Here is a 111,001-nt window from a genome sequence, read left to right on the forward strand (position 1 = left end):
GGTAAATAATGTACCTATATTTTCTATAAATTATTGTGTATCTATTTTTAATTTATGAAAAATGTACGGAAATTTCAATTACAAAGTAACTGACTTAGTTTTTTTTGTTTTTTTATATAAAAATTTGGTAAATAATATACCTATATTTTATTTAAATAATATATTTATATTTATATTTTTTTTTATAGGTATATTATTGGATATGTAATTTACAGATTTTTTGTTTGGTTTGCAATTTTAGGGGGCGGTATGGGAGAGGGAATGACAAGCAAAACAAATGGGGTGATTGATATGCTATTAATAGGGAGTGTTAATTACAATTATGACAGTTAATGAAATGCTTGAAATAAATTATAAATAAAATATGAAGTTTGGTGGCAATGATGTAAAAATATAGGAATACTACGACCTTTTATATCCTACTGGTCATTTAAATTTGAAACTGGGTTTTACACATAGATTTATAGAGTGATGGGTATATGTCTAGGAAAGAAAAAATACAGGGATCTATATTGGACAAGCCCTTTATAATAAAAGGGCCTGCCTAGCGATTGTAGCCGATCGGCTATACTATTTATTAAAAAAAAACATGCCTATCGATTAGGCCCCACATGTCAAAACAAATATAGCGGCTATACTATTTTTTAAAATAAAAACAGGAGGACATGCTTAGCAATTAGGTGCCCACATGATCAGGATAGGCAGACGCTTGCTCCATTTTTTGCCAAACCAAAAATTACCCAATACGCAATAGAATAAAATTTCTTCTGCCTACTCAAACCCAACCCACCAGAGGTGGTCCTACCCTAAGCGCAGGGTAGGCAGCCGCCAACTCCATTTTTTGCCAAACCAAAAATTAACCAATGCCCAATACAATCAAATTTCTTCTGTCTACTCAAACCAACCCACCAGGGGCCATCTACCCTATGGGTAGGGTAGGCAGCCGCCTACTCCATTTTTTGCCAAACCAAAAATTACCCAATATTCAACCCAACCCACCAGGGGCCATCTACCCTATGGGCAGGGTAAGCAACCGTCTACTCCATTTTTTGCCAAACCAAAAATTACCCAATACCCAATACAATCAAATTTCTTCTGCCTACTCAAACCCAACCCACTAGAGTCCGTCCTACCTAAGGGCAGGGTAGGCAGCCGCCTACTCCATTTTTTGCCAAACCAAAAATTACCTAATACCTGTGGTAGATTGAAGAAAAGGGAAGGATTCTGAGGATATGGAGAGAGGAAGAAAGAGCCTTCATCCATAGAGGAGCATGTGCATGCCAAATTCTCTAGAGAAAGAAAGAAAGGATTCTGACTATTTCAAGATTTTAGATTGGTACATACTCGTTTGTAGTTAGGCATAAAACCTAGGTTTTCTTTCCCTCTCCCGCCTTATTCTCTTCTCTGTTCGCTCTCTCCCAAACGACATTGCACTGTATGCTGGTCAAGCTGACACTTCGGTCATAGGTGGCCTAATGATGAAAGAGTGAGCACAAAGCTAGGTTTAAACTACGGACATCGTAACACCAGAGTTTTACCTAATAAGCTTATTCATATATGTTGTATTGTTCTTTATTATGGAGGTATTTATAAATAAGTACAAAGATGTATTAACTCTAAATACAATAGGAAATAATTCTGAATTACAATAGGACTAAATAAATAGGTAAGGAGCCAAAATCCTCACTATAGAATTTCGCAAGGAAGCACCATTCATTTGTCAAACTACTTGGACACAAAATGCTTAAAGCTGTAGAGCCTTTTTTACTAAGATATAATACAAAATGCCAATCTCAATTTAACTTTTGAACTCTGTGTTTTGTGTCCAGAAAAGGAAGATTAGAAAGATTTGTTTTACTCGTTGACCAAAGCTGAATGAAAGATTTGTTCTACTGGATAATTGATCTCTTTCATTGTCTTCTCTTAATACATAATTTCCAAACCTTTAACCTTAATTCATCCCTGTTGTAGAGTAATTAAGGGTAATTCAATAAATTAAAAGGGGTGCTGAATAATTAATTGATTTGACTCAACATTAACCCACTAAATGAAAAGTCGACTAAACCTTGAGATCGTTTTGCTAATATTTTTTGTATTATTAATTTAATACTAATCAGGACGCTCTGAGAGGTTCAACAACAGCATTAAGCATGAGAGATTATTGAGGGCTTAATGAAATGATTAATAGCCTTGAATTGAGTGTTTTTGTTATTGATGTGATGTGAGCACAGGCTCGGAACACTTATTTTAGTTACTTAAAGAACTCCATAACCCAAAAGTTACAGACAAAACATTCATATCTGATGCCACTAAATCCAGCACCAGTTGCCAGGGCCATGAATTCTTGTTCACTCCTCTCCTTCCCTCCTGGATTTTGAGTCATCATAATCACATCAAATTGGGAAGTGGTTTTCGTAGCAGTGCTAGTATCTGGCATAGCTGGAAGTAGTGCTTCCACAACAATCACTTTTCCATTGTCTGGAATAGCTTTGTAACAATTCTTCAACAGCTTTAGGCAGTGCTCATCGCTCCAATCATGAAGTATCCACTACAAACAAATGTATCAGAAGACAAGTAGAACAGCTTCATATATTTAGTTAACATTGTTAAACTAAAAGAAGAAAACCAAAAATTTAATTAATGCTTGAGAAATCCAAAAATTACCTTCATAAAAATGGCATCCCCACTTGGAACACTAGCAAACATGTCTCCTCCAACATGTTCCACACCTGAAAAAAAAAAAAATTAACTCCCATTTTATGCTGCACACTGCTTCCGATGAAGCAAAAACAAAGATTTCACATTGAATCAAATAAATTAAAGTTCTACCAGGATAGGAAGGGGCATGATTTATGACGTGGGGCAAGTCGTAATTGATACCCCTTATATGGGGATATCTAGATGTGACCAGATTAAGGGTCACTCCAAAGCCACCACCTACATCAACAAGTTGTGTGAGGTTCTTGTCTTGAAAACCCTTGTAGAAGTGAAGAAGTTTCTTGATGACAATGGTGCTGTGGTTAAACACTATGTTGCACGGACACGGGTACGTCGACACGGGAACCCGACACGGCGACACGGCGACACGGAAAATCTCAAAAAAGTAGGACACGGCGACACGGCGACACCGAAAATCTTAAAATAATAATTAATTTTCAATATTTCAATGTCACATAATTCCATAAAATAAAATAAATAACTCATGTTCATCATCCATACATAATAATTAATACACCACAAAATAAAACATAAATGATCTAACTCTCAATCTTCTTCAATCATCTATGTCTTCATTTAGAAAAATGTGAAAATGTGATTACATACAAAAACGTGAAAATGCATACATAAATTTAAAAATCACATGTTTCTTTCTAGATTCTGAGCCACCCGAGGCATCATGCTAATTGCCTCTATTTTCTCTTATTTGTAGAATCTGCAATAGCTCCGCATGATCATTGTTTCTCTTCCACAGTGCTTCTACATGCTGGTTGGCACAGTAGAGCCGCCTCTGCAAATCCGCCACCTGAGCTTTCAAGGAGGCTACTTCCTCGGTCAGAGCTCCACACTCTCGCGTCCTCGCCAGTAATCTTATGCCCAAATTTGTAGCGGAGACTGCTTGGAGAACAGTTAAATCATGAGACTCCTCCACCGCGGCCTTGTCTGACCTCTGTGCCACGTGCAGATGATCTGCTGGTGTGAGTCTACTAACAGTCATGCCTCCTGGCAGTACTACTCTTTTCGGCATTGCCTCAGCAAAGTTTGAGGCTGAACCATGATGATAGGAGGAGTTTGGGAAGATAGGGTTTGGAGGAGCGCCTACCTGAACATTCGATGGTGCAAGTGATAACTCAATGTTGAGATCATCAATGAGCTTAGATGAGGATGCCATTGTTTTGTTTCTGGATTTTTTTTTTTTTGATGGTTTTCCTTGAGTTTTCAAGAAATGCGGGGTAATCCTACACTTCACCGATGAACGGTTTAAATAGACATTTACTGATGAGGGAGCCGACATCCACTTCGGATCCCCAGATTGCCCGTTACTTTCACCTTACTTTTCTTGTTTTACCTCCGCGTTTTCTGGTGTTTTATGCTTTTACCCGTTACTTTCACCTTACTTTTCTTGTTTTACCTCTGCGTTTTCTGGCGTTTTCTAGTGTTTTATGTTTGATGATGGTTAAGCATTTGTTTAAATTTTTTGTTGTAGCATTGTATGCATTTAGGTTTAAAAATGTGAATGAGATGAGATTCATTTAGGTTTAAAAAATGTGAGTGAGATGAGATTCATTTAGGTTTAAAAAAATCTTTTTCCATTTTTAACCCATATTTTTAAAAATATTTCAAATCAGTCCACCAAAGTTTCAAAAATCACTTTTAGACCCCAACTTTTATTTTCAAAATTTCAATATGGTCCCTGCCGTGTCTTGACCGTGTCGGAGCCGTGTCTTGACCGTGTCGGCGGCGTGTCTTGACCGTGTCCCAGCCGTTGACCGTGTCGGAGGCGTGTCGAAGGCGTGTCGGAGACGTGTCGGCGTGTCGGCGTGTCGGACACTCCGACACTCCAGTAGTTTGGCGTGTCGGTGCAACATAGGTTAAACATTGCTGCGTTGAACGCTTGACTAAACCTGGGGTCCAAACCTAGAAACTCAAAAGTTTGCATGCCATGGACCCTATTAAATGGAATTCCTCCTTCAACAACTGCATCTTTCAGTTGAGACCTGTAGATTTATTATGTGTAGAAAGTTGGAGTTAGATACCCTATTAGTATTATAATTAGCACAAACTATGTGGGTTGTTTCTTTGCCTTCTTCTATTATTGGGTGGACCATTTATAATTTTAATAGTTACTTCCCTAGCCAAGATCCCAGACTGACTTTAATTATGCCATTCTAAGGAATGAGATTGTCTGTAAATTTGGGTATAATAACAGCGAATATGTCTCCTTACATCCAAGTTCGATCATATTCTCCCGTAGTTTTCTAGTTTCTTCATTATACTAATTTTTTTATATAATCATGTGTAATGCTACATTAATCAAACTTAAATAGATAAAAGGGGTCAAGATCAAAGACACACAAAAAGCTACACTTCTTGACACACCTTTTCAGTCTTTAGATGTTTCTTCATCCAACGGTTGAAAACACATATGATATTAGAAGCTCATTTATTATTTTATTGGTGTCATTAACCCATTGCACACAGTACGAGACTATCTCTACATTAGGAGAGAATTTTTTTCCTACAGAGTGAAACTCTCATACAACGGGGATAACACTTTTTGCTATTTCTGGCCAATAACATAATGACACATGGGATAACTTATCAACAGCGTCATTGAATAATTGGCCGGGAATAGCAAAATAGTGCTATCCCCGTTACAATAAAGTATTTTTCCTACATTAGCTGTATATTCTCTTCCCCCTCATTTATACCAACCATTTTCTCTCTCTAACTATTCAGAACAACCCTTTCCTCTGTCACCATTTTTTCTTTCTTTAAAGCACATGTTCCACTCTGTAAAAGCAAGAAGAAGATGAAGATAATGTGATTTTGTGATTCCTTCTGCCAATGAAACCTTTGTATTATGAAGTCCAAGCCTCACCTCACCTCACACAACTATTGCCTTCAGCTTGTTTAAAAAACAAAATATAAAGTGATCAAAGAGAAAGAGGACCCATTGAAATCACATAAACATATGCTATGTAGCAACTATTGCCTTCAGCTTGTTTGGTACGTCAGACTGTACTAACTAAATGTCTTCATAAATATATGAATTGTTTTTTAAATATCATATTTTTTGAACTCTAAAGGTTGAAAAGGTATGTCGAAAAGTGTGGCTTTTTGTGTATTCCTCCATCCCGACTCTATAAAAAAATCAGTAATAAATTGGTAATAAATGAATAAAGGAGGAAAGGAAAGAGGATAACTTAATTAGTAGCAAGGCCGAGAGGACTAAACTAACCAGACTTCCATGATGACCTTGTTTTGAGCCAATGCCACCATGGGGACCAAAGAACCACCTTCTTCATCATTCACAAAGTACTTGGATACGGGGCCAAGGCTATAGACCCTCTAAAAATCAGACGCACCATTTTCATCCTCATTAGCAGCAACAAGAGAGCAATGGAGAACAGAGTGGCTGGCGAGGAGCCTGAGGATCCTATCCATCATCATGGGTGCCTCAGAATTCTTGGTGCCAATCTTGGCTGCGATCTCAGATGAAGAGAGTGTTGTGTAGATACAGCTGCACCAAAATGGATTCAGTTGCATCCTCAACTTGTGATACTCGCAAGTGCACGAGCCGTTAGGTAGTATAGCATATGTAAGTGCGAGGTCGATCCCACGAGGATTGGTGATTGAATGATCCAATTCATTTCCCTACACAAAACATAAATGAAAACAAAAGGAAATAAATAAAACAAGGAAGAAAGAAATAACTAACTCAAGCAGATAAGTTCCCAAGTTCAATTTAGATTAATGGATTGATTCTAGCTAAAGTATGATTAAGCCATGGTGTGTGGTCATAACCTTGTGTTCCTAATTCCCTAATTTGATCATTTGTTGTCTAACCTAAAATTAAGCATTAGGAACCCATTAAGCATAGAAGAACATTTTAAACAACCAAGTATGTATCTAATCACTGTTGTCGAATGTCCATACATACTCTTCCTATTCATAGTTCAATTCGAATTAAAGCATGGTGTATACTCTTAATTCAAACCAAGATAGCTAACATGCAAGCCTAAATGGTGATCAATCATTCAAACTAGCATATTAACTTATAAGCATAATGAATAAGAACATGAACCATAATTGAAACTTGGAAACTAATCAAACTTGAAAAACTAAAGAAAAGAATTTACATAATGAAAAGTAAAGTGGAACTAAGAAAAACTTAAGGAAAATTTCAGCACAAAAGATTTCATTACAACAATTGAAAACTAGAAAATGAAACTAAGAGAATTTGAGGGAGAGAAGGGAAGGGAGCTCTAGAGAAGTGTTTGAGAGCTCCCCCCCCTTGGGGTGTGTTTACAAGCTTAGAGAACTTCTCTATTTATAGGCCTAGGGGAAGTGAAAATCTGAATTCAATATGGCTAATGCATACAACACTTGTTTTATAAAATCTGAAATGGTTGATGCACTTGTATTAGAAAATCTAAATTGGGTGATGCACTTGTATTAGAAAATCTTGAATTGGTTGATGCACTTCACCAATAGATCCCACCAGCAGCCCTAGCTCATCTTCATGTCACCATGACCAAGCTTCCAACCAGAAATGATAGCTCATACCTAGCTCACCATGACCAAGCATCCAACCAGCACATGCTGAGGTCAGCATGACCAGCAACTTCAAGGGCTTACAACTTGGGCTTCTCTTAATCAAATTAGGACTTTAAGCACTCGAAATTGAAGTTCAGAATGTCTTCTTTCCAGCCATATGTTATTTGGGCCAATCCAAGGTCGGAGGAGGAAGTTTAGGCCAAAACAAATTGCTAACTCATTTTCCGCGCTGATAAGATCCATCCTGAGCATGGTTCTGTGTTTGCTAGGTAACGGACTCCAGATTTATCCAATGGGGCTGAATTTTGGATATGTTATAGTACACACCCATTGGAACAACTTTCATGAAGAATGCGGCCTCATCCGAGCTGTGTAGGTTGCTGAAACAAATATTGCAATATGACCTACGGAACTGGACTGGCAGGGGGCTGTAGCCAAAATGAGTTTGTCTTTAAGCTCTTCATCCATTCATCCAAATTAGGCCTTAACATGCTTGAATTGCATGAATTATGCTCTCTAAAGCCATCATTATTACCTAAAGCTCAATGAACTGAAAGATAAGCACAAAAAGGATTAAAAGCACAAGTTTAACTAAAAAACATAACCAAATCATAAGCTAGAAGGGTACAAAATGATATACAATTATGAACCGATCAAATACCCCCAAACCTAGATTTTGCTAGTCCTCAAGCAAAACAAAAGGAAAACGAAGAAAAATAAAACAAAATAAGAAGTTAACTAGACCACTTTCGTAGGTAACTCGATTGCATTGAGCGTATGCAACAAGCCTTTAAACCTCTAGGCATCCCTAATAGGAGGAGTTGTGTCTCCTGAGGGTTTAACAGATACGATACCCACAAACGTTTTACTGACTCTACAAAACAAAGTAGTTCGAAAACTTAATAGATTTGTTAGCCCTTAAGCAAAACAAAACAAAACAAAATACAAAAACCGTTAACCTTCCAACCGGACAAAAATGTTAAACTTCATAGACATGGCTCAACAAGGAACAAAACAAGCACTAAGGAAGTTCTAAACATTATTCAAGTGCTACCACAATCTCACAAAAATCATGCTCAAGGTGTGTGTGTGTGTGAAGTAGCCATGAAGATACAACTCATGCTTCTCAAACAACGATATGAATTCTTGCAAGAATGAACACAAGTTTGCCAAGCTAAACCAAAATCAATAGGACTTTACTCATGGATGTAATGTAATGGTTAGAAAAGGAATGGATATTGAAATACAAAGTCTAAGGAACAAAGTAGAGCATGTCATATAAACAAGATCATTGACATTTGAAATGTAAGGCACATAAATTGAAAAGCTCACAACACCAGATTTTGCAATTGAATCACTTCAAAATTTGATTTTGACATTTACACACTTTGTATAAAATTTGGCCCAATTTTGCGGCTCTTTACCCTAGATCACCTTGATTTCTCCTTATATCACCCTAGGGTCGTGACTACATTGGCCACACTTCTTTTCTCTTTTTCTTTTGATTTTTATAGCTCATTTATTGCCTTGAATACATTACAATCTCAAATACAATCATACTCTACATGTCCCCTAGATGGTAGGATATTTAATAGATGATAAGGTGATAGAAAGAAATGGCTAAGTGTTTGGGCACAAAAGGGTTTACAAGGGAATATGTATTGTATGGGTTGATGGAGGAAAAAGAAAGAGGCTTAACAAAGATGGCCTAAATCATATCTTAGTTATAAACTTGACATTCCAGTGAATCACACAAGCAAAAATGCATACAATTGGGTAAGACATGCAAGAGTTGTATAATCATGGCTAAAGTGCATAGAAAGCTCAAACATAATTATGTGAGACTTAGCTAGCAAAAGAATAAGATTCAGACCTAACACAATGCTTATCAAATTCCTAAGAGCCATATTATAAGTTAGACTCAAGATTTATCATTGGTGTGGGCAGGAAAACTGAAAATGACTCAAAGAAAAGAAACATAAAAGAAAAACGTGAGGTTTCAAATTGCTATTCTGCTCAATTTCAACATATAATCTATTTTGACATGTAACTTTCAAACCACTTGGTCAAATTTAACGTTCTTTACGTCATTGGATTCAGCATGAAAACATGAAGGACACAGCGCGGACCAAACATTCAAAACAGTAGCAGAAAAAAAAAATTGTAGCAATGAAGAAGCCTACGTTTTCAGACACAAACACAAAAACTAAAAAAAACACTTTCCTCACCCCCAAACTTAAATGATGCATTGTCCTCAATGTTAAAGCAAAGTAAAGATGATTGAGAACATGTAAATGATAAGGGGAAAAGTTAAGAAGAAGGTTTAGAAAGAAAAAAAAAATGAATATATAAGCAACTCACGGATGACCAGTTAAGGGCCTCAGAAAACACAGCCAGGGGATCCGGGAAGATTGGAGGGGTCACAATGGTCCCGCTTAAAACCCAAACTTCTTAGACACCGAAGGTGTCGCCTAAAGAACTCCTAGACACTGTATTGACGAAAGTGCTCACTGGAGTTACCATAAGTCAGCTCATATGAAAAATATTTTTAAATTTTTAAATTTTTTATTTTTTTAAATTTTTATAAAAAAAGAAACAGAAATTTAAAATAATAACAAGTAAAGAGAAAGGATTGAAATGCTCCCCCTTGAAGCGATTAGGTCGAGCGTGATGCATTTGGAGGTCGCGACTTCTCCCACTACTCCACACTTCCTATCTTTGAAGTTGCCATCTCTCTCCATTTTTATTGAGCTATTTACATTGCTAAAACAAACACACACAAAAACTTGAAACGGAATTAAAGGATTACGAAATAATAATAAAAAAAACTAAAAATGAAAAGGAAAAATCAACACAAGTCCAATTCCATGCTTCAAAGCAACAAGCACCAATGGGTTGTGTAAGCTGGGACTTAAACCCAGTTCTCTTGCTTGTTGGGCAATTGTCCTTTTCTGTTGGACTACAAACACAACTTGTCCATTAACGTCATTAACTTTAAAACTTGAAATTGTCCAGTTAAGAAAAAAAAAATTAAAGTAGGAAAGCCAAATAGAATCAAACAATGTTACCGATCCCCGGCAACGGCGCCAAAAACTTGTTGTGTAGATACAGCTGCACCAAAATGGATTCAGTTGCATCCTCAACTTGTGATACTCGCAAGTGCACGAGCCGTTAGGTAGTATAGCATATGTAAGTGCGAGGTCGATCCCACGAGGATTGGTGATTGAATGATCCAATTCATTTCCCTACACAAAACATAAATGAAAACAAAAGGAAATAAATAAAACAAGGAAGAAAGAAATAACTAACTCAAGCAGATAAGTTCCCAAGTTCAATTTAGATTAATGGATTGATTCTAGCTAAAGTATGATTAAGCCATGGTGTGTGGTCATAACCTTGTGTTCCTAATTCCCTAATTTGATCATTTGTTGTCTAACCTAAAATTAAGCATTAGGAACCCATTAAGCATAGAAGAACATTTTAAACAACCAAGTATGTATCTAATCACTGTTGTCGAATGTCCATACATACTCTTCCTATTCATAGTTCAATTCGAATTAAAGCATGGTGTATACTCTTAATTCAAACCAAGATAGCTAACATGCAAGCCTAAATGGTGATCAATCATTCAAACTAGCATATTAACTTATAAGCATAATGAATAAGAACATGAACCATAATTGAAACTTGGAAACTAATCAAACTTGAAAAACTAAAGAAAAGAATTTACATAATGAAAAGTAAAGTGGAACTAAGAAAAACTTAAGGAAAATTTCAGCACAAAAGATTTCATTACAACAATTGAAAACTAGAAAATGAAACTAAGAGAATTTGAGGGAGAGAAGGGAAGGGAGCTCTAGAGAAGTGTTTGAGAGCTCCCCCCCCTTGGGGTGTGTTTACAAGCTTAGAGAACTTCTCTATTTATAGGCCTAGGGGAAGTGAAAATCTGAATTCAATATGGCTAATGCATACAACACTTGTTTTATAAAATCTGAAATGGTTGATGCACTTGTATTAGAAAATCTAAATTGGGTGATGCACTTGTATTAGAAAATCTTGAATTGGTTGATGCACTTCACCAATAGATCCCACCAGCAGCCCTAGCTCATCTTCATGTCACCATGACCAAGCTTCCAACCAGAAATGATAGCTCATACCTAGCTCACCATGACCAAGCATCCAACCAGCACATGCTGAGGTCAGCATGACCAGCAACTTCAAGGGCTTACAACTTGGGCTTCTCTTAATCAAATTAGGACTTTAAGCACTCGAAATTGAAGTTCAGAATGTCTTCTTTCCAGCCATATGTTATTTGGGCCAATCCAAGGTCGGAGGAGGAAGTTTAGGCCAAAACAAATTGCTAACTCATTTTCCGCGCTGATAAGATCCATCCTGAGCATGGTTCTGTGTTTGCTAGGTAACGGACTCCAGATTTATCCAATGGGGCTGAATTTTGGATATGTTATAGTACACACCCATTGGAACAACTTTCATGAAGAATGCGGCCTCATCCGAGCTGTGTAGGTTGCTGAAACAAATATTGCAATATGACCTACGGAACTGGACTGGCAGGGGGCTGTAGCCAAAATGAGTTTGTCTTTAAGCTCTTCATCCATTCATCCAAATTAGGCCTTAACATGCTTGAATTGCATGAATTATGCTCTCTAAAGCCATCATTATTACCTAAAGCTCAATGAACTGAAAGATAAGCACAAAAAGGATTAAAAGCACAAGTTTAACTAAAAAACATAACCAAATCATAAGCTAGAAGGGTACAAAATGATATACAATTATGAACCGATCAGAGAGCTTGGCGCCTGGACCCTCTCTGGTTATGATCTCAAAAACGCCAAGCTCAATTGCTGATTGCAGAGATATGGACAGCGCATAAGAACTCACCAACTGTATGGCATAGCAGAAGCTTTCTTCTTCCTCTTCCTTTGTAATTTCATCCTCAGTCTCAGCATGATTTATTTTGGGATGGCTTTTCCTAACCAATGAAGAAGCCATTGTTGAAGATATAAAAGTCCCACGTCCGAAACAACTTCCACTCCTAATAACACCGAGATTTTTGTGATAAAACTCCACACCTATTGGGTTTTGTAGGTGATTAAGTAGGGTACAATATCGGTGTTGCTAACAGTGAGCCGCAGGCTTTTCTCTGAAATTTAACATATATTTATGAAATAAGGTATGCCTAACTTATGTTCTGCCTAAATTATGAAATAAGGTAGTTGTCAATGTTGATTTGACTCAACATTAAACCACTCAATTGAAAAGTCGACCAAACCTTGAGATCTTTCCTTGGCACAATTCATCACGCCTACTCCATTTTTCGCCAAACCAAAAATTACCCAATACCCAATACAATTAAATTTCAAAAAAAATATAAAATGTCTTACTGATACTTATTGAATATATAAATTTCAGGGAAGCTTTGACACAGAAGAGTAAAGACACATAAAAATATATAATTGGGAGCGGCTAGAGCAAACCTGAAAAGTAATGCTGCTAAGAACGTGTGGTCGGTTTTTGAAGCTTATACATATGTGTATATCTCGCAGCATTGTTCATAAATATGTGAACATTATTTTGTTTGCGTAAGCTTATTCTAACCAAGGTTATAAATGTACTTTGTCTTCATTTTGTAATTCATATTATTACGGTTCTTCTGTTACTTTAGAAGGGAAAGATCAAAGTAAATGAAGTAAAATAATTTGCAGACTTTCTGCGCAGTTCTGAGTTTGAGTCAGGGGTAGTCCTACACTAAGGACAGGGTAAGCAGTCGCCTACTCCATTTTTTGCCAAACCAATAATTACCCAACACCAAATACAATCAAATTTCTTCTGCCTACTCAAACCTAACCCACCAGGGGCCGTCCTACCCTAAGGGCAGGGTAGGCAGCCGCCTACTCCAATTTTTGCCAAACCAATAATTACCCAACACCAAATACAATCAAATTTCTTCTGCCTACTCAAACCCAACCCACCAAGGGCTGTCCTACCTAAGGGTAGGGTAGGCAGCCGCCTACTCCTTTTTTGGCCAAACCAAGAATTACCCAATACCTTTGGTTGATTGAAGAAAAGGGAAGGATTCTGGGGAAATGGAGAGAGGAAGAAAGAGCCTTCATCCATAGAGGAGCATGTGCATGCCAAATTCTCTAGAGAAAGAAAGAAAGGATTCTGACTATTTCAAGATTTTAGATTGGTATATACTCGTTTGTAGTTAGGCATAAAACCTAGGTTTTCTTTCCCTCTCCCGCCTTATTCTCTTCTCTGTTCGCTCTCTCCCAAACGACCTTGTACGATCCGAATTCAATGATTTTTCTTATGTAATGGTACTTTTTCTCTTCGCTATCTGTATATTGATTTTATTTTCATATATATTACAAATTTACATCAAGATACTCCTAGAGTTCTAGGTTTTTGGAATTTTTTGTCAATTCGTGCACCAGTTCATCTTTACTCCTAGAGTTCTATTTCCATCAGATTGTTATGCTTTCCTTTATCTGAAGCAATCTTATAAACTAATTATAATAGATATAGTATTTCATGGTAGATTTATGATTCTGGGCTTCCAATTGTTGTGGTTGGCGTCTGGTATTATCTGTAGTATTTTTACAGTTAATCCATACACCGTTGTGCTTATTCTTGCAATCATATTATGTCTCCTATGCATAATCCTCTCTTAAATGATGACGTAACAAAAGAAGAGGATAGAAAAAAAGGGGCATTTGGAAATCTCTGCAAGGCAGTCTTTTGTATGAGTTTTTGGCTTCTTTTTTCCCCTTTCAAAAGTACATTCTAAAGGTGTTTATTAAGGATTCTTGTTGAATTTTGGATCTGCCCGATGGGTCCCACTCTAACAACATCGATACTGTCCCCACTTTACCACCTGCCCAATCCATCAGGTGTGGGGTTTTACCACAAAAGGCCTCGATATTAGTTAGAGTGGGGTAATTCTATTTAAACCCATTTCATTTCTTTCACCCAACTGATGTGGGATTCCAACAATTCTTTGGTCTTCTTGATGAGAAAATGTTTAGCAATTTGACCATTAATTGCCATTTGATTTGACAGAGTATCCAAATGGCAAACCCGGCGATTGTATGCTCCCATACTGTGAATGGTGTTTCCAAAGTACATTCAGAATTGCGAAAAGCAAAATTATTCAAGGTACTATGTGTTCCTTGGATTGTTGTCGTTTCCCTTGGCTCGTGACAAATTAAGTTGAAGATATCCAAATTCTTATGATACCTTAAATTAGGTCATCTGACACCTATTCTCTTTCACAGGACTTCTATGAGCTGTGGCCTCTGAAATTTCAATGCAAGACAAATGGTGTTACCCAGGTATAAAGTTCATAGCATCTTTTATAAAGTACTTGCTAGTTTCATTAGACTATTCCTTCTGTTTATGTGGTTGAAGAAGAATGGTGAGATACACACCTCCAAAGATGGGTTTTGATGGGTTTTGTAGTTTGTGCTGTTATAGTTATCAAATAGGACTTATGGAGCAGAGTGTTCCAAAGAGTTAATTAAGTAAAATAATCTGCAGACTCTGAGTCTTCAATATTTTCTTGCTTATGGATAAGAAACATTTGGCAATCTTTTATTAGGCTTGGAGACTTAACACCTTCATTTTAGTGTGTAAGTTTTCGTATGCTTTGGTTACTTAAAGAACTCCATAACCCAAAAGTTACAGACAAAACATTCATATCTGATGCCACTAAATCCAGCACCAGTTGCCAGGGCCATGAATTCTTGTTCACTCCTCTCCTTCCCTCCTGGATTTTGAGTCATCATAATCACATCAAGTTGGGAAGTGCTTTTCACAGCAGTGCTAGTATCTGGCATAGCTGGAAGTAGTGCTTCCACAACAATCACTTTTCCATTGTCTGGAACAGCTTTGTAACAATTCTTCAACAGCTTTAGGCAGTGCTCATCGCTCCAATCGTGAAGTATCCACTACAAACAAATGTATCAGAAGACAAGTAGAACAGCTTCATATATATAGTTAAACTAAAAGAAGAAAACCAAAAATTTAATTAATGCTTGAGAAATTCAAAAATTACCTTCATAAAAATGCCATCCCCACTTGGAACACTAGCAAACATGTCTCCTCCAACATGTTCCACACCTGCAAAACAAATTTAACTCCCATTTTATGCTGCACACTGCTTCCGATGAAGCAAAAACTAAGATTTCACATTGAATCAAATAAATTAAAGTCCTACCCGGATAGGAAGGAGCATGATTTATGACATGGGGCAAGTCGTAATTGATACCCCTTATATGGGGATATCTAGATGTGATCAGATTAAGGGCCACTCCAAAGCCACCACCAACATCAACAAGTTGCGTGAGGTTCTTGTCTTGAAAACCCTTGTAGATGTGAAGAAGTTTCTTGATGACAATGGTGGTGTAGTTAAACATTGCTGTGTTGAACACTTGATTAAACCTGGGGTCCAAACCAAGAAACTCAAAAATTCGCATGCCATGGACCCTGTTAAATGGAATTCCTCCTTCAACAACTGCATTTTTCAGTTGAGACCTGTAGATTTATTATGTGTTGAAAGTTGGAGTTAGATACCCTATTAGTACTATAATTAGCATAGACTATGCGAGTTGTTTCTTTGACTTGGGGAACTTAATAAAATTTGAATTATATAGGGCCTTTCTTCTATTATTGGGTGGACCATTTATAATTTTAATAGTTACTTCCCTAGCCAAGATCCCATTTATAATTATGCCATTTTAAGGAATGAGATTGTCTGTAAATTTGGGTATAATAACAGTGAATATGTCTTCCCCCTCATTTATACCAACCATTTTCTCTCTCTAACTATTCAGAACACCCTTTCCTCTATCACCATTTTTTCTTTCTTTAAAGCACACGTTCCACTCTGTAAAAGCAAGAAGAAGATGAAGATAATGTAATTTTTTGATTCCTTCTACCAATGAAACCTTTGTATTATGAAGTCCAAGCCTCACCTCACCTCACACAACTATTGCCTTCAACTTGTTTAAAAAACAGAATATAAAGTGATCAAAGAGAGAGAGGACCCATTGAAATCACGTAAACATATGCTATGTAGCAAATTAGGGCTTGTTTGGTATTGACTAACTGTCTTCATAAATATATGAATTGTTTTTTAAATATCATATTTTTTGAACTCTAAAGGCTGAAAAGGTATGTCGAAAAGTGTGGCTTTTTGTGTATTCCTCCATCCCGACTCTATAAAAAATTAGTAATAAACGAATAAAGGAGGAAAGGAAAGAGGATAACTTGATTAGTGGCAAGCCCGAGAGGACTAAACTAACCAGGTTTCCTTGACGACCTTGTCTTGAGCCAATGTCATAAAGGGGACCAAAGAACCACCTTCTTCATCATTCACAAAGTACTTGGATACGGGGCCAAGGCTATAGACCCTCTGAAAATCAGACGCACCATTTTCATCCTCATTAGCAGCAACAAGAGAGCAATGGAGAACAGTGTGGCTGGTGAGGAGCCTGAGGATCCTATCCATCATCATGGGTGCCTCAGAATTCTTGGTGCCAATCTTGGCTGCGATCTTAGACGAAGAGAGCTTGGCGCCTGGACCCTCTTTGGCTATGATGTCAAAAACGCCAAGCTCAATTGCTAATTGCAGAGATATGGACAGCGCATAAGAACCCACCAACTGCAAGGCATAGCATAAGCTTTCTTCTTCCTCTTCCTTCGTAATTTCATCCTCAGTCTCAACATGATTTATTTTGGGATGTCTTTTCCTCTCCAATGAAGAAGCCATTGTTGAAGATATAAAAGTCCCACGTCCGAAACTTACTAAATAAAATTACAATTTATATTAGTGGTTCCACCCTAATAACACCAAGATTTTTGTGATAAAACTCCACACCTACTTGGTTTTGTAGGTGATTAAGTAGAGTACAATATCGGTGTTGCTAGTAGTGAGCCGCTGCCCAGTCTCTGAAATTTAACATATATTTATGAAATAAGGTATGCCTAACTTATGTTCTACCTAAATTATGAAATAAGGTAGTTGTCAATGTTGATTTGACTCAACATTAAACCACTCAATTGAAAAGTCGACCAAACCTTGAGATCTTTCCTTGGCGCACAATTCATCATGGTGTTGGAAAAAATGGCTCACCTAAAAGGATACAAAGTTTTTGGCGCTCAAAGGATGATTTTGAATCTGCCTAAAAGCGACCGGTCGCTGGACATTTGCGACCGGTCGTTTTGAAGCAGATTCGAAGTCTCGTAAGTAATCGACGAGCGACCGGTCGCTAGTTCTTTGCGACCGGTCGCAGGCACAAGAGCGACCGGTCGCTGGACATTTGCGACCGGTCGCTTAGAAGCAGATTCAAAGTCTGGAGGGAAAACTTCTGGCGACCGGTCGCCCATTCCTGACGACCGGTCGCTCCAGTCGTGCTGTGATGCTTTGCTTACGTATTTTCAACTGTCTTTTCAATGGCTATCGCTTTCCACGAGTTTGCAGGTGCTTAATGGATCACTTCTGAGGTAAAAGAGGGTTGACTACCTGCTGGATAGTTGGGAGAGCACTCATGGCTAATTGGTTATCCTATTTTGATTAATCTCCTCTCCATTTTCTGGTTTAATGGAGGTGGCTGAGTGGGATTGTATTACCTAACTAATCTGACCCTTAGTCTAAGTGGTGACTAAAAGGAAAGAACGTGGAGGACAATCAGATATCCTATCTCTTGTCCATTGGCTTGTGTAGGTAATGGGATGAAGTAAGATAACACAAGGGAGAAAGAATGTTGAACTAATGTAGTGGCAAAAGCTGAAAACAAGTTAGAGTTTTTTCTTGTAGAGAGCTTTGTTCAGAAAAACCAAGGTGAGAGCAAGAGAGTTCTCTAAGTGTATCAAGGTGTTGAGCAAGGGTGTGAGAGAAACAGATTGTGAGGGTAGTGTTCTAAGGGGGTTTCCTTTGTAAACCAAAGTTGTAACCTATCTTCATTAGTGAAATTTCTCAAGGTGATCACCAAAGAGGATGTAGGCAATTTGCTGAACCTCTATAAACACTTGTGTCATTTGTGCTTGGTTAATTTCTGTGTGTGTGTGTAAGACTCATCCATCATTGAGTTCTTTGTCCAAAGTCCATCAACAACAAGATCTTAAAAGGGCAGTGAGTTAGTCATTCTAATTCACAACAAGTGGTATCAGAGCTGTGTTTGGCAGCTGGAGCTAGTTCTTCTCTTGGAGTGCTAGTGTGTTGAAGATGGCAAGTGACATGGAAGCTGAGAGTGGTAGCAGTTCACAGCATCTGAAGCCACCACAGGCAGCAAGCATGAAGGTGGAGTTAAAGCCTTTCACAGGGAAGGAGAACTTCACTCTTTGGCAACGAAGGATGAAGTCAGCTCTTACACAACAACAACTCCATGTTGTGTTGGTTGGCAAGGAGAAGAAGCCAGCAAGCATGACAGATGATGAGTGGGGAGTTCTTGACGAGTTAGCCAGAGGAGCTATCGAAAACTATCTCTCCGATGAGGTGCTCATCAACGTGATAAAGGATACAGCGAAGCAAACATGGGAGAAGCTCGAAGAGATGTTTGCAGGGAAATCGTTGTCCAACAAACTCTTCCTCAAGGAAGAACTCCTGAATCTTAAGATGGAGGAGGGAGGAAATCTAATGGAACATCTAAGTTGTTTCAATAGATGTGTTGCTGACTTGCAGAGAATGGATGTGAATTATAGTCCGGAGGATAAGGCTCTCATGTTGTTGACATCCTTACCTTCGTCCTATAAACACTTCCGAACCACTCTTATGTTCGGAAAGGTTACTCTTGATTTTGAGCCTGTGGTGCAAGACATCATGACACACCATAGGATGACTCAACGTTCGGGAGAAAACTCTCAAGGTGAAGGTCTAGTTGCAAAGACCGGAGAGAGAGGTCGTTCAAAGAGGCGTGAAGGCAAGAAAGGCAATAGAGGAAGGTCCAAATCCAAGGCGAAAGATGGTTGTTTCGAGTGTGGGTCAAAGGAGCATTGGAAAAAGAATTGCCCCATATGGAAGGAGAAGAAGAACAAAGGGAAGAATGCAGCAAACACAGCTGAGGATGTCACGGAAAGTGATGTTGAGCTTTTGTGTGTTAATAGCAATGTTAAAACAAATGCATTAGCTAATTCTTCAAGGTGTTCCTCTTCCGATTGGATTTTGGATTCCGGATGCTCATATCATATGTGCTCAAACAAGGAGTGGTTTGACACGTATGAGAAAGAAGATAGCAGTGAAGTGATGATGGGGGATGGCTCAATGTGTAGAGTCAAAGGAACCGGTACAATCAAGGTAAAGATGCATGATGGGGCTGTTAGGACGCTTGGAATGGTAAGGCACATTCCAAAGTTGCGTAAGAATCTCATTTCCCTTGGAACTCTTGATAAGAATGGTTATTCATTCAAAGCAAATGGAGGGAAACTCATAGTCTCAAAAGGTTCACTTGTGATTATGAAGGGAGAGATTCAACCAAATTGTCTATATAGGTTGTGTGGTACAACAATCATAGGTGGAGCAGCTGTATCTACAAGTAAGGACTCGGAAGATGAAACTCAGCTTTGGCATTTGAGGCTAGGGCACATGAGTGAGAGGGGCATGCAGGAACTACACAACAGAAAATTGTTGAAAGGTGTTCAAAGTTGCAAGCTTGAGTTCTGCAGATTTTGTACCATGGGAAAGCAATCAAAAATAGCTTTCAAGCAGCGAAACAAAGAGGAAGAAAGCACGGGTGTGCTAGATTATATTCACACGGATGTATGGGGGCCATCACCAGTTAAATCGAAGGGTGGAGCTCGCTATTTTGTGACTTTCTTGGATGATTTTTCCAGGAAGGTTTGGGTCTACTTCATGAAGGAGAAATCTGAGGTCTTCACCAAATTCAAAGAGTGGAAGGCGGAAGTAGAGAACCTAACCGGAAGAAAGATCAAGATCCTAAAGAGTGACAATGGTGGTGAATACAAGGACAGCAAGTTCCTTGAGTTTTGCAAAAGTGAAGGCATTAAGAGGCACTTTACCGTGAAGAAGACACCCCAACAAAATGGAGCTGCGGAGAGGATGAACCGAACTCTCATGGAGCGTGAGAGATGTATGAGAATTCATGCAGGGTTGCCCGAATCTTTTTGGGCAGAAACGGTTAACCACGCTGCCTATTTGGTTAACCGATCGCCTTCAAGAAATCTTGAGTTCAAGTGTGCAGAGGAGGTATGGTCTAAAAGGTCAATTGATTATTCGAATCTTAAGGTGTTTGGGTGCAGTGCATATGCACTTATTCCTAGTGATGAAAGATCCAAGTTGAAGCCAAAGTCTCTTGAATGTATTTTCATCGGATTTGAGAGTGGTGTGAAGGGCTACAAGCTGTGGGATCCAGTGAACCACAAGAAGATACTCAGCAGAAATGTTGTGTTTGATGAGAAGACCATACCTATGAACAAAGTCAAGAATTCAGAGGCAAAAGAGGATGTTGTTGAGAAAGAAACAACCATTGAAGTTCCACTCAAGAAGGTGTCAAGAAAGACTTCACGGAAACAGCCAACTGAAGACGTTCAGGAGGAGGTGGAGTCTGACATTGAAGAGGAAGAAGCTGGGCAGCATCAACAACACACTCAAGAAGAAGAAGAGGCTCAAGAACAGGTGGAGCCATCATCTATAGCTCGGTCTAGGCCCAAGAGAACCATCAAACCACCTCAAAGGTTTGGATGGGAGACGGATGTAGTTCACTATGCCCTAAATGCTAGTGAAGAAGAACCAACCACGTTCCAAGAAGCTGTTGAGAACAAGGAACGGGAAAGTTGGATGGAAGCTATGATGCAAGAGATGGAATCTCTACACCAAAACTCAGTTTGGGAGTTAGTTCCTAAACCCAAAGGTCGCAAGGTTATTGGCTGCAAATGGGTGTTTAGGAAGAAAGAAGAAATGCATGAGAAGGGTGCCACCTTATTCAAAGCTCGGTTGGTGGCAAAAGGATTCTTGCAAAAGGAGGGAGTTGATTATGATGAAATCTTCTCTCCGGTGGTGAAACATACTTCTATACGACTACTACTCTCCATAGTAGCACAAGAGGACATGGAGGTGGAGCAAATGGATGTGAAGACTGCTTTCCTTCATGGTGAATTGGAGGAAGACATCTACATGAGCCAACCTCAAGGGTTCATTGAAGCAGGGAAGGAAAATCTGGTTTGCAGGTTGAAGAAGTCTTTGTATGGACTGAAGCAATCTCCAAGGCAGTGGAACAAGTGCTTCGATTCTTACATGATAAAGATTGGGTATAGAAGATGTGAATCTGATTGTTGTGTTTACTCTCATGCATTCAAGGATGGTAACTTCATCCTTTTGCTTCTTTATGTTGATGACATGCTAATTGCATGTAAGGACATGTCAAAAATCCAGAATTTGAAGACATTGCTTGGAAGGGAGTTTGACATGAAGGATCTTGGTGCTGCACAAAAGATCCTAGGAATGGAGATAAGGAGAGACAGAAAGGAAGGCAAGTTGTGGCTGTCACAATGCAAGTATATTTCCAAGGTACTTGAAAGGTTTAATATGATGGATTGCAAACCGGTGTCTACTCCTTTGGCGGAGCATTTTAAGTTAAGTGCAAAAGAATGTCCTTCTACGAATGTGGAGAAGGAGGAAATGAGTAAAGTTCCATATGCAAGCTTGGTAGGGTGTCTCATGTATGCAATGGTGTGCACACGCCCCGACTTAGCCCAAGCCGTTAGTGTGGTGTCAAGGTATATGGCGAATCCTGGAAGGCAACATTGGACAGCAGCAAAGTGGATTCTCAGGTACTTGAAGGGCACCAAAAGGCTTGGGATATTGTTTGAAAGACAACAAGGAAATGCATGTGTGTCGGGGTATGTAGATTCAGATTATGCAGGAGATTTAGACAAGAGGAGATCCACCACAGGATATGTCTTCACTTGTGGTGGAGGACCGATTAGTTGGAGAGCAGTGTTACAATCGGTTAGTGCCTTGTCTACTACGGAAGCGGAGTATATGGCGTTAACGGAAGCTTCAAAAGAAGCGGTATGGCTGAAGAGATTGGCAAAGGAATTCGGGATAGCTCAAGACTTGGTGGTGATTCTAAGTGACAGTCAAAGTGCTATTTGCTTAGTGAAGAATCAAGTGTTCCATGGGAGGTCCAAACACATTGATGTGAGATACCACCGGATAAGGGATTGGGTGAATGATGGAGACATCACAATAATGAAGGTTCATACAAATGAGAACGCTTCAGATTGCCTAACAAAGCCAGTCACAACAGCAAAGTTCAAGCATTGCTTGAGCTTGCTCAATCTTGTTACATGCTAAAGATTGAGGTGGAGTTCTTGAGAGTTATCAGGGCGATTCTCAAGACATTACAGATGTCCTGGAAGGCAATGATGTCCACAAGGAGCATTAGGCTCGCCATGGTGGAGATTGTTGGAAAAAATGGCTCACCTAAAAGGATACAAAGTTTTTGGCGCTCAAAGGATGATTTTGAATCTGCCTAAAAGCGACCGGTCGCTGGACATTTGCGACCGGTCGTTTTGAAGCAGATTCGAAGTCTCGTAAGTAATCGACGAGCGACCGGTCGCTAGTTCTTTGCGACCGGTCGCAGGCACAAGAGCGACCGGTCGCTGGACATTTGCGACCGGTCGCTTAGAAGCAGATTCAAAGTCTGGAGGGAAAACTTCTGGCGACCGGTCGCCCATTCCTGACGACCGGTCGCTCCAGTCGTGCTGTGATGCTTTGCTTACGTATTTTCAACTGTCTTTTCAATGGCTATCGCTTTCCACGAGTTTGCAGGTGCTTAATGGATCACTTCTGAGGTAAAAGAGGGTTGACTACCTGCTGGATAGTTGGGAGAGCACTCATGGCTAATTGGTTATCCTATTTTGATTAATCTCCTCTCCATTTTCTGGTTTAATGGAGGTGGCTGAGTGGGATTGTATTACCTAACTAATCTGACCCTTAGTCTAAGTGGTGACTAAAAGGAAAGAACGTGGAGGACAATCAGATATCCTATCTCTTGTCCATTGGCTTGTGTAGGTAATGGGATGAAGTAAGATAACACAAGGGAGAAAGAATGTTGAACTAATGTAGTGGCAAAAGCTGAAAACAAGTTAGAGTTTTTTCTTGTAGAGAGCTTTGTTCAGAAAAACCAAGGTGAGAGCAAGAGAGTTCTCTAAGTGTATCAAGGTGTTGAGCAAGGGTGTGAGAGAAACAGATTGTGAGGGTAGTGTTCTAAGGGGGTTTCCTTTGTAAACCAAAGTTGTAACCTATCTTCATTAGTGAAATTTCTCAAGGTGATCACCAAAGAGGATGTAGGCAATTTGCTGAACCTCTATAAACACTTGTGTCATTTGTGCTTGGTTAATTTCTGTGTGTGTGTGTAAGACTCATCCATCATTGAGTTCTTTGTCCAAAGTCCATCAACAACAAGATCTTAAAAGGGCAGTGAGTTAGTCATTCTAATTCACAACACATGGCTCGATGGTGTACGCTCGTATAGCGAAAAAATATAAAATGTCTTATCGATACTTTTATTGAATATATAAATTTCAGGGAAGCTTTGACGCAGAAGAGTAAAGATACATACAAATATATAATTGGAAGTGGCTAGAGCAAACCTGAAAAGTAATGCTGCTGAGATATGAGAAGAACTTGTGGTCGGTTTTTTACGCTTATACATATGTGTATATCTCGCAGCATTGTTCATAAATATGTGAACATCATTCTGTTTGCATAAGCTTATTCTAACCAAGGTTATAAATGTACTTTGTCTTCATTTTGTAATTCATATCATTACGGTTCTTCTGTTACTTTAGAAGGGAAAGATCAAAGTAAATTAAATAAAATAATCTGCAGACTTTATGTGCAGTTCTGAGTTTGAGTTAGGGGCGGTCCTACCCTAAGGGGAGGGTAGGCAGCTGCTTACTCCATATTTTGCCAAACCAAAAATTACCCAATACCCAATACAATCAAATTTCTTTTGCCTACTCAAACCCAATCCACCAGAGGTGGTCCTACCCTAAGGGCAGGGTAGGCAGCCGCCAACTCCATTTTTTGCCAAACAAAAAATTACCCAATACTCAATACAATCAAATTTGGGTAATCTACTGAATTGCCCCCTGAACTTGTACATAACTCTCAATTTACCGCCTGACCTTTTTTTTTAGCGAATTAAGGGCTCGAATTAAATTTTATTATCAATGTTCCCCCTACCATCAAAATTCGAACATTTCATCTATTATTCCGTCCATTTGACTCACGTTGACTCTTTTTTTAGGGTTATTTTTGTCATTCAGCGCGGATTGAATTACCAACCTCTCTCACACACTTCGCACATCGCTTTCACTTTGGTAGGGTTGGAAAGGGACTGAATTAAGGGCGGGAAAGGGGACAAAATCGAGGGAATCTGAAAGCTTTTTCATAAAGCTTCTTTTGGCTCTGTTGATTCGACGCAACATGACTATGGATGTGTTGCCTCTGTAGGTGCGGAACAGAGGGCCTCCTCCCAAATACAGTAAGTAATCGCTTTTCCCAAGTTGAAATTTTTTAAGCTTGCGTGGTCCTTGGTCTGTCGGTGCTTTTGACATTTTGTGGTGTTGTGTGATATGCCTTTTTGAATATGAAATACTTGTGGTCCCAAAGCATTTGTGTTGTTTTGTTTGCATAATTGTCGGTGGATTTGAGTCAATTTCAAGTTTAGAATGGTAGTTGGGCAGTAAAGATAAGTTGGTGTGATAAAATAGTTCTTTTATATATCATTTTCTGTTTTTTTTTAGGTGATCCAGATTTGTTCTCCCTAGAAATTCACCATGGAGGTTATATTTCAGTGGGGAAGTATGTTCGGGGTAAGGTTACATGGGCAGACAATTGTAATGCTGACCACCTGTCAATGTTTGACCTGTATGATGTTGCTATATGTTTAGGCTACGACCATCAAAAAATTCAGTACCACTACTGGAACAAAAGAAGGGGATTTGTTCCAATTGAAGTAGATGCTCATGTGGTTGAGTTTGTGGAGCATACACCTACCTCTAGAGTTCAACCTTTATATCTGTCATATAAGCATCAACCACATTTCTCAGAGAGCCAGGCATCTGTATCTGCTCCACAGTTGGGGTTGGAAGTAGAAGTTGAAACTGAAACTGATGTTGGTGATTTGGGGAACCAGTTTGTAGAAGTGGATGTTGATTTAGATGATGATGGTGATGGTGATGATGAGGAAGATAATGAGGGAGATAATGAGGCAGATGAATTTGAAGATGATGAGCTGAAGATGATGATAGTGGAGAAGAGGCTGAAGATGATGATAGTGAGACAGACATTGAGTTGATTGACTCTGAGTTTGAGCAGTTAGATGAAGAAGGGTTCAAGACAGTCTTGGAAGAGGATGACAACTTGTTTGATAAACATGTAGTTGATGAAGAAAATGAAGAATACAATGAAGAACCTGGTGAGGTTGACAGTGAAGACTACAATACCGACGAACTTGTAAGTCTTGATGAAGAAGATGATGAGGATGAAGGTGTGAAAAACCGTAGGCGCAGAAGAAAAGCTCCTAGGTTTAAGCAGTTTAAAAGAGAATCTGATTTGCTGAAGCCAACATTTCATTTGGGAATGGAATTTACCAACATGGAGTAGTGTAGGGAAGCAATAAGGTATTATGCAGTTTCATGTGCAAGGCCATTGAAGTGGGTGAGGAATGATTCATATAGGGTGAGGCTAAAATGTGAAGGAGATAATAAACAAAAGGTTCCATTTCCATGGATGCTATATGCTTCTCATGTGGGGAAAGGTCCAACTACAAGAATTAAAACATATATTTCAAGGCATACATGTGGAAGGAGGCAAAGAACCGAGTATGCCACTTCATCATGGCTATTAAGAGGTTTGATGAGGAGTTAAGAGATAATCCCAAGATGAAAGCGACAGATTTCATGAAGATAATAAGGAAACATTATGCCATAGATGTAACTGAGGCTCAAGTTTATAAAGCCAAGAGTTTTGCAAAAATCAGAATTCAATGTAGTATTCAAGAGCAATATGGAAAGTTGTGGGATTATTGTGAGGAGTTAAAGAGCAATAACCCTGGAAGTACTGTTATTGTGAAAACTGATTTGCAGGGTGAGAATCTTATTTTTAAGAGGATTTATATATGTTTTAGAGCACTTAAAAAAGGATTTGTGGAAGGATGTAGACCATGTCTACCGCGCAAATCTCACGGCCTGGAGTGCCGGGCCGAAGGGATATGCGTTGACACACGGCTTCCTGCTTTTGGATGCGGTGCGGTTGTGCGCGGGCGTGCCAACACGGTCTACCGTGCATCGAGAGGTTGATGTGGATGGAAATGGTTAAGTGGTGCGCCTGTTTGAACTCGTCTTCTAATCAAACGATTGTAGCCGAGAGAGGAACAAATCTCGGCTGTCAGGTTCACGGCCTGAGCTACAAGGCCGTTTAGTGGTGTTGGTAGTGGGTTTCGGGCGGTGCTCCGGCGCGCTGCTCAGTGAGCGACGGTCCTATGATATATGGGGTGAATGAGCGAATAGCAAATATGGTGCTCCGGCGCCTTGAAAATCAAGGGTCGTATGATATATTGATGAGTGGATTTTCCTTACAATCTAACGCTACTCCTAGGAAAGTGAGTAAAATATTGAAAGTGCATTACAGGAAAATATAAGTTGCTCCGTGGGAGGCTTTGGTTTGGTGTTTGAACCCTTTGGAAGTAGTCTTAAGCCTTGTATTTATAGGAAGAGTTCATGGAGGAGTAATCGAGGCTGAAATCCTGCATAGTGGAGTCTGATTAGAGCAAGTGGGTAGTCCAATCGACATTTGGGATCGTGAAGTATGGTGGTGTGACCCCATAAATCCTGGTGAATCTCGGCCGCCGCCCTGATCGTGGGTTCTGCGCCTCTGTCCGTGGGGACGCATTTATTGTTCTGATAGCTGGTCACCCAATCTCTCAAGCTGTAAGAATCCTTGTGAGAATGTCTACGTCTAATCACTCTGTTTCCTGTCGCCACAACCTGACTTCAGTCACTTCCCACATTCCCTCGTGCATTAAATGTTTATTCGTGGCCAGTGGGTTTGTTGCAATAAACAGAGGCATTACTTCATTAAATGAAGCATGGGACCCTGCTATCACGTGATGATTTGATTTTTAATACCACTGGCCGTGATTTTGTTCGGCCTCGGCCTCGGCCTATTATCGAGGCCGAAATGATCGTGCCTTAGCAACTTTTCTTTTGTCTTCAGGAGGGCCAAATATCTTGGCGAAACGCTGCGTTTGAGCAAATGCCAGGGCCGAGAAAAAGGGGCTCCTTCGGTCAATTCATGGCCGTGATTTATTAGGCACAAACATTGCCCCCACATCCTTGGATTCTTCGGTCTTGTCATGGGCTGGGGCAGAATGGATTCCAAGGGATGGACCCTTTGCATTCCTTCTGAAGTGATTGACAACTGGAGCATTAAATGCGCAGGCCAATCGGCTCATTTAATGCTTCAGGCACGTCTTGCAGACCATCATTGCCCAGGGCGTCGCTTCGCCTCGTCAAATGAAACGACGGTCTCTGAGCTTTCGACACGTCATCGTGCTTTTAATTCGCGCGAGCCATCATTTTACCCTGCCAATCAAACGGCGGCCCCCAGGTTCCTAACATATCCCCGCGTGCTCTGAGTGCGCTGTCAAGCCGTTCGTCTTACGAGAACCACACCTCTTTATTTTGAATTCTAGCGCCAGTATAAAAACCCAGACTCCTTCGTCTTTTCTTCACACTCCCAAAATCCTTGAGTTTACGCTCCTCGAAAGCTCACTCCAACCTTCCCAGTTTCCTCAGCCTTGAACATTCTTGAGCCTTTCTTTGATTCCTGGGCTTCATCCTTCTTTGTCTTAACCTGCTCTGATGGCCCTTATTGTAGCCCTTCCAAAGCCAAGGAGCTACATCTGCTGAACCTCATGATTTGGCAATTTGGCCTGGTCCAGATGGCTCCTCCTCTCCTGCTGTCTACCAACCGCCTTTCGTCCTGGGAAGTCGACGTGAGCCAAAACCAAGATGCGGCCGAGGTCCCCTCTCATCCCCGGAGGAAGACGACCTCCCTCCCTATGAAGCCGAGGAGAAAGTGCAATGCGATTGATGAAGATGGGAGTACCCGATATGATGACTCTAACTTGGCCGTGTTTATTCGGCTGAGGACCCCGGCCGCTTACCATGGCCAGAGTGACGGCCGCTCATCATGGCTAGAGTGTCGGCCGCTTTCCAAGGCCCTTGCGCTTACCATGTCCGGAGTGACGGCTCTTTCTGTGGTTGGTGACGACATGGGTGGCGGGGATACTGCCTCGGGGTGAAATGTCTGTCTGTCCAGCAAGAAGATCATGAAGCCGTTGTTCGTAGATTTAGGATGTGATATTTTATCATGCGTATTTGTAATCGGCCATGACATGGCTGTTTCTTTGTAAATGTGTCCACTTTTTAAATGGAGTATGATTTTCCTTTCCTCTTGTTCCGCCATTTTATTTACTTGCCAATTGCAATCCTTAGCACTCTTTCTCGGTCGTTTCCCATAACGACGGGGTATACTTCTTCAAATACTGGCCGTTTATTGGCAAGTCGTGCCATTCCCCATCCCTATTTCTCAATTGAAATGCACATCGGCCAAGGATTCGTTCAATAATGAACGGACCTTCCCAATTGGGTGAGAACTTGCCGAACCGAGGGTCCTTTATCCCGATAGGAAGCACGGCTCGCCATACTAAGTCGCCCTCGGCAAAGGTCTTTTGTTTGACCTTTCTGTTATAGGCTCTCGCAGCAATCTGCTTCTGTGCCTGCATTAGGTTATAAGCATCGAATCTAGATTGCTCCAAATCTTCTGACTCCTGAGCCATGGCTTGCGCATAATCCTTCCCTTCTTGTCCAGGCTGTTCTGCCACACGAAGAGACCGAACCTTTAACTCCATTGGAACGATGTCATCATGACCGTAGGTTAAGGCATGAGGAGATGTGTCTGTGGCCGAGCGTTTTGAGATCCTGTAAGCCCAAAGGGCTTCGGGGAGCAAGTCGTGCCATGCCCTAGGTTTTTCCTCAATCATTTTCTCGAGAATGCCCTTGATTACCTTATTGCTTGCCTCGGCCTGTCCGTTAGACTAGGGGTAGTAAGGTGTTGAGTGGACCAATTTGATCCCCATTCTTTCGGTGTACTCCCGAGTCTCGGCCGATGCGAAAACTAGGCCGTTATCGGTCGTGATAGTCTCAGGATAACGGCCGTGATAGTCTCAGGTATACCAAACCTGCGGACGATGTGATTCTCGAAGAACTTGACCACCTGTGCGCTAGAAATTGACCGATAGGACTCTGCCTCGACCCATTTAGTAAAATAGTCGGTCGCCACCAAAATCCATGCGTGCTGGTTGGATGCGGCCGGATGGATCTTGCCGATGATGTCCACGGCCCACCCTCTGAACGGCCACGGTTTAGTAACTGGGTGGAGAGCTTCGGCCGGTACCCTTTGTATGGGGCCGTAGATTTGACACTTGATGCACCCCCTCACATACTCTATGCAGTTTTTTAGAATGGTCAGCCAATAATAGCCGTGCCTCCGAACCAGCCATCTCATCTTGACACCAGACTGGTGAGCGCCGCAAATCCCTTCGTGTGATTCGGTCATGATGACCTTGATGTCTTCGACGCTGGGACATAGGAGCAATAAGCCGTCTGACCCCTTTCGATATAGCTCGTTTTGATAAATTAAATAACACCGAGCCCGGAAACATGTAGTCCTCTCATGGCTACCGGAGGGGTTACGTAAATATTTCACTATGGGGTAGCGCCAATCGGCTTCCGCCGTGCTGACTTCATCGGTGAGCTCGGCCGATGATACTTGTGCTGCCATTCCTCTTTCGGCCAAAGCCGGCAAGGTACGCCTCTCGATTCTTATCACACGATCGCGGTCGTCGTCCGGAATATTTACGCCTGACACTACCTGGGCCATTTCATTGGCCTCATAGTTTTCGGCGCGCGGTATGTGGACAAAGGAAATCCTGGAGAAATTGTCGGCCGTATTGAGGGCCGTCACGTAATACATAGTTAAATTCTCGCTTGTGCACTGGTATTCCCCGGTCAGTTGGTTAATAACTAGCTGAGAGTCTCCATAGACCAAAACACGGGTTGCCTTCATCTCTTTCAGGATTTCGAGACCGATAATGAGTGCTTCGTATTCGGCCTGATTGTTGGTGCATTTGAAATCAAGTTGGAATGCGAATTGCCATCTTTGCCCTTGAGGGGACTCGATCATGACTCCGACTCCTGACCTGGCCTCGATACTGGATCCGTCGAAGTACATGGTCCAGTAGTTCTTCTCCATGCGGGCCATGCCGATCTCGACCTCCAACTCCTCTTCTTGCCCCTGGGCCGGGTGATGAGCCAGGAAATCGGCCAATGCCTGACCCTTGACCGACTTCTGAACCACATATTGGAAAGTGAATTCAAATAATGCCATCATCCATTTCCCAATTCGGCCGCGTATGATCGGCCGAGTGAGCATATACTTTATGAGATCGGTCTTGGAGATAATCTGAACGACCGAAGGAAGCATGTAATGGCGCAACTTAGTAGCCGCAAAATAAAGTGCCAAGCACAATTTTTCAATCAGCGAATAGTTTAGCTCGGCCATGTTAAGGGTGCGGCTCAGATAATGCACTGCTTGCTCTCATTCCGACTCGTTGTTCTGAGCCAGCAGACAGCCGATAGAACCCTCTGAAGCCGAAATATAAAGCCTTAAGGGTTTCTCTCTCTTTGGCGGCATAAGGACCGGTGGCTGAGATAAATATTTCTTGATGTCGTCGAGGGCTGCCTGATGTTCTGCTCCCCATATGAATCGTTCCGTGTCTTTCAGTTTGAGCAGAGGAGTCAACGGGCGGATTTTCCCTGCCAAATTGGATATGAATCGCCTTAAAAAGTTGACCTTACCGAGGAAGGACTAGAGTTCCTTCTTGGTCTTCGGCGGAGGTGTTGCCATAATGGCCGTAGCTTTATTTTTATCCACCTCGATCCCTCGTTGGTGAACCAAGAAACCGAGGAAGTTTCCAGCAGTGACACCGAGAACACATTTCTTAGGGTTCATCTTTAGGCGTAGGCCCGCATTCAGTCGAAAGCCTGCCGGAGGTGGGCTACGTGGTTGGCTCTGGATGGGGATTTTACAACCACGTTATCGATGTAAACTTCGACGGTTTGGCCAATGAGGTCATGAAAAATAAGATTCATAGCTCGCTGGTATGTCGCGCCGGCATTCTTTAGGCCGAACGGCATGACCACCCATTCATAAGTTCCGATTGCGCCTGCACATATGAACGCCGTCTTGTGGACATCCTCTTCGGCTATGAAAATTTGGTTGTAACCAGCATGGCCGTCCATGAAAGACAGAAGTTCGTGCTTTGCGACTCCGTCTACCAAGAGGTCTGGCATAGGCATGGGGTATTCGTCCTTAGGGGTTGCGAGATTCAGATTTCTGTAATCAGTGCAAACCCTCAAAGCCTCAGTCCTCTTTAAAACTGTTACGATGTTGGCCAACCATTCAACGTACCGGGCCGTTCGGATGAAGCCGGCTTTAAGGAGCCGTTCAATTTCCTCTTTGACTTTAAGTTGTACCTCGGTGGAGAATCGCCTCGGCGACTGCTGGAAAGGCCTAAACCCCTCCTTGATTTTTAATTCGTGCTCGACCAAACTTCTCGGCAATCCAGGCATCTCATGATAATCCCAAGCAAAACAATCTTTACATTCATGGAGCAGGCCGATAACTTCGGCCGCTAATCCAGGGTTCAAAAGCTGTCTTACAAAAAGAGGCCGTGGTTCGGCCTCCGACCTTACATTTATTTCTAACAAAGGGTCCTGGACTTCGGGATAGCCATCTTCCATCTCGGCTGGTGCCGTTTCTAGGTCCTCAATGGTCAAAGCGCCCGCCTCGTCTGATTCGTGGAGGAACTCGATCAGGTTGATCGGTGAATTTGGCCATAAGGATCCCCCCGCCCAATGTTCCAGTAGCCTCTCTAGCAAGTCAGTCACGACCGCTGCTCCTTCTTCTCTAGTGGCCTTGTCTGTCATCTAAAGGCTGGTGAGGTCGATCAACACTCCGCGCGCCGAGTCCTGTCGGACATTCTCGGCGCCTAGCTCCAGTACTTTTTGGGCCGTCGTTCTGGTTGGTCGGCCGCTTGCATCGTGGCCGGTGAGAACAACCCATCCAACGTCGTCATCGTAAATCCGTGCTTGTACGGCGTTGGCCTCGAAAGGTTTTTCATCGGCTGGGTGTATAGACACCTTCTGGCCGTCCCAAAAGAATAATAGTTGGAAGAGGGAAGACGGTATGCACCCGGATTGGTGGATCCAATCACGGCCGAGCAATATATTGTAGTCCACATTGGATTCGACTACGTAGAAGGCCGCGACTCTTGTCTGATCGGCCACGGTAATCTTTAATGGCAACACGCCAATGGTTTTAGATTTATCACCGACGAAGCTGCTCATGACCACGTCGCTGGGGATGAGGTCCTCCTTTGACTTGTCCAACTTCCTCATCAAGGAATAAGGAAGGATGTTGACCGTTGCCCCACAGTCAACGAAAACCTTGGATACGGGCACACCCTCTACATGAGCCGAGATGTATAACGGCTTGAGGTGTCGGTATTTGTTCGGCTCATCTCTAAGAATTACCTCGTTAAATGCCACGGCTAATAATTCTTCCTTCGTCTTTGGCCTCTGATCAAGCTGCTCCTCGACCATGTCATCTTCCAAGCCGTTGGTTTGCCCGCCTGGGGCTGAAAACTCAGATAGTAGCACCAAGACCATATTCATGCCGACTTCCTCCAGCTCCAGCGGGTTTCCCCTACCAGCCTCCTCTTCGGCCTCACAGCCGTCTTTGGTGAGGACTTTTTCCTCGACCATCCCGAGGATTCCTTCATATTCTTCATCGGAGATTCCCAAAGTGGGGTCGTCTTCGGCCTCATGCCCAAAGAAAGGATCACCAAGGCCCTCGATCACAGGCCCTGCGGTCCCCGGGATATTGCCTGTGGATGCTTGGATCCTAGGGGGGTCCGAGGCTTTGGCCTCCTCCTCGAGGGCCCATCTAGCCTTCGCCAATGTGTCCCTGGCCGTTATGTAATCATCCAAACGGCTTACCCGGGCCTTTTCCTCGGCTGTTAGACCAAAGACGGTGTCGGCTGAAGTCACGGTAAAATATTGGCGAAGATATTTTAAGTCGCCCCTGCTGAATGGGGCCTTAGCCTCCAAACCTGCTAGGCCCGGCTGGTATCCCAGCATTCCTCTTGCTCTGGCTTCCCTGTTTGCCTGGTATACGGCCTTGATGGCCGAGTCGGATCCGCTGGTAATGAGGAGCCCCTCCGCCTTTGTATTTTTGAGGGCCAACTCCACGATTTCATGGCTCTCAGGGGTCATGCCGTATAGGTCTGTGGCTGAATGGTCTTTATGGAATTCCATGAGAAAGGACAGACCGTTGGCCAAAAAAGGGGGGTCCCTTCCGCGATAAATGTCGATGATACCCTCGTCTGTTCTTTCCAAGAGCGCAGTCTTCGGCTGATCCGAAATGGCCGTCGTCCCATGGGGACTCTCGTCCTGCCTAGGGCGCCACGTCCTTGGAGGCTTGGTGCTGGCCATTTTCGCTGTTGAGGGAATAATTGGAATGGATGGTGGCCCGTCCGTAGTCGCCACTTTCTTTTGGCGCTTGGATCCTTCAGCCTCGGTTGTCTGTGTTCTGGCCTGCTGAACCTGTCTCTGCATTCTCCTCAGCTGGGTTTTTGTCAGCGGTTCGGCCCTGCCCCCAGGCCGTGTATAGTACCAACGAGCATCACGTATGACCGGCGGTTTGAAAGTCGTCACTAGCCTAGGGGCGGCCTCGTTCCTGTGATCTGCCGCGGTATAGGGGGTATGTGCCCCCAGGCGGTCAAAAACAGCTCTGCTGGTCGGCCAATGGTCGTAGCGACCGCTGAATTTCTTCACGGTCGGTTGGGGTGACTCGGCGGCCTTCCTCTTGTTCTCCTGCGGCCTGGTATGACCGATCTCATACTTGCATCGCTCGCAAAATAGCGGCTCCAATTCGGCCAATGGCTCCTTTCCTTTCACCGTCCGACGAGCTTCCCAACACCCGGTTGGGAGTTGGGCATCAACCATGTTGACGACAGGTGGAGGGAATGGCTTGGAGTCAACCTGCATGGCCGCCTTCTCCGGAAATTGGAGCTTCTTTTCGTCTATCAACTTCTGGATGACGTCTCGCAAGACAACGCAATTGTTGGTGTTGTGAGACCAAGAACTGTGGTATTTGCAAAACGTCTTCCCTTTGAGCTCGTCGGGCTTCGGAATCTTGTGGCCGAAGGACAATTTGACCTTTTTCTCGGCCAATAGCAGGTCGAAGATAGCCTCGGCCCTTGTTAAGTCAAAAGTATAGGCCTTTGTTTCCCGCGTCGCGAACTTGGCGTCGGGAATTTTGGTGCGGCTATTGTCGGTCTTAACAAGTCCTTTGCAGACGAAGGGCTTGTCTATGCTGACTTCGGCCGAACTCATCTCTACTTCGTCGCCCTCGGCCACCGCAGGGCCGTCTGCTTCGGCGTAGCTGATAATGGGATTTCTGTAGTAAGTCCCTTTTGAAGCCGTCTTCTTCTGTATCTCTTCCTTCGACAAGGATGCATATCTGTCCACCATGTTGGTCAAGTCATACATGTCCCGGAATTCGAGTCCCTGGAATTTCTTCCGGTACTCGAATTCAAGCCCTTCTTCGGCCATCTTGACAAATTCCCTCTCTGGCAGGTTTGTCCGGCACCAGTTCCTACACGTTTTGAATTGCTGCAGGTAATCACGAGGTGATTCGTCTGACGCCTAGCTCATTCTAGCTAGCTCGGCGACTGTTATCTCTCAGTTGGTCTGATAGAAATGTTCGTGGAATATTCTTTCCACGTCAGGCCAATCCCTCACCGAATTCTCTGGAAGGTTTACGGCCATTGGGACAGGGGACTCGGCCGGTGTGACCGAGCTGGTTGACGCCAGATGAGCGCCATGGGTTTGGCCAAGGTGCGTGTGCGTTGCCGCTGGAATGGCCGAACCGTAGTGAAGGTGAGAGCCCGGCGGAAACAACGACGCCTACAATGGTGGTGAGACGGTCGGATTGCTCTGACCGTACTGTTGCGATGAAACAGTGGTCGTGTTGCTTGGGCCAGGATGGGTCTGGACGGCCGCAGTGTAAACCGGGCCGAGTGGATGGATCCCGGGATGCGCGAGGCTGCTTTGCCCTAGCGATACGGCCAAAGCATGGAGCGGTCCATGTGCTGTCCCTGCCGAGTAGGTTGGTCTGGGATTCGCCCATGTGGGCTGGGACTGCCCCCAGCTGTTTGTCGGCGGCAGAGAATGCTAGTCGTAGCCTGACGCTTGGGTGCGGCCAGGGATGCCTAGGCTACTGCTTTCGCCGTAAGGCTCGATCCTTTCGCACTCCTGGCCTCTCTGTCCAGCTCTGGGAGGCGTCATGGGCGAGGTTGCCGGCATCCTCTCCTGGAAAAGCTGTCTGCCGCACAAATCTCACGGCCTGGAGTTCCGGGCCGAGGGGATGTGCGTTAACACAGGGTTTCCTGCTTTTGGGTGCGGTGCGGTTGTGCGCGGGCGTGCCAGCACGGTCTACCGTGCGTTGATGTGATGATGAGTGTTGGATGGATAAGTGGTGCGCCTGTTTGATCTGTCTTCCTAGTCAAACGATTGTAGCCGAGAGAGAAACTGGTCTCGGCTGTTAGGTTCACGGCCTGAACTACAAGGCCGTTGAGTGATGGTGTTGGTGGTGGGTTTTGGGCGGTGCTCCGGCGCGCTGCTCAGGGAGCGACGGTCGTATGATATATGGGGTGAGTGAACGAACAACAAGGATGGTGCTCCGGCGCCTTGAAAATCAAGGGTCGTATGATATATTGATGAAATGGATTTTCCTTACAATCTACCACTACTCCTAGGAAAGCAAGTAAAGATATTGAAAGTGCATTACAGGAAAAAATAAGTTGCTCCGTGGGAGGCTTTGTTTTGGTGTTGAACCATTTGAATGTAGCTCGAGTCTTGTATTTATAGGAAGAGTCCCTGGATGAGTAATCGAGGCTGAATTTACGCATAGTGGAGTCTGATTAGCGCAAGTGGGCAGTCCAATCGACATTTGGGATCGTGAAGTATGGTGGTGTGACCCCAGAAATCCCGGTGAATCTCGGCCGCCGCTCTCGATCGTGGGTTCTGAACCTCTGGCCATGGAAACGCATTTATGGCCTGGATAGTTGGTGAACCAATACCTCAGGCTGTCAGAATTCTTTGTGAGAATGTCCACGTCTAATCACTCTGATCTCAATCACCAAATCCTGACTTCAGTCACTTCCCACCTTCCCTCATACATTAAATGCCTCTTTGTGGCCAATGGGTTCGCTGCATTAAACAGGCACTACTTCATTAAATGAAGCCTGGGACCCTGCTGTCACGTGATGATTTGCCTTTAATGCCTTGGCGGCAATTTTGTTCGGCCTCGGCCTCGGCCTCGGCCTGTGCTTGAGGCCGAGATGATAATGCCTTAGCATTTCTTCTTTTATCTTTGGGAAGGCGAAGTGCCCTGGCGAAACGCTGCATTTCAGCTTCTGCGAACAAATGCCAGGGCCGAGAGAAAGGGCTCCTTCGGCCAGCTCATGGCCGTGGTTTATCAGGCACAAACAAAAGCGTTCGCAGCTCTGAAGAGAATCTGTCCATTGCGGCCATGAAGGATGTTTCTATCCTGTAGGCCTGCTTGGACATCAGCTCCTCCACTACTGCCTGTTCTTGCATAGACTCGGTCATGCGATCAGTCGTTATTGGAACGCTGGCCGAGATCCTGACCGAATGTTCGGTCTCGGTGATAGTGATTGGTGGGGTGGACTCAGGAGACTCAGAAGTCATTTCGACTGCTTTGTCTTTGAGCTTTGCCTGTGCCCTAGTTTCCACCATAAGTTTTTTTGACAAGAATCCCACCGGGCGTGCCAAAAGTGTCTACCGCGCAAATCTCACGGCCTGGAGTTCCGGGCCGAGGGGATATGCGTTGACACGCGGTTTCCTACTTTTGAATGCGGTGCAGTTGTGCGCAGGCATGCCAGCACGGTCTACCGTGCGTCGAGAGGTTGATGTGGATGGAAATGTTTGTGCCTGATAAATCACGGCCATAAGCTGGCCGAAGGAGCCCCTTCTCTCGGCCCTGGCACTTGTTCGTAAAAACTGAAACGCAGCGTTTCGCCAGGGTACTTCGCCTTCCTAAAGACAAAAGAAGAAATACTAAGGCATGATCATCTCGGCCTCAAGCGCAGGCCGAGGCCGAGGCCGAACAAAATCACGGCCAAGGCATTAAAGGCAAATTATCACGTGACAGCAGGGTCCCAGGCTTCATTTAATGAAGTAGTGCCTGTTTAATGCAGCAAACCCACTGGCCACAAAAAAAGCATTTAATGCACGAGGGAAGGTGGGAAGTGACTGAAGTCAGGATTTGGTGATGAGGATCAGAGTGATTAGACATGGACATTCTCACAAGAATTCTGACAGCCTGAGATATTGGTTCACCAGCTATCCAGGCCATAAATGCGTCTCCACGTCAAGAAGCTCAGAACCCACGATCAAGAGCGGCGGCCGGGATTCACCGGGATTTCTGGGGTCACACCACCATACTTCACGATCCCAAATGTCGATTGGACTGCCCACTTGCTCCAATCAGGCTCCACCATGCAGATTTATAGCCTCGATTACTCCTCCAGAGACTCTTCCTATAAATACAAGACTCGAGCTACATTCAAAGGGTTCAACACCAAAAACAAAGCCTCCCACGGAGCAACTTATTTTTTCCTGTAATGCACTTTCAATATCTTTACTTGCTTTCCTAGGAGTAGTGTTAGATTGTAAGGAAAATCCATTCATCAATATATCATACGACCCTTGATTTTCAAGGCGCTGGAGCACCATCCTTGTTGTTCGTTCACTCACACCATATATCACACGACCGTCGCTCCCTGAGCAGCGCGCCGGAGCACCGCCCAAAACCCACCACCAACACCATCACTCAACGGCCTTGTAGTTCAGGCTGTGAACCTAACAGCCGAGACCAGTTCCTCTCTCGGCTACAATCGTTTGATTAGGAAGACGAGTTCAAACAGGCGCACCACTTATCCATCCAACACTCATCAACACATCGACGCACGGTAGACCGTGCTGGCACGCCCGCGCACAACCGCACCGCACCCAAAAGCAGGAAACCGCGTGTTAACGCATATCCCCTCGGCCCGGAACTCCAGGCCGTGAGATTTGCGCGGCAGACAGGAAATGGTTAAGTGGTGCGCCTATTTGAACTCGTCTTCTAATCAAACGATTGTAGCCGAGAGAGGAACAAATCTCGGCTGTCAGGTTCACGGCCTGAGCTACAAGGCCGTTTAGTGGTGGTGTTGGTGGTGGGTTTCGGGCGGTGCTCCGGCGCGCTGCTCAGTGAGCGACGGTCGTATGATATATGGGGTGAATGAGCGAATAGCAAATATGGTGCTCCGGCGCCTTGAAAATCAAGGGTCGTATGATATATTGATGAATGGATTTTCCTTACAATCTAACGCTACTCCTAGGAAAGCAAGTAAAATATTGAAAGTGCATTACAGGAAAATATAAGTTGCTCCGTGGGAGGCTTTGGTTTGGTGTTTGAACCCTTTGGAAGTAGTCTTGAGCCTTTTATTTATAGGAAGAGTTCATGGAGGAGTAATCGAGGCTGAAATCCTGCATAGTGGAGTCTGATTAGAGCAAGTGGGTAGTCCAATCGACATTTGGGATCATGAAGTATGGTGGTGTGACCCCATAAATCCTGGTGAATCTCGGCCGCCACCCTGATCGTGGGTTCTGCGCCTCTGGCCGTGGGGACGCATTTATTGTTCTGATAGCTGGTCATCCAATCTCTCAAGCTGTAAGAATCATTGTGAGAATGTCTGCGTCTAATCACTCTGTTTCCTGTCGCCACAACCTGACTTCAGTCACTTCCCACCTTCCCTCGTGCATTAAATGCTTATTCGTGGCCAGTGGGTTTGCTGCAATAAACAGAGGCATTACTTCATTAAATGAAGCATGGGACCTATGTTGCACGGACACGGGTACGGGGACACGGGAACGCGACACGGCGACACGGAAAATCTCAAAAAAGTAGGACACGGCGACACGGCGATACCGAAAATTTTAAAATAATAATTAATTCTCAATATTTCAATGTCACATAATTCCATAAAATAAAATAAATAACTCATGTTCATCATCCATACATAATAATTAATACACCACAAAATAAAACATAAATGATTCAATCTTCTTCAATGGAAACTGAAGATAAGCTCAAAGAAAGATGATCTCTGGGGCCTGGCTTGAATTAACTTGCTGAGATGATCTCTGGCTGTTTACTTCTACCATGACTGGATAAGCTACTTCTGTTTTCCTTTTATTTTCAACAAACTCTTTCACCAGTTCAGGGGTCGAGTTCGCTGTCTTGTTTTCTTCCAGACTTGAGGTAGCTTGGACTCCCTTCAATCATCGTTGTCTTGTTTTCTTCCTGCCGTGTCTTGACCGTGTCGGAGCCGTGTCTTGACCGTGTCCGCGGCGTGTCTTGACCGTGTCCCAGCCATTGACCGTGTCGGAGGCGTGTCGAAGGCGTGTCGGAGACGTGTCGGCATGTCGGCGTGTCGGACACTCCGACACTCCAGTAGTTTGGCGTGTCGGTGCAACATAGCATGGGACCATGCTATCACGTGATGATTTGATTTTTAATACCATTGGCCGTGATTTTGTTCGGCCTCGGCCTCGGCCTATTATCGAGGCCGAGATGATCGTGCCTTAGCAACTTTTCTTTTGTCTTCAGGAGGGCCAAATATCTTGGCGAAACGCTACGTTTGAGCAAATGATAGGGCAGAGAAAAAGGGGCTCCTTCGGTCAGTTCATGGCCGTGATTTATTAGGCACAAACAGACCAATGGTGGGTTTTGATAGGTGCCATGTTAAGGGTTCTCACCCAGGGCAAATTCTAAGTGCAGTTGGGGTTGATGGAAATAATGGGATGTATCCAATTACTTTTTCTGTTGTTGAAGTTGAAAACACAGAGACTTGGAGTTGGTTCTTTGACATATTCTTTCAAGATGTAGGTATTCAAAATGGCAATGGCTGGGTTTTCATTACTGATAAGCAAAAAGGTTTAGGGAATGCCCTTCATGCTTTGATGCCCAATGCTGAGCACAGGCATTGTGTGAGGCATTTACACAATAATTTCAAGCTTGCATGCCATACTAGTGCAGCTTTGAAGCAAAGGTTGTGGGTAGTAGCTAGGGCAACAACATTACCTGTATTTGAAGCTGAAATGGAGCAGATGTTGGGTCAGTCTGAGGCAGCATATAAGTGACTTGAGGATAGACCAGCTGCTCATTGGAGTAGATCACACTTTAGTACAGTCCCAAAGTGTGATATACTTCTAAACAACTTGTGTGAGTGTTTTAATGCTGCAATTTTAAAAGCAAGGGATAAGCCCATTGTTACTCTTTTAGAGAGAATTAGAACATACTTGATGCTTATAATGGCTAGACTTAGAGAAACAGTGTGGCCCCATGAGGTTGGTCCAAGAATATTTGCTATTGTGGAGAAGAATTCAATTGAAAGTGGCCACTGCATAGCTTCGTATGCTGGTGGGGAGAAGTATCAAGTTAATAGTATGTTGGGAGCTATGTTTGTTGTGGATTTAAAAAGGCATACATGCACCTGCAGAAAATGGGACTTAAGTGGAATCCCATGTCCACATGCCTTGGTTGCAATAGCAAAGAGTGAGCACAAACCTCTGGATTTTGTGCATGCACTTTACAAAAGGCCGGCATATGATAGGGCTTATGAGGGCTATATATCTCCAATGCCTAGTCAAGCATATTGGAGAAAAACAGGTCATGTACCTATCAGGCCACCTCTTTATCACATCCAACCAGGAAGGCCCAAACTTAGTAGAAATAAAGAACTTGATGAAATACCAAGAGGGGCAACAAAACTTAAGAGGTATGGCATTGTAATGACATGCCGTAATTGTGGACAAGAAGGTCACAATTTTGCAAGTTGTTCCCAAAATGGACAGGTTAGATTTGTTTTTAATTTTTTTGTTTCCACATTTCATTTGTTGAAAATGGCTATGTTAACATGTGAATTGGAGTGTTTTTGCTATGTTCACATGTCATTGGAGTGTTTTTGCTATGTTAACATGTCATTTGTTGTTATTGACAATGAAGGGGCAACCTAGAGGTGCTAGAGCAAGAGTCGGCAGAAGGGGAAGAGGAGCTGTGAGGGGAAGAGGTGCAAGGGGAAGAGGAGCTACAACTAGTAATGGAGGTGTGCTAGTGCCAATGCAAGTGGAACAGTTGGTGTCAAGGGCAGAGGTGTTGTGAGAGGCAGAGATATTGTGAGTGAACAAGAACAAACTCATGCCAGACCAAATTTTAATGTAAGTACTTGGATTAAACCTTGATGTTTTACAATTATTGTGGTGTGTTTTGAAGGCTTAAGGGAGCTATGCTTGCAACAGGTGAAAAGAGGAGCCCATGCCCCCCATATCATAAGGAAGACCAATCTATTTGTTGGTTCACAACCTGCCCAAGGTTCAAGTTCCCAAGCTCCTTCACAACCTACCCAAAGTTCACAAGCTCCTTCACAACCTGCCCAAAGTTCACAAGCTCATCAAGGTTCAAGTTCACAACCTCAACCAATGGTAACTTCTCCAAAAAGGCCTAGGTTAAAATCTCCAGCAAAACGAATATGGCCATGGAGAGTTTAGTGAGATATTTGAAGTGAATGGTTGAAGAATTGTGATGTTTATTTTGGTTTTGTGGATCATTTTGGTTTGCAATCTATTTTCTGGTATATTTTGAACTGATTTTGTACAAGCTAACTTGTAATGGTTAGTGATGAAGATGTATTTTTGAAACTGAATTTGGACAAGCTTTGATGGCAAAGCTATATGTTGTGGATGTGTATGTGTATGTTTAAGGGATTTTGAACAAGACCGTTTAGGGGATGTGTCTGTGTATTTTGAAGTGCTATTAATGTAATGACATGTGAATTCAAATGTTGTATTTTGGCATACTTTGAAGTGCAATTCATATCTTTGGTGTGACAGTTACTATTTCAATTGTCAAAATGAGAGCATGCATTTTCATTCAACAAAACAACTCATACATTGATTACATTGGTCACAACACTCAAAATGAAGCCAATTACACACCCTTTCTTACCTTTACAACAAGCCAATCACCCATCCCTTTCTAACTATTACAAAATGCCAATTACCATCCCTTTCTAACCATTACAAAATGCCAATTACCCATCCCTTTCTAACCCTTACAAAATGGCAAGCACCCATCCCTTTCTAACCCTTACAAAATGCTAACTACCCATCCCTTTCTACAGCCACCCATTGGTGTCTTTATCTTCATTAAAAATCAAGCACATAATAACCCCAAATATGCACAACGACACCTAAAACCATGGGTTTTTCAGCTTCGAATTCCCTTTCTTTTTTTCTACTTCCAACTTGTTAATTCTCCTCAGCAATCCTGGAATTATTTGCTTAGATCTATTGCACATAACAAGGTCACCCCACTCCCACATTTGACAACGATTCTGCAAAGACAGTTTTAAAACTTGGAAACTCAAAACTGAAAATTAGAAACCCAAACTTCAAAATTCAACTTACCCACGCATAAACATAAAATCTTCATCCTGGATGTGAAGAGGTCCAAGAAGTCTGAATTTTTGCAACCTTACCACAGTAACAGACCCGTGATGGCAACATCAATGAATTGCCATCTTCGAACTCTGAACTCCCTCTGTGTGACCCATCAACCCTGCCAGGTAAGTTCATCCTCATCTCTCTCTCTCTCTCTCTCTCTCTCTAGATAGATGAAAATCGCCAGAAACAGAAACAAATGGAGGTGGAGCACGATATACGTGGGAAGTGTGTGAAGGTTTGACTGGGTAAGGGTTCAATTCTCTGACTGACGAAAATAACCCTAAAAAAAGAGTCAAAGTGAGTCAAATTGACTGATTAATAGATGAAATGTTCGAATTTTGACGGTGGGGGAACATTGATAATAAAATTTAATTCGAGCCCTTAATTCGCTAAAAAAAAAAGGTCATGTGGTAAATTGAGAGTTATGTACAAGTTCAGGGAGCAATTCAGCAAATTACCCATCAAATTTCTTCTGCCTACTCAAACCCAACCCAATAGGAGCCATCTACCCTAAAGGCAGGGTAGGCAGTGCCAAACCAAAAATTACCCAATACCCAATACAATCAAATTGCTTATGCCTACTCAAACCCAACCCAATAGGAGCCATCTACCCTAAGGGCTGGGTAGGCAGCCGCCTACTCCATTTTTTGCCAAACCAAAACTACCCAATACCCAATACAATCAAATTGATTCTGCCTACCCATTTTTTGCCAAACCAAAAAATACAATCAAATTTCTTCTGCCTACCCCATTTTTGCCAAACCAAAAATTACCCAATACCTGTGGTTGATTGAAGAAAAGGGAAGGATTATGAGGAAATGGAGAGAGGAAGAAAGAGCCTTCATCCATAGAGGAGCATGTGCATGCCAAATTCTCTAGAGAAAGAAAGAAAGGATTCTAACTATTTCAAGATTTTAGATTGGTATATACTCGTTTGTAGTTAGGCATAAAACCTAGGTTTTCTTTCCCTCTCCCGCCTTATTCCCTTCTCTGTTCGCTCTCTCCCAAACGACATTGTACGATCCGAATTCAAAGTTTTTTCTTATGTAATGGTACTTTTTCTCTTCGCTATCTGTATATTGATTTTATTGTCATATATATTACAAATTTACATCAAGATAGTGGTCTTCTAGGTTTTTGGAAATTTTTATCAATTCGTGCACCAGTTCATCTTTACTCCTAGAGTTCTTTTTTTTTTTTTTTGGTCAACTACTCCTAGAGTTCTATTTCCATCAGATTGTTATGCTTTCCTTTATATGAAGCAACCTTATAAACTAATTATAATGGATATAGTCAGGGGCGGCCCTGGGGTGGTGCAAGTGGCGCCACCGCACAGGGCCTCCGATTCTTGAGGGCCCCAAAAAAAAATTTCTTTATATTGTATATATAGTATAGCGTGCAAAATGTTTACACAAGAGCATGTCTGGTGGAGTTGGCTCCAGCGCATGTTCACTTATTGGAAGCACCAGAGTTCGATTCTGCCTGAAGTCAGTCCATTTGGCTTTTTTATATTATTTTTGCTTTATAACCATAAACTTTACATAATTATTATAAATATAAATTTAAAAAAAAAAAAACAGAAAGCCTTTTAAAAAAAAAAGGGAAACATCGAAGTTAACAACAAGAAGAGTATATATATTCCCCAAACACTTTTTACTTCAAAACCAAAAATACTTCATGGTTTTTTCTTTCTCTTAAACTCTGATTTTCTGGTAAGTAATCATCATCATTCATCAATCTTTATTTGGTTTTTTTTCAATCATTTGACAATTTTTGTTATTCTTTCAATTTCAGGAATTTCAACACCAAAAAGAGAAATTCCTAATTCCTAAATTCATAAAGACCACTCAAAATCAAATAGTCAGACTACTCTTTAATTTGTTATTGCCAATTTTTTTTCTTCCTATTAACCAGAGATTGCTTATTGAAGGCAGCAAGGGACCTTTTAGGGGCACAATGAGCTTATTTTTGTACCAAACATTTAAATTTATCAAATGGACACATTTAAATTTTTATGAATTTGATTTCTGATTGTCATTACATATTTATTGATTGTGACTTTTAGGTATAAAAAAAATTGTTTATAACATTAAGTCATGGCAAAAAAAAATTTATAGTATTTTTGTATTAGATTATGTGAGGCCCCAATTTAAATTTTGCACAGGGCCCTCAAAATCTCAGGGACGGCCCTGGATATAGTATTTCATGGTATATGTGATTGTATTCGTGGTAGATATCTGTATATGATTCTGGGCTTCCAATTGTTGTGGTTGGCGTCTGGTATTATCTGTAGTATTTGTAAGCTCTACAGTTAATCCATACACCATTGTGCTTATTCTTGCAATCATATTATGTCTCCTATGCATAATCCTCTCTTAAATGATGACATAACAAAAGAAGAGGATGGAAAAAAAGGGGCATTCGGAAATCTCTGCAAGGCAGTCTTTTGTATGAGTTTTTGGCTTCTTTTTACCCCTTTCAAAAGTACATTCTTAAGGTGTTTATTAAGGATTCTTTGGACTTCTTGATGAGAAGATGTTTAGCAGTTTGACCATTAATTGCCATTTGATTTGACACAGTATCCGAATGGCAAACCCGGTGATTGTATGCTCCCAAAGTACATTGAGAATTGCTAAAAGCAAAATTACTCAAGGTACTATATATGTGTTCCTTGGATTGTTGTCTTTTCCCTTGGCTTATGACAAAGTTGAAGATATCCAAATTCTTATAATACCTTAAATTAGGTCATCTGACACCTCTTCTCTTTCACAGGACTTCTATGAGCTGTGGCCTCTGAAATTTCAATGCAAGACAAATGGTGTTACCCAGGTATAAAGTTCATAGCATCTTTTATAAAGTACTTGCTAGTTTCATTAGACTATTCCTTCTGTTTATGTGGTTGAAGAAGAATGGTGAGATACACACCTCCAAAGATGTCAAATAGGGCTTATGGAGCAGAGTGTTCCACAGAGTTAATTAAGTAAAATAATCTGCAGACTTTAAGTGCAGTACTGAGTCTTCAATATTTTCTTGCTTATAGATAAGAAACATTTGCCAATCTTTTATTAGGCTTGGAGACTTAAAACCTTCATTTTAGTGTGTAAGTTTTCATATGCCTTGGTTACTTAAAGAACTCCATAACCCAAAAGTTACAGACAAAACATTCATATCTGATGCCACTAAATCCAGCACCAGTTGCCAGGGCCATGAATTCTTGTTCACTCCTCTCCTTCCCTCCCGGAATTTGAGTCATCATCGCCACATCAAGTTGGAAAGTGATTTTCATAGCAGTGCTAGTCCCGGGCATAGCTGGAAGAAGTGCTTCCACAACAATCACTTTTCCATTGTCTGGAATAGCTTTGTAACAATTCTTCAACAGCTTTAGGCAGTGCTCATCGCTCCAATCATGAAGTATCCACTACAAACAAATGTGTCAGAAGACAAGTAGAACAGCTTCATATATTTAGTTACCATTCTTAAAACTAAAACAACAAAACCAAAAATTTTATGCTTTAGAAATTCAAAAATTACCTTCATAAAAATGGCATCCCCACTTGGAACACTAGCAAACATGTCTCCTCCAACATGTTCCACACCTGCAAAAAAAAATATTTAACTTCCATTTTATATGTACTGCATACCGCTTCTGATGAAGCAAAAACTAAGATTTCACATTGAATCAAATAAATTAAAGTCCTACCAGGATAGGAAGGGGCATGATTTATGACATGGGGCAAGTCGAAATTGATACCCTTTATATGTTGATATCTAGATGTGATCAGATTAAGGGTCACTCCCAAACCACCACCAACATCAACAAGTTGTGTGAGGTTCTTGTCTTCAAGGCCCTTGTAGATATGAAGAAGTTTCTTGATGACAATGGTGGTGTGGTTAAACATTGCTGTGTTGAACACTTGATTAAACCTGGGGTCCAAACCTGGATACTCAAAAGCGTGCATGCCATAGACCCTGTTAAATGGAATTCCTCCTTCAACAACAGCATCTTTCAGTTGAGACCTGTGAATTTATTATGTGTAGAAAGTTGGAGTTAGATACCCTATTGGCTATTTGTATTATAATTAGCACAAACTATGTGGTTTGTTTCTTTGATTTGGGGAACTTAATAAAAGTTGAATTATTAGGGCCTTTCTTCTATTATTGGGTGGACAACCATGTATAATTTTGATAGTTACTTCCCTAGCCAAGATTCCCAGACTGACTTTAATATTATGCCATTTTAAGGACTATGGAGTGAGTCTGTCCCCTTACACAGAAGTTTGATAATTCCCGAGTAGTTTTCTGGTTTTCCCATTATATTAATATGAATATAATTATGAGTAATGCATGTGCCAATATATTAATCGAACTTAAATAATAATAATAATTAGTCAAAAGATTAAAAATAAATGAAGAAAATATAGAAAAGGAAAGAGGATAATTAATTAATAGCAGGGGCAAGAGGGCTTAAACTAACCAGCTTTCCATGTAGACCTTGTCTTGAATCAATGTCAAAACGGGGCCCAAAGAAACACCTTCTTCATCGTTCCCAAAGTACTTGGACACAGGGGCAAAGCTGTAGACCCTCTGAAAATCAGACCCACCATTAGCAGCAACAGCAGAGCAATTAAGAACAGAGTAGCTGGTGAGGAGCCTGAGGATTCTATCCACCATCATGGGTGCCTCAGGGTTCTTGGTGCCAATCTTGGCTGCAATCTCAGACGAAGAGAGCTTGGCCCCTGGACCCTCTCTGGCTATGATGTCAAAAACCCCAAGCTTAATTGCTGATTGCAGAGACATGGACAGCGCAGTAGAACCCACCAGCTGCATGGCATAGCAGAAGCTTTCTTCTTCCTCTTCCTTTGTAATTTCATCCTCAGGCTCAGCATGATTTATTTTGGGATGGCTTTTTCTCTCCAATGAAGAAGCCATTGGACTATCTATATTTACGTTCTGAAACTCATTGCTAGTGGAATGGGTTTACTTATAGCTAGGTATCATAACATACAATTCACGTGGCTCTAGTATATAATATTCAGACAGTTGGAATACCAATTTATGAAGTAAGGATATAATTTAAAACATCTTCGACATTTTCATCAATATATTTCGCCAATTAATTTTGAATTAATTTTGAGTTTGATGTTCATATTCTAATATATTGTAACAATTAATTTAAGCAACATGGCACCTTCATGAAAATGGTGTCCCGTCTACTTAATCATGTTTAAAACATTCAACTGGAGGGGAATCAAAAGAAATGCTTTGACCATATAAAATGTTGAAAGAGTAATGAATTAATAAAGTCTTACTAATTACCAGCAGGGCATGTACTAAGGGGCATTTCCTATGCTAAGCATATAGTTTTTATTATCTTTGAATGGATATCTACAAAATAGACAGTTTAGATTAGTGAAATACAATGCGAAGTGAACCTTATAAAAGTGTCTTTCAAATAAACTTATTTAAAGAATCCCTTAACGGAATCTCTATATATATATGTGCATGCAACATTAGCCAATCAGCAAAACCAATTTACAAATAGCACATGGGCAGAGCATCTTCTTGACTCAGAGCCTTTGTCTAATTCACAAATGAATAGTTTATCATAATAACATTAAATAGGTAACACTAACAGTTTATGAAATAAGGATATAGTTGTCAAATGATGGTTGACGATGGCAGTTTGGTAAATAACACAGATAAATAACTATGCCTGTCTGGCTGGCGAACTCCATAACCCCAAGATCACCGACAAAGCATTCATACTTGACTTGATGCCACTAAATCCAGCACCAGTTGCCCCTAAACCTTTCTGTACCAAAACATAAAAATACAAAAGAGCTTGGCATTAATTGGACCATCTTTGGCTATGATATCAAAGATGCCAATCTCCTTCGTATTGTCTTCTCTAACCACAAATCAAGGGTAATTAATTAAATGAAAGGGGATTCTGAATAACTAATTGATTTTGGTGGTTGGCATTTTTTTTCCATTGACAAACTTTTTGTTGTTGTTGAAAATTAGATAATTGTACTCAATAATTGATCACAAAAAACAAATACCCATAAAAGATTAATACAAAGATGGATGCACAATAACAGCAAATGATTAATTCAGATTATATTCATTGACAATCTTTTGTTGCCGCATTAGAGACGACAGTTTTTCCTTCACATGATATTTTACTTCTTAACAATTTGATAACAAAGACACAAAGCACTGAATTTGCAGTTATTATTAATTACTACTAGTAATTAGAAGGTCTGACTAGATGCCATTAAATAGTAGCTAGAAAGGCCATGACCCATGATGATGAGTTCTTTCTTGCTATGCTTTTTTTTTTTTTTGGTCTGAACCATGAGGTGGTCCTGGATGGGCCCCAATTATGGGTGGCACCTTTAAGCCTTAACCACAACCCAGACTAATCCCCACTCACACCGGATCGGCCCGTAAGGGGTAAAGTGTTGGCCAAAGTGGTGACTCCGTACGAGAGCAGAGATTGAACCCCTGACCTCTCTTAAGGAATGAGAGTGCCGAACCACTCATACCAACCACCTTGGTTTCTTGCTATGCTTTTTCACTCTCAACCACAATTGCTTTTCCATTGTATGAAATTGCATTACACTGTGTTAAAAAAGTGTGAATTCAACGTCAGGGAATTAAAGTCTTGCCTAATTATTTAAAAAATCTTTAGTATTTTCATCAATTACCAATTGATTTTGAATTTTATGTTCACTTTCAAAAGTACATTCTAAAGGTGTTTATTAAGGATTCTTTAGTCTTCTTGATGAGAAAATGTTTAGCAATTTGACCATTAATTTCCATTTGATTTGACAGAATATCCGAATGGCAAACCCGGCGATTGTATTCTCCCATACTGTGAATGGTGTTTCCAAAGTACATTCAGAATTGCGAAAAGCAAAATTATTCAAGGTACTATGTGTTCCTTGGATTGTTCTCTTTTCCCTTGGCTCATGACAAAGTTGAAGATATCCAAATTCTTATGATACCTTAAATTAGGTCACTTTGAATTAGTGAAATACAATGCATATGGATCCTACAAGAGTGTCTCTCAAATAAATTTATTTAAGGAATCCTCAAAGGAATCTCTATAGAAATGCGCATGCAACATTAGCCAATTAAGTAGAGATAAAGAAAAACCATTTTCTATAATAACCAATCAGCAAAACCAATTTACAAATAGCAAATGGGCAGAGCATCTTCTTGACTCAGAGGCTTTGTCTAATTCACAATAATAACATTAAATAGGTCACGCGCGCTATGCAAGTGTAAAAGAATAACAGTTTATGAAATAAGGATATAGTTGTCAAATGATGGTTGACGATGGCAGTTTGGTAAATAACATAGATAATTAACTATGCCTTTCTAGCTAGCTACTGAAAGAATCCATCACCCCCAGATCACCGGCAAAGCATTCATACTTGACTTGATGCCATGAAATCCAGCACCAGTTGGCAAGGCCATGACCCATGATGATGAGTTCTTTCTTGCTATGCCTTTTCACTCTCAACCACAATTACTTTTCCATTGTATGAATTTGCATTGCACTATGTTAAAAGAGTGAATTCCACGTTGGGGAATTAAAGTCTTGCCTAATTGTTTAAAAAATCTTTAGTATTTTCATCAATTACCAATTGATTTTGAATTTTATGTTCACATTCTAATAATATATCGTAACAATTTTTCTACAAACTAAAGTCTAACATGTCATTGCCACCTCAAAATTAATAATTCAATCAAGACTTCGATGAAAATAGAGCATATATATATATATATATATAAAGTCACAGGTACTAATATGAATTTCCAAGCCTTAAGCAAAAGCCCGAAGAACCAAACGCTTTTAATTCAGAGTCATACGTCTTGTGCAAATATCAAAGTTCCTCAAATGATTAGATGGTCAGATGTTAGTTTACCTAAAGATTGGGTTTTAACCACGGAATGCCCCCCTAAGCCAATTCAACGAAGCCTTAATGATTTAGATTACATTCAACCATATTTAGACGGTACGGTCAAAATTAGTTTTGATAGGCCAGTCAAGACCACAGTCCAATTAGAACAGTTACCTACGCCTAGTCAATCTTTTAAGCCCCCAACAGTAGAGTTGCCGCATTAATTACTCATGTTATTTTAGTTTTTAATATTAACAATGATTCTTCAAAAAATTCGAACTTAAGACTTCTTCAAACCAACATAAAAATTCGATGATTGACTATTCCCTAGTATTGTTAATTATAGGCCATGACTTTTATTTATTTATTTGGTTGTGATAAATTGATTGTACCAAAAACCAAAATATACATACAAACCCAATTCAATCAAGAATTGAATGTCTGAAAAAACAAACCAGTGATGTCTTGAATCTGTTACCCAAAACGATTGGAGGCCCAAACAGAATCAAAGCCATGAGAAGGGCCTTAGGAAGCACCATTCATTGTCACAAGGTAGTTGGACACAGCACAAAGGTTAAGGCTAGCTGTGCATAGAGCCTCTGAAGAGAACTTGGCATGGCATTGCCAACGAGAGTTGTAAAAATCGTTCTCTTCACTATCCAAGTCTAGGTTCGAGTCATACTGCTGACAATCTCTTTTGATGGGTAATTTGTAAAAAAAATAAAAAAAGGGGGGGACTAAGACCCCCTCTGTAAGCCCTCAAAAATACCTTGGTATGTCTTGGCCTTAGGATAGGGTAGTCTTCCCTCCCCTAAACTTTTCTGTACAAAAAAATAATAAATAAATAAAAAGAGAGCTTGTTGGACCATCTTTGGCTATGATATCAAAGATGCCAATCTCAATTAACTTATAAATTGTGTGAGTTGTAGCCAGAAAGGGAAAATTAGAAAGATTTGTTCTCCTCATTGATCAAAACAGAATGAAAGATTTGTTCTACAGGGCATTAGAGACGACAGTTTTTCTTTCACATGATATTTTATTTCTTAACAATTTGATAACAAAGACACAAAGCACTGAATTTGTAGTTATTATTAATTAGTGCCAGTAATTAGAAGGTCAGAGAGGGTTCAATAAACAACAGCATGGGGAGATTATTGAGAGCTTAATGAAATGATTAAGCAAGAGAGGTAGTCTTAAACAAGTCCAAAGAGGATCGAGTGTTGAGGCCTCTGTCCCAGAATTTCTCATAGAACTCAGCGTAGGTAAAGCTCCTGTAGAGGGGAGGGTGATGATCATCAACAAGTAGTGGGGCTGGCTCCATCACAGCATCATACGATGGGCAATAGAATGTTGGGATGGAGATCCTTTCCTTGTCGCAATTCACCACTGCTCGATGGAGTACACTCTTATAACGATCATTACTAACAACCTGAACAAAAAAAATATATATATATATATATATAAAATTTGGTGATATTGGTGATGATCTCATGTAACCGATCAACATCATATGAATTTATGCACTTTAAAGCAGTTTTTTCATCTGCCTGGATCTGGATATAGCTAATATATGCGTTTTTTGTGACTTAAATATCTGCCACTTGCTGCCCTAAACCTTCATCATTTTAATGGCTACCCACACTTGTCAATCATGCAAGCCACGGGTCAATCATGGCTGCGTCACGGGTCGAATACTTTCCTTATAAATTATTGAAGAGGTTCAATAAATGGGGATGATTTTGCTGACCTGGATTTGATCACCAATGTTGACAATGAACGTATGTGGCATGGGCTTGACTGCAACCCATCTGCCATTGTTGAAGACCTGCAAGCCTTCCACGTCATCTTGAAGGAGAACGGTGACGACATTAGGATCAGCATGACCAGGTAAGCCATAGGTCAGCTCTGGCTGAGGGCATGGCGGATAGTAATTGATACCCATGTGCTGCCCATGCTTCCCCAATGCCCTGTTCATGTAATCCTTTTCTAAGCCTAAGCTTTTTGATATGGCTTCCAGAAGTCTCTCTGCTAATCCTTTCACATTCCTGCAATACTCGGCCACATCTTCCCTGCAAAATTTCAAATCTAATTAGAGAAGGCTCTTAATCTTAATTAATTCTATCAAAAGTTTACCTAATCAATATAGATTCACAGTCTCGCAACATAATTAACATATTAAGTGTGTGTTACATTATAATAAGTATTTGTCTCACAACATAAATCTCGAACGCCCGACCTGAAAGACGGAGGGTTGGAGGGCCATTCATGCATGTAGTCCTCGAGAGGGTAGCAATGGAGTCTCAAGTAATCTCTCCAGCTGGAGACCTTCTCAGTTTTGACATTGAAACTGGTGGACAGTCTTGTGGTCTTCAACGGGTCGTCGGAGAAACACTTGAGCCTTTCACTTTCTGGCAGATGAAAAAACTCCCTTGCTACTTTCAACATGTTGTCGATCACGGCCTCTTCAATTGCATGGTTTTGGACCTCAAATATTTTAATTTTACAATGAAAGAATTAAATTACATTTTTACCTTAATTAAAAAAAGAATTTATTAATTATGTGTTACCTGAAAGAAACCATAATTTTGGCAGGCAAGGCCTATCTGGTTGATTATTTCATGGCGCCTCGAACCTTCGAAACCGTGGAAATTGATGAGAGGGATAGAGTGATCGGAGGGCTGGACTTGGTCGAGACTTGGACGATCATGTACAGGCCGGACATAGTTGGAGGGAACACAAGTCACACCAGAGGCAAGATCGGATAATAATTTGGCAGCCATTATATGTTGTAACACTACAAGTTTTCAAAGTTTTCAAGGATCCCTGCAGCTGCTTGCGCTTTGATCTCCAAATATTTCTTTAAGCTTTACCAATATATAAGGTGGTCAGTGAACATCTTCAAACGAAAAAAAAAAGGGTAAAAAAAAAAGAGAATAAAGAAAAAGACAAGAAAAATAAGTGTAGGGGTGTAATTACAGGATCCTCTTGTGTGTTTTGTCTACTCTGAGATCTAATGTTACATGTATCATATTTACTAATCGAATTCGCTATTAATTTAATATTATTGCATCATCATTGGCGTGTCAAATCTGAATATTGTGTTTTATATGTAACCTTAGGCATGAATGAATGAACAAGTTTGGCAATGTTTCTATTACAAAATCAGCATAAGTATTTAATATTGCTATACAATCTAGAAAGAGAACATTAAAATCATCTTTTTAGGTAATTTGTTAGTTTAGTTTCAATTGCTATAGAATCTAGTAAGAGAATATTTCAACGAGTTTACAAGTAATTTAATACTTTAGTTTCTGTTTCTTTGAGCCTATCCTATCTGTTATAGAATTATTCTATAATTGTGAAAAATTCATGAGCTATCCTTTAATTATTTATTCATAGCTCTTATTTTAAAGTTCATAATTCGTAATTTGTAATTTGTAAATGAATAATGCTACTCTTATCACCTTTGTGTACCACGTTCCCATACCACATTATGTGGCAGATGAGGTGAACAACCACATCAATTAAAATTAATTTTACATTTTTTTTTTTTTTTTTGATTTATTGACACTTTTTAATTGATGTAGATGTCCACTTCATCTGCCACATAAGGTGGTACGAGAATGTGTTATACAAATGTGGTAAAAGTAGCATTAGTCTTTGTAAATCTCGCCTCTTTGGGTGCACTTCCTTATCCAACTCGTTGTAATTAACGAATCTCCACTTGCAAAAATAATCTTTAAACGGTGACTCAGAAAATGAATGATTATGAGTAATCAAAACAGGATGGTATTATCCTAAAATCAAAGGTTTTTAAAAATATATATATATATATATATCTTTTTGGTGTGTTATATAGAGTTATTTGACATACATTACCAAATATTTAATTAACTGCGCCTTTCCATTCAACACTAACTCCAAAGACCCTTTCCAAGTTCTAATCGCACTTCATCTGTCTCAACTTCATGTGTTATTTTATTTGACCAAAAAAAACATCCTGTTTTAAAACACTTTACACTTCCTCCACCTATTCTACATTTCGACCGCATAAGTACGCTCTCACTTTTTGACCCAAATTATTTTAGAAGCATCTAAAAATAGTAAAAAGAAAATTCAATTCAGCTGCTTCAAATAGTCCATGGCATCAGCCTACCAACTTGATAAAGAAGGTGTGAAAATTCGCCAAGAAATTGGAGGACTATGACATCCGCGGGAATCGAATTCCACTTTTATGTTCTCCAATATCTCATAAAAGGTCAAGCTTTAACTTTTGGTTTCAAGATAAACCAAATTTCAACATTGCTGATGTAGCACTACTAGAACATTAGCTTTTCTAGATGGTTAGTATATGGTGAAAAGTCAGGTCCCATTCAACAACGTTGAAACGTTTTTCAACTTTTTTTTCTTTTTTTTGAGTAATTTACGTTTCAACTTTTCTTTCAGTCTTCCATACCGTCATTCTGATGCCCCTTAATCTTGAGGTCCTGTGTAAGTGAAAAACTCTGGGGTAATACATCTCTTGAGAATAGTGCACGAAAGGCCAGGCGCCCCTAACAAAGGTATAGTTAACATGATAAGAGAAAGATGAATTGGAAAAACAGATTGGACAAAACCAATCCGATTGCAAAGCATATATGTTCAAATACCTCTTCAGAGACCTCTTTCCATGAATCATACATGTTGCTGACACATCTACTGCGACGTTGACTATACTCAGCAGCTGGGTGACTTGTATTAGGCTCTTTTAGTTCTTCCTTCCCTTTCTCATTCTTCTCTATTGCAGCTGTCTCGTCTTCGCTGTCGCATGGTGTGTTGGAACCATACGAGGAACGGTCAACCTGCTTTTGTTTTTTGGTTTGATAAGAAGCTCTGAAAATAGATGAAAAAGTACTAGAAGAACCAAACAATATAAAAGGAAACCTTTTTTCTTATCCTTGCATGGTTTGAATCATGAACTTCTTCAGTTGACGCAACGTCCTTCTCATCATCAGTATTAGCCTTTGCAATGTTTGAATGTTGAGCTTCCACAGCTTCCGTGTGTTTTGAGTCCAATTGTTGATCCTGCAAGGAAGGAATTTGAAGAGAACTCTCTCCTCTCTCTCTCTTGGCTGGAGGAGCTTGACCAGTATCCATTGATGGAACTGGAACCCCGGTCATAGAGATGGGAGAACAGCTAAAATCAGTTTGAAGAGGAAGCAGTCTATGGACTGCCCACCAAGCAGTTGCAGCAGTTACAGTGGCAGCAGCAATTGCTGCCATACTTGGGGGGTCTTCCCTATTTTTCACATTTGCATAAGGCCAAAATGCAGCTGTAGAGCTAGCCGCAGAATGGGCTGCAGGATTTTGTAACAGAGAAGACACAGTAATACTTGAAAATTTCTCACCTTGAACCAACTCCTTTTGAAAAGCATTATTAGTGTTCCCCAAATTTGGAGCTCCACTTGTGCCAGTATCGCCAACTATCATTTTGGCATCAATTTTCTTCAAATTCTGATTTCCTTTAAGTTTAATAGTGACATGAGATTCATTTGTTGCATCCCTAAAAGTGCAAGCATTTCCGAGTGCTACCTGTGAGGGTATGGCATTATTGTTTGCAGAAGAAACAGAGGAGCAATGATCATCTTGGAGCAAGGTGAAGACTTCTGCGCAATTGGCTACCTGATTTTCTGCATTATTTGCCTTTTCTTCTCCAAAAGGTCTCTGATCATAAAGAAGTCGTAGGTCAAGTAATATTACATGCTTAAGAATAGAAGCATGAGAACAAGAGACGGCTATGTATTAGAGAAATATATGATAAAAATGATAACCTCATGAAGTGGTTCTTTCTCCAAGTCGACTACTTGTTTATAGCGTGAAGAAGATGCTGATGACAAAAGTTTTCCAACCTTTGCTCCCACATGCAATGTGGCACATGTCGATGCAGCTGAACAAGACTTTCGAGGATAAGGATTGCTTGGTTTTCTTTTGGGACGCGGAGGCGGAATATCAATGCCAATTGATTGTCCTATGGGAACACCATTAATGTGTGCCTCCTTCTCCAGCTGGTAGTGAAACAATTTCTTGTCAGTCTTCATATTTAAATTTATATAAGTTTTACCGGACACCAAAACTAGTGGTCTGATTCAAGACAGAATGGAGTGGAATATCTCAGATACTCTGGTGAAAGCTCAAGCATCATTAGTTAACCTAAACCTATATTATGTACCCAAAAAAAAGAAGGAAGTCTATTGATACCCTCAAGAACTTGTGCACAGTTAGCCTCACTATAGGTTGCCAGTGGCGAAGAGGTTCCAAATGAGGTGCGCCCATAATCAGTGGAACTTGATTGCATCTAACCTAGGCCGCCAGATTTAGTGTTGTTGAATTACCAATTAACTTTGTATATGAAACAAATGGCGACTTGGGATTCATAGTAAAGATATAACATTAAGTAAACAGTATAAAACCTAAAGTGCAAATTAAAGGATCAATATTTTTGGAAAACCAACAATAGGCCGGACACATCTAAAATAACCAAGAGTTGAGAAGGTACCAATTGACCTTTGAAAAGAATTTCTGAGCATGACTCCTGATCTGCACAGCAGTCTTTGTTCCAATATGTTCTGCAAATCAAAAACAGAAGAAAAAAACACATGAAAAAAAACATTTCTAGTCATTGGTAAAAAGAGATATTTAGCATATTCAGCTGAAGGCTAACAAGAAACTCAGACTATAAATGCAAACAAATCGACTTCCAACCCTTTCGCAATAGCGGTAAGTAAAGAAATGAACAAATGGGCTAAGATAAAATCAAAGCTAATGTGCCCTAACCTTCAATGCGCTGCCATGCTCGGCCATAGAGCTTCAGGGCTTCAAGAAACTTATTATGCTCCTCATGTGTCCATCGCTCTCGCTGCTTGGTAATTGTATATGGCTTTCTTGCCTGCCATCAACAAAAATCCAGAAATTCAGCTACTTTGCTCTTACTAAACAATTTCAATTTTAAGTTTAACAAAAAGACAGTCTCAGCTCTGTTACCTTGATGACCAAATCTTCCCTAGATGAGTTTGGTTCCATTACTAGTCAAAAACAGCTGAGAAGAAACCAAGGCACAATTAAGCAGTTGATTTTTGTTTTTGTTTTTTTGGTAACAATTAAGCACTTCAATTTCAAATAGTGCAATCTTAGCCATCTACTTGGTTGCAGAGAAAATGAAAACAAACAAGAAAAGAAAATTAATTTTGAATGTTGAAATATGAGCTTCTTCACCATTTCCTCAGTTCAGATGAAGTTTATCAGTTCTCTTCTTCATCAAATTCGAAGCTCAAAAGCTCAAAATCATTACACATTTATTTATTTATACTTAGAATTTTCTGATCAGCAACCAAACGGAGAGTGAAGAACAAGGCCAATCAATCCCAAAGGGAAGCGAAAGCGTACCTTCTGAGAAAGCCATGGCGGATTGAGAGCTTTCGAGAAGACGATGGATGGTGGCTGAGACTCCAATAGCTCGCCGGACACTCGCCGGAGAAAGCATAGTTTTCGTTAGTGGATGCGAATGGTTCAAAAATCGAAGGCAATTGCACAAACTCCATAGAGTATATAGAGGCATTGAGTTTGGCTAGGGGAACCATCTCAGCCTTAGGCCCGCCATTTGGTTCGGCTAAACCAAACAGACGGATTGAACGAACTTTTCTGAGTTTGGCAACCGATTTCCAAAACTATCAACAACAAAAATTTAAATTTTGGTTTAATTTTGATAAGTGCTCAAAAAATCTAATTTTATCAATATCCACCACTGATAACGAAAAACATTGAAGGAATCACATAAATATTTGTCAAAATATTTAGGCAAATATTAGTATAAAATCATTATAATCTTATAGAATTTTTCTCGTAGTGCGGTTCTTTGAGATGTTCATATGCGCGCTTGAGGACTTAGCCAAGCATGGGAGGTAAACTCTCGTGCAACAGGAATACCATTTTTTTTCTATTACGACTAATAACACGATGATATAAAAGATAACTTTTTCATGTGTCATTATATTATTTGTTCATAATAGCAAAACAATATTATTCCCGTCGTTACAAAAAAAGGTTTTTTTTTTCAAGTATAGGTGTTCACTTTCACAACAAATTTTTTTCAAGCTTAAGGTACTTAATCTCTATTAGCAAATGCGATTGGTAATGGTATTGAATTGATTGATACTTAAAGTTCCCACACAGTTCCATTTGGCCTACTAAGAACCCGCCAAGCTCACACATGGACAAAGTTTTGGGTCCACCAATGCCCATGCGGTTAATACATTATTGATATTTGACCATACATGTCCATAAATTGATTGAACTAGTTCAGTTAACCACATTGAAGAATCACATATATGCATGAAATGCGAAAACCAAAAGAAAAAGAATTAAGAAGATGAACTCCGCCTTATGCAATAGATAAAAGTGTCTTTCTTTTCAGTGTTGAAAAGAGGTTTTAAGTTCGAATCTCGCCGACTCAGTTGATAAAAAGAGACAGGGAATTCTCTACAGATAAATACAAATGAGACTTTAACTTTATTTATCTTCAAGCAATAAGTCATTCAACATTTGCTCCTGAAGAATAATAACCACCATGTGTACCGACATCACATCCACTACTATTTCTTGTGAATTTTACTTTTTCCAATCAAATTATTTGAGGCTACTAAAGCCTCCTCATGTCATGAGACCCGCACGCCAAGGCATCGCGATAGGTGTCGCACAGGTTGCGGCTGAGTTGCTTTTCCCTCACATTTGCACTTTTTCCAATCTTTTTAAATATTTTTATTATTTATTTATTTTCACCTTGAATCTCATCCACAAACTCTCTTAGCTGTGCGACCTGGGTCCCAGATGACGTGACATTTCAAGAGGGAGGGAGGGACCGTCCGGTCCGGTCGTATGGTACGGAACAACGAACGAGAAACATGTGGCATCGTTCTGATCCGCCACGTGGGGAGAGATCCGACCGCACGAAGCACCGGTTCGCACACTGCGGTTACAGTCCGGTATCTTTTACTGAAAACAACAACGGTCCCATCCCGTACTTTTTTTGGTAAATCAGGTCCATGCAGTGCAGGTCATGGAGTTGGTCGTGGCCGTTCGTTTGTTTGGCGGCCAAGCCTCCCTCCTCCTGCTTTGAAATGAAAAAACTATGCCGCAGCAATTTGACCACGAGGAATTTTTCAAAGAGGAAAGCTTCTGTTTCACTTTCATGTCGGTACGTTACTGCCAAGAGTATGTGAACTGTACTCTACCATAAAGTATGTGAACTAATATCACGACATAGCAATGTTATGCTATCACACACAAACGTTTTTATTCGAAACTTCCAATCCAAGTTACCTAACAAGTTTGGAAACCCTTAAATCATTCACTTCGCTAAGCATTCGGTTGTTAGATGTCGTGTTAAGCCTTTAATTCTTTAATTTATTGTTACATGTCATGTTAAGCCTTTAATTTGTGTTCGTTAGTCGGCCCGTTGTGTTTGAAATTTTTGTGAAAGTGTAATCAAATGTGTGAGAGATGTAATTACAATCACATGATGATGATGATGACATTATTAAAACGAAAATAAATGTGCAAATGTGAAAGTTATCATGCTAAGATGTGATGCGTGTGTATCACTTTCTTTTTTACCAAACTCTCCATTTCAAGTACTCTTCATTTTGAATTTCTAGTGATAGCTCTCCAATGCGAAATTTGTAACTTATGTAAATAATTAATTTCAAATAGATTTATGTTCAAACCCTTTCTCAACGAGAACCTAGGAAGTCAACAACACATATTTTACCTTACGACTAAGCTATGGACCCATTGGCTAGTCCAAAACACAATTGAATTCAACATTCTTGAAATGTTAGAAAAACTAATCATGTACAAGGTTTATCCAGGGCACCCTGCCTCCAGCAAGAGACCTATTGTTTGCTAACATCACACTTGCAGCAGACATAATTGAAAAAATTATATTCATTACTATATAAATAAAAAATACATTATTGCTGATGAGTATTTTGATTAGGTTTAATTAGTCACATTAAAAAACAAATTATAAAAAAAAAAGATATCTTCGGGGGTGTTTGGTATACCGGATTAAGGGTGTGACTAAATTTATCTTAGACTAGACCACCCATTTTCCTCATCACCCATGTGGAAATGAGCTTGTTTTAAGTGACACTTAGCTAACTCAGCTTTTAGCTTTAACCTTATCTTCACCTTTTCTTCCATGGCATGTGGTTTGGTTCTGCTAAAAACCCTAAACCCAACTCTAAGCACTTTTTGTTATGGTCTATAATCCCTGTTTTACCCTTTTGTCAAGCAGCTCTTTCTCAGTCACACAAGGACCAACAAACCACATTATATGTAAATTAATGGCGTTTTATTTTAATAAAATTTATGAACTGTACTGAGATGAAAAGTTTAGCAAGATTTCTCCACTAAGAGAAATTCCTCGTGTTGGTGTCCGGACAAATTCAGCGGGTGCATAATCCTCTGTATTGTTTCTTTCTCAATGCAAGAGGGGAACATGTCACACGCCCGCCCAAACTCATTTCAGACTTACGCTTTTGTTATTAAAAAATAAAAATCAAATCAAATTTATGGCAATTGGTTAGATTAGTGAATTTGTTCCTTGTATTTAAGTTTGAGTTCTCTACATCGTAGTCTACATTATTGTTTGTATTATGCTTTTTCGAGTATCGGTGATTGGGGTATGGGAGTCTACACAAATATTTATTGGATGCCAAGAAGTTTCGAATCTCTGTCCACATGAGTAAGGTAGAAGAACTCAATACCCTACTAGCGTTTGTATTATGCTTTTGTTTTTTTTATTTTTAAAGTCAAACTTATAGTCTATGTAAGTTAAGCCTGCCAATGAGTCCGTAAATTAGAATGGAAAACTTGAGCATGGTGGCCTAAAAATTTGATTATAAAAAAAAAAATGGTGGCCTAACAAAGAAACAGCCATGATCAACTGTGTTACATGCACGATACTGATTGTCCATAAATGTATTGGGTCGTTTATTTACGAGTAATGCTATTTAGACACACAACATTGACCACTTTAGATTATCACCTTATATGGCAATTGATGTGCCATGCCAAATCAATTAATGAATGTAACCATGTCAATTAAAAAACAAATTAAAAAACCCTAGCATTCCTAGTAAGTGGCCTCATGGCAACATTCATTAATTGATATGACATGACACATTAGTTGCCACATAAGGTGGTCAGTTAAGGTGGTCAATGTTGTGTGTCTAAATAGTATTACTCTTTATTAAATACAAACGGGTGGTGCTAGAGGCACCAACTTTGGGCACCAACTCTCTAATAGAGGTGGAGCCCGCGAATACAACGGGTCCCATACTCTAATAGAGAGTTGGTGCCCAAAGTTGGTGCCTCTAATATTTTCCAATACAAAAAAGGTTTTGGATCATAGCCTCACATGAGAACCGTGCCTACCGTGTACCCCGGTGCGCTTTCACACGAACGGTCTGATCTCTTTCCATGTGGCAATCACGTTCGTTAAAATCCATCGTCCTCGTCCATTGGTCCGTACCGTATTTGAACCGGACATCAACCGTTTCCCGGTTGTTCTCTCCCCTCCCATACATTTCAAACGCCACGTCAACGGAGGGCCCACAGCGCACAGCTGGATGCGCTTTTACGAACGTAGCCTCAGCGCGGAGAGTTTGTGGTTGTGGATGAGAATCGACGGTGAAAAAAAAATATATATATATAATTTTTGAATTAATTTTAAAAAAAGAAGGAAAAAGCGCATGTGTGGGCTACAACTAACGCAGCCGCTAAATTTTCGACACGTGGCGTGATCCTAAGACACACTCGTATCAAGTAGAAGGCTTTAAGGCTTTGACAGCCTCAAATAATTAAAAAAGAAAAAAGAAAATGGAGGGGAAATAGTAGTGGCTGAGAATGCTCCTTGCTCACAACAACTGGAGCTTCTGGTGTGTTGGAGTTTTGGTATTAGGTCTCTGTGCACAGCTCCCTCTTTCAAGCCAAACTCACTGCCTTCTATAATATACTCTTTTCTATTGAGAGCCTGTGAAACTATCTTTGATTTTTGCCAATCGATTTTTCGAAGCAATTCGGATCCAGCTGCCATAGCCGGAAACTATGCCTTCTCCGGCGAGTGTCCGGTGAGTTGATTGAAGTTGAAGCCAGTCGCTGTCTTCGTCTCGAAAGCTCTCTGTCCACCATGGATTTCTCAGAAGGTACGCTTTCGATTTCCTCAGGGATTGATTGGCCTTGTTCTTCTCCACTCTCCGTTTGGTTGCTTATCAGAAAATTCAACGAGCTAAAAAAAGTTCAAAATATAAATCTATACATGCTAAGAATGAAGAAGAGGACTGATAAAGTTCATCTCAGCTGAGGAAGTGGTGGCGAAAGCTCATGTTTGGACAATTAAACTTAATTTTCTAAATTTTGTTGTTTTCATTTTCTCGGCAACCAAACAGATGGTTAAGATTGCAGAACAAGGTCTGTCTGAGTCAGTAATAGAAATGGATATTGTTTACTGATCAAACTTTCTCTCTCTTCTTGTTCGCCTTTTTTCGTAGTTAAAGGTTTTGGCGTGTGCCGGTTCGTTTTGGTGAGGATTCTGAATAAGGAAATTTATTTTAGTTCTTTCGGTGACGCCTCTCTCTCTCTGTGATGCGCGGTGGAGTCTGAAATTTTCATTAGAACAGTTCTGTTTTCGATTTTCGGTTTCTATAAAGTATCGTCTAGTTAGCTTCAGTGCATATGAAATTGGACTGCTTAATTCTGCTGCTATAAAATCAGAGACGGATCTCTACCGATTGCTGTGGCTTGTTTTCTTTTTGCAGTAGCATCACCTTCTCAGCTCTTCTTTAGTAGGACAACCAAGACGGCTTTACTCGTACTAAACCTCGCTGCTTTCACAAATGAGAGAAGGTTCTTGTTCTATCCGTTGCTCGTCAGAGAGGATTTGAAGCAGCGCAAGCTGCGCGGGTCCGGTAATGGACACACAGTCATCCGGAGAAGATTTGGTCATTAAGGTAACACAGATGGACTCTCTTTTGTTAAATTTGGAATTGCCTAGTGAGGTCTAAGTAGCCGAATTCCTGTGTTCCTGTTAATGGTAGGCAAGAAAGCCATATACTATTACCAAGCAACGAGAGCGATGGACAGAGGAGGAGCATAACAGGTTTCTTGATGCCTTGAAGCTCTATGGCCGAGCATGGCAGCGCATTGAAGGTTAGTTTGAATTTTGTATTATCCCTTTTGTTCATTTCTTTACTTATATCTGTTGAGAAAGGGCTCCAAGTGGATTCGTTTGCATTTATAGTGTCAATTTCTTGTTAGTCTTCAGCTGAATCTGCCAAGTATCTTTTGTTAACAATGATTTGAAATGCTGTTTCTTATGTGTTTTTTTCCTTATTTTGGGACATCATCTTTCTCCCTTTCCCCCCTTTTTTCTTCGCTTTTTTTGTTTGCAGAACATATTGGAACAAAGACTGCTGTGCAAATCAGAAGTCATGCTCAGAAATTTTTTTCAAAGGTCAATTGGTACCTTCTCACCTTATGCTTATTTGATATGTGGTTCTTTTTTTTTTCGTCCTATTGCTTGGTTTTCCAAAACATTGATCCTTTAATTTGCATTTCTAGGTTTTTATTTTTTATGAAATGCTGTTGGTAATTTATTCTATCATAGCAGGTGCATTATAGTTCCATTGCCGTGACTGTAACCATGATGTCATCTCATTTAGCTATGAAAAACTATGAGGCCTTTACAGATTCTTGTAAATGCTACTCTGGTAGAATGCATTTGTTCTTTCATATGGCTCTTTCATATGATTGCTAGCCATACTAAATTCAATAAAAAGGATGGCCCTGTGCATGAGGTTCCGTCAATGCGAGGTCTGGAAAGGGTAAGATGTACCGACCCATACCACTGTTTTCAAAGAGGCTGTTTCCACGACTAAAACATGCAACCACAAGTTGTTTGGGGCAAGCCATACATGGAACTGGCTGAAATTATTTTATCTTTAAATTTTCAATGTTATGCATGATAAACCAAATGTATGCGGAAGTGACTAAAATATAATTTCAAATTTGAACACAAATGCAGTTGCTAATTTTTAAGTTTCTCTGAAGGCTTACTTTTATAGAAAATGGGTATACGGGAATTCGGTTTAGCTGCAGGGTTTCTTACTGGTTCCCATCCTTTGGCTGAAAGAAATCCCTGTAGAATATGCCCAAAAGTAGATGTCAACAGAAAGTTTGAAAAGAAATTTGTGGTAGCAAATGTTGGTTTATTGTTATGCTGCTGTCAAGGAGATTTCATCGGTAGGAAAAGATGTACATGCCTTCTGCAGTTAGGAAAATATCAATAAATGAGTTGTGTGGTTCTTTCATAATTTCAAGATGTCAGTCATGATCTTACTAAATGTTTCCTAGTCATTCATTATACAGGAGGGCTTGACCTTATAGAAAAGGGCGCCCTTGGGAGTTTGGGAAGGTATATTGGCTGCTATCATATGATTATACCTAGTGAAGCATCCGTACAGATCAGTAACTGGGAAAGTTCTTGCAACATACCGTTCATGTGACAGGCCCACATACAAATTGTGGACTACAGTGTGTACACTGATTTATCTTCTCAGCATACTCGGAATGATGTTTGCTTTTAGAAAATTATTGCACTTGTTAGATGAATTAGCTGAGATTGACTTGTCTACTAGGCCTTTGATTGATCATCATTCATCATCTAAAAGGACTTTGATTAGGAAAATTTGATTTCAGGATTAGTGTGGATGGAGGGGCACATGATTTTGTACTCTGACTACAGTTCTGAGTGAGAAGCTTAAATTTAAAGACATAGTGGCTCAACTTCAATGGATATTCTTAGGCTTCAAAGAAAGAAAACTTTACTGTTGGGTTTAAAGGTGAAATGGAGGCTACGGACTGGTGCATGTAGGTATTTTGAGCATTTTATGGGTATAACTGTATAGGAGAGAGAATTTTGGTTTAGGTATGGCTAGGAAAAGTGTGGAACTTGGTTCTATCAGGTGCTGTTAATAACGAAAGAGCAATGGAACTGGTTGAAATTTGATAGAGAAAAGATAGCGTCATGCCAAGGTAGGGGTTTTAAGGTTTTCAGAGTAATACATAGGGTTTGCTTATTGGCTGCTTCCAATAGAGTAAATATTGAAAAACTGAAGGAATAAATTTGTGAGAAATTATGGCTGATCGCAGTTGGGTTTTTAAGGTTTTCAGAGTGTTACATAGAGTTCGCTTATTGGCTGCTTCCTTTCAAAAGACAATGGATTGATATTGCAATAGAGTAAATATTGAAATACTCAAGGAATAAATTAGTGAGAAATTATGGATGATTGTAGTACTTGCACCCAAAGAAGGATGTATTTCTTGTATTAAGTTGATTTTGAAGCTCAAATTATCTCTTAAAAGCAAGATATGTGATGAAGTTGGCATTTTGTAGTGCTTGGAACCGAAGCTTGCCTGCACCAGTGATTGGTGGGTTTCACTCATTGTTTATCTCATGTGGCTAATACAACAGAACTAAAACTCCGTAAGTAAAAACTTTATTGTGTAGAGGGTGAAAATAACTGGATTCCACCAGTTTCTATTGGTGCAAAATTATTGTTCCTTTTTTTTCTCTATCAGGGATTGAGGCATTTGGAGTCAAGGCAGCAGACGTAAATAGAAAAATCTTTACTGTAGTACCTCCATTGTACTAGGTTTCATAGCCACCCCAAATCTGGTTGAAAGAGTAAATATGGTTTACTCGTTGTAATGTTTTATCTGTACTCTGAATCTTAAGTCACTATTTGTGTGGTTTACTTATTATAGAAAGTATAAAGATAAGATAAGATAAGATCATATACAACAGTAAATTCAGGTGGACCATGTGAGATGTTGTCTTAGATAGGTTAGTCCCAATGAATTAATACGCCATTGAGTTCCGCTGATGATTGATGGTCCTTATTGGAATCTCTCATTGGCAACATAGAGTGAGGCTAACTGTGCACAAGTTCTTGAGGGGATCAATAGACATCATTCTTTTTACGTTACAATGGTGTGGTTCCATAATGGTCTTTCTTGGAACTTCAGAGCGAAAAGCTTTTGCACTTATGCATGAGTTTCCAGTGTAATACCTTTTTAGTGGCTTACTCATGGAAAGTTGGAAACAACTTTCAGTTTCCAACCACTATCCTCTTCATATCAACACTACTAGACCATACCATGAGGTGATTATCCTTTTCTTTCTCCTTTCCCTCCTAGAGTACAGATGTCTTAAACAGCACATTACATTGATATGCACTGGTTTCTCTAGACAAATTCTGCACTGGTTTTTAGGTCCTCATTTCATATAGGTTAAATTAATGATGCTTGAGATCTTCCAAATTCATCAGACTATTTGAGACATTTCACTCAATTCTTTTGGCATCTGAACACTGCATTTGGTGCCCAATAAAACTTGTATTTGACTTCAAATATGAATTCTGACGAAAAAAGGTTTTGCTTCCAGCTGGAGAAGGAGGCACACAATAAAGGTGTTCCAGCAGGACAATCAATTGACATAGATATTCCGCCTCCGCGCCCCAAAAGGAAACCAAGCAATCCTTATCCTCGAAAGTCTAGTTCAGCTGCTCCTACATGGGCCACATCGCATGTGGCAGCAAAGGATGGAAAACTTTTATCATCAACATCATCCTCGCATTGTAAACAAGTAGTGGACTTGGAGAAAGAACCACTTGATGAGGTTATTATTTTTATTATATATTTTTCTGATCCAAATACATTTCATGTTCTCGCGATTCCTGTAATAGTACCTAACCTGCGACTTCTTTATCAGAGACCTACCAAAGAAGACAATCCAAGAAAGGGAAAAGAAAATCGGGATGAAAACTGCGCAGAAGTCTTAACTATGCTCCTAGAAGATCATTGCTCCTCTGTTTCTTCTGCAAACAAAAATTACATACCCACACAGGTGGCACTAAGAAATGCTTGCACTTTTAGGGAGTTTGTGCCTTCCCTGAAAGGGGTAATAAGTCAAGATGTAACAAATGATTCTTATGTCACTACTGAACTTAATGGAAATCAGAATTTGAAGAAAAATGATGCCAAAAAGATAGTTCAAGACAATGGCACAAGTGGAGCCTCAGAGTCAGAGAACACTAATGCTTTTCGTAAGAAGTTGGTTCAAGGTGAGAAAGCAGATGATTTGAATTGTGCATTGCCAACAGATGGGATGCAAGGAACTCAGACCTACCCAAGGAATGTTCCTGTACACGTACTGGATGGGAGCCTAGGGGCATGTAACCAAATTACTCCAGCAGATATGTCATTCACGGATACTGCTTTTCATCCTATGGGCAAGGTTCATGGACAGCCTAACCTTTTCGCAAATCCAACTGCATCTACTACTACTGAACATGAAAGTAATGCATCAAGATCTTCTGTTCACCAATCATTTCCAGCTTTTCACCCTCCCTTCACCCCATTCCATCATGGTCAAAAGGATTACCAGTCATTTCTGCACATTTCCTCCACATTTTCAAGTCTTATTGTGTCTTCTCTGTTACAAAACCCTGCAGCCCATGCTGCAGCTAGCTTTGCAGCCACATTTTGGCCTTATGCAAATGCAGAAAATACAGAAGATTCTCCAGCATGCCCCCCTGGAGGTTTTCCATCTAGGCAAATGAACTCCCCTCCAAGTATGGCAGCAATTGCTGCTGCCACTGTAGCTGCTGCATCTGCATGGTGGGCATCCCATGGATTGCTTCCCTTGTGCGCGCCTGTTCAAACTGCTTTTAGCTGTCCTCCTGTGTCCATGACTGGGGTTCCATCAATGGATACCGGTGAAGCTCCTGCAGCCAAGATAGAGAGAGGAGAGAATTCTCTTCAATTTCCTTCCTTGCAGGATCAACAAGTGGACCCAGAACACTTGGAAGCTGTGGAAGCTCAACATCCAGCTTCAAAATCACCAAGTGTGTCATCATCACACTCTGATAACGGAGGTGCAGAACCTAATACTGTACTTAAAGCTGCTGCTGATGAGAAGGTGGTAGCATCAACTGAAGATGTTAATGATTCAAACAATGCAAAGAGCAGAAAACAGGTTTTCTTTGATATTGTTCAGTTCGCATGGGATGGACTACTAGTCCTGCTTTCATCACTTTGTACCTTTCTTCCATTTTCAATAAAATCTTGTTTCTTATTAAAATTAAAAAAACAGGTTGACCGTTCTTCGTGTGGTTCCAACACACCTTCCAGCAGCGAAGTAGAGACCGATGCATTAGAGAAGCAAGAAAAAGGGGAGGAAGAACTGAAAGAACCTGATCTAAATCACCCACCTTCTGACTCGACTTATCGTCGCAGTCGAAGTATCATCAACATTAGTGATCCATGGAAGGAGGTTTCTGAAGAGGTAGCCCAACATAGGGATTGATTTTGATAAATCCGTTTTTGGAATGAATTGTTATCTGATCATGTTAACTACCTTTGTTAGGGGCGTATGGCCTTTCAAGCACTATTCTCAAGGGAGGTATTGCCCCAAAGTTTTTCACCTCCCCCTAAGGACGAAGAGCATCAGACCACTACAAAAGAAGGAAAGCAAAATGCTGAGGAGAAAGATGAAGATGCATCACTATTAGACCTAAACAAAAAGACATGGGTGTCATTTTCGTGCCACCCGGAAGTGGAGAAAAATGTGTCACCCGTAGGAGACAACAATGCAGAGGGGCTGCTGACAATAGGACTTAGCCAGGGAAAACTTAAGGCTCGTCGAACAGGATTCAAGCCTTACAAAAGGTGCTCGGTAGAGGCTAATGAGAACAGGGCAGCCAATGCCATCAGCCACTGTGAAGAGAAAGGTCCCAAGAGGTTACGCTTGGAAGGGGAAGCTCAAACTTGACATTTGGCATTGCATTGCAAATCAAAGGAAACCTTTGTTGTTGCATGCAATCTAATAGTTTCCCCTTTATTTATATATTGTTCCTTTGTGTTTCATTTCTAGTCCAGCAGATCAGAAACTTGCCTTGGTGTGTACCGTATATAATCTACATTTGCTCGTTAACTATCTTGAACCCTTGGAACTGCGCTTGAAAGATTTCCTTAATTAGACTTCAGCTAAGAAACATTTTAAGTATTTGATGGGCCTTGATATGCCCACTTTCCTTAGACTCTTGACTAGCGATTTTACTCTAAAAAAGCCCGCAGGTTACACAGAAACCCCTGTTGTTCTTGCTAGTTCAACTTGTGACACATTTTGTGATGTGATCAGAAGCTTTTGCATGCATGATTTTTATTTTCTTTACGAAGCGTAATTATTATTTTCTTCTTGTTTGTGGGGCTTCAGCTCCCTTCGGTTATTATGAGCCTTGCTCAAGTTACATGGAGAAAAATGTTCAAGTTCAACTCCCATTGTAAACAAAAAGATTAAAAAAGAAAAGATAAAAAATTGTAATAAACGTGAAATTCGGCATTTACTGACCACCATCACCATCCATATTTACAGTTTTTCCCATATAAAGAATAGAGAAATTTATTTACAGGAACTCATGCAATAAGGGTGATCTTGTGTCCACAGTGCCTGCAGGCTATATTATATACGTTCCTATTTAGCTGATGTACACATATATATATATATATATATGTCAATGCTAATCATCATCACTCATGTAAATAATGTGATGTCTCATTATCATCCCCCCAAAGTTCGAAACTGCTTGCTGATCTTGCCGTGATTTACCCCATACCCGTAATATGCACAAAAAAAGCCGGTTTTGTCAATGGCTGTACACGAAGGGTCATATTTACTTAGTCCGGGAGTCTGGAGATTGCAAAGGAGCAGGCTGTGACTTGAGGAAGTTGATACGACGGGACTCCAAGTTTACAATGTACTGTTGGATTCGCTTCTTATTGGCAGGAGTCAACGAAAATGGTGGGTGAAGTGGCAGGGACGTTGCTTCTCCCGCAATAAAAGAAAGCAGAAGCATAGCCTTCGAGTACAATGCTTCTGCACTACCCTTGTTCTCCATGTACTCGTCTACCTGGAACACAGGCAAAATTTATTTGGTCAGAGATTTTGTAATCTGCAAACAAGATTACAGATGTAACATGAAAAAAAAATGGAAAAAAGGATGGAAGCACACAGGAAGTTTACTTACAGCACCACTTTTTCCAACTTCTAGTGCTTTTTGGAAAATAATTTCCATCGCGTCTGGCACTTCAGCAGCACCTGCAATATATATCACACATTAAGGAGCAAAAGTTCAAATGGAGAACTAGAAAGCATTATCACAGATAGTTTCTTGACAGCCTAACCATCCATATCTTGGATACGATAGGATAACTTCTCTGCCCGATCAAATGCACCAATAAAGCCTTGCTCTGCCCACATTGAAACAGATGAAGGCCTGCTAAAATCTACACTTCCTGAGGCGTTTGGTGACAAACCAGCACCTCCCTGCACACATGAGGATTCATTCGCCGAACTGCCTTCAGGTAGTTCCTTCGCTTCACTCCAAGTGCTGCAAATTTGAAGAGCTTTCTTCCATATAGCCAAAACAACCAGTTGAACTGAAAATGAGTCTAGAAACAGTCCTGCATTATCCTGCAACCAAAAGTAACAATTACCTTGATAAAAAAGTCAAGAGCCGTTGTCTAATCATGCTAATATAATTAAGTGAATCCTTGTGAGGATTCTGTGTGCACTCATGTGTGTATGTTTGTGTGTGTGTGTGTGAGAGAGAGAGAGAGAGAGAGAGAGAGAGAGTTCTGTACAAACAAAAGAAAAATGAAAATACACTACTGTAAATAAAACATGATGAGATTTTTTTTAGAACACGATAAAACATCATGATATTGAACTAAGTAAATTATGCTTGGTGCAGGAGAACTGAGTGATGCACCTTTTCCTGAGACAGATCTGCAAGAACCTGAGCGTACTGATGTAACAGATGGAGCCTAGTAGAAGGATGCAGTATAGATAGTCCTTGCACTTCCAGTAACAGGGTTGATCCACAAGATGTTGATGATTTAGCTGATCCACAAGTTTGTGAACTTTCCACACCAATAGAACTAGTTGCCTGCTCCTCTGTTTTCTTTGCAACTGATATATCATGATCATTCTGCTTTGAACCACTGATAGAAGCTCTCGTAGTGGACTTAAGTTGCAGGGATGTTTCAAGGTAATAAGAGAAACTCTCCATTGACGCAAAATGAGGATTGACCATAACATAATCCTTCTCAATGGACTCCATTGAATCAGAAACTGGAGAGGCAAACCAAAATAAATAGTTGAAACAAAGCACAAGCATTCAAAAGAAATTACAAGTTGAAATACAAACCTCGAAGGTGATCCTGTATGTTTGGATCTTGATTAATAGATTTCCTCAGCCTATCACATGCAACATCTTGCTCAAGCCCTTGAACACTCCTAGTGCTGGATGTACTGCCACAATCTTTTTTTTGTGACATTTTTCTGTCATGTGCAGATGGAAAATCTGAACTCAGATTTCTGCTAGATGAGTTTATGGGATGCTTGGAATTCAATTGCGACCTCTTATCGGAGACAGAAGAATTAGACTGTTCAACCATCGATATAAGCGGTGATAGTACTGAAGTGTGTTCAACATTCTGAGGAGCTGATTCAGGTTGACTGCATATATATATGAGTATATAAATATCTATCATATCATACTTAACACATACCAAGTTGTACAAAATGTCAAATGTACCATAATCAATGAATAACACAGTTCGAAGGCTGTGGAATGCTTTACCTAGCTTCTCTGAGAAACTTGTGATTGAAGAACTCCGTAAATGATAGTCGCTCAACTGCAAATTCAAGTTTTGACTTTTACATTGTAGTTTTGTGGAAGGGTTAACTAAATTCTTGATATTCACACGACAATAGTAGTAAATTCTCACTCTTGAGCTGTGATTGTAAATTTTAAATACACACAAGCATAACACCAGAGACACCTTAATATAGCAATCATGACCTGGATTTTGACGTAACAGGCTTCTGCAAAGATCTACACAATCTGCATGCAATTCTTCCAAAGCACCTTGTGGAAACCGCACCCCAGTAGATGTCAGAATATTTTGAAAAAGCTGTATATAGCAAAAATCATTAAAAGACACAAGATAATCCTTTCAAATATTTGTATAATATTTCACACTACAAGTCCTTATTTGGGTAGAAAAAGTGAGGAAAATGCTAAATCTTTACAACTGAGAAAGAAAAAAAAGTTAAGATTTCCACTGACCTGTAATTGACAATTCCCATCAAATGGCGGCTTCCCAGTCACCAGCTGAAACAAAATTGCTCCAACACTCCATAAATCAGCCTGCAAAGACCATAATGTTAAATTAAAGATGACAACAAAAATGGCAAAGATACCTACAAGTTTGTCAATAATGTCACTTTCACATTCTATCACCTTTGCATCATACTTTTGGTTCTGAATAATCTCTGGAGCCATGTATAATGGTGAACCACATAGTGTGTCAGCCAAGTCTTGGGGCGTGAGGGATCTGGCAGACAGATGCATCCAGGCAATGCCCAAGTGCAAAACACATTTAGAAATACTTCTCGCCAATAATTTACTTTCAATTATTGCTAGAAAGAAGTGACCAAAGCTTTTAAACTCTTCCTGTGAACTCAACTGCTTCAGATAATTTTTAGCAAATTGAATTTTTGCTTTAGATAGCATTTGCATAATTTTAATAAACTTCTCTACATAAACATCCAAACAGTTCATGCCGTCTCAAATTTCTCACAAGTTACAGTAAGATATCTGCATCTCTCAGTAGTAGATGTTACTTTCATAAACCACAGGTTATGAACGAAAGGTTTGAATAACAAAGAGAACTCAGAGGCTGATGTTCAACAAAAAAATATTCTTATCACATGGTCAAGTTGAAGGCCAAACAATAGAATGAGCTTTTGGCTAAGCATCACACCACCAATGTAAAAGGAAATGACACAAGAAAACTTTTATTGGGTTCTTCTCGGCAAGCCAAATAAGTGGGATAATGCTGTACTGGCATTGGTTGAATATGTTAGTTATGGACCACTCCATTATGAAACAGTTGTCATAGCAAGACCTCATAAAAACACCAGTAAACTAAATAAGTACACCATTTACTATACAGGCGGCAGCCTTTTTACTTCAGTTGCAGCAGTAAGTTCACAATCAATATGGAAAATGGCAATGCAAAAAGATTATTAAACTTTTACCTCGCAAAACCAAAATCCCCTATCTTCAGTAGTGGGGTTTCTTCAATGGTTGTTGACAAGAGTAAGTTCTACAAGTTTTACCAGAAATCGACAAGTCACTAACCAAGCAGAATAACCGCCAAATTTGTCAAAAGTAACCGACAATATAATGCCAAATTTGTCAAACGTAATCGACAATATAACGCCAAATTTGTCAACAGTAATCGACAATATATCTATATCTATATATGTATATATATCTTCTGAAGAGAGACAGTAATTGACAATATATCAAACGTCATTAACATATCAAACTTCTAGCGAGTCACGACTCGTGACCAAACAAAAACGCATAATTCCCTGACAAATTTGCAAGTTATGCTGATTAATGTGCCTATGATAAACGCCCTCAGGATTAGATAACCTACAATTGACTTTATGGAGAACATATAAAATTCTGGTTCATCATGATAACACAGTACCTGTGGTTTTAAATCTCTATGAATGAGGTGCTTTTCTTGAAGCACTTGCAATCCTGCAGCTGCTCAGGGAAATCCAAATTAAACATGTTAAAGTCCATTAGTATCTACTTATCAGAAGAAACAGAGGGCAAAAACAGAACAGAAAAGGCAAACTATCACATTTAAGAACATTCCCATTAGCCTAATCATAAACGAAAATCCAATCATCCAATCATCCAAAGATTATTTCTAAGAAAGAACAGATACCAAACTGGCCAACCATTTTAAAAGTATTTAAATTTTATCCAATTGAAGAACCGGAATTAATCCAAAAGTCATTGAGCACAAACCCAATCATCTAAACACCAAAAAAAGATGAATTTCAATAAAAACTCAAATTAAAAGCACAGCTGAGCAGAGGGAAAAAAAAAATATACCCAATTGCCTCATAAAGTGCTTGGCAACATTTTCCGAAACTTTCCCATGTCGATGAATATAAGCAGCCAGGTCACCGCCGTCACAGTACTCCAACACAAGGTAAATTTTGTCCTGGGTCTACAAAAGATCCCCAACCACCGTCACCGACATTACACACAGATATAAATATGTATATATAACTAAGAACCAAAAAAAAAAAAAAAAAACAACCTCGAAAAAATAAATATAAAAAAGGTACCTGGATGGCCTCGAAAAGGCGAATGATGTTGGGGTGGTTGATGGTGCTTAGAATGGAAATTTCTTTGAGTAAACTGTCGCTGACTTTTGGGCTCAGCTGTTTCTTGTCAATTTCTTTAACAGCAACTTCAATACCCAGTTGGCGATGCCTTGAGCGCCAAACCACCGCGAATGAACCCGACCCGACTTTCGGACCCAGTATGTAGTCTCCGATGAGGCGAGACTGATTCGGGTTTGGGTCCCGAAAATCCATGTGTGCCGTACAGTCTACAAAGTCTGTCTAATGCTTGCTGTAGAAGAAGATCATTGTCAAAATTTCAATTTCAATTGTGGGTTTTGAGTAAAGCTATGAACTTGATATGAAAACGGTGCAGATGGATGCTGATGATGACGACGATGATGATGCTGGTTGTTGCGGAAGTGGGAGTGGAGGTTTTGTTGTATTTAAGAGGATAAAGGGAACAATGGTCATATTGGAATTTTTGGAACCAAAAACCAAAACCGAAGGAAGAGAGAGACTTTATTTACTTTTTGCGTGGAAAAACGACGCCGATTGTCAATGAGCGCTTCAAGCACAGCACAAGAGAGAGAGAGAGAGAGAGAGAGAGAGAGAGAGAGAGAGAGAGAGAGAGAGCTGAGTGCCGAGTGCTGAGTGGATAGCTTTAATATCAGCAGAGGTTTTTAAGTTTGGTTACTGTGGTAAATGCTCTGTTTATGTTTCTAATTGTATTTGTTTTGAGATTTTACCTCATTCAGAGCTAAAGAAATTCAAGAAATTTAGTCAAAAAATAAATGACAATTAAGTAGCTATTTTGGCTAGAAACCAACCATGACCAAATTTTCATTCCTGGTCCAGCCCTAATTCCTATGTGATTGGGACCCTGGCCCAGATTGGAAATCCCTCAGATCATATGAATACAAAATGGTAAAACATGTTTGATTTTAACTTTCTTGCGTATTGGTGTGAGCTCACTGCACTTGCCCATATATTAGACAAATATACAAATTTAGAGGCCCACAGGTGTCCTGGTCTAGATCAAGATCTCATAAGATTAGACCTGCAAGGAAAGGAACATCGAGTTTTGGATTCCCAGGAGACCTGAATGTTGTAGTGGATTTTGTTTTGGAACAATGTAATTCAATTTACATAACTAAAATAGAGAAAAACCCACAACATGGTTGTTGAGAATTAATGAGCATAGAACCAGAAATAAATAAAAATTAATGAGCATAAATTGAAAAACAAAAAACAAAAAGAAGAAGAAGAAAAGAATTGAAAACAATGCACCCAGCCAACAATGGGATGCTTTATTATATAATGTATAAAAGTTGTATTTTTCTGTGAAAACATAGGGAAGGATGACAAATTTTAAAGCATTAGCGACTGAGACCATTTGAGGAGATTGGGCTAGGCAGGGTCACTTACCAAGCCCAAATTGAAGAAGTTTATTTACCATGGGATTGGTCATGTCCAAATGGATTGTAGTAGGACCCCAAAAGGTAGAAGCTACAAAACCATGGATGAGTTGATAACCATTCATGGCTATAGCCTACATAATACACTAATGTTATTATTTAATGTTACTAAGCATTAATTTTTGGTGATTGATCTCATTGCCAGCTTAAGGGAAATTTTATTTGATTAGTTAATTAGTTAGTGTAGTCCCCCTACAACTGTTAATGTTAGCAAGAAACATGAACGTAGTTAGGTATAGGCATGAAGTTGCCATTGCATCCCAGCCTCTATATAAGTCTATTCCGACATCAATGAGAAACACTTCAAAACTTAAACTATAGAAGAAAATTATCCCTTACTTATCAACCGTTATTATAGTGATTAAGTGCAATAACAATTGAGTTCATGAATTTCTTTTTTCTCCAAACTGGTTTTTCAAGTGTTTTTGAGTTTTTAGGAGATTAATTATGAGGCAACAAAGACCTCTTCACTTGCAATATAAACTAAGTACACTTATTCTAGCAGCCCCCTACTTGGTTTCTTTGCCCAGCCTAAACACATTTGAGCTGGGGAACACACACAAGATTGAGCCACGTACCCCAACCCAAATTTTGTCATCCCAACACAAAGAGTTAGGTCACAACTCACAACATGAACATGAGCACCAAGAAAGAATGCTAAACCCAAAAAATTATTTTCTCATTTTTGACCAAAATTTCAAAAAATTGGCTGAGAGAGTGAACTCAACTCAACTGTGACTCTGTGAGCTTGCACAGATGTCATAGCCTTGTTGCAAGAAACGCGGCTATGAAAACCCACCAAGCGTGGCATTGGGGCTTGAGATCACAACTTGGTTGCATAGTATATAGCAGCAGATACATAATTTAGCCTCTTTTTAATAGCAAAGATAATATTAATTTCTATTAATATTGCATTAAGATAATATTAATTTATAATGATATTGTATTGTGTGGATCTGACATTCCGTAATTCTCAAACTACATACTTAATTGTACGTTAATGCCATTATAATACCAAAATCTCGAAGCCCATGCAAATATTATAAATATCTTCAAATCTTTTATTTATTTTTTATATAGGCCTTTGAAGTGAATCGGAAAGCTCACACTTTGGCCACGCTCACAGAATGCACAGCATTCCATATGAATATACGGTACGAACTGTAGCCCATTCCACAGACCATAAATCGTCGCCTCTTTTTCAAACTCCTAAGCTATACTACCCTCAAAACCGCCCTTACATTCCTCATCTTGCCAAGTCATCACCTAGCCCTTAGTCTCCGTGGGCCCTCTCGAGACGAGAACAACTTCTACGTGGTTGTTTCTGTCACGTGACAATAATGCCGAGTGGTAAGACACTCTAGTTAAACACAAGTACCATCTTTTAACTAGACTGCTGTGCCACTCAGCATTGTCACGTGGTTGTTTGACATGGCAGAACATGAGCTTCAGTTTGTATTGAATATTTATGTATGAGTGATATTACACTATCAAAACTCCCTCATTATTTTATTCAACTGCCACTAGCATATAAGCATTGCAACAAAATGGCTATTTACTAGGTACAGTCTCATCAAGCCTTCAGTCTTCTTCTTCCTTTAGTATATCTTTTTCCTTCCAAATATTCTCTACACCAGTCAGCACTTTCAGTACTGGCTATGTTACCTCTATATCTGGCTTCCTTTCTTCTCCTTGGACTCTCTAATTGCTTATCAATTTCTAATTCCCTCCATGAACACCAGAAACTAGAACAACCCAATTTGCTTCACAACCAGCTGTGCCATGAAAAATGTGGACAACTTCAACTACCATTTCCATTTCACTTGAACAAGTCTTGTAGTTCAGTCTCTGATGCTTTCCATCTCTCATGCCTAAACTCAACTGCCCTTTTCCTCAACATTGGTTCCGAAAGCTACCGGGTGCTAGAATTCTTCTCTGATGGTCTACTAGTGGACTTTCCAGGCTCCCCTTCTTGCCGTCAGTACAATGACTTGAACTCCTTTGATTTCTTGGGAAATGACCACTTTGGTGTCTCAGTTGAGAATGTAATTGGTTTGTATGATTGTGAGGACTCTTCTTTGTGCAAGACAGAATGTGAAACAAATGATTTGCCTGGTTGTGACGGCAATGTGAATGGTTCTCCTGCTTGCTGTTACCCTCTCTCTGATCATAGTGTGTGGCATTTCGGCGAAAAGTTTTCAGTGTTTTCCAAGTTTGGATGCAGGGGATTTTCCAGTTGGGTTGTTCAAAGAGGGTCCAACGTGGGAAAACGAGGGGTAAAATTGGAATGGGCAGTACCAAAGAACTCATCCAAGGGAGTTTGTGCTAGCAATGCTTACATTACCAATGCCACAGTGGTTGAAGCAGGGGTGAGATGCATCTGTGAAGATGGGTTCCTTGGAGATGGCTTTGCAACTGGGGAAGGATGCATCAAATGTGAGTATTTATTAGGATATTTTATAAATCATCAAGCTTTTCTCATCAAGTTTGTTTGGTAGCTTCATTTTGGGCATGATTATATCCGCTTGTTAGGTTATAGTTACCATAGAAAGATTGATGTTATGTGAGCTTGAACTTTCCACTTCTGACTTTAAGAAACAAATTCTGACTATCTATCAGATTGAATTACTCTGTAATACACATAGCTTATTGAGTCATTATTGATGCATTGTTCTTAATTAGTGCATATGATTATCTTCTGTTAGTTCTGTGTATGCCATGATTGTCATCGTGATGGAGGCAACTCTTAACTTATTCAAAGAAAAGTTTTTATATATCCTTCTTTCTGCAGATTTATTTTATTAGAGATCCTATGTATCACAAGCAAAGGTTGAGACTCTTGCTTTCTGCATTTCTTTATATCATCCTAAAAAAGCCTATGTATGATTTGTAGCCTTTGTAAAGATAAAGCAGTTTGATATTCTTTAATCAATTGCATGCCTTCAGAATAATTGTTTTGTTTAATTTTTCTTTTCACATTGTTGGTGTGGCTGAAAACTCCAAGCCGCCACTATATTTACGGCGGCATCACTTATATTTGGCATGCCTTTGACAGCCTGCATTAAGGACAGAAAGGAAGCATATGGGAATGATTGCTTGAAGAAAAAGCGTGGTGGAAAAAAACTTGTAATTTTAGCTGGTAAGTGACAACACAATAAGCAAAATAAACCCATGTCTGCATTAAATCTTCCTATGCATTCTTGTCTGGCTACTTAATCTACCAGTTAAAAACAAGTATTTTCAATCGTATCAACTTCTCCCTTTGAAGAAATGAATTATGACATAATCAATCATAAATTTCCCTGAATTTGTCTCATCATTCCCCTTGAGTATAATATCATGACATCTTGAACTGCAGGGGTTCTTGCTCCAGTTTTCATCATAGCCTCCTTGATTGCACTGGTGTGTCTACTAAAGCGTCCTGCTAAACCGGGGACATTTGATCCTGCTCAGAAACCCCACTTTCAAAGCACCATATCATTCCGGAAAGCTAGTAGGACCCGGCTATTCACTTACCATGAGCTAGAGGAAGCTACCAAAGGATTCGAAGAGGGTCAGAAACTTTTAAGTGGAAACAATGGCACTATCTTTGCTGGGGTTCTTGGGGATGGATCGCACATTGCTGTGCACAAGGTAGAATGTGAGAATGAAAAAGACCTCATTCAAGTCCTATCACAAATCGAGGTTTTATCTGCTGTTCTACACCGGAATATAGCCCGATTACTTGGATGCTGTATTGACTTGGCCTACACTCCACTACTAGTATACGAATACCCTGCAAACGGTACCCTCGAGGAACATTTACATCAAAGAGGAGGACAAAATGTTGCTCTTGACTGGTACAAGAGGCTGAGCATTGCTGCTGAAACAGCTAGTGTTCTTGCCTTTTTGCAGTATGAGATTTCTCCTCCCATTTTCCACTGTGACCTCAAATCTGCTTACATCTTCACTGATGAAAACTTTTCCAGTAAAGTTGCTGGGTTCGGGCTACTGATTTCAAGTCTTGGAGATGGTTCTCAGTCACACACCCATGAAGATTCGCGTTTTCACAAAAACGATGTGTATGCTTTCGGTGTCATGCTTCTTGAGATTATTGCAGGCTCAAATTGCTTGGACTTACCTACAGTAGCCCTGCAAAAGATAAGGAGTGGCAAGCTAGAAGAGATTGTGGATCCACATCTCTACTATCACGAGCAACCTTCATATAGGCGCGAGCAGATAGAGACCGTTGCAGACCTTGCCATGAGGTGCCTGTTGTTTGGTGGAGATGGAAAGCTGGGAATGTATGATGTTGCCAGGGAACTAGTACATATTAGAAGAGACAGCAGTGATGGAGGTAGCAAGAGGGGGCCTGCGCTAGAGGAAACATTTTCGAACTCCAGCCTACTTCAGATGATATCCATGTCTCCTGATTCAACATATGTGCCTTGAATTTGTTCTGATCGGTCCTCGAAACTGCTGCTCAACAAATTTGGCTGTCCATTTTCACTTTCCATAGAAGTTTTACATGCACTCTTTGTTACTTCTATGTGTTGTACATCAGCTGAAGTGAATTAAAATAGATCAAAACTTCAAAACTTTGCATTGCATATATAATATACCTGCCTGCCTGCCTGCATGCCCATGTGCATCAACAGAAAGGCTCATCATTTGATGAATATACAGAGTTGAAGAAAGTCTAACCCTAATCAAAACTTACTCTCTTTCCATGGTGTCTCTATCTACCTCTCTGCCAGAGGCCTTGATCAGTCCATAAATTTGTGAAATAAGAAAAATAGATTACACATAAATATTTCTTTTTATATATAGAAAAACAGAATTATGACTTTATATAAATATTACTTTTGCAAGACAAATGTCTCTAAAGAACACTAGTGGGCTCGCTTTCTGAGTCTCAGAAGCAGTGGATTTGGACATGCTAATTGATAGAAATCAGACATAAACAGTATGCAAAAGTGGTATGAATTATTATATCATCATAATTAATTGGGGAGATCGTCCAATGATCCAATAGGAATTGTTAATCCACCAGTTCTGTACAATGGGATGATTTTTTTTTTTTTAAACAAAATTAAAACTCAGAATTTATTTAGCAGTTCAAATTTCATTGCATTGCTCATTGGCTGCAAACCAGAGCAATCTTATATATGGGCCTCATGGTTACCCTCAAGAAGCAGAAATTAGTAAGTAGCATGCAACACCATTACCATGAATCTGAGAAAATAAAGCTAGAATGTCCTATAACTAACATGAAAAATTAACTAACTTCCAAGGTTCAGCCTAACAGGTAGGGTCTGCAGCTACCTTCTCTCTCAGATAGACATGTGTCAGTGCCTCAAAGTTTTGACCAATCCCTGCCTCTCTTTCCCTCCCAACCTACTATAAATATGAATATCATCCAAAGACTCTAATCTTAACACTTATTTGCTCAACTATCTTCTTTCTTACAAGTTTCTATTTCAACCCCCTAACCATTCTTAAGGTGCGTATGCTTCAACCTATTCTTTATTATACCATACAATCACACTATCAAACTTTTTTTTGGGGTTCATGTTATTTAATCTCATAGATCCCTTTTTTTTATGTCAATCTTTGTAAACCGAAGATGTTGTCTTGGGTTTGAAATCTTCGATCTTTCTTCGCCTTTGCATGTTTAGGAGGAGGTTGCACGTGAGAAAGGGTGTTAGCTCGATATGCATTGTTAGTCTATTAATTACCAATTAAGCCTTCGAAGTCCAATAATTTTTAAACACCTTTTGAACCACAATGAACATAACTAAACTAGCTAAGTAGCTATCTTATAAGCTGGAATTTTGTACAAAAATGTAAAATTATGAGGGACTGCACTTGTTGATTTACCTCAAATCTTCTAGTAATCTTGATGCCTACATCTTCATCATCCTCCTTCAGTTACCATATCTAGAATGCTAATGGATAATCCTAGACCATGATCTATTGTTGATGTAGGGTCCAAATTTTCTATTTACATATTGCTAAACATGGACAGAGCAAAGGAGATAAATATCCTAATTGTTGTTTGCATGTGATATTTTACATTTTACCTTTTGCCTGCCTATGGTTAGATGGCTGATGAAGAAAGTGAAGTTCAAACAGTACCACGCCAAAAAACTCCCAAGTTAAATGAGAGGATTCTTTCATCTCTGTCAAGGAAATCAGTTGCTGCACATCCGTGGCATGATCTTGAAATTGGTACTTATAATTTTACCATGATATATCCCTGCAACTTCTTCTTTGCTTTTCTCTTCTTCTTTTTCTTTTCCCTGGTGCCATGGTATCATTTAAACTGGAAGAAACTAATCATGCTGCAAATTCTTGTCTACAGGACCTAAAGCTCCCTATATTTTCAATTGTGTATGTATCCTCTCCAACTTATCAAGTAACTAGCATAAATTGCTATTGAAGCAAAACAATGCTACAAAGTGAATTGTTTGTTGGGTTGGTTCAGGTTGTTGAGATAACAAAGGGAAGCAAGGTCAAATATGAACTTGACAAGAAGACAGGACTAATTAAGGTACGAAAAAACAAGGTTATATATATATTTATGTATGTTAAGATTGTTGTTCTTAATATTTAAGTAAATTCTCAGGTTGATCGGATTTTGTACTCGTCAGTGGTCTATCCTCATAACTATGGTTTCATCCCTCGCACCTTGTGTGAAGACAATGATCCACTGGATGTGTTAGTTCTCATGCAGGTGAGTTTTTAGATTGTAATATTCATCTGTTCTGCAAATTCTTGATAACCAAATTCCTTCAACCGGCGATGGAAATTGGAACAGATTGCCAAACAGACAAAATGCTTGAATGTATATATTTTTCACAAAATCTTGAGTACAGGTATTGAATTTCATAGGCATTAATTTGTATCTTTGAACTTAAATAGGAACCTGTTCTTCCGGGTTGTTTTCTGCGAGCCAAAGCCATTGGACTAATGCCTATGATTGACCAGGTTCTCTTCCACAGCTCTCTAGCAAATTGAAACTCAACTGCTACTTTTTATTGAATTTTGAGCACTGACTTTAATGGATTCATCCAGGGAGAGAAAGATGATAAGATCATTGCAGTCTGTGCCGATGATCCAGCTTATAATCACTACACTGACATCAAAGAGCTTCCCCCTCATCGCCTTTGTGAGATTCGTCGCTTCTTTGAAGACTGTATCCTTTACAATCTTGCTTTGAAACTTAATGCATTACTTTATAGATGTTTAAATGTTCTTTAGGAGTTGTTACAATTTGAGAAGAACTGCACAGTGGTTTCTTAACATATTGCATAGACAAGAAGAATGAGAACAAAGAGGTTGCAGTTGACCAGTTTTTGCCTTCCAACAAAGCTGCTGAAGCCATCCAGTACTCTATGTAAGACTTTCTACAAAGGGGAAAATATACAGTCAAGAAAGAGATACAACTTTTGTATCTAAACAAATCATTCAATTAGGCCCAAAAAAACACCATGCTTTACTCTCCTGACTTGTAATTTTCTTGGTGCAGGGACCTTTATGCAGAGTACATAATGCTCACCCTAAGGCGATAAACACATACAGGCTACAATATTCCACCAATTACAATAAGTCATTTCATCAATGATAGATGAAGATTTGAGGCAAAGAAACTTCAAGTTTTAGTTTTCGTGTTTCGGATTATGATTGACCTTGTTCGGTTGATTAATCAAAATGACCAGACAATTTTGTTACATTACATGTTTAAATTTGATTGTATTATAAATTATAATCACAATTCTGCTACCTGGTACTTTCCATTATATGTGGTTTAGAGACAACTCAAAGCAGTACCATGTTCAAATGTTTTTGGCTTTAGAATTTGTATAAGAACAATTATAATCAATTTCCTTTTCTCAATTTGCTTTATCTCCTTTTGCGCATTATAGTTTAGAGAAGGAAAATTTCGAGATCCAATTTAAAATCGATGACTTATTCTCTATTAAAATTTGCACATGAGAGAATGGAGAGCTGTTAAATTTCTGGTAGACTCAAACTTTCAGCAGTCTAGATTTTGACAATAAACTAACCCAAAAAGCAAAAATCCAACAAATAGTTATGAGCAATCAAAGACACAAGTTGGAAAACAGAAAGGTAGACTCAATATCTTGACTATCTGGTTAAAAGGCCTTGGTTAACAGATTGACAATCCAATGCATAGAAAGGGGCCAAAATCGCATTTACCAGCTAAATAAAGCATTGATGTTGCTGAGGATTACAAAATACAAAAAGCATCGCTTGCCTTTTCTACTTTTGCTCAAATGGGCCAGCACTATGTACATCTTAACAATAATACTAGAGATACCATTTTCGGACACCAACTAATGTGACAATTTCTTATTTGTTGTGAATAAATAAAGCTCAACAAATGAAACATTATAACATCAATTGGTGTCCAAAATTTGGTATAATAAGTTAATATCTCATGTATAATGTATTATTGGCCTTCTTAACAGGAAAATCTTCTATATCACGAGAATAACGTTGTTTTAAGTTCTCCTACTTAACACTTGGCACAGGCTCTCTAAGACATTCATAGAGCAAAAGTCCAATCTCTTTTGGTATTACTAGTGGTAGGGCCACCCTAATTCCAAGCTTGGCTTCGGATTTGGCTTTGATTAATAATAATTATATTAATCAAAGACTTGGGCCTTGGGACTCTTGGGTTGTGGAGAAATTTAATTAAGACACTCAAAACAAAATAAGTAATTTATTTTTTCGTTTTTGCACAGCAGAATTTAAATTAAAAAGGATAAAACATAGGTTTATGACAGCTGTGGTTTGAAAGGGTGCAATCAGTATTATAAATACTGAATATCCAATAGTCAGAAACTCACTTACAAGATTTCCAACGTACAAAAAAAAGGCATATTTTAATTAACTTCATGAATTATTTTACTTAATAAACAGGAATTCAATTTTTCTTTTTTTTTCTTCAATATAAATACTATTTATTTAGTAAGTAAATAATAACTAAAACATTACTACAAATTAAAGTAATTAAAAAACAGATATCCATATTATGCTACTTAAAGGGTATAGCCGGGCGGCTATACTTGTAAAATATTCTATTTTTGAGGTATAGCCGCACGGCTTTACTCTTAAGATATTCTATTCATCGCGTGTAGCCGTGCGGCTGTACCTTTAAAATATTTTATTTTTAGAGTCTGGCAATACTTTTAAAATATTCTATTTTTAGAGTACAGCCGCGTGGCTATACCGTTAAAATATTCTAGTTTGGAGTATAGCCGCGCGGCTATACCGTTAAAATATTCTGCTTACAATATAGTGGAGCAGCGATACTGTTAAAATTTTCTATTTATAGAGTATAGTTGCGCGGCTTAACGTTTAAAAAATTCTATTTTTGAGTATAGCCCGGCTATACGTTTAAAATATTTTATTTATGGAGTATAGCCGCGCGGCGATACTGTTAAAATATTATATTTATAGAGGATAGTCGCGCGACTAGCTATACTCTATAAATATATTTCTACATTGCACCAACAATAAAAATAAGGATTTTTCTATAGGCTTATCTTTTGAGGTGCCCTTTGTGAAATTCAACACTCCTATAAAGTTGTTTATAAACAATGCACTATGATGGTTTGGTGAGTATGATTAACATTGGAGAGTTGGGCTAATGGGCTTGGCTATAGGCTCCGCTAGACCTGGCATTCGTGTCGTGTTTGCAGTGTTCGTGTCAACTTGTTTTTCTTAACAAGTTGACATGACACGACACGACAAAAAAAACGGGTGAAAAATGTCAAACACTAACACAACCCGTTACAATTCGCACAACCCCCCTCTTCCTCTTTCTCTCCTCCTTCCCCAATCCATAAACCTCCATACTGAAATTTTCGTGCGAATTTGTGTCGTGTTAACAGGTCGTGTACAATATTGTCAGGTCTAATTCCCACACCTTAAAATGCAAATACATCAAACTCTTGGACACAATAGCAAGATACCAACTAAATTTAAAATGATATCAAAAGTAGTGATCTTAAAATCCCAACAACTTTAACCTCCAAAGTCATGTTCATCTCCACGTATTGGACTCTCTAGTGACACAAAGTGTTAAACCATATACAACAAAGTTCCAATATTTCTTTTGCAAGACAAGCCCCTTCCAAAGAATGCCTGTTGGGCTCAATTTCTGAACCTTAAAAAAGCAGTGGTCTAGAGTCTAGACATAGGCATCAAACAAGCATATAGAAATGCAAAAGTAGTGCAAATATTAAAATTAAAAAGAGGATTTTTATGTTTGAAACTGTCCAATTATCCAATCTGAATTGCTATAATCCACGTCACATCCACATGTTATGTTCATGCTAGCTATGAAAAATACTGAGATTCGTTTTGACTTAATGAATTTAATTTTCATATATAACATAAATAATAAATAATAATAATAATAATCACCAACAAACTTGAAGGTTCAACGTGAGGGGCAGCTACCTTCTCTCATAGGCAGACACGAGGCAAAATGCCTCAAAAGTTTTGACCAACCCCAGCTTTCTCTCCTCTTTTACCTCCCCACCTACTATTACTATTATATTCATCCAATCACTCCAACCTTATAGCTCTCACTTCTCATTTGCTCATTCCATCTTCCCTTTTCTTAATTTCAAGTTTCTTTATCAAACCCCAGCAGCCCCAACAGCAACAGCCCACTGAAGGTGTGCTTCTGTGCTTCAACTGATTCTGTATTTTGTTCTGTCATATACCATGATTATAATCAAAACCCTTTTTTTGTTTTTTTAAGGTCTTTTGTTTATGCTTCCTAATCTTGTAAATAACGATCTTGTCTTTTATGGGTTGTTGGGAAGAAAGGAAATTATGAATGAATGAGGCTTTGACTTTTGTTCAACACAATTTTCATCCAAAAAACGTGTCTTTGATTGGATACAGAGATTTAAATTGACCTGTTAATCTCTAATCACACTGCATAATCTCTCTTTCAATTACAATATTTAGATTGGTAATTTGGTTTTCCTTATTTTTTGAAGTGTTCATTGTTTCTTGCGCAGTATCCTATTTGTTGTTTGCATGTTTGATTTACTGCTTGCTGCATGTGACATTTTACCTTTTACCTTTTACCTTTTACCCTTTTACCTGCCTGTGGTTATAGAGATGTCTGAAGGAAACGAAGAACCTAAACCGCAAAGAGCTCCCAAGTTAAATGAGAGGATTCTTTCATCTTTGTCAAGGAGATCAGTTGCTGCACATCCTTGGCATGATCTTGAAATTGGTACTTATAATTTGACCATGATAAATCTCTACTTTTTGCTTTGCTATCTTATTTTCCTGGAAGAAACTAATCATGGTGTAAAATCTTTGTCTGCAGGACCTACTGCACCCCACATGTTCAACGTTGTATGTATCCCCTCCAACTTCATCAATTAACAAGCATAAATTTGGCATTAAGCCAAAATTAGTGAGAAGAGGGAATTCATAAAAGTTTGTCGATAAAATACTGCATATTGAACTGTTTTCTGGACTGGTTTAGGTTGTTGAGATAACCAAGGGAAGCAAAGTCAAATATGAACTTGACAAGAAGACAGGACTGATTAAGGTATGAAACAAGTTCACAGCTCCACAATTACTTTCTGCATATCTCAACTTTGATATTAAGATTGTTCTTAATGCTTTAAATAAATTCTCAGGTTGATCGGATTTTGTATTCGTCGGTCGTGTATCCTCACAATTATGGTTTCATCCCTCGCACCTTGTGTGAAGACAATGATCCACTGGATGTTTTAGTTATCATGCAGGTGATTTGCCAGATTTTCATAGCCATCTATTTTTAAGAAAGTTTTGTCAGCCAAATTCCATTGAGTGGTGATGGAAGTTGGAACATTATGTCAAAGGGACAAAATTCTTGAGCCTAAGTATTGACTTAAATCGATGACTTAAACAGGAACCTGTCCTTCCTGGTTGTTTTCTGCGAGCCAGAGCCATTGGAGTAATGCCCATGATTGACCAGGTACTCTTCCAAACCTCTCAACTTGAACATCTCTCATTTCTTTGCATTGAATTTTTGTCCCTAAACTTTAACCAGTACGGATTTTATGCTTTTAATCCAGGGAGAGAAAGATGATAAGATTATTGCAGTCTGTGCCGATGATCCAGAATATACCCATTACACTGAACTCAATGACCTTCCCCCTCATCGCCTTTCTGAGATCCGTCGCTTCTTTGAAGACTGTATCCTTCACATTCTTACTTTGAAACTTAATGCATTACTTCAGATTTTTGAACTATTTGAACAACAGTACCATTTTTTTTTTTCTTAACATATTGCACAGACAAGAAGAATGAGAACAAAGAGGTTGCAGTTAACGCCTTTTTGCCTGCAGCCGCTGCTCTTGAAGCTATCCAGTACTCAATGTAAGTCTATCTTAAGGAACCACAAGTTTCTGAGCCATGGTGGTACAAGCTCTAATGTTTCTTGTTCTTTAAGAAAGAGATGAAAGTTCTGCATCCAAACAAATCATTCAAGCATCTCCTTTACCTGTCATTTTTTTCTTCCAATTTCCCAAGTTTGATGCAGTTGCTGACCTGTATGTTTTGGTGCAGGGACCTTTATGCTGAGTACATAATGCACACCTTAAGGCGGTAAACATTCAGGCTACATTTTCCACTAATTACAATAAGTCATTTTTATCAATGGCAGAGGAAGATTTTATGCAGAATTTCCCCAATTTTACTTTTTGTATTTTGGATTATGATTGATGCTTTTTTGGCTGATCAGTAAAGTGAAAGGAAATGACTACAGAATGTTGTTTTCATTTGTTTATATTGGGTATTCTATTATGATATCAATCTTACAACTAGTATTTTCCGATCCATTATGGACTTTTTTCTTTATCAACATTGGAAGGAGAAGTACCACAAAACTAAGAGCTAGTTGATCAATCTTTAGGTTACGGTTTTTGGGATATATTGCTTCGTGGTTGAGCATTTACCCCAATATGACAAGAGTTTGGCTCTTGCCCTTCCCGTCCCTGATTTTTTATTTTCTATTAAAAAAGAACTCTATCATCTTGAAATATTCTTGGATTTAGAATTTGTCTAACAGTTACAATTAATTTCCTTTCCTAATTCCCTATTTTTGTCCGTTAGGGATGGAGAATAACCTTCATGAAAATCAATCTGTGCTGGCTAGCTACATCAATTTAACGACAGCTAAAGCTAGTCAAAATCCATCCTAGCAGATTTTGACAAAAAAAAATAGCACAGAAAAGCAATAAAAGTCCCTACCTGGTCAAAATGCACGCACTATTTGTCAATTTGAAGTTTTTACACCATCTCAGCCACCTTGGTGCGGTTTGGTAGTAATGTGACATTGTGACAAACACCAAGTCTTATCCAAACTCTTACACACCAACTCTGTAACAGGAAATTTAGAATTTTTTTTTTCTTTTCTCACGAAATACTTTTGAACTTCTTTTTTCAAGATTTAGAAATATAGTCACTCAAGGCATTTTCAAGACTCATTAAGTAGTGCTTGAACACCCTCGAGCAGTGCAAAACCCCTTGAATAGTTAAAATTCTGAAAATCGGTAGAAAAAATAAAAAGACAAATTCTTCAAAGCAGTCAGCATATACTTTCATGGTCCGGATAGGCAAAATCACATGTATATAATACCAAAGTCATTTTAACAGCCATACGAAACATTGTTGTTGATACAAAAAATCTGCTCGCATTTGCTACCTTTTGTTCAAATGGACATGCACGTGTAATGTGTTGAGTTCATTTTAAACACTTGAGATACAGAAAAGATGGCATATCGGGTTGACGTTGCAGCTTGCTCCTGGTAAAATAGCAAAAGCAATGCTAGAGTTGCAAACACCACCCTTCAATGCCATCACGAGTATAACTTATTTAAAAGTTCCAAGAGAAGAACTGCTGCCGAGTCCTTGGCCTTCTTAACACTGGGCATAGGCTCTCCCACGCATTCGTCTGTCTGTCCCCTGTCGGTGGTATTCACACGTACAGCAAACGTGAACCTCTTTGCATGTGCAGGGCCACCTTCATTCACGCACCTAAAGATACAAATATATCAAACAACAGAAAACCAACTCAGTTGAATTCCACCTACTTGACTCTAGTGATAGAAAATGTTAAAATCTGACCAAATTGTTTTACTCCTATAGATGTGTACAGAACTTCTTACCGGTAGAATGGCATGGGCCAATTTTTTCGCAAGCAGATGTCATTTAAGGTCTGTCGGGTAAACGTTTGGCTACCATTCTTCTTCTTCTTCCCATTCTCCTCCTCCTTCTCTTTTGCTTCAGCTGTTTCCTTATCTTTCAAAGCAGCAAGTGCATTCCTAGCAGCCAATTTCTGTGCCATCTTCTTTTGCGGATTCTGAGCAATTCCCATCTGGATGCCGTCAATGAAAACTTCGACAGTAGCCAAATTTCCGCTTCGAGTGGCTTTGTATTCCAAGCCTTCAGCCTGTTGCTGGCATCTTTCTTGCAGCTCTCGCACAGGATGCATTGGGAGTGTCTCTGGAGTAACCATTGGGTGCAATAGAGGTTGAAAGACCTATAAACATATAGAGAGATTGAACAAGAACAAATTCTCTGCATCAGTTTCCCCAACTCATAACCAACGAAAATAGAAAAGATAAAATGCAGAACAAGCTATGTGCCTCTACTGGGGATCTACCTTCCAAACCACTGCAGTATCACGCCCGCTGTCAAGAAAAATGGCACCCGCAATAGATTCAAAAATGTCACCAAGAACCTTTGGAGCTTTGCAATCTCCCAAACCAAAGGAGTTGAACCCTGGCTTTGATAATTCATTTTGCACTTCCTTCACAAAGTCATGAATCTGTAAACGCAATCCAAACACGCTATGTTAGGATTTAGGATCCATAGTTGCTACTAACCGGCCTAGTCCATAACAAATCAAAATAACTATGCTAGACTATTAGCTTCCCCATTCAAGTACGAGAATTTAAAAAAATTTAAGGTGAGAAAGAAACTGAAGAACCTGTTTTTCAAGGGCACTTGACCCATGCCGAAGGTGTAGATGGAGTTTATGTTTTACAGCAACACGTGCAAAATTTTCATTGTTAACAGCAGCAGCTCGCAGGTCAGTCAACCTGCCTGGAGGCAGATTTGTGTACGTGAAGAACAAATGCCTTGTAATGAGATGATCTAAGACGGCATCACCAACAAACTCCAATCGCTGATAGCAGGATACTCCAGCAGACGGTCGGGAAGCATGACTAATGGCTTCTACCAAAAGGCCCCTATCATTAAATTTGATATTCAAAGCACCCTCTAAGGCATCAAAGTTGACACTCCTAAGTACATTCTCTGGAACGGTAGATGACTTTGGTGTGCACTCTACCCCATCAGGATTAAACTCTACCTCAATTCCAATCCATTTCATGAGATGGTTAGCAGCGTTTTTCCCACCTTCTACATAATAAACTCCAATAAGTGCTTCGACAACATCTGCAAGTGTCTTGCTAGAGAGGACTCTATAAGAACTTGAGTCACTCTCAAGCTCACCATCCTCTAGCTCATCATCCTCATATGTATCACCAGAGCGATCGATTTCACCTACAGGCCCATCCTCGTGATCAAACAAGGATGATTCTTCATCCTTCGTATACTCATCAAAGACAGGCAAGACCCCAGGAGCAGCCCACCGAGATGGAGAAAAGCGATCTGCTTGGATATATGATTGAAGTCCTTTCTTCAATGCGTACTGATATAAAACCATGTTACTCACCATTTGTTGCCTCATCCTAGTAAGCTGACCCTCATGTTTCTGAGGGTATTTAAGAAAGAGAAATCGACTAACAACCCATTTCAGATAAGCATCACCAAGAAGCTCTGCTCTTTCATAGCAAAACGTCTCCTGGCATGAAGCAGCTGTCAAGGCTTCCAAGATCTGTAGATAGGCAGCACACATCATTCAAGTAGTTAATGGCCGCTTAAAATAAATAACCTGAGATGACAAAATACCTTTGAAGCAGGGATAGGATAATTTATTATATCTTTAAGTTCAACTGCAAGCAGCATGCTTTCAACCCTTCTCATTATCGAGGGCAGTCTCTGGGCTCCACGGACAAGTGATCCAGGCAGTGGGTGTACTAAACACAACTCAGGAGGGAGGAAAACATAGTATGTTTTGTCAAGAGTCTCTTCTGATTCACCATCGTGTTCTACATAAAAGCTTCATCAGTTCAAAGGAGAGACAAAAAATTAAAAAAAAAGGTGAAAGGTGTACTAATTTAATGGTAAAGAGTAGCATGTACCTTCCATGTGTTCAAATCGAGGAGACAGGAGATTCTTACAATATGAGACACCGCGTCCTCTTATTAGAGGTTGTTGTTTATAAACCAACTCAACTCCATACCTATATAAAGAAGATACAATAGCCAAATGCACCCTTTATTGTGCAAGAAGAAAGAAGAAAGCTTTTCCAATCTGTAAGGGTTTACAACTATTGTCACTGGAAAATTTATTGGAACATTTCTTTAATGAATCCAAAAATTTTCCACCTGACAATAATAAACTTCCTTCCAGATTACGATTAGGTGGTGTTTGGTTCATGAAAATGAAAACATTTTTCAGTACCCAGACAAGTGAAAAAGAAAAATGTTGTCATTTACTTTTATAAAATTTGTAAAAACAAGTTTGGTTGGTAAAAAAGAAAACTTAAGAACACTAAAGGGACTGTCTTTATCTGAAACTGCATTTTCAGATGAAACTCCATGTTTCCAACCATACTGGAATTTTCAAATTTTGTTGAGAGTTTCCCAAAAATGGCTTACTCCTCGTTTTTAGATACAGTTTTCATTTTTACACAAGAAAACAAGTTTTTTTTTAAACACCGATTTTCAGTTTTTAGTGAAAATGGGAACTGAAAAATGAATGCAATTCAAGAACCAAACACAACCTTAGCTTTCCTCCTCTTCAAGCACGTAAGCTAGGGCGCATTGTAGCTATCAATTAGGAATCAACCAATTTCTAGGTTTAGAAGAATAAATCTAGAAAGGCATGATAAAGTAATTAATAACATCAGACAATATAGAATGGCAATGAGTATCATACTTTTGCTTGTAATAATCAGCATATGAGCTGTACTCCAGAGGGCCAAGGTAGCCTTCTTTCCTTGGGAAAGAGTTTTCTGCAGTCATATCATAGCATATTGAATCCACATAAAACCTCTTTCCAGAGTGAGCAGCTGTCACAATCCTCCCTACCAAGTCTTTGACACTGCTACAAGTATCTGCCATAATTAACTTGCCTTTGGGCAAATCCATATGCTTTCTCATTTCAAGGGCATCCCGATCCGGTACCAATCCAGAAGCTTTAACAACATCAAACCGTGCCACAGCACCTCGGATACCATAGGTTGGATGGGATTTTTGCCCAAAAGCCATGCCATTACGCAATTTCCCAAAACCATACTCCCTTCTGTCTCCACCTAGTGTACGCTCATTTGTGCCAAGGTAAACATCTGGTCGAGCTCTTTGAAGGGGATTCTTCCAAGCATCTGCACCATTTATATTTTCAACCAGATCCCAATCAATTTCTTTCATAGGATCTACAAACTTATCACCGACCACAGGAACAAACAAATAAGCCTTTGCAGGATCCCAAGGAGTGGTGGAAGGTTCAACATCCACATCCAGTACAATACTCATCAATCTCACATGAAAACTTTTAAGGGATGCCAACTGTACACAAAAATTGAAGTTTTGTTTAAACATCAGTAACTCTAACTCTAACAGTAAACCATTTATAAAACAAAAACACTCCAGAATGGAAATAGATTACTAACCTGACTTTCAGTAATAACTATTGAACCCTTGAAGACAAGGGACACCTTTGTAGTCATGGTTCGAGCGATAAATAGATCCATATACATCGATAACACCTATTAACAGAAAATGAGTAAAGAAAGAAAGGGGACGGAGAAATTAATATCATCACGCTTATGGTACAAATGGAAATAAGGTACCTCTGCATCCAGTTCATTGCCTACTAGAACTGCAAAATCCGAAACTTGAGTCAAGAATGGATCTTTTGAAGAGCCAACGTCTACACATTTCACACCATACATGTAAACATGAACCAATTTGGAGTCACTGCCCAAATCTCTTCTGGATAAGATCCATTCTCCCTGAAATGCCAGAGTAAAACTATGAATTCTGTAACACATCTGCGTAAGAACGAGGAACCTCCAACAAAGAATCAGCAAGTATTAAACATGGATCCTGCCACACTTAGCTTTTTACTAGAGAGACAGAATTATTAAGTTTCTAGTATAGTAAGAATATCTTCCAAATCAGATAATTTCACAGGTTTAGGGTTTATATTTCGCATCAATTAGTGCATAGTTCTAAGTTTTAGATTGCTTTTTCAGAACACATATATTAATATGAACCCAACAAGAAGAACAAGAATTTTTAAGAATTGTCGTAAAAACCTTAAGACATTAAAACATTTAAGAAAAATTTATTGCTCTGCCTACCCAAAGATCAGCAAAGATAATCTAAAGCATATGGCATACGGAATGAACGAACCTGTAGAATATTAGCTACGCCTTCAGGATAGAACTCTCTGTGCCTAGCAGTCCCAGGAAGTGGATCTCCTTCATCAGTCTGGTCAACCTGTTCTTTTTCTTCCCCACTTCCCTTGTCTGGCAAGAGCATGTCGGTAAATGCTCCCATTTCATGGAGTTTCTTGCAAGCAGCCAAACAAACAGCCTGCATGATAAGGAAAATATAAATCAACATCCTTGGATGATGTGAAGCAAAGGTATCATGATCGTAGAAGAACAAAAGCATGCCTGTTGTGCAAGGTGCATTGAACTGCACACGGGACCCTCAAGTGTCTCAAATGGTGCATTACAAGGGAGTTGAAGTTTGCATGAATATTCTGTGGGACCTCCAGGCTTCTCATGCCTCACCATGACAAACTCGGGACGAAGAATTGAATACCTGAATAACAGATTTAAGGAAAAATCAGTAATATGCAGCTACAATTCTTGGATGTTCTAGCATAAACATTTCTCTGACGAAAGAATAACCTGTCACTGGGAAGCTGAGAGCAGTAGAAATGGATGAGCCCAACAGCAGAATTTAAGCTTACAACAGCACCAGTTGACTCAACCTGGTACACTGTACCTGGTGTTGTATCCACCGAAATTAACCTAGAAGTATCCTTCAGATGACTCAGGTCAGTTCTCTCTATTGCTTCTTTCCGTAAAGTCTCCTCACTATTCCTGGCATTCCTTAAGAACGCTTCATGCGACAGATTTCCCCTAGAGGGAACCCAAAAAAGAAAGAGAGTTTGTAATCATATGAAAGATAATGAAAAGATTAAAGTATAAAGTGACAAATTTACCCCACACATTTAAAAAAATTAGGTTCAAGTAATATGAGCAATTTTATGTGAAACATCATAAACAGACCATCATGACCGATATTAATGTTGATATAGATACCAAGCAACTAAGTACCTCTCCACCATCAAGATGTAATCTGACCCAGGTTTTCTAGCACGGCCCCTAGACTGAATGTAAGCCAAAACAGTTTTTGCAAGGTCGAAGCGAATAACAACATTGCACTGCCGAATATCAAGTCCTTCCTCAGCAACACTAGTGGCAACTAACAATGTGACCTACATAGAAGAAATTCTTACATTAGAGAACATCTAATCATGAAAGTTTTGCCTTCCATTCAATTTAGTCCAAAAGTGTAGTGCATGGCGTTTATACATACACGACCATCCCGGAATTTGGCAATAGTATCCTGCATTTGGCAGCTTCGCATTTCCTGACTATTGTTGTGCCCGATCAAGCTAGCACACTCAATAAAACCTAAAGAAGGAAGTTCTGCGAATACCTGCGTGCTTGGAAGAACACTATAGGGTGAGGAACTTGAAAATATTCAATAAAGACAGAGAAACAATGTTTATGAACTCTATTTTAAAAATAAAAATAAAAAGAACAAAAATCTATTAACAAATACAACCTTAGGAAGGACTAAAGCAGACACAACTCGCTCCACAAAGATGATTGCACGAAAATCTTCTGTATGCTGATACTTGAGAAGTACTTTAATCAGTGACTGCACTTTTGGAGTCACCTTCCCATCAGCTACAGCAGCTCCTATTACCACATCTACATGCTCCCCACCAGAGACAACTACACCACACAAAGTAGGCAACTTTAGAATAAATGCCAATCAAATGAACTCATTAATGATCAAGAGCATGGTCGACAAAAATAGGCATAGCAGATGTGTATGGTATTTGTGGTCCAGTTGAGTAACCCTGGAACATATTGAGGGCTCATCCAGCTCAAGTAATTTTCCCTTGAATGCTTTACATGGTAAATAAGAATTAATTATACATGATTGTCAATGATATGGGGCATTTCATGTGCAGAACGATGATAGAAAACTCTCCTCCACCAAAACAGTCCAGGATACGTTCTAAATTTCAAGCATACAGAAATTATTTTCCATAATTTGACATTCCATAGTCTAACTTTAACCAATGACTTTATTCTTCTTTTAATAGCTTGAAAACAAATTTCCTTGACTTTCCACTTGTCATAAGTCATCAATAACTCCCAAAAGGGGACCTGCATGATTTTTTTGGCAGCTCGAGAAATCTAATTTCTTAAAACTTAATACTGAACAGTTAACAAAAGTAAACAACCCGACTAACCATGGCTATCAGGTAGCTCTCCTTCTTCCATTTCATCAGGGTCATTTTCATCGCAAGAAACAGCACTTCCAGAATCTGCTACTTTTGCTTCCTTGTCAGAAACAGCTCCCTCCGATAGATGACATTGTAAGAGAGATACAACTTTACTCAGGTAGGATTCCTGAAACTTGACATCAAGCTGGTAGTTTGCCCTCTCATCATTTTGCAGAGCTGTCAAGAAAGATTGTGCAACCTGAGAAAATAACAGACTGAGCAATAGTTTCACAAATGATTATATAGCTAATCTTGACACATATATTAATAAATGGTACCTTGTAAGCACACCATTGACCCAGTTCACCGAGTGCATAATTGATAGCCCTCAACTTTTGAATTAAGTTCACAGCCCCATCACTTTCTGTTCTTTCGGAAACACCATAAACTTGGCGCAGCTCTTCCTTAGCCCCAGCATCTCTAGCTCCCATAAACTGCCATTTGCTTTTTCTAGAGCTAGACTTTGCAGCTTCTTCAACTTCCCCTTCCATTTGTTTTAGCTGTTCATGAAGGGACCATAAGCTGGCTGCTTTATCATACTGCACCACAATTTCAGAGGGAGTTGGAACATGCTTTTCAAGCTCCTTACGGTCCTTTATGGTACAAACGATGGAATCTAGTTTACTTTCAAGATTACGAATCTTTATTGCACAGTCTACTTGGCTGGAAACACCTGAATCAAACATAGTCATATGAAGCATCAATATATTGTGATTTAAAACATTGCCATGAAAAAAACTAGAGTTGAATTTAAGATGCATGATCTTGAGTAATGTCATAACTTGACAAAAGAAAAATACCCTTTAAGTTAACAGGAGAAGCAGTCATTCCAAATACAGACGGTCTATTCTCCTTTGGGGTTGTGTGATAGAACTCAGACATCACTAAAGAATATGGATGTTTCTTCACAGCGTGATGACACTCATCCAGAATCAAGAGATTGATTGATTCCATTTTTATAATGCTGTGCCTCAGAATGTTCAACAGAATTTGGGCTGTCATTACCAGAACCTGCAGGGAAAAATATCAAAAAGTAATCAAGAATCAAGGACCGAGCAGGAACCATCCTAAGCAACAGATGATACCCAACAAAGAGTTACAGAATATATCATTAGAAGTGAAAGTGTTCAGAACATGAGAAGAGTAGCAAACTACATGTTCTAATAACAAAAACTGTAAGACGTACCTGTTTTGTGTCGAACTCACGCTGCCATCTTCGGGTGTCCCAGAAATCTTGACCCATCTCGCCACAATAATGGCCCACTTCGTAACCAGTTCGTTCACGAATAGCTTCTGCTTGCTGAAATTGAACAAGAAGAAAAGAAAAAAGCGTAAACTCAAAATGTGCAAATTGCACCAAAGAAAGTAACACTTACAAACAGAAAATAAGTCTTTAAACTTACACATGCATTACCTGATAAACAAGGGGAACTTTAGGAACTAAAAATACAGAGAGCATCTTCTTGTTCTGCTTTTGCATATCATTGCAAATACTTTGGATGAGGAGAACGGCAATGAGTGTCTTTCCTGCCCCTGTTTCAAGAAAAGCTATCGTATTTCTCTTCTTTGCCTGTTCAAGAACATCCAATTGATACTGCCTGGCTCTCTCCTCAGGAATTTTTTCTTTAACCTCTTCGGGTTTCTTCTCAGCCTTCCCATTGCATTCCTGGTTTTTGACATCAGTTATCTTCCCTTCTTTGTTATGATCAGGTTCGTAAGGCCCTATTCGAAAAACAATATCATTCGTTCCTAACTTATCCCTCTCCCAATAACCCTTTGCCTCCCTATCTCTACCACCTTCCCTCCTATTATTACTACCATAATTCTCTCTTCTCCTAGTCCGATCTCTATCCCTATCTCTATCTCTATCCCTCCAATCAATATCCTCCAAATCACGAGGCCTCTTCCTACTATAACTATTCTCCCTCATGTGATGTTGCATTCTGCCTGAAGCATAATACCTCTCATGCCTGCCATTATCCAAAGCAACCCTCTTGGGACATCTCTCTTCACCATTCATCTCTCTCCTCCTCACAACCCCATTCCCCCTACCCTTCTCATACTTATGATAACCATTTCGATCACCCTTAGTGTCTCCATTAGCAATATCCAAATTCCTCCCACCAGTTTCACCATTGAGCCCAACCAAGTCATTAACTTCCACCGTCTTCGAAACCCCGGATGCCTCCATCTGAAAGCAACCCTCCACAGCAGCATTGCCAATAACACCATTGGCATTGGCATTCGAATTTGGATCAATCACGCCGGGGAGGCCAGCTCCGCTCTTGATACTGTCGAGAATGTGATCAATTCCCCCGAAAAAATCGCTCACCAGACCATCCTCCTCCTGGCTGCAGCCATTGCCGTTAGCCAACACCGGAGGACCACCAATTGGAGCGTCGCAGAAATCAACCAAATCACCAATTACATCACATGATATGTCTTCACAAGCATCGAGCCAGTAGGAGGAATCTCGAATGGCCTCCGAGCCATTTCCAGTCCCAGTGTTCCCTGAAACCCTAGCCTCCTCCTCCATTCTAAGCTCACAGCTCTGCTATCTACTAAAGCTATATCTATCAGACTATAATCAGTATCTATATGTATAGCAATCTATATGGTAAAATTGTATATAAATCTATGAAAAGCTCAATCCCATTAGCAATAACAACAACAATTAAATTGAAATTGAAATTGAAAGATAAAAAGTATTAGAGAGAGAGGGAGAGTAAGAGAGGAGTGGATAGACCGTACGGAGACGCAGAATGAATGATGAAGAAGATGGGTTTGTTTAAAAAGGAACCCTAATTAAGACCATGACCAATTTTTGTTCTTGTTTTCGATTTTTTTTTTGGATTTTGGGATTCTTTTTTTCTTCTTTCTGAGATTCCACGGTCTATCTACGCCTATTATGCTCTCTCTATCTCTCTTCTTCCTTCTTTGACCAGAGACCATAAATCCTCACGCTCGCTCCATGCTCTCTCGCTCTCGATTCTTTGCTCTGCTTTCAGATTTAGAGAGAGAAATGGAGCAGAGAGAAGAGAGAGAGAGGACAGTAGCCAAAGCCAAAGACACAGAGACAGCAGACACACACGGTTTCCCTTTTCATGCTTTTCGAAATTCCCTTTTTGCCCTCTTTCTACTCTCTAATTAATATTCCCTTTTTGCCCCTCCTCCTTCTCTTTTCATTGAGACTTGCCACGTAGACATTCGACGTTGTTCTGATTCGTTGGCGAGTTGGACAACACTTTCCACCACTTTGTACTTACCACTCGCCAAGTCCAGTGGTCTGTGGAATCCACCCGGAGATTGAGGACCGGACAAGGGGGTAAAGCAAAAGCCACCGCACTGTTTCTTCAGAAAGTCAAAGGCGATGGGACTTCCTGACCGTCGGATCGGATGTATGTTGGAGATAGTGGGGGAGCTGGGAATAATTGCTTTGAATATTTTTATCCCATCAGATTTTTTGTGTCGTGGGACCCCAAATCAGACTGGTCCTGACTAGGCTCTCTGTTTAGTGGATGCTAGTGTTATCCCGGAATATCTACACTATCTTTATGGCATTATTATGATTCCATGTTTATTTTATTTATTTATTTATTCTATAATAAATAATAAGAATTCAACTCAAACATTAGCTTCATTTTAATTAATTTCTTGCTTCTTCTTTTTTTTTTTTTCCGGTCAAATTAATTAATTTCTTGCTCACCCACCATGGCCACTTTGATAACAACAACAAAGGCTTTCCGAACTAGTTATAATAAAAAATAAGAATATAAAGTGTATCCTTTTACGAATTCGAATCAACTCGCAATTAGTTTTGTTCGATTTTGATTGGCCTATTTGGGAACTGCCTAAATCAAAATGAACTGTTTATGTTAAATTATACTTTTTTAATATACTAGTCATTATCACGCTTCATGCCACACATCGATATCAAACGTTTAATGACAAAAATTAAAATTCATACTCTATTCAAAGTCACATCAAATCAGAGTCGGCTCTAACTTTTATGTGGCCTAGGGCATAAATTAAAATGAGGTCCTTCTCCTTTGTATACAAGCAATGCTTAACAAGAAATAAAGAAAAAAATTCTACAAATCTTGCAGAGTTTTTATTAATCCAGCTTTGCTTTCTGAAACTTATTGCACATAGGATGATACAATGCTAATCTACAATGAAAAAAGGTATAGTTAAATCATGCAATTAATAATACATATCTTTGATCACACCTTAACTTCAATTAAATACGTAAAAGATTATACATGCCCTTTTTCTTTTTCTTTTTCTTTTCGGTCAATAAAGCTTCATTAGGCACCCGCAAAAGGCCAACAAAACAAGAAAAACATGGCACCTAAGAAAAACTAATGAATTTTTAACCTTTAATCCCTGGAATTTCAAAGAATTAGCACTAATTTTTATTTTGAATTATTAAGTTTTGGACACCTAAAAAATATATAGAGCATATATAATTTTTGAGGCCCATCGATAACTGCATCATATATGGTAACAAGTCGGCCTGGCATCATATATCTAAACCAAACCGAACCAATTCTTATTGTGATGCACATTGATTTAGTGTGCGGTTGAGAAGTTTAACCTAAACCAAATCCAACATCATCCACCCTTGACACTGACTCTGACTCGATTTCAATCAATTCTTCATGCATTATGGAATGTTCTCTATTATTGGTGCATCATACAAGGCCCGTTCACCCTAACCCTAATCACTTGAGTACTGTCAGCCGGGCTTTGATCCATGGATTTTCATTGGGCGGCATGTATATGCTCTAGATTTTAGCCCAAAATCTTTAACCAAAGGGACTTGAAGTTCCAAGTCTTGAATTCCAAGTTTCTTGGCCAAACGTGTGGCACTTGGCCTAAAGAGGAGGTTCACTTGAAGATCTTTTTTATTTTATTTTATAGGGTTTAGGGATTTGAACACAAGACATCGGTTATATGGATAATTGGTTTTTTTTTCTTCATGGAAGTTTGAACTTGCGACCTCTAGGTATGCCAATCAATATCCCTTTTTACTATACTAGATCCCGTTGGCACATAAATAACTACTCTCATACCGAAGAAAAGGAGATTCACTTCATTCTATATATTTTTTTTACTTGTAAGTAGGCAAAATATTTCACACATGTTAACATATTTTGTTCTCTTGTGCGGAATTTAAACCCAATGATTTAAGCCCCAAATTATCACTCTACGTAGTCTTATTCAACTTTATAATAATTCTGCCTCACACCCATACCCCACCAAAAACACTCAAAGTTGCCACACCACCAAATTAATCACTCCAATTCTAAAAGACCCAATCTCTATATATATCCTTGGCATCCTTAATTGCATCCAAAACAAGCTTAGCAATATCATCAAATACCCCAAATCAAGTAGTTAGGTTCAAGGTATGCCTGGCCTTTGGGATGAGGTAGTCTCCCATCCGCCTAAACTTTTATTCACCAAAAAAATAAATAATGATTAGGTCCAATCCAAAACAAGCTTAGCAATATCATCAAATACCCCAAATCAAGTAGTTAGGTTCAAGGTTTGTCCAAAAAAAAAAAGGAGTTAGGTTCAAGGTATGCCTGGCCTTGGGATGAGGTAGTCTCCCATCCGCCTAAACTTTTATTAAAAAAATAATAATAATAATGATTAGGTCCAATATCTCTAGAGTTCCTTGATATATTAACTGCATCCAAAATAAATTAGCGAAAAAAAGAAACTTAACAATTAATGAGAAGAAAACCAAAAGTTGGGCACTTTGGTTTGGTGGGTGTTGCAATTAATCCTGTGACGGTTTCTAGTTTACTTTTTCTAGTTGAAAAAGAACTTAAGATGACAATCGACTTTGATGCAAACTATACACATTATTTATTTTTTATTATTATGTACTGTCAAAGGCTGAAAGCAAATTTGGTGATGTATCTTTACCAGAAACCAACCAAATATTACATGCCCCACCCAACCCACTTTTTCAAAATTCCCTGCATATAGATCATGCTGTCATTACACATAGTAGTCATAGAATTGAATTAAGTTCAATTTTCAGGTGACCACCAAAGTCCATTAATACTGCAACTCTGCAAACCCACACAAATATCAAATTGAGTTTCCCTTTCTACCTCAAGAAAAAGATGTGTTTTATGAAAAGGGTACACAATTTTCACATTCTTGTTGAACGGAACGGATAGAAAGGAATAAAACGAGACAAAAAGGTGCAAACTGATAGAACGAGAGTGGGAAAATCGCTACCCTTTACTTTGTGAGTGAGGAATAAGATTGATCTTGCATATTTTGTACATTATATATATTCTTGTTCCCTACAGGTGCTGCGCACTTTAATTTCTTACCATAGACTTATTCATAATGATGGTACACTTTTTTCATCCATTTGGGATCCACATACATTTAGTAGCATTATAAATACATATGCTTGGACCACTGCTAACATAATAGATGTGATCATTTCAACTTTCATGACCTACATATATCTTTAAACTTTGGAGGACATCAAAATGTATATAGGATGATATTAAGTACCAGTTTGACACTGCTTATTTGGGGTAATAAGTGATTTTTTTAAAATTTTGGGAAGCCCAGCCTGTATGGTAAACTATAAGAAAATCACTTATTGTTAAAAATTGTTGTGAGAGAAAGCTATAAGAAAAGCAACTAACGAGGTCCTTTCATTTTCTGATTATGCGGGAATCAATACCAACAACATTTTAAATAAAAAGTTTACCAAAAGCCAAACTGCTTTCTCTCACAGCAAATCTAATAGAGATTATTTTCACAACACAGCAATGCCAAACTAGCCCTAAGTAGGAGGAAGTAGCTGGGTGAGCTTAGTGGCCCAGCAGCTACCCTACTGCTGGAGGGCATCCCCTCATATGTTCATATATGTTGACCTGAATTTGTCACCCTATTTATGTTCCTCATGTGTATATATGAATTAATTGGATTTTTAAATGTAGAGGTTCTAAATTTTACCAGAGTTTCAACTGAGTCTCAGAACTTTTTCTTGAAGCAATTACATCCTTTAACTCGACTAGTAGTTGCACTTAAGTCCTACCGTCACATTCCATCAATTTAGCCGTTTATTAGAAGGGTAATTCAGACTTTTGACAACACAAACCTCATTTCCATCTGTCTTAAGTTGATTTTTCATATTGCAGACCCTTTTTTATTTTATTTTATTTTATACCTTTATCTCTCTATTTTCAATTACTCCACACATGCTTCCAGATCTGTAGAAGCCTTCTTCCACGGTTCCGCCTGTGTTTTTTCTTCGCCATAAAAAATACATAAAATTATACACATAACATGAATACGTTTGTTGTCTAGGGGAGGTCGATTTTTACTGGGTCTTGATATGACTGAAAGAGATGATTTTAATGGGACTTCCAGAATCTAGGTGCAGGTCAAATATACAAGTTTAGTCGCTCATTGAGACCTGAGAGAGAGAGAGAGAGAGAGAGAGAGAGAGAGAGAGAGAGAGAGAAACAAAGGGATCATTCAAGATTGGATTTTTTTTGGGCAGTGTGGGTTTTCTTTTTCCTATTCTCAGTAGAGAAAGTAACAGCCAAAAAAAGTAAAGAAGGTTAGTCCAAAAAAGCAAAAGCCACTGAGGATGAAGATCAACAGCAAGAGGAGCAGCCAAGGATAAAAGAAGAAGGAACATCATCGGCTTCTATAATTTTGAGGGTTTGGGAGAGTTGAGAGATTTTTATTTATTTATTATTTTATAATTTTTATAATATTTTACTTTAATTTTAATTATCATATTAATATTTTAATAGACGATTTTAACCCTCAAATTTACAGTCAAATTGACGGTATTGCAACTATTTATCAAGTTAAAGAATATAATTGCCTCCAAAAAAAAAGTTTCGATCGGGACTCAATTGAAACAATAAGAGGTAAAGTTCAAAGACCTCTACAATTAAAAACCCTAATTAATTTGTTACCTTTAAGTGCAGTGAATAAATTAATTTTGCACCATTCCACCAATTAATCACAGCCGTGGAAAATTAAATTGGGTTCGCTAGCTTCCCTCTGTAAATATTAGTTGTAAGACATGGATGGAGAAAAAAGAAAAGGATATATATTAACCCCTCTGTTTGCGGACACGTTGAAGGGTTTTGATTTGCAGACCCATATTGTTAGGTTTAAACCCCAATAACACCTTGACACTCTGTGTGAGAAAACTCTCCCTTCAATATCGCTTGTATTAAAAAAAAAGTAAGTAAACTTGCGAAGAGTACAAATCCAATAATGTGATTTGTTGCGCTTTGATTAACTGAAAGACATATATGTGCTTGTATGTATCGGACCGGAGCAGTAATATTGTTTTTGTTGGGTTGTTAGCCTTCAACTAATACAGTAGAGGAGGAACTGTATATAAAGTTAAGTAGTTGGAATAAAGAAACTAAAAGGCATGGCCTTATTCGAGATGAGGATCACAGGCAGGTTGGCAGATAGTGCTATATATTATTAACTTTGCTCGCCTACACATATAAAATTGATGCTGTAAAAAGGTACATAAAAAGATATGAAAATATATACACTACTCATGCATGACATACAAAAGTACTGCTACTACAGATAATTAATTATATATAATTATGTATTAATGCGCATAACCACATAATTAATTAAACATGAATAAATGAGAGGGAGGGAGAGCTATGAGCTTAGCTAGATAGCTAGGGGCCATGCCATATGTAATGTAATGAAGAGGAAAGCGACTTAACAGCCTGAGAGTTGCTGAGAGGCCCAACGGTTTCTCAGAAGGCAGGGTGGGGGAGAGAGAGAGAGAGAGAGAGAGAGAGAGAGAGAACAGTATTATTATTAGTAGGTATATATAGTAGATAGATAGAGTATTAGAGTGGGGTTAAAACTTTACTTTGTAGGAGGAGAAAGAGAATTAAAGAGAAAAAAAAGGAAAGGAATGGGGGCTGGGTTCTGATATTCAGCACAGCAATATGCTGCTGCTGCTTCTGCTGCTGCTTGAAAGTTGATGCTTCTGCTGCTGTATATATGCTGCTGTAGGTGTGGTGCCGGCAAGTTTATAAATGCAGCCCCACTGGGTTTTACATTTCTAAAAGGAATTATTTGGGTAATCTCGCCTTCCATTCACTTGAGAGCCTCTTTGGTTTGATTCGGTTGTGTCCCCCTTGCCTTACATAGGGTCCCACTTTTGCCTCATACATGGTGTCTCCCATTAAGCAATTATATATGTGTTGTTTTATTCAATAGCATCCTCTAGGTCTCCTCCTAGCCCTACTGATCGACTCTTGGGCATGATCTTTCATCAATATTTCAGTACCCATTTTCATCATCATCATCATCATCATCATGTGTGGAATATATATATATATATATGGATGCATAATTTAGTGGTGATATTCTTTTTTAAATAAAATAAATAAACACCATCTAGTTTACAATCCATATGTTATTAGTTAATTAGCTAGAGAAATACTCAAGACTTCTTCTAATTAATATGGATGAGATTTTGGATATATATAAGCACTCTCAAATGCGAACAATTCACAGAAACTATTCATATTTGTGTTTGTGCTGGAAAAACTTAGTGTCCTCATAAGATTAGGAAAGGAAAGGTATAGAGATCAACGAGGTAATTCAGTGGTGATTTGAGGAATTTTTCTATTTGAGGGTGTGATGAAGAAGATAACGACTTGCCCGTAGGATGAGTTATAGATGTGCCTATTTCATGTATTTTATCAAACATTCTACCCCCAATTCTTAAGGAACAAAACAGAAAATGTTAGGGTTACGACCTAAAACTCCTTGTTAAAAAATCTTAGTGAGGTCAATTGAATCATCACCAATGAATAGACCAGTCAATGGTGATGTTTCTTGATGAGTCCCCAAAAGGGAACCATATATAAAATGATAGACTTTTGAGTATAATGTATCATGAGGCCTCCTTGATTGGAAATCTTGATTAATTCCATATCATATAGGACGTAATGTTTATACAAGAAGAAGAATTGGGAAAGGAAGAAAATCGAACACAATACTTTGGGTGTATGAATAATAGCTTAACCACTAAATCCTTAGAATGTAACGATCCTTATTGACCGGGGTATTGTTAATTATGCTAAATCTAAATCATTAGAGAGCGGCATGATTGGAATAAAACCAAGTGGTCTTCTCATGATCGAGAGTCGAATTTTACCCACTACATTAATTTTAGCTGGTATAATTATAAATTGTGATGGCGTGTAGATGCAAAAATTATGAAAGAAAAAGAAGGTTAATAATATGGGTTAACAGGTTTTCAAGGCTGAACAAGATACATTCGGAAGCCACAATAGAACGATAACGACGGAGGAGAGGATATGTAAGCAGGACAATTTTGACATGTGTGTGAGGACCGAGGGGGGAGGGTGGGGGACAAAATGCCAGCACCAGAATTATGATGGAGGAAGGTAACCGCCAACTGTATATGTAAGGCAGTCAGAGTACCTTACTGTATATATAATATACATACATATATATATATATATATATATATATATATATATATATATATGGTGCATTTCTGGTTTCGTTGGGTCGATCTGTAGCTAGAGAGAGAGAGAGAGAGAGAGAGAGAGAGAGAGAGAGGCATATGTAATGTTGCTGCATGCATGTGGTCCTAAAAACCCTAGGCCTTCTGAAAGGCCCTCAACCTAGCTAAAGCAGGAAAGCTTTAGCTATATATATGAGTAGATGATGTAGTGTACAGTAGAGATAGAAAAGTTATATGCATAACCAGTTGTACCCTAATTAATAATTATCACTGTAATTAGAAAAAGTCCAAAAGACGCATACACAGTAATAGTAAATAGTGCAATAAGAAGAGAGCAGCAGCAGCAGCAGCAGCAACAACTAGCTATATCTAAAAGCATCACTGCATATATAAGATAAGAGGTGCACTTATATATGAATAAATGAAAAGAAGAGAAGCAGAGAGGTCCCCAACTCCAATAGCCTTCTCATAGCCTTTAGCTTTAAAGAGAGAGAAAAATGAGAGAGAGAGAGAGAGAGAGAGAGAGAGAGAGAGAGAGAGAGAGAGAGAGAGATGACCAACCATCCCTACCCTCTTCTCTTCTCTCTGGGCGGGCTAGCTTTGATGTAAACTTGTGACACTTCCTCAGAAATTCTCGGTAAAAGTTAATTACCACCACCTGTTTCTGTGTAAACAAAATAACTTTTACATATATAAAATTATCGGATATTTTGAAAGAAAAATTCTTGTGCTGCGATCTACTATGCACATGCTATAGGTTAGCTAGCTCTATGGCTACTCCTTCATCCATAACTTCCATAAATATATACATGCTTCTACTTGTACTTTGCGTTTACTTTTATTTTTTATTTTTGAACAAACGAGAATATTAGCATATGAATAAAATTATTTATCTCTATTCTAAGAATATATAATATTTTTTTTAGTAAATCTCGAAGATACGAGAGAAACTTTATTGATCATCAATAGAAATATGATAAGACTTAAGCGTTCTGATCAACCCTGAATATTAGATTGGTTTTCTTTCTTTCCAAATTCATCACACCAGAAATGGGATTTTTATGTATCACATTTAAAGTATTGAACCGACAACATTCATATATAATATTGTCTAATAGAAATTACAAAGAAGTCGATTCTAACTTTGCATCTTCATAACACATGTCAAACTTCTCCTTTACTTCAAATCAGGGAACACGCTCGAACTTTATAGCATACAAATTAAGATGGGTATGACTAAATTAATTTCAACGGTCTAAGAAGTAAGAAGTGGGGCTGGTGATTATAAATGTGAGTTGGAAGGTGAAGGAAGAAATTTGAAAAATCGAGTTCAAGGTCAACAAAGTATATATATATATGTGGTACCCCCAAAGTTTTGTCCAAGCCATAATGTCGAAGATAAAACTGGACCACAAAAATCAAATATGGGCACTTACCTTCATATAGTTCCCGATGTAAATTGGGTATATGGTTATACAGAAATTCTACTATGCGGATATCCAGACATTATTATAGTGCAGACGTCGTGTATTTTATACTACCCCTCCCTACTTTCATGCATGTTTATAATAGCATCTGCCCGATAATAACGTATGGACATCCGAATAAAAGAATAAATGTATGGTTATATATGTATTTGTAGATTTAATTAGTTCCCTATCTAATTGTGCTCTTATTGCTATTAATTAGTAGATGACTTTTAATTTGAAAATTAAAAAGAAAATACTAGCTAAGCTAGCTAGCTAGGAATTGCTTTATATCACAAAAATATATATATATATATATGTGTATATGTTTTTGTCTTGGAAAAGTTGGACCATATGTCACAAATATTCAAGCGATATTGTACCTGCTTCTAAACCAACAGATTGCTAGCTATGAGTCTAATTTGACTTAAGCAGCCATTAAGTAAATTTTATTAAGAGCGTCTAAATTGGGTATGACGCGCTTTTTTTTTCTTTCCGAATACGGCCGATGATAACAGTAATAGTTATTTAATAGTTTAGTTAGTGCTCGTTTGGCATTGATTATTTGTGGTGATAAGTGATTTTTTTAAAAATTTGGGAAGCCCAGCCCGTTTGGTAAACTATGAGAAAATCACTTATTGTTAAAAATTGCTGTGAGAGAAAGCTATAAGGGAAAGCAGCTAATGAGGTGCTTTCATTTTCTGATTATGCAGGAATTAGTTTCGAAGAAGCGTTGGGTTTAATGATTATGCTGCAATTTTTTTTTCTAATTATGCGGGAATCAATACCAACAACACTTTTAATAAAAAGTTTACCAAACGCCAAACTGCTTTCTCTCACAGCTGATTTCTCTAACAGCAAATTTGACAGCGATTATTTTCACAGCACAGCAATGCCAAACTGGCCCTTAGTATTGTAGTCTAAACTACAATAATGAAAGGAGTTTCTCACATACACACATACTATCAAAGCTATCATGGGGATTCAAACTTGATATCACTGGTTTGCAAGCAATGCCCTTTTCCACTGGTCTACCACATTTTTTTTATTTTATAAAGATGACATTTCCTAATAAGAGGGGTGATAATATACTAAACTTACACACACTACACGAATGCTAGGACTCGAACCTATAACTTTTCATGAGAGAGCCATTGCTCCAAACCACTACACTAGTGAGTCCTTTGAAAGAGTAAAATTATGTGAAGTATATTTACTGATCGATCACATTCCAGTTATGTTTCATAAATGTGAACAAACACGTCATGAAGCATTTAGTACGCAATTAGGAGACTATCCCTATCCGACCACATGGTGTAAGTTTTGGAGGCGCATGCAATGCAAGTGTGGTGTGGCTGATCATCCCCTGGGGGCTT

At 39.4% G+C, this 111,001-nt stretch overlaps 11 protein-coding genes and 1 pseudogene across 23 annotated transcripts; 5 read left to right on the forward strand and 7 right to left on the reverse strand.

Moving 5' to 3' along the window:
- Positions 1–2,158: 2,158 nt before the first annotated feature.
- On the reverse strand, positions 2,159–12,421 carry LOC110764019 (cathecol O-methyltransferase 1-like). Its single transcript, XM_088249032.1, has 6 exons — positions 12,082–12,421; positions 5,960–6,219; positions 4,589–4,715; positions 2,830–3,019; positions 2,665–2,729; positions 2,159–2,548 (listed from the first exon to the last, which is right to left on the reverse strand). Exons 2-6 carry the CDS (start codon positions 5,998–6,000, stop codon positions 2,252–2,254), a joined length of 720 nt encoding a protein of 239 aa, XP_088105158.1. The 5' UTR covers positions 6,001–6,219; positions 12,082–12,421; the 3' UTR covers positions 2,159–2,251.
- A 2,394-nt stretch (positions 12,422–14,815) lies between these two features.
- On the reverse strand, positions 14,816–17,094 carry LOC110764024 (cathecol O-methyltransferase 1-like). Its single transcript, XM_021966924.2, has 4 exons — positions 16,602–17,094; positions 15,515–15,831; positions 15,353–15,417; positions 14,816–15,245 (listed from the first exon to the last, which is right to left on the reverse strand). The coding sequence occupies exons 1-4, from the start codon at positions 17,066–17,068 to the stop codon at positions 14,949–14,951; spliced, it is 1,146 nt and encodes a 381-aa protein (XP_021822616.1). The 5' UTR covers positions 17,069–17,094; the 3' UTR covers positions 14,816–14,948.
- A 21,533-nt stretch (positions 17,095–38,627) lies between these two features.
- On the forward strand, positions 38,628–42,363 carry LOC110764020 (uncharacterized; annotated as a pseudogene). Its single transcript, XR_002527841.2, has 3 exons — positions 38,628–41,439; positions 41,591–41,802; positions 41,884–42,363. The product of XR_002527841.2 is annotated as an uncharacterized LOC110764020 (transcript).
- A 3,704-nt stretch (positions 42,364–46,067) lies between these two features.
- Positions 46,068–48,039, reverse strand: LOC110764059 (caffeic acid 3-O-methyltransferase-like). Its single transcript, XM_088247733.1, has 4 exons — positions 47,561–48,039; positions 46,787–47,103; positions 46,618–46,682; positions 46,068–46,504 (listed from the first exon to the last, which is right to left on the reverse strand). The coding sequence occupies exons 1-4, from the start codon at positions 48,013–48,015 to the stop codon at positions 46,208–46,210; spliced, it is 1,134 nt and encodes a 377-aa protein (XP_088103859.1). The 5' UTR covers positions 48,016–48,039; the 3' UTR covers positions 46,068–46,207.
- A 4,028-nt stretch (positions 48,040–52,067) lies between these two features.
- Positions 52,068–54,835, reverse strand: LOC110764016 (protein DMR6-LIKE OXYGENASE 2-like). Its single transcript, XM_021966917.2, has 4 exons — positions 53,567–54,835; positions 53,236–53,483; positions 52,747–53,068; positions 52,068–52,428 (listed from the first exon to the last, which is right to left on the reverse strand). The coding sequence occupies exons 1-4, from the start codon at positions 53,777–53,779 to the stop codon at positions 52,174–52,176; spliced, it is 1,038 nt and encodes a 345-aa protein (XP_021822609.2). The 5' UTR covers positions 53,780–54,835; the 3' UTR covers positions 52,068–52,173.
- A 265-nt stretch (positions 54,836–55,100) lies between these two features.
- Positions 55,101–58,915, reverse strand: LOC110764006 (protein LATE ELONGATED HYPOCOTYL-like). 6 transcript variants are annotated; one of them, XM_088249184.1, is made up of 9 exons: positions 58,422–58,906; positions 58,020–58,074; positions 57,813–57,924; positions 57,543–57,604; positions 56,810–57,043; positions 56,661–56,702; positions 55,923–56,570; positions 55,649–55,843; positions 55,101–55,552 (listed from the first exon to the last, which is right to left on the reverse strand). In XM_088249184.1, the coding sequence occupies exons 2-9, from the start codon at positions 58,056–58,058 to the stop codon at positions 55,442–55,444; spliced, it is 1,443 nt and encodes a 480-aa protein (XP_088105310.1). In that variant the 5' UTR covers positions 58,059–58,074; positions 58,422–58,906; the 3' UTR covers positions 55,101–55,441. The 6 variants fall into 6 exon arrangements, with proteins under 6 accessions (XP_088105310.1, XP_021822593.2, XP_088105309.1 ...); XM_021966901.2 differs by having other exon boundaries at positions 55,923–56,143; positions 56,387–56,702; positions 58,422–58,901; XM_088249183.1 differs by having other exon boundaries at positions 55,101–55,520; positions 55,923–56,702; positions 58,422–58,915.
- A 3,990-nt stretch (positions 58,916–62,905) lies between these two features.
- On the forward strand, positions 62,906–70,193 carry LHY (Homeodomain-like superfamily protein). 7 transcript variants are annotated; one of them, XM_088249437.1, is made up of 9 exons: positions 62,906–63,241; positions 63,587–63,744; positions 63,854–64,045; positions 64,133–64,244; positions 64,487–64,548; positions 67,540–67,773; positions 67,867–69,132; positions 69,250–69,441; positions 69,523–70,193. In XM_088249437.1, exons 3-9 carry the CDS (start codon positions 64,007–64,009, stop codon positions 69,925–69,927), a joined length of 2,310 nt encoding a protein of 769 aa, XP_088105563.1. In that variant the 5' UTR covers positions 62,906–63,241; positions 63,587–63,744; positions 63,854–64,006; the 3' UTR covers positions 69,928–70,193. The 7 variants fall into 7 exon arrangements, with proteins under 7 accessions (XP_088105563.1, XP_088105564.1, XP_088105562.1 ...); XM_088249438.1 differs by having other exon boundaries at positions 63,587–63,714; XM_088249436.1 differs by having other exon boundaries at positions 63,587–63,618.
- A 280-nt stretch (positions 70,194–70,473) lies between these two features.
- LOC110764064 (Protein kinase superfamily protein) lies at positions 70,474–75,989 on the reverse strand. Its single transcript, XM_021966976.2, has 13 exons — positions 75,379–75,989; positions 75,140–75,257; positions 74,724–74,782; positions 74,263–74,330; positions 73,463–73,556; positions 73,289–73,369; positions 73,022–73,133; positions 72,800–72,854; positions 72,365–72,675; positions 71,927–72,288; positions 71,340–71,628; positions 71,183–71,253; positions 70,474–71,065 (listed from the first exon to the last, which is right to left on the reverse strand). Exons 1-13 carry the CDS (start codon positions 75,628–75,630, stop codon positions 70,829–70,831), a joined length of 2,109 nt encoding a protein of 702 aa, XP_021822668.2. The 5' UTR covers positions 75,631–75,989; the 3' UTR covers positions 70,474–70,828.
- Positions 75,990–78,436: 2,447 nt separating this feature from the next.
- Positions 78,437–81,453, forward strand: LOC110764069 (Protein kinase superfamily protein). The gene is made up of 3 exons (XM_021966981.2): positions 78,437–79,289; positions 79,909–79,992; positions 80,212–81,453. Exons 1-3 carry the CDS (start codon positions 78,512–78,514, stop codon positions 81,282–81,284), a joined length of 1,935 nt encoding a protein of 644 aa, XP_021822673.1. The 5' UTR covers positions 78,437–78,511; the 3' UTR covers positions 81,285–81,453.
- Positions 81,454–82,286: 833 nt separating this feature from the next.
- Positions 82,287–84,668, forward strand: LOC110764073 (soluble inorganic pyrophosphatase 1-like). The gene is made up of 9 exons (XM_021966986.2): positions 82,287–82,335; positions 82,937–83,063; positions 83,197–83,225; positions 83,320–83,385; positions 83,461–83,568; positions 83,757–83,822; positions 83,910–84,030; positions 84,150–84,231; positions 84,364–84,668. The coding sequence occupies exons 2-9, from the start codon at positions 82,937–82,939 to the stop codon at positions 84,404–84,406; spliced, it is 642 nt and encodes a 213-aa protein (XP_021822678.1). The 5' UTR covers positions 82,287–82,335; the 3' UTR covers positions 84,407–84,668.
- A 2,639-nt stretch (positions 84,669–87,307) lies between these two features.
- On the forward strand, positions 87,308–89,667 carry LOC110764074 (soluble inorganic pyrophosphatase 1). The gene is made up of 9 exons (XM_021966987.2): positions 87,308–87,547; positions 88,000–88,119; positions 88,216–88,244; positions 88,378–88,443; positions 88,535–88,642; positions 88,789–88,854; positions 88,955–89,075; positions 89,177–89,258; positions 89,448–89,667. Exons 2-9 carry the CDS (start codon positions 88,002–88,004, stop codon positions 89,488–89,490), a joined length of 633 nt encoding a protein of 210 aa, XP_021822679.1. The 5' UTR covers positions 87,308–87,547; positions 88,000–88,001; the 3' UTR covers positions 89,491–89,667.
- Positions 89,668–90,493: 826 nt separating this feature from the next.
- Positions 90,494–100,690, reverse strand: DCL1 (dicer-like 1). The gene is made up of 20 exons (XM_021966985.2): positions 99,028–100,690; positions 98,800–98,913; positions 98,414–98,624; positions 97,892–98,286; positions 97,581–97,812; positions 96,881–97,053; positions 96,629–96,751; positions 96,367–96,527; positions 95,935–96,168; positions 95,695–95,845; positions 95,429–95,611; positions 94,864–95,025; positions 94,684–94,779; positions 93,951–94,579; positions 93,152–93,252; positions 92,859–93,058; positions 91,873–92,784; positions 91,546–91,710; positions 91,049–91,422; positions 90,494–90,917 (listed from the first exon to the last, which is right to left on the reverse strand). The coding sequence occupies exons 1-20, from the start codon at positions 100,147–100,149 to the stop codon at positions 90,740–90,742; spliced, it is 5,916 nt and encodes a 1,971-aa protein (XP_021822677.2). The 5' UTR covers positions 100,150–100,690; the 3' UTR covers positions 90,494–90,739.
- Positions 100,691–111,001: the final 10,311 nt, after the last annotated feature.

Source organism: Prunus avium, chromosome 2 (assembly GCF_965620075.1).
Source record: "Prunus avium chromosome 2, drPruAviu1.hap1.1, whole genome shotgun sequence".
Lineage (NCBI taxonomy): Eukaryota > Viridiplantae > Streptophyta > Magnoliopsida > Rosales > Rosaceae > Prunus > Prunus avium.

Excerpts from the sequence above, each read along its gene's own strand:
- LOC110764019 (XM_088249032.1), bottom strand. The coding sequence starts at position 6,000 with ATGGTGGCATTGGCTCAAAACAAGGTCATCATGGAAGTCTG. Across the intron at positions 4,716-5,959 it reads AAGGTCATCATGGAAGTCTG|GTCTCAACTGAAAGATGCAG; the intron begins GTTAGTTTAGTC and ends ATAAATCTACAG. Across the intron at positions 2,730-2,829 it reads TCATGCCCCTTCCTATCCTG|GTGTGGAACATGTTGGAGGA; the intron begins GTAGAACTTTAA and ends TTTTTTTTTCAG.
- LOC110764024 (XM_021966924.2), bottom strand. The coding sequence starts at position 17,068 with ATGGCTTCTTCATTGGAGAGGAAAAGACATCCCAAAATAAATCATGTT. Across the intron at positions 15,832-16,601 it reads AAGGTCGTCAAGGAAACCTG|GTCTCAACTGAAAAATGCAG; the intron begins GTTAGTTTAGTC and ends ATAAATCTACAG. Across the intron at positions 15,246-15,352 it reads GGGATGGCATTTTTATGAAG|TGGATACTTCACGATTGGAG; the intron begins GTAATTTTTGAA and ends ATTTGTTTGTAG.
- LOC110764059 (XM_088247733.1), bottom strand. The coding sequence starts at position 48,015 with ATGGCTTCTTCATTGGAGAGAAAAAGCCATCCCAAAATAAATCATGCT. Across the intron at positions 47,104-47,560 it reads AAGGTCTACATGGAAAGCTG|GTCTCAACTGAAAGATGCTG; the intron begins GTTAGTTTAAGC and ends ATAAATTCACAG. Across the intron at positions 46,505-46,617 it reads GGGATGCCATTTTTATGAAG|TGGATACTTCATGATTGGAG; the intron begins GTAATTTTTGAA and ends ATTTGTTTGTAG.
- LOC110764016 (XM_021966917.2), bottom strand. The coding sequence starts at position 53,779 with ATGGCTGCCAAATTATTATCCGATCTTGCCTCTGGTGTGACTTGTGTT. Across the intron at positions 53,484-53,566 it reads AAAATTATGGTTTCTTTCAG|GTCCAAAACCATGCAATTGA; the intron begins GTAACACATAAT and ends AAAATATTTGAG. Across the intron at positions 53,069-53,235 it reads TCCAACCCTCCGTCTTTCAG|GGAAGATGTGGCCGAGTATT; the intron begins GTCGGGCGTTCG and ends GAAATTTTGCAG.
- LOC110764006 (XM_021966899.2), bottom strand. The coding sequence starts at position 58,058 with ATGGAACCAAACTCATCTAGGGAAGATTTGGTCATCAAG. Across the intron at positions 57,044-57,542 it reads CTCAGAAATTCTTTTCAAAG|CTGGAGAAGGAGGCACACAT; the intron begins GTCAATTGGTAC and ends TTTCACTACCAG. Across the intron at positions 55,844-55,922 it reads ATGCAAGGATAAGAAAAAAG|CAGGTTGACCGTTCCTCGTA; the intron begins GTTTCCTTTTAT and ends AAAAAACAAAAG.
- LHY (XM_088249435.1), top strand. The coding sequence starts at position 64,007 with ATGGACACACAGTCATCCGGAGAAGATTTGGTCATTAAG. Across the intron at positions 64,245-64,486 it reads AGCATGGCAGCGCATTGAAG|AACATATTGGAACAAAGACT; the intron begins GTTAGTTTGAAT and ends TTTTGTTTGCAG. Across the intron at positions 64,549-67,539 it reads CTCAGAAATTTTTTTCAAAG|CTGGAGAAGGAGGCACACAA; the intron begins GTCAATTGGTAC and ends TTTTGCTTCCAG.
- LOC110764064 (XM_021966976.2), bottom strand. The coding sequence starts at position 75,630 with ATGGATTTTCGGGACCCAAACCCGAATCAGTCTCGCCTCATCGGAGAC. Across the intron at positions 71,254-71,339 it reads TCGTATCCAAGATATGGATG|GTGCTGCTGAAGTGCCAGAC; the intron begins GTTAGGCTGTCA and ends TATATATTGCAG. Across the intron at positions 71,066-71,182 it reads AAGTTGGAAAAAGTGGTGCT|GTAGACGAGTACATGGAGAA; the intron begins GTAAGTAAACTT and ends CCTGTGTTCCAG.
- LOC110764069 (XM_021966981.2), top strand. The coding sequence starts at position 78,512 with ATGTTACCTCTATATCTGGCTTCCTTTCTTCTCCTTGGACTCTCTAAT. Across the intron at positions 79,290-79,908 it reads TGGGGAAGGATGCATCAAAT|CCTGCATTAAGGACAGAAAG; the intron begins GTGAGTATTTAT and ends TGCCTTTGACAG. Across the intron at positions 79,993-80,211 it reads AAAACTTGTAATTTTAGCTG|GGGTTCTTGCTCCAGTTTTC; the intron begins GTAAGTGACAAC and ends CTTGAACTGCAG.
- LOC110764073 (XM_021966986.2), top strand. The coding sequence starts at position 82,937 with ATGGCTGATGAAGAAAGTGAAGTTCAAACAGTACCACGCCAAAAAACT. Across the intron at positions 83,386-83,460 it reads AGAAGACAGGACTAATTAAG|GTTGATCGGATTTTGTACTC; the intron begins GTACGAAAAAAC and ends GTAAATTCTCAG. Across the intron at positions 83,823-83,909 it reads TAATGCCTATGATTGACCAG|GGAGAGAAAGATGATAAGAT; the intron begins GTTCTCTTCCAC and ends GGATTCATCCAG.
- LOC110764074 (XM_021966987.2), top strand. The coding sequence starts at position 88,002 with ATGTCTGAAGGAAACGAAGAACCTAAACCGCAAAGAGCTCCCAAGTTA. Across the intron at positions 88,444-88,534 it reads AGAAGACAGGACTGATTAAG|GTTGATCGGATTTTGTATTC; the intron begins GTATGAAACAAG and ends ATAAATTCTCAG. Across the intron at positions 88,855-88,954 it reads TAATGCCCATGATTGACCAG|GGAGAGAAAGATGATAAGAT; the intron begins GTACTCTTCCAA and ends CTTTTAATCCAG.
- DCL1 (XM_021966985.2), bottom strand. The coding sequence starts at position 100,149 with ATGGAGGAGGAGGCTAGGGTTTCAGGGAACACTGGGACTGGAAATGGC. Across the intron at positions 93,059-93,151 it reads TCGATTTGAACACATGGAAG|AACACGATGGTGAATCAGAA; the intron begins GTACATGCTACT and ends GCTTTTATGTAG. Across the intron at positions 91,423-91,545 it reads ATACTGCAGTGGTTTGGAAG|GTCTTTCAACCTCTATTGCA; the intron begins GTAGATCCCCAG and ends ATATGTTTATAG.